The sequence below is a fragment of the Eptesicus fuscus genome, chromosome 5 (assembly GCF_027574615.1).
Source record: "Eptesicus fuscus isolate TK198812 chromosome 5, DD_ASM_mEF_20220401, whole genome shotgun sequence".
Lineage (NCBI taxonomy): Eukaryota > Metazoa > Chordata > Mammalia > Chiroptera > Vespertilionidae > Eptesicus > Eptesicus fuscus.
Window position 1 is genome coordinate 37,141,167 of NC_072477.1, and position 144,179 is coordinate 37,285,345.

At 42.8% G+C, this 144,179-nt stretch overlaps 3 protein-coding genes and 3 long non-coding RNA genes across 7 annotated transcripts; 2 read left to right on the forward strand and 4 right to left on the reverse strand.

The window, feature by feature from the left end:
- The first annotated feature begins 10,257 nt into the window (after nt 1-10,257).
- On the forward strand, nt 10,258-50,786 carry DLGAP5 (DLG associated protein 5). 2 transcript variants are annotated; one of them, XM_008139234.3, is made up of 19 exons: nt 10,258-10,354; nt 12,101-12,339; nt 19,193-19,386; nt 20,250-20,312; nt 21,764-21,848; nt 21,941-22,063; nt 23,373-23,443; nt 26,122-26,384; nt 27,138-27,265; nt 27,649-27,772; nt 29,947-30,032; nt 30,747-30,907; nt 34,458-34,550; nt 37,521-37,740; nt 39,731-39,923; nt 43,466-43,526; nt 44,610-44,856; nt 46,198-46,247; nt 50,410-50,786. In XM_008139234.3, the coding sequence occupies exons 2-19, from the start codon at nt 12,102-12,104 to the stop codon at nt 50,548-50,550; spliced, it is 2,541 nt and encodes an 846-aa protein (XP_008137456.2). In that variant the 5' UTR covers nt 10,258-10,354; nt 12,101; the 3' UTR covers nt 50,551-50,786. The 2 variants fall into 2 exon arrangements, with proteins under 2 accessions (XP_008137456.2, XP_054572025.1); XM_054716050.1 differs by lacking the exon at nt 46,198-46,247 and having other exon boundaries at nt 50,410-50,511.
- A 1,787-nt stretch (nt 50,787-52,573) lies between these two features.
- On the reverse strand, nt 52,574-66,250 carry LGALS3 (galectin 3). The gene is made up of 6 exons (XM_028141709.2): nt 66,172-66,250; nt 60,170-60,191; nt 59,108-59,533; nt 56,970-57,058; nt 54,242-54,407; nt 52,574-52,882 (listed from the first exon to the last, which is right to left on the reverse strand). The coding sequence occupies exons 2-6, from the start codon at nt 60,185-60,187 to the stop codon at nt 52,727-52,729; spliced, it is 855 nt and encodes a 284-aa protein (XP_027997510.2). The 5' UTR covers nt 60,188-60,191; nt 66,172-66,250; the 3' UTR covers nt 52,574-52,726.
- On the forward strand, nt 65,439-90,458 carry LOC114230564 (uncharacterized). The gene is made up of 3 exons (XR_008556092.1): nt 65,439-66,129; nt 66,591-66,711; nt 90,136-90,458. It is a non-coding gene; the product is annotated as an uncharacterized LOC114230564 (long non-coding RNA).
- LOC129149127 (uncharacterized) lies at nt 74,643-101,800 on the reverse strand. Its single transcript, XR_008556093.1, has 4 exons — nt 101,598-101,800; nt 100,525-100,636; nt 76,340-76,489; nt 74,643-75,814 (listed from the first exon to the last, which is right to left on the reverse strand). It is a non-coding gene; the product is annotated as an uncharacterized LOC129149127 (long non-coding RNA).
- Nucleotides 82,842-90,414, reverse strand: LOC129149128 (uncharacterized). The gene is made up of 3 exons (XR_008556094.1): nt 90,116-90,414; nt 84,200-84,261; nt 82,842-83,165 (listed from the first exon to the last, which is right to left on the reverse strand). It is a non-coding gene; the product is annotated as an uncharacterized LOC129149128 (long non-coding RNA).
- Nucleotides 101,801-123,756: 21,956 nt separating the features above from the next.
- On the reverse strand, nt 123,757-139,608 carry MAPK1IP1L (mitogen-activated protein kinase 1 interacting protein 1 like). Its single transcript, XM_008139021.3, has 4 exons — nt 139,387-139,608; nt 131,347-131,368; nt 129,999-130,694; nt 123,757-128,596 (listed from the first exon to the last, which is right to left on the reverse strand). The coding sequence occupies exons 2-4, from the start codon at nt 131,362-131,364 to the stop codon at nt 128,585-128,587; spliced, it is 726 nt and encodes a 241-aa protein (XP_008137243.1). The 5' UTR covers nt 131,365-131,368; nt 139,387-139,608; the 3' UTR covers nt 123,757-128,584.
- Nucleotides 139,609-144,179: the final 4,571 nt, after the last annotated feature.

The following is a 144,179-nucleotide window of genomic DNA, read 5'->3' on the forward strand; positions in this document are numbered from 1 at the left end:
CTCTAAAAATCAATAAACTATTCTTTTTAAAATATATATATTTTTATTGATTTCAGAGAGGAAGGGAGAGGGAGAGATATAGAAACATCAATGATGAGAGAGAATCATTGGTTGGCTGCCTCCTGCGTGCCCCCCACTGTGGACCGAGTCCACAACTCAGGCATGTGTCCTGGACCAGAATCAAACCGTGACCTCCTAGTTCATGGATTCATGAGTTGCTGTTCAGCCACTGAGCCACAGCAGCTGACAAGATGTGTTTTTTAAATAACAAAAATCTAACATTTGATTAGATCCTCAGGGACATATAGTTAGATTCAGCTATTTGCAAGAATTTTTAAGCTATTTAGTGTACAAAAACCATTATTACAATGCTGGCAGATATTAAAACACAAGAAAGTCGCAACAATTTTGCTATATCAAACAGTTCTTTCCAGGCTTTGTCAATATGTGTGCATAACTTAAATAATTGTCATTTGTCAACTCTTACACATATTCAGAGATGATTTTGGAGGTATATACTTAAATTTTACAGAGATTTTTAAAAAGTGTTTTCAATCATATTTTATGAATTCATAACACTATAAAAAATGAAACAGTTGTCACTTCATATAAAACCTCTGTTATAAAAATGTCAATCAACATATTTACTGCATAACTGCTATATTTTCTCAGACAGTTCTGAGAGAAGAATCATAAACAAATTTTAATTATTCCTGGAAGAGAGCAGCAATAAGTGGATAAGAAAAGTTTGAATAAGTCCTACATTCTTTAAATTTCAAAATGAACCTTGGGGTAGGGGTAGGGTGCGGAATGCTGTAAGCAATGGCTTACAGAGTTATGAATTGTGTGAAACCTTAACCACCCTTTACACAAGTAAGACTGATTGGGGCATGAGCGGGGGTTGGTGAGTGGGTAGGGGGACAATAGGGAGATAAGGACACATATGTAAAACCTTAATCAATAAAGAAAAAAATCAGAGAAGAGAAAAAGAGACTGATTGGGAAACATCTCTTATGTTTATTTGCTAGAAAGATTCTGCCAGTTTATAGCGGTGACCAACTAATGTTAAATTTGGTCATTATTACTAATTTTTTATAGTAATATCTCTTGCCCTTTATTTCTCAATATTTTAATTAAAAATGCACTTGGTTTCTATCGGTAAATTCAAGGATTTTGTTATTGTTATTGTTGTATTTTAAAGTACCATTTATTGAAAATTATTATTTACCAGATACTTTTATATAATTTATCTTTAGCTTAAAATCCATGGGAAAGATACTGTTATCAAACTGGAGGCTCGCTGCTCTAAAATGGCTCAACAGAGGACTGGAGGATCCTCTTTCAAGACAGCTCACTTGGCCCTGGATGGCGTGTTCAGTGGTTAGAGCTTGGCTCACACACTAAAGGGTTTTTGATTCCTGGTCAGGGGCATGTATCTGGGCTGCAGGTTGGATCCCTGGCATGGTCCGGTTGGGGTGTTTGCAGGAGGCCATATGTGGTCTTTAACCTATGGATTCAGAAAATGGCAATTTGGGGATTTAAACTCAAGTCTGTGGGGCCCGAACCCACATTCTTTCCCTACTACTTTAAATTCTCATCTTGGTAGCCTGCAAATCCAAGTCCTGGTTTAAACGGATTCTGTCCCCTGGGCATTAAACGTTTATTAGGCATATAAAGTAAGAGCATCTTTAAAACATGGGGAAAAAGATATGTGATTCCTTCATCCTTTAATTGCCATGGAGAATTTAGAGCCCTTTCACCCTCCTTTCAGCTTTAACTGTTAAAGGCAAATGGATTGATTACATAATTAATTTGCCACCCAATCCCCACTCCCTGCTTTGCTGGAAATAGGGCCAGTCCAGAGAACAGAGGAATGCCCACGGGATTTGGGCTTCATCCTAACTTCCCCCGTTTTGTGGTCATCTAATGGTAATCACCATCTTTAAAGTGCTCACTCTCTGCCAGCATCTATGCTAAGCTCTTTAGGTAGGGTATTTAATTCTCACAACAACCTTAAGAAGCAGGTATTGATGTTATCCCTGTCAATGGCGATTTAAAATGGTTGGAGATTTAAAAACAGAAATGCATTTAAACAGAGCAGCTCCAGGACTAGAGCCCAGGTGGGTTGGACTCTAAAACTGCTCTCCACTCTTTACCTTATAAACTTTTCTTGAATCAATCAATGATTCCACTTGTTCCTTTTTGGTAATCCATCAAGAATTTGTATATTACATTTGCTCTTTCTACCTGTGAATTGCCTACTTTCCCTTTGAAATTCCAGACCCCTGTCCCCCTTCTCCTTAATCCAGAATGGTTTTAAACTTCAATGACCCAATGCATCCTGAAGTCTCATATTCATGTATATATTTTTTATTGATTTCAAAGAGAGGATGGGAGAAGGAGAGATAGAAATATCAATGCTGAGAGAGAATCATTGATTGGCTGCGTGCCGTGACCAGGAATCGAACTGTGACCTCCTGGTTCATGGGCCAATGCTCAACCACTGAGCAAAATGGTCAGGCTTTGGGTCTCATATCCTAATGGCATTCCTGAATGTGTATCTGTAATAAGTCTTTGACATTTTCTTCTGTTAATCTAACTCATGTTGATTTAATTATTAGCCCTGCCAAAAGAACTTTGAAAAGTGGGAGGAAAGTTATTTTTTGACCCTCACATCTCTTATCTGAAGTTCTGGGTTGGCAGCTGAGGGTGCTTCTGTGTGCTCAGATCTTTTGAGTAGGGGTGAGATGGTCCCTTCTCCCTGATATTTCAAATAGCAAAATTTCTTATAAACTATGACAGCATTTTCTAATAGAAGTGTAATGTGAATTACACATGTAACTTAAAATTTCCTAATAGCCACAGTAAAAAGTGACAGGAAAAAATTCTGAGATATCCTAAATTAAAATACAACTAGGGGCCGAAACCGGTTTGGCTCAGTGGATAGAACGTCGGCCTGAGGACTCAAGGGTCCCAGGTTCGATTCCGGTCAAGGGCATGTACCTTGGTTGCAGGGCACATCCCCAGTAGGGGGTGTGCAAGAGGCAGCTGATCGATGTTTCTCTCTCATCGATGTTTCTCTCTATCCCTCTCTCTTCCTCTCTGTAAAAAATCAATAAAATATATTTAAAATACAACTAGGGGCCCGATGCATGAAATTCATGCAAGGGGCTCAGCCCTGGCTGCCTCATCCCTCACAGCCTGGCCACGGCCCAGCTGCCTGGTCTAATTAGCATATTAGCTCTTTATTATATAGGATAGGCCAAAGAATGAAAAGAAGAGACAAGAGAGGTTGATCAGTTAACAACTGCAGGGCAAAACCAACAAAAGACTGCTCACATTCTTTTTTTTTTTTTTAAATTACTTTATTGATTAAGGTGTCACATATTTGTCCTTATCCCCCCATTCCCATCCCACCCCTCTCCCCACGCATGCCCCAATCCCCTGTTGAACTTAACCGTTGGATAGGCTTATATGCATGCATACAGGTCCTTTGGTTGAACTCTCCCCCGCCCCCCCACCCTCCCCCTACCCTCCCCTATCCTCCCTCTGAGGCCCGATAGTCCGATCGATGCCTCCTTGCTTCTGGTTCTGTTCTTGTTCCTCAGTCTATGTTGTTCATCATTTCCTCTAGATGAATGAGATCATATGTCACTAGATATATACTAATAAGAACTGAATGTGAGACGAGCAATAATATTTATGCTGACAGGCAAATGAATCAATCTGTAGCGAGCTTCCCCCTGGACCAACAGTTCTTTTGAGACCCAATTTCGATGTCCAGTAGTTCCTTATGTGTACATGTCAGCACTGACCCCTCAGCTCTGGATGGTGGACAAATGGTGGTAACGGAGGTCCGACTCCCTCTGGTTTGGTCTCGGCCGAACCCAGGGGCACGGCGTCACCCGGACTAAGGGGCACGTGGCCTCACCCATACCCAAGGGGCGCGTGGTCTCACCCGGGCCTGGGACCCAGCCTCACCCGGATGGATCCAGGGGCGCACGACCTCACCCGGACCCAGGATCTGGCTTCACCCGTACCCAGGGACGCTTGGCCTCTCCCAGACCCAGGGGCAGGTGGCCTCACCCGGGCTTAGTTGCACAAGGCCTCACCTGGATCTAGGGACACATGGTCTCTCCCGGACCCAGGGACGCTTGGCCTCTCCCAGACCCAGGGCCACTTGGGCTCACCCGGGCCTAGGTGCACGAGGTCTCATCCGGATCCAGGGACGCATGGTCTCACCCGGACCCAGGGACGCTTGGCCTCTCCCAGACCCAGGGGCACGTGGCCTCACCCGGGCCTAGGTTCACGAGGCCTCACCCGGATCCAGGGACACATGGTCTCACCCAGACCCAGGAACGTTTGGCCACTCCCAGACCCAGGGCCACTTGGGCTCACCCGGGCCTAGGTGCACGAGGCCTCACCCAGATCCAGGGACACATGGTCTCACCCGGACCCAGGGACGCTTAGCCTCTCCCAGACCCAGGGGCACGTGGCCTCACCCGGGCCTAGGTGCACGAGGCCTCATCCGGATCCAGGGACACATGGTCTCACCCGGACCCAGGGACGCTTGGCCTCTCCCAGACCCAGGGCCACTTGGGCTCACCCGGGCCTAGGTGCACGAGGCCTCATCCGGATCCAGGGACGTAAGGTCTCACCTGGACCCAGGGACGCTTGGCCTCTCCCAGACCCAGGGCCACTTGGGCTCACCCGGGCCTAGGTGCACGAGGCCTCACCCGGATCCTGGGACACATGGTCTCACCCGGACCCAGGGATGCTTGGCCTCTCCCAGACCCAGGGCCACTTGGGCTCACCCGGGCCTAGGTGCACGAGGCCTCACCCAGATCCAGGGACACATGGTCTCACCCGGACCCAGGGACGCTTGGCCTCTCCCCGACCCAGGGCCACTTGGGCTCACCCGGGCCTAGGTGCACGAGGCCTCACCCGGATCCTGGGACACATGGTCTCACCCGGACCCAGGGACGCTTGGCCTCTCCCAGACCCAGGGCCACTTGGGCTCACCCGGGCCTAGGTGCACGAGGCCTCACCCGGATCCTGGGACATATGGTCTCACCCGGACCCAGGGACGCTTAGCCTCTCCCAGACCCAGGGGCACGTGGCCTCACCCGGGCCTAGGTGCACGAGGCCTCATCCGGATCCAGGGACGCATGGTCTCACCCGGACCCAGGGACGCTTGGCCTCTCCCAGACCCAGGGCCACTTGGGCTCACCCGGGCCTAGGTGCACGAGGCCTCACCCGGATCCTGGGACACATGGTCTCACCCGGACCCAGGGACGTTTGGCCTCTCCCAGACCCAGGGCCACTTGGGCTCACCCGGGCCTAGGTGCACGAGGCCTCACCCGGATCCAGGGACACATGGTCTCACCTGGACCCAGGGACGCTTGGCCTCTCCCAGACCCAGGGCCACTTGGGCTCACCCGGGCCTAGGTGCACGCGGCCTCACCCGGATCCAGGGACACATGGTCTCGCCTGGACCCAGGGGTGTGTGGGCTCTCCCAGACCCAGGGGCGCTTGGCCTCGCCCGGGCACGGGATCCAGCGTCATCCGGGTCCAGGGGCACTTGGCCTCACCCGGGCCCGGAGTCTGGCCTCACCTGGACCCAGGGGCATGTGGCCTCACCTAGACCCAGGGACTTGAGGCCTCACTTATACCCAGAGGCGTGTGACAACACCCGAGCCCAGAGGCGCGCAACCCCGCCCGCACCCGGGTCTCAGCGGGGCCCCGTCTTCCCGATCCCAATTCCTGCCGGTCAATCCCCCCTCAGCAATTCCCCTGGCCATCCTTCCAGAGCTCCAGTATGGCTGCTGCAGAACTCGTCGGGCGGCGGCTCGGCGAAGCTCCGGTGCACCCGGTGCATGGCGGTGGGCCAGTCTGGCGTCGTTGCGTCGGCCCTTGGGTCTGCATCGGTTGCCGGTCGCCGAGCATGCGCACCTGGCCGCTTCCGGGGCGTTGAGATTCTTGACGGACTCAGAGGTCAGCAAGCGCGGAGTCTCCCACCCCATGTCTCATAGGGGCTCGTCTGTCCGTGCTTGGCTGCCAGTGGAGCCGTCCCCTCAGCCGGAGACCGCCGGGGGAACTGCGCCGAGCACGTTCCAGGCCGCTGTTGTATCGCCTGAGCCATAGTTCTTTTGTGTCGCCTGAGCCGTAGTTCTTAAAGTGTGGTCTTTGGGTCACCGGCATCAGCATCATCCCACATACCCCTCTTTTATTCTAGTTGTAGAGCATCTACTCAGCCAGCCCTATGGTGGTCTTGGATGGTGTCTGCTCTGCTCTCTTGTCGTAGTCTCAAAGTTGTTGTGGTAGGCAACAATCAGGCTTCCGCCCTATGCCTCCATCTTGGTCCTCCTTTGTATAGTTAAGTCTTGATTGTTGTTGGTGTCACTGGGGGGGCTCTCTTTGTCTATAAAGGAAGAGTTGCTGTGCAGGAGACACGTTTATGGGCCGGGTCTTGGTGCAGCAAAGCTTTGGCGCTCACTGAATATTCCCGTTGAATGTGTCCCTTATGCACGTGGTTGAAATCTGGTGTCATCTCCCACAGACCACTAGATGCCCTCGTTTCTGGGTCTCCAATGGGGTGTAGATCAGCTACTGCCTTAGGCACTCAGCAAGGATTACAGCAAAAACTGTAGTTTCTTCCTCCTGTCTGAGTGGCCCTGGAGCAGTCCGACTAGAACAGCAGATCATCTGGTCCGCTGCCAGAGGGCAGGCCACCCACATGCATAAGCCGTTGCTTGGGGCGCAGGTGTGCCTGCAAGACTTGCGGGGCAGGTCTTCAAAACGTGCGGGGCGGGTCCCAGGGCGTGGCGGGGTCTCAGGGCGCCAACAGGCCATGGTGCGGCGAGCCGCGGTGGCTGTGAGTCTGGTCCTTCTGCCTTCCACGTATCTAAGTCCCCTCGTTCCGCACTCCAGCGCAGCAAACACTGATTGCTGGGCGCACCTCCGCAAGAGTCCCGCCTCTCCCTGCAGGCATCTGGGTCTCCCGGGGTTCGCCAGAAGATGGGTTTCAGGGTGATGGAGAGCTAATCTCCCTTAGGTTTGGAACAAAAGCCCCTTTCCCCCGCCACCAGCCAGACCCACGCACCTCCACACCTCATCCCCTCCGATTTCGCTGGGTGCGAGGCAACAGAACAGCCTTTAACCTCCGCCGCCATCTTTTTCAAACTTCTCAATTTGTACTTCTTAATCCCTTCATTTCAGTCAACTCTACTGAAGTCTAGCGCCGCCGGGAGGTGCACGGAAAGGGCGCCCGGGCCTCCGTCCGGTGCGCGGTGCGCGCGTCCCGCGGAACCAGGCGCGCGAGGGCCGCACGGCTGGGACGGGCGCTGGGCGGCCGCCGAGCTCCAGGCACTGCCATCGCTGCATTCCGGACGTCGCCGCCGCGGCGTCCCCCCAATTTATACTTCTTAATCCCTTGAATTCAGTCAACTCTACTGAAGTCTAGCGCCGCCGGGAGGTGCACGGAGAGGGCGCCCGGGCCTCCTTCCGGTGTGCGGGGCTTGCGGCCCGCAGCACCAGGCGCGCAGGGGCTGCGTGGCTGGGACGGGTGCTGGGAGCCCACCCGGCTCCGGGCGCCGCCACTGTGGCGGTGTCCCCAGCCTCCCAGGCCTAGCGGCCTGCGGGGGCAGCGGAGTTGCGAAAGTGAGTGAGTTTCCCAGGGTTTCGCCCAGAATGGGGTTCAGTGCAATCGGAGCCAGCGCTCAGCACACTCCGGAGCCTTTATCTCCTTCCTGCCAGTGAACTCCGGCCAGGTCATCAGCCGCCCCCTCCTCTCCGGTTCCATCCTCCCCGCAGGCGCGTGTGCTCGTGTCTCCGCCCGTTTCTCCATACCTCAGGCTTTTACGGCTTCCCCGACTGTCCCCGTGGCCTTCTCCTTCCCCTCAGCTGTGGGCATTTCAGTCCACCAACTTTCCTGTGGTTCTGGACGATGTCCGTTCTGACCTCTAGTTGTATTTTTGAAATTGTTGTGCCCGGCTGCAGGTTAGGTGTTTAACCTATGCCGCCATCTTGGTTTCTCCCCCACATTCTTTTTTTTTAAATATATTTTATTGATTTTTCTACAGAGAGGAAGGGAAGGGAGAGGGATAGAGACTTAGAAACATCGATGAGAGAGAAATATCAATCAACTGCCTCCTGCACACCCGCTACTGGGGATGTGACCACAACCAAGGTACATGCCCTTGACTGGAATCAAACCTGGGACCCTTATAGTCCACAGACCGATTCTCTATCCACTGAGCCAAACCAGTCAGGGCTGCTCACATTCTTGAATGTTACAATAACTTGGAGGTTTTTTCCCTCTGAGGCTCCTCTGAAGTTGATACTTTGTCAGCATCTTGGTGGGCAGCAGAACTGGAACTGATCATTTCATTTAATCCTCCCAACATTCCTAAGAGATAGATAAGGAAAAGGATATTCAGAGAAGTACAGAAAATTTGCCCCATATAAAGTGGCAATTTAAAATCACATCTATTTGGGGTAATCGCCGCCAGGCCCCCCCCCCCCCCACTACCTCTTCCTCTAAACAAAATCAATAAAAAAATATTTAAAACAAAAATAAACCAGATACCATTTCACACCTACTAGAGGGGTTTACTGTTACAACCACTTTGGAAAACTGCTTGGCAATTTATTATAAAGTTAAGCATATACAGAATGACCCAGAAATCCCACATCTATATTTCCCCAAGATAAAGTAAACATGCCCACAAGAATATTTACAGCAACTTGATTCATAACAGCTAAAAGCTGGAACAATCCAATGTCCATCATCAGGTGAACGGATAAAGCATTCAATAGAATACTTTTCATTGTTATGCCCAGAGTTCAGGGTCCCCAATAATCAATCACCAGGGAGCCTTTTCTCCGATGCAAAAGCAAAGAGTCTTTATTCAAACCCGGGTTTGGCTCCCGGCCTCTTTCTGGCATAGCAGTGAGACCAAAGAGAGCGAACCCCCGGAGAGCGGTAGGTTATAAAGGGTTGGTCATTTGGGTGGGCTTAGGGAAGTGACGTGGGTTACAGAGATTGCCTAATTTGGACTGAGTCTACTTCTCTACATTCCTATTGGCAGGTTTATGCAACTGTTACATTCTCTCGGTTTTCTAAGAAAAAGGAGTCATATACATAGTTACACGGGATGGAGGGTACAGTACATTTTGTGCTGTCCTGCTCTGCCCTTTCATCATCAAATAACTACTGCTTCATGCAACAGTAGGGATGAGTCTTAAAAACAATATGCTGTGAGAAAAAAGACAGACACTAATGAGTACCTACCACCTTTATTTTTGAGATGATAAGAATCAGAGGAATGGTTGCTTAAGGCATATTGGAAAGGGGTGTAAGGCAACTGTTGGGTGATGGAATTGCTCTATATCCTAATTGGCTGGCAGTCACACAGCTGTTTACATTTAGCAAAACTGATCAAATCGTGTTTTAAAAAACTATGCTTTTTCACTGTATTTAAATGTTACCTCAATAAAAAATAAAAAAAAAATGGACGGGGGGCGGGGGGATAAGAAAAGACTGGTGGCGTTAAAAAGTAACACTACCCACGTAAGGAGAAATTAGGTATGGGAAGCCCTTTTTAAAACAAACTGTTGAACCTCAGAGGGAAGGCAGGGGAGGGAGTGGGAAGAGATCAACCAATGAACTTATATGCATATATGCATAACCCGGGGACACAGACAATGGGGTGGTGAGGGACTGGGGGGAGGGGGGAGGACAGACGGGACTGGAAGAGGTTAATGGGGGAGGGGGGAGAAAGACCTATTGTATGTAATACTTTCAACAATAAAGGTTTTTTTTAAAAAAAAAGGAAAAAGAAACAGTCCAATAAGCTCTGCTGGATTTATGCAACCAAATAAGGACATTAAAAATCCCTGCAAACTTTCTGAGTGCCCTCTCCGTCAGAGTTCCTACATCTTTTCTTGGCTGCCCGCGGGCCCCTGGGAGGTCGGGGCGGACGCAGACCCGACCTCACCCGCCCGGGTTCCCGCTCCTCTCCCACTGCCCCGCCCCCAGTCAACAGCGCGTCGCGGACCTGTCAACAACCGCGCGTCGCGGGCCCGCCCATGGATCCCGCTCACACCCATCGCAACAGTCCGTCCACCTGTCAATCAATTCAAATATCGCCAGGAGCAAACCAATCGCAAGCTTCTTCGAAGGGAAGAGGCGGGCGCGTTTCCCCGGAAGTGTTGGTTAACATCCCTCCAATCAGAGGCTGGGTGTGGGAAGTTTGAATTTAGCTGGGGCCCGTGTTGTAGACGTTCCTGCTTCAGGGGCAGCGTTGGTTTCCAGACCGAGAGAGTTCTTTGCTCTTTGCTTGACCTGCCTCAGGTAGGTGGGTGCTGGGGTGCCGGAGGGAGAGCGCTGGCCTGCTTCCTTCTAGAAGGTCTAGAAGGATCTGAGGACCTGCAGCTGCGAGCTGGTCGCGCCGCGGACAGGGGGAGGGTCCGCTGGCACCACGTTACCTGTCCTTCCTGAAGCTGAAAACACAGTCCTCCGGATTAAATATTTGTTTGCTTGATCTAGGTAGCTGTCAGCGTTTCACCACCAGGGTGAAATCGGCCTGTGGAGCATCCTTGGCTCTGACAGCAGATTTCAGTAGCTCCTCTCCTCTCCTGGGACAACTGTAAACACCCGGGGTGAGAACGTGCAGGCAAGCGAGAATAAGGCATTGTAGACTGTGAAGCTGGAAGGAACCCCAGGCAGCCAGAGACGAGAATTTACGTGTTCGTGAAGAGCCAGACTGCCCGGCTTGGGATCCCAGCTGCAGCACTTGTTAGCTGTGCTCACGCGGGCAGTTAATTTACCTCATTTGTATAATGGCGAGAATACCTAATGACCCTTTAGGGTTTAGGAGATAATTAAATATGCCTTTAGTATTAGTTCTCTCTCTCTCTGCTGTGTATAGTGCTACGTTGTATTTCAAAATAACTAATATGTGTTTTATTTCTTCTTTAATATTTAGCAAGTTAATGCTTGTGGGAGGTGGCAAATCTTATAGGGGAGAGTTTTTGAAAAGCACAGCCCTTTGTTACTTCCCCGGGGCTCCTAAAGGAGAATGTTATTAGCATCCAGGTTAGAAGAATTCTCATTTTTTTACACTCTTGTTGATTGCTTAAAAATCATGTAACATTTGAATTTGTTGCGTTTCTTGTGCGGATGTTTCTTTTATTTGGAGTTTTCTAATGGACTTCCTTAGTTGTTATTGTTGAAGAACATAGTGTGCTTATAACTTTTTAAACTTCCTAATTGCAGACCCTCCCTCTTTTCCCCACCCCCTTTTTCTTTTAAGCTGGCAATAATTTTCTCTGGAAAACCAGTCCTTTTTCTCCAGTTTGTCTTGGTTGTTCTCTAGACCAGATGCACAGGTAAACTCCCTTAGACTTTCCACTTGCCTTTATTCTTTTTGTCAGTTCGATCCATAGTTTCTTGGAACCCATGGCCTCCTCTTTCTTGTCCTTCTCCCTTGTATTGCTTTAATACATTCTCCAAGGATCTTTCTATGGAAAGGGTATATGCCAGCTAAACTATATAATGTCTTACATGGCCGAAAATAATTTTATTCTGCCCCCCCCCCCCCCCAGGGCAAACTGATTCGATTATCCTTCTATGGCACCATGGTAATTCTTCTGAAAACCCTCCTTTTTCTTAATCTCATATATTCAGTGCCTTCCTTACTTATCTACTAGGCATCTCATATGTTTTTTGTTTGTTTTGTTTTGGTTTTTGGCTTGGTTTTGGCTTGAGAAAAATATAGCAGATTGCCTGCATTCATCACTAGGGGACGGTTAAGAAACTATCCTGTATTATTATTATTATGGACTGTAGCTTCCTGAGCTTCACTTTATCTGTCAAACAAGGTCCTATTTAGAACCCCAAAATAGGTCGTACTGTCTTATCTTTTGATTACCTCCTTCCCACTCTTCAGTGTCACATTCCATTTTGTATTTGAACATTTTTATTTCAGAAGGCTCTGAGGTTGGGACAGGAGGTAAACTGGAATCTTATTTTTTTTTTTTTTACATAATAAAATGAAAAACCATGTAAGTTGGTCTGTCTCTCTCTTTTCCCTGACAGGATGGCTTCATCACATTTTGCCAGTCGACGCAGAAAGGATTTAAGTACTGATATGATTAGAACTAAAATTGCTCATAGGAAATCTCTGTCTCAAAAAGAACACAGACATAAGGAATATGAACGAAATAGACACTTTGGCTTGAAAGATGTCAACATTCCAACCTTAGAAGGTAGACATCTTCTTGAATTAGACGAGACATCTCAAGAGCTTGTTCCAGAAAAGGCCAGTGTCAAGCCAAGTAAGTAAAGGTTTATTGTAATTTTAAGTGCTTGGAAGAGCGAAGAAAAATTGATTTAATAAGTGAGGTTAAAAAAAAAAAAAATCCCTGACCAGAAGAATGGAGTTTTGTAATACCATTTTTGAATAACTTGATGTTTTCTACTGTCTATTTAAGGTAAAGGCTAGGCTAAAGCTATTTTAGCTAGGTTGGAGCCATTCACCTATGGAATATTATAAAACTTTATTTTCTGTATTGCCTTATAGGAATTCTAAAGTTCTTATTTCTGGAGCTTGGGTAGGATAAGTGTTGACAAGATAAATTGAAAAGGGACATAAAATAGAACTGATTGAAGAATCTATGAAATGAGATACTTTGCCAATGAAAACATTTCTTAGAAAGACAAGGAATTCTTCCTTGCAGTTTGCCTAAAAGGGTCATCAGGAAGGAAAAAAATCAACTGATAAAAAAGAAATGATCTCAACAAATGATAGTGTCTTAGAAGGCAAGGGATGCTATAGAGAAGAAAGAGAACTGGGAATTAACTTTTGCATTTAACCAGAGGAGTCACTGGACTCCTATTTAGTTGTGTTCATATAGTAGGCACTAGGAGCTAGATTACAGTGAAATAAAGCAAGGATAAATGAAGAAATGGCAGAAAGATATAAAGTCTTCTTAGATGAATTATAAAGAAATGAGATGTAAAGTTGTTTAAATGTTCACTGCTCCAATTCTGTCATTTTCCAGGACCAGTGTAATATGTGGCACTTACAAGGCATTCAACAGAGAGCATTTGAGATCTTGCTTCTTGGCATATGTCATCAATTTGGCTCAAATAAACTTATAAAAATAAAAAGACATTCAACATAATTGAGCGTAATTGATTCTATAAAAGAGGGGGTTAGGCTAAAACATTTCAGAGTTTTTTTTTTTTTTTTTATGATTCTATTGGAAAGAGCAAAAATTGGATAAATGTGTTTTAGGGTTCTTTGTTTTTGAGATGAGATGATCAGTGCATGTTTGAAGGTCAAAGGAACTGAGCTGGTTTTTGAGGGAGAGAGTAAAGAATAACAACTCTTAGGAGTTGGGAGGAAGTAAAAACTGGGCCATAGAAGGATATAGGATGACCTTTAAAGGTAGAGCTAGTTCATTTTTTGCCTGAGAAGATGTGATGTTATTGCTTTCCAGGTTGGCTCCTTGCTTCTACTCGTGCCCTCTCAAATATTCAATTCCTTGACCAAAATCTCTCAAATAAAAGTCTAACCCTGTCAATATCTATTAAGATAGCTTTTGTTTATTTGCTATTTGCAAAGGTCTAGAGGTGGGAGTGGGCCTGGAATGTTCCAGAGAAAGCAAGTAGGCAGGCATGGCTCTGTGAGAGCAAACAAGGGGGCTAGCTCCTGGAGAGCCCTGAGGGCCATCCTTATAAGGGCATTGGCTTGTACTCTGAGGAAAATGGGAAACCATTGATGGATTAATGGGAGTTTAGGTCATCTGACTTACATTTTCAAAGTGTCACTTTGGCTGTTGTGTTGAGAATAGGTTGTGGGTGTCAAGCATGGCCTCAGGGAGACCAGTTAGGCGACTACTGCAGTAATTAGGTTGGTAGCTGATGGTTGACCAGATTGGTAGGAGCAAAGATAGGGGGTTGCATTCTGGGTATATTTTGAAGTTTGAACCAATGGGATTTCCTAATACGGTGGATGTAGGGCTGATAAAGAGGAGTCAGGATGATTTCAAGGTTTTTGACCTGAGCAACTAAAAATATGGAGTAGCCATTTACTAAATTGTAAAAGACTGAGGGAGGAACAATATTTTGTGTGTGTGTGGTGGGGAGGATGATATGATTAAGTTTTGGACGTGTTAAATTTGAGATGCCTATGGAAGAAGGTTTGCTGGAAAACTTTTCATAAATACAAGATGACTTCAGGGGAGAATTCTGAACTGGAGATAATACATTCAGGAGTTGTCAATGTATACACAGTGTGTGAAGCTATAAGATGGATGTGATTATCTAAAGTTTTGGTGTGGAAAAAGAAGAGAAAAGGGATGAGCACTCCAACATTTAGAAGCTGAGGACTTGAGGGGAAACTAGGAGAAACTGAGGAGCAATGTAAGTAAAGTAAGAGTTCAACCAGAAGAGAGTGGCATTTTAGAAACCAAGTGAAACACGCATGTCAAAGAGGATAGCCTGATTAATTATGTCAGTGCTTCTTGTTAGGCCAAGTAATATTAGAAGTGAGGATTTGAACCTCACTGTGGAGGTCACAGGTGATCTTGGTAAGTAGTTTTTGTAGAGTGAAGTTCAGGAAGTGAAAGCTAGATTGACATGGATCAAGAGAGAATGGTAGCACCACCTAGGATGTATTCTTGCCCTCAAAGTTGAACTTAACGATAATCAAATCCTTAGATATAATTTCCAGTTTGTAGACAACATACGAGGGCTAGAGGAATGAGCAAGAAATAGGAGAAATCAAACAAACAAATGTAGAGTGTAGGACATTCTCTAGGACTTAACTTTTTTTTTTTTTTAAATATATTTTATTGATTTTTTACAGAGAGAGGGATAGAGAGTTAGAAACATTGATGAGAGAGGAACATCAATCAGCTGCCTCTTGCACACCCCCTACAGGGGATGTGCCCGCAACCAACGTACATGCCCTTGACCGGAATCGAACCTGGGACCTTTCAGTCCGCAGGTTGGTGCTCTATCCACTGAGCCAAACCAGCCAGGGCTAGGACTTAACTTCTATTAACAGGATAATTGCATGAAAAGAAGGACAAGGAGGAATATCTTGATGAAGAGACTTAAAAGACAAACAGATACAATATATAGGTCTTGTTTGGTTCCTGACTTGAACAAACCAATGGTTAAAAAAAAAATAGACTTATTTGAAACAAATAGGAGGTCTAAATCTGCTCTCTGTAATAGGTGGTAACATGGAATTACTGCTAATTTTGTTAGGCAGGTTAATGATATTGTGACTCTGAAAGAAAATGTCTTTAATTTTAGAGGTGCATACTGAAATATTTATGGAAAAGTTTTCTGAGTAGAATTTGTTTTCAAATACTTCAGAAACAAAGCAAGTGCAGCAAGTATTCGTACTTGTTGAATCTGGATGATAGGTATATTATTATAGTCTACTGTGCGTATATTTGAATTTTTTCATAATTTTGAAAAAAAGTGAGGGGGATGGAAGGAGAAGAATTGGAAATATGGATATAAATAATTCTCTTGAAGAATTTTACCTTAAACTGAAATAGAGATATGAGGCAAGTAGCTAGGTGAGGATGTGTGTTGGGAAGAATTACTGCATGTTTGTAACTTCATGAGGGCAACAACCCAGTATAAAGAGAAAAATAGATGAGTGAGAAGGTAAATTAATGGAAGAATGTCCTTGAGTAGGTGAGAAGGAACAGAATCGAGGGGTATGTGGAGGGAGTGGCTTTTAATAGGGGCATACCTAGCTTATCTAGAAAAAAAGGTGAAGTGTGTGGGCTCGGATACCAAGGTGGGAACTTTGAATGCAGATGGGAGAGGAGCCATTTCAAATTTGAGGAGAGGATAATGTGTGAAATAGTAATTGAGGAGAATAAGAATAATGAGATGGGAAATGTAGGGTCCAGCTGAGTTTTATAGTCACAAATAGAGATGAGGTAGCATGCTTTTGTCTATTTTCCAACCCCATTCAGTTATGCATTGCCAAGTGGAACATAAGCAGTTGGAATTTTGCCAGGGTACAGCATAGTGAGAGAGGGGTCAAAAGTTGAAGTAGTGATTGTGATGATGAATCATGGAATCTAAATTGGTTAAGAAGAAACTTGAAAACACAAGAGAGGTAAGAGACAGTAAAAGGATGATTGTAGAGCAGTAGAGTGTAGGTCTTGGTGGGACCCAAGGATTGTTGGAAAGGTAAGATATGGTAATCAGAGTGGATTGCTTGAAATTGGGCTTATGAAGGACATATAGTTATTCATTGATAATAATGAAGTCTCAAGGGCCTAGCTGTCTCATAAATGAATACAGGTATGGCAATACATTGGTCTTCTCAGCCCTTGAAGTTTCAGGCAGGGCCTGGGTTGGTCAGAGCTCTCTCTCTTTGACTAGTTGCATTTGATCACAAGCAGCCTCTCTCTGTTCTCCAGTGTGCTGTGTTAATGTTATTTTTTATGTTTGCTATAACATGAAAAAGGTTGAAATACTGGTATGGATGTGACCCAGCTGAGGTATAGTAGAAGCAAGATCCTTGGAAGAAAGGAAGCCTAAGAATTGAGAGGCCAGGGTATTGGAGGGGTCATCAAGATTTGTACAAAAACAGTGATGGAGACAGTGACAGTGAACTAGGAGCTAAAGCTTTTGAGGAACAAGGGTGAAACCTGGAGGGTCTATAGATGACTAATTGTGGTACTTGATAGTATGACCTGAGGACATGACCTGTGAAGCTGGCATCTTTTAGGGAAGAGGAAGAAACAGTGGGAGGCAGAGATGAGACACCTCCCCTCTTTAGGCCCAGTGATATTACCAGTGTGGGAGGAAAAAATAGTCCAACACTGGAGAGGACAGCTAGGGAAGCAGGGTCTTCAAGGGAGAGCCAGTTTTACTGAGATCAAAAGGTGAAGGGAACAGTCAGAGAAGTTGAGGATATAGGGGTTTTCTTGTTGATTGACCACTTCATCATCTGACCTTTTGTACGTTCTATTCTCTGTCTGGGTTATCTTTTTAAAGCAACTTTATTGAAGTCTAATTTCCAGCATAAAATTCACCTATTTAAATATATGCTTTTAAAAAGTAAATTTACTGAGCTGTGCAGGTATCTTTCTGCAATTTTTTTAACCCTTAGCCAGTGGCAAACATGTACTCATTCTTCAGAACCCTTCTCAGGTAATCTCTCTTCTGAGAAACCTTTCCTGATCTCCTCAGACAGGTTTGTACCGAGTCTCTATTGAGTGTGTATTCTCCTACTATTTGATCTGTGCTAAACCAAATTGAAACTGTGTTCATCTCCCTACAATACTGTGTGAGCCATTCAAGGGCAGAAATTCTCTTACTTATTCTTACTGCCTAAAAATGTCTGGCACATAGTAGCCACTCATATTTTTCAAACCAGTTTAAATAACATGAGAATACCTTAAGTTAAGAATAACAAGTGGGAAGACTCATACAACTTAACAAAAGGAAAATAAACAACCCAATCAAAAAATGGGCAACAGACTTAAATAGATACTTTTTGAAAGAGGACATAAGGAAGGCCAAGAGACATATGAAAACATGCTCAAAGTCTCTAACCATCTTTAGAAAGGATATATGCACCCCTATGTTCATAGCAGCACAATTTACCATAGCTAAGATTTGGAAACAGCCTAAGTGCCCAGCAGCAGATGAGTGGATTAAAAACCCGTGTTACATCTACACAATGGAATATGACACTGCACTAAAAAAGCAGGCATTCTTATCATTTCCAACAGCATGGATGGAACTGGAGAGAATTATGCTAAGCGAAATAAGCCAGTCAGAGAAAGATAAATATATCACATGATCTCACTCATTTGTGAATATAATGAACAACATAAACTGATGAACAAAAACAGATCCAGAGACAGAGAAGCATCAATCAGACCGTCAAACATCAGAGGGAAGGTAGGGGAGGGTGGGGGTAAGAGGGAGAGATGAACCAAAGGACTTGTTTGCATACATATAAGCCTAACCAATGGACACAGACAACACGGGGGTGAGGGCAAGAGTAGGGGAGTGGTAATGAGGGGATAAGGATACATATGTAATACCTTAATCAATAAAGAAAAAAAAAAGAATAAGTGGGAGCTAGAGAAACTGACAAGTAGTTTTAATATCAAAGGAAAAAAATTGTAGCCCTAGCTGTTTTGCTCAGTGGATAGAGCATCGGCCTGCAGACTGAAGGGTCCCAGTTTTGATTCTGTTCAAGGGCACATGCCTGGGTTGTGGGCTCAATCCCCAGGGAGGTCGTGCAGGAGGCAGCCAATCAATCAATGATCCTCTCTCATCATTGATGTTTCTATCTCTCTCTCCCTCTTCCTTCCTCTCTGAAATCAATAAAAATATTTTTTTAAAAAGAAAACATTGTATTAGTTACCCCAAAACTTAGTGGCTTAAAACAACAAAGAATGTTATTATTTCACACAGTTTTTGTGGGTCAGGAATTTAGGGGCAGCTCAGTCGGGTATGGTAGTTCTGGAGGTTGCAGTCAAGATGTCATCCAGTAGTGCATCTGAAGGCTTGACGAAGACAGGAGAATCTGCTCTAAGATACTCACAGACTGGCAAGTTGATGCTAGCTTTTGGCAGGCAGCCTTAGTTTTTTGTCAGGTAGACATCTCCATAGGGCTGCCTAATTCTCTTTCTGGCTCCACATAGCCACTGGCTTCCCCCAAAGCAAGTGATCCAAGAGAGAGCAAGGCAAAAGCTGGAATGTCTTCCATGATCTAGTCTTGGAAGTCATACTCCTTTTCCATAGTACTTTTTTTACTTTTTTTGTTATAGCCCTGTTCATTGATGGAGGGGACGGCAACACAGGGGCATGACTTCGCCAGGAGGTTAGAATCACGGGAGGTCAGCTTAGACGCTGACTGTCATAGAATTTAATTAAGTGAAAAAGGTAGTAATACACGTCTGGTACATAGCAAGCAGTTAATAAATATTTGAACAATTAAAAGCAAAAGAAATAGAAATTTTAAAAGAATAGGGATTGAAATAACTTGTGATTAGAGTGCTAAGCAGTTAAGTTTCTCAAAGCATTTCTTAGTTGCTGTTGAAATTAGACAAAATGATTTTTTTGACATTTGCATAACTTTGATCTGAAATTTTCTATATACTTGTTTGGTTTGTTATTCCTGCTTAGAGTCAGTGAAAACTCTTCTACATGAGCAACGGAAACAAATGCTCCAGAAATACAAAGAAGAAAAGCAACTTCAAAAATTGAAAGAGCAAAGAGAGAAAGCTAAACGAGGAGTGTTTAAAGTGGGTCTTTATAGACCTGATGTGCCTTCATTTCTTTTTTCAAACCGGAATACTACGAAAGCTGAGCCAATAAAGGTAAATTTAGTGTCCTAAGTAGATATAGAGGAATAGTTTCTTTTAACAGTTCCTTTTTCTTTAAGAGATTATACTCAATTTTAGCCAAAAGGCTGAGAAACAATTCTTTTAAGAGATTAAGTGACTAAAATTACCCATTTCCCTTAGTCCCTTTATTCACTCAGCTAATTACTAGGAGGTGGGAATGACAGTAGTAGCTCAAAAGATGAAAATCAGGTCTCTCATTGTAACTGTAGGGAGGTTGCAATAGGATAAAACAAGGAAAGCAAGTAGATCCAGGCTGGACAATGAATGTTATGCCAGAGGACTTGGCATTTATCCTGTGAGATATGGAGAGTCAAGGGGGGCTTTTAAATGAGGTTGTACCATTATCAAATTAATAATGCAGGTCCAGCGGGTGTGGCTCAGTGGTGAGCGTCTCCCTATTAACCAAGAGGTCACGGTTTGATTTCCAGCCAGGGCACATGCCCAGGTTTTGGGCTTGATTACCAGGAGAGGGTGTGCAGGAGGCAGCCAATCAATGATTGATGTTTCTATGTCTCCCTCTTCCTTCCTCTCGAAATCAATAAAAATATATATTTTTTAAAATTAATAATGCAGGAAGAGCCCTAGCCAGTGTGGCTCAGTTGGTTGGAGCATTGTCCTGTACACCAAAAGGTGGCAGGTTCAGTTAACTTAAAGATAATTTAAATCAGGTCAGAACCAGAAAAAAATAGTAATTTATGTTAGCAAGTATCTTTTTGACATAAATGACTACAGATAAAGTTTAACTTTAAAATGAGAACTTTATTTCATAATGAAACATGGAGGTAATTTTGCAAGTTCATTTTTAAATTTTTTTATCTTGTTTTGATTGTTTTAAGGCTGTTCCATCTTTTGTACGGATGACAAGGTCAAAGACCAAAGACCAAATGGAGCAAACTAAGGTATAGTTGATAATAGATAATTGTTACTAAAATGACACATTATACTTTATTTTCTCAGAATAAGTAAATTTATTTTTAATTTGCCAGCTTCAAGTATAGTGATTATTTTACTAGAGTTAATATTACCGGAATCACTGTTATTAGTATGGTGACATAGAACAGTTTTTACTAAATGCTAAGGAAATATTCTCTTAAAATAGTCTTTGCCCACCCAGTGTGGGGTGTGCAGGAGGCAGCTGATCAATGATTCTCTGTCATCACTGATGTTTCTCTCACTCCCTCACCCTTCCTCTCTGAAATCAATAAAAATTTTTTAGCCGAAACCGGTTTGGCTCAGTGGATAGAGCGTCGGTCTGCGGACTGAAGGGTCCCAGGTTCGATTCCGGTCAAGGGCATGTACATTGGTTGCGGGCACATCCCCAGTAGGGGGTGTGTAGGAGGCAGCTGGTCGATGTTTCTCTCTCATTGATGTTTCTAGCTCTCTATCCCTCTCCCTTCCTCTCTGTAAAAAATCAATAAAATATATTAAAAAAATAAAATAAATAAAAACTTTTAAAAAAGTAGTCTTTGCCAAGTCATCCCTTATGAGATCTATACCAAACTTTGTCTTTGAGTCACACCCTTTTTTGTTTGTTTGTTAGTTTACTGGCATTCTATTATGTAGTTCATGACACCATAAAATGCAGATAGGAATATATAGCATATAGGGTGGGTGTTATAAGTTATAGATTTTCAAAGCACTCTGATGGATAAAGTTACTAGGAAGATTACTAAAAGTAAAGTGAGGAAGGGGCAAGTGGCATGCCTCTTTGTCAGGTGAGGAAGCTAACGTTCATGTATCTAATACATTTTGAGTCACTACCATGTTCTTCTAGGCTCTAGGTAGGATATAATAGGGAACAAATAATTCTCTTTTTATCTGAGATAGGCAATAAGAAAATAAGTACATATTATGTCAGATGGAATAAAAAAAGAAGGGAGATGATGGTTACTGAATTAGGTAGAATTTTGATTGGGCCTCACTGAGATGGTAGCATTTTTAATAAAGTCTTTAAGGAAATAGAAGAGTGAACTCTGGCAGAGTTTTCTATCTAGGAGAATGATTTTCTAGACAAAATTCAAAAGTCCTGAAGTAAAGACATGCCTGGTATGTTTAAGGACTCTCAGATGATTATAGTCAGTTCTTTTTAATAGCTTTGATTGTGTTTAAAATTTAGAATTTAGAAAATGCTGAATTATTAGCATTTTCTAAATTTTAGGAATCTAAAAAAGGTGGTAAGAAAATTTATAATGGAAAACTTTTTTCTTTATCCCATTTTATTTGAGTGGATATTTTGCTGGGTTATTTACAATAGTCAGATTTCAGATGAGGGGGTCCGTTTACAGATTAGAAATGTGGTGGTTTGATTCAATATGCAATTAAATCACATAGCACCTAATCTTTTAAATAGATTACTATTGGGAATGATGTTCAAACAACTCGGCCTGGTCAAAGACCAACTTCTGAAAAGAAAGTGTTGAACAAAGAGAAAAAAGGTAGGAATATTAGCAATTATAAGCTCTGATGTTGCCATAACAATAATTTAATAATTACAAAAAGCATTTGATTTGATTATTTTCCTCCACAGTTGAACAGCCTGAAATGCCCACATCAATAAGAATGACTCGATCAGCTACTCTAGCAGCAAAGCAGATGGCTAGAACAGTCTCATCTACTACAACAAGAAAGCCAGTGACAAGAGCTACTAATGGTAAGAACTGCTTCTTGATCAATGACTAAACTAGAATGTTTTGGTCCTTGAGGTATTCATCATGTACTCCCTTGAGTAAGAGAGGAGGAAATGAGAGATTCCAGTTACCTGAAGATAGGTTGTGTGCCCCAACATCGAGTTAGCAGTGGGTGCTTGAACATGGAAATACCTCAATTGGTATAAGCAGTGCTTCAAAGTGAAGAATTAATAGCCCCAATAAATTACAGTCCATCTATTTGGAAAATGGGGTGGTGTAACATTTAAGAACAATGTGAAATAATGCTTAATAACATGGTTCATGGTATATTAAGTGGGGAAAGAAAAACAGGTTAAAAGGTGAACAGTATGAGCACAGTTCTAAAATATGTATGTGAATATGTGAACATAGGAAACAACTGGAAAAATGTACCCTGAGGTCAACAGTGATTATTACTGTTGGGTGATTATTTTTTATTGTTGTTTTGTGCTTTTTAAAAAATTGCCTAATTTTCTACCATATATATTTGATATTCAGAGGCAAAAGGTAAAGTACTTTAACACCTTTTTTTTCTTAAATATATTTTTATTGATTTCAGAGAGGAAGGGAGAGGGAGAGAGAGATAGAAACATCAATGGTGACAAAGAACCATTGATTGGCTGCCTCCTGAACACCCCCTACTGGGTATCGAACCCACAATCCCGGGCATGTCCCCTGACCTGAATCAAACCTGGGACCCTTCAGTCTGCAGGCTGATGCTCTGTCCACTGAGCCAAACCAGCTAGGGCTTGTTTTGTTTTTTAAAACAGATGGTCTATACTTGGCATGAAATTTAATTTGTTTTTATCTTATTTTATAATAAGAGTTTTAATCATTAAATTCTTTAAGATATACATTCCTATTGTTACCTTTTTTTTTGTTTTTTGTTTCCTTTCCCAAATTACCTACTCCTTTTTAAAAAAATATATTTTTTTTGGGAAGGACAATGGGGGAATAAAAGGAGACATATGTACTACTACTTGTAGTACTTTAAACAATAAAATAAAATTTAAAAATATATATTTTTTATTGATTTCAGAGAGGAAGGGAGAGGGAGAGAGGGTTAGAAACATTAATGATGAAAAAGAATCATTGTTTGGCTGCCTCCTGCATACCCCCTACTGGGGATTGCAGCCACAACCTGGGCATGTGCTCTGACTTGGAATCGAACTGTGACCTCCTGGTTCATAGGTCAGCACTCAACCACTGAGCTATGTTGGCCAGGCCCTAGTGCTTTAAATGCAGCATTTTCTGTCTAGTCAAAATGGATGACTTATTTTATTTTTATTTTAGCTAATGAAGCAGAAAGAAAAGCAACAAATCAAGGAAGGCCTGCGAAAAATGTAGAAACTAAACCTGACAAGGTAGTCTATAAACATCTGTTTATTTCTAGATACTTTGGAAACCTTATTGCTGCTTTCATAAGGTTGAAATTAAACATACAGAACTGCTCAAGAAGTTAGTCTACATGAGTTTTAAAAACTCTTGAATCATAAGGAAGCATAAGTGGATTTACTGTTGTGTTCAGGTATCTTATCCTCAGATTTATAGGTAGAAAAAACATAATTTGGTTAACCAGACATAGAAAAAAGAAAGAAGAAGAACACGGTTGACAGAAACCTTCATATGAGAATTAGCTTTGATGGGGAAGGGTGAAATGCTTGACTTGGATTTAATTAAGCCTGAATTTGAATATTGTCTCCATTCCCCAATTAATTACATAACCTTGGACAAGATATGCATTTATTTTCCCATGTCTAACATGTAATATCTATGTAGACTAGTATGAAGAATTAAATAACCTAACATTTCTGGTAACATCTAGCATAGGGACTAGTAGAGTCTTCAAAAAAACCACAGTTTTGAAGACCATCCCTTGATTTATAATCCATACTACAATTCCATAACCTTAAAAGACAAAACAAAAAAACGTTATGTGAAAGTATAAAAATCTGACTAGATTCTACTGAAAATCAAACAGATCCTCCAGGAAGGCAATATAGGGTGAATCTTCACAGACAATCAACTGTACCTCAGAGCTCCTCCCTTCATATTGATTTTCTTCTTAAGGATTATCACTAGTTTTCTTTTGTTATTGTCTATTTTTTTTTTTTTTAGTGAAATGTACTGGGGTGACATTGGTTTAATAAGATTATATAGGTTTCAAGTGTACATTTCTATGATACATGATCCGTATATCACTCGTTTTTACTTTCATTCTCATGCTGGCCTCAGGGACAATGTTACCGTTAAACTCGTGTCCAGATTGAAATACTCTGGTTTCAGGTCATAATTCATTAAGCATCAGACACATAGAAACCTCTAAAAATCATGTTTAAGTGAGTGGGTAAAAGTGGTCAAAGGTATAAACTTCCAGTTATTAAATAAGTAAGTCCTGGGGATATAAAGTATAGCATGGTAACTATAGTTAACTAGAGGCCTGATGCACGGATTTGTGCACCGGTGGGGTCCCTTGGCCTGAACTGCGCCCTCTCACAATCCGGGACCCTTCAGGTGATGTCGGACTGCTGGTTTCGGCCCAATCCCTCCAGGCCAGACCCAGGGACCCCACTGATGCATGAATCTGTGCACCAGGCCTCTAGTCTATACTAATAAAAGTGTAATATGCTAATTAGACCAGACATCTTCTGGACATCCATCCGGATGTCCTTCCAGACAAAGCCACGGTGGCGGGGGCCGAGGCAGAGGTGCTTTAGGAGTGACCAGGCCGGCAGGGGAGGGCAGTTAGGCACAACCAGGCCAACAGGCAGAGAGGTTAGGGGCGATCAGGCAGGTAGGCAAAGGTGGTTAGGGTTGATCAGGCTGGCAGGGGAGCAGTTAGGGGTGATCAGGCCAGCAAGCAGAGGTGGTTAGGGTAATTAGGCAGGCAGGCAGAGAGGTTAGGGGCAATTAGGCAGGCATGCAGAGGTGGTTAGGGGCAATCAGGCAGGCAGGCAGGGGAGCAGTTACAGGCATCAGGCAGGCAGGCAGGGGAGCAGTTATAGGCATCAGGCAGGCAGGCAGGTGAGCAGTTAGGAGTCAGCAGTCCCGGATTGCGAGAGGGATCGGGCCTAAACCGGTAGTCAGACATCCCCCAAGGGGTCCCGGATTGGAGAGGGTGCAGGCCGGGCTGAGGGACCCCCTCCCATGCACAAATTTCGTGCACCGGGCCTCTAGTATGGATATAAGATCTTTGGTTAATTTCTTCTCACCTTCCCCCTTCCCTCTGAGATTCATCAGTCTGTTCCATGTTTCCATACCTATGCATTGAGCGTCTGCCCCCAGGTAGTCAGTGTGCATTATAGCTACCACTCAAACGGTCACTTAGGCTTTTTTATATATATAAATAGATAGATATAGATTATAATACATTATATATTTGAAAATTACCAAGGCAATAGATCTTAAAAGTTCTCATCACAAGAAAAAAAATTGTAACTATGTGTGATGATTATTTTGCAAAATACACAAATATAGAGTCATTATTCTGTACACCTGAAACTAGTATAATATTAAATGTCAATTATATTACCAGTAAAAAAATCAAGTAGCATTTAAATTGACTTGAAAAAGAAAATATGCTTCACATTTTATATGGTTAATCTTACTGTGTCACATTGAAAATTATTTTTGATCATGTGATAAAGGATTTGGTCCTTGACAATAGTAGTCATCCAATAAATTTTGGATTTATGATTCTCACACCATTGTAATGATCACTATAATTAAAGTAAAAAGATATGTGTTCGTTAGGTGAGTAAATTTTTCTACTTTAGTTTTCATACATTTCAATTTGTTGTAATACCTAAAACTTATTTTGTTCTTTTAATAGGATTGGTCCTCTCTCTTTCTGGATCATAGCAATGGTTTAGTGTAGCTGATTCTCTGATTCCTTGTATACATTTAGATGTATTTGTTTTTCACTCCTAAATTATGTACATGGCACATATATCTCAACTTTCACATTTTCAGGCCTGTAAAAATTGGCCAAATATATCCTCAGAAGAGAAATTCTCACTTTATTTTGTTTATTCACATCTAGGTCATTTCTTTTCAAGTTGATAGTGAAGAAGATAATTTGGATTCGCACACCACTGCAACAAATGATGGAGTCTTATCAAAAATGGAAAACTTACCTAACACAAATACTGCAAAAATGAAAGGAAAGAATTCCTTCGCACCTAAAGATTTTATGTTTCAGCCACTAGATGGTCTGAAGACCTATCAAGTCACACCTATGACTCCAAGAAGCGCCAATGCTTTCTTGACACCCAGTTACACCTGGACCCCTTTAAAAACACAAGTGTAAGAATGTAATATTAATAGCAGGTTCTTTGCTAAGATGGATAACAAATGCCTTTCTTGGATTTGTCTTGTGCTTTTTAAAGTTGTCATTTAGTTAGTAAATGATGTAATTACAAATCATGAAAATTTGGTCTTTTAAAAAAATTCTTCAGAAGGCTACAAATAATGTTTGACAGTTTTGACATTTCCTATGTGTTCTTATTATCATTTTTATGATACAATTTGTAGTTTTTTGCATTTAATAAGTGACTTTATTATAATACTTAGAAATAAATTTTTGGAAAGAAGAAGCTGCTATAATACTGTAGTTTAGACATCGTTTGGGTTTTTGTTTGTGTATTTTGCTGAGTATTACTTTAGAAAAACTATAGAGACAAAAATGCTTGGCTTGCAAAGGGGATGGGTGGGAGGAAATGAGTTGTAATCTTTAAAAGAAAGGACAAGGTTGTTTTGCAAAGACTGGCTGGCCGCAAATTTACTAGATACTGCCCAGCAGCATCCAAGACTACTAAGTGCTTATGTTTTATTAAGAGATCCTCAGAATCTTTGGGTCTCATTACATTTAGTAAAGATGGACATTCTCACTGTGATCTTTAAATTTTTTCCCTTATAGGATAGACACATTTTTTAAAAAAAATAGAAACTAATTTCTATTTTATCACAGGTTTTTAAAAAGCAACATACTTTTGAGATCCTTTAATCAGATATATAGGGTTCATGTTTCATGAAGTATATTTTTGCTCTTGTTTTTAGTGATAAGACTCAAGACACAACAAAAGAAATCTTGGCACAAAAATGTAAAATTGACTCTGCCAAGACAGTACATCAGGATTCAAATAAATTACAGTATCCTCTGGATTCTGTGACAGTTTGGAATAAAGGTATGTGTGATATTTCAATTAAATTTTTACTTCTCTGGATTTTTATTTACTACAGATTTGTTTTAGAGCCCCTCTTCACCATATAATTCAGGGATGTGATCTCAGGGTCAGTAGAGGTTAGAAAGCATAGGAAAAGGTCTGGAGAGAGGGACAGTTCAAATAAGGAATACAGACTGAGAAGAGGGGGCATAAATTTAAATTTGAAGAGATGAAAATATTGAAAGACACTTTAGAGGCATGTTGAATGAAATTGAAGCAGAAATAAAGCTTTGAAATTCAACAGTGAAAAAAATTGAAGAATTAAAAAAATTTGTCTTGTGGGGGATGTCATTTTAGGAGTTGCTGCTTTGAAATTTATATGTAATATTTTCTTTAACCTGTAGAAAATGTCTTAAATACAAATGATACTACTAAAAATTCAAGTGGCTTTCCAATAAAAGAAGTCCCGTCACTTGAAATAAATGAAGATCAGTTATCTCAGCCACAGCATGATGTGCCATATTTCAGGTTTGTCCATTTGTTCCTATTGTAATGAATTTGTAATGTCTAGACATTTAAGACCAAAATTAAAATGTGTTCACCTTAATGTAATAGTTGATTTGGAGGAAACTGATTTTGGGTGATTTTCAAAAGGTAGAAAAAGGTACACATGAGAAGTCTCCTTTCCCAACTCTATCTCCCAACCCCATAGTTAGAAACTTCCATGGAGGCAAATATTATTTCTTGTGAATATTTCCAGGGATGGATAATGCATATGTAGAAACATGTTTTTTTGTGTGTTTTTTTTCAAATTATAAGAGAAAGTGTCTTTAGAAAGTTACAGAGGTAGAAGTGAGCCAGCTGGACTGCGCAGGCTCAGGAAACAAGTTATAGAAACAGAAGGGCCCTTGGAGCTTAGGAGAAGGAAAGGCAAAGGTAATGTGCCTGTAGAGAAGAAGAGGGAGAACAGAAAGGCGAGGGCATGCTTGAAAGAACAACCTTGTGTGTTTTTCAGTTCTTTCACATAAAGATCTTTATTGACATTCCCTCCAGCAAGGTATGGGAATTTCTGTTTTCTCCACCGCCCCCGCCAAGAAACCAAGTTAATGTTTACTTTATAAAAGACTAGTAGCCCTGCGCATGAATCCGTGTGCCAGTAGCTTGACTGTAGCTCGCTGCTGCCCTCCTGTAGCTCCCTCTGCGCTCTCCCACAGCCTGCTGCCCTGCCTCTTCCTGTAACTCTCTGCTGCCTGCTTGTAGCCAGTAGCTCTCCGCCTGCTGCTCTGCCCTCCTGTAGTTCCCTCCGCCCCCCTTGCTCCCCCCATCATAGCTTGCTGCCCTGCCCCCTCCTGTAGCTCACCACCGCCCACTTGTAGCTAGCTGCCCCACCCTCCTGCTGATCTGTCATCCAGTCGTTATGCAGTTGGTCTTTACGCTTCACGGTGTAATGACCATTTGCATATTACATCTTTATTATATAGGATGGATAGTGGGAGATGGTAGGAGGCTCTTTGGCCCACTAAATCATGAGATGGGATTGTTTCGCCAACTGGAAGAGTGAAAATTAACAGAATTCATGTCACCTAAATCCCTTGGAAACAAATCAGAGTGCTACAATTGGAGAAAAACCCCAGCACATCACATAGAAAGTGGTTACATACTATTATTCTTGAGTGAATGTAGCAGGAAAATTCTAATACCTTTTCTAATGCGATATTAATAAATTTTTGAGCTTTGCCAATCAAATAGGAATAATATCTTGCTGTAGTTTTAATATTCATTTGCTGTATGATGAATGAGTCATCTTTTTTATATGTTTGAGAGCCATTTTAATTGTTTTTATAACATAAGGTTTTAGAATTGTAAGTGATTTTAGAGATTACCTAGTCCATTGTGTTGTTCAACTGAGATGATAAGCAATGCCTCCAGACATTACCAACTAAATAATGTCAGATCTAAGCCAAGTCTCCTTCCTCATTAATTAAATTGTTCTCTTTTATGTCACATTCCATTTCCCTTAGGCCAGGGTTTCTCAACCTTGGCATGTTGACATTTTAGACTGGATAATTCTTATTGGGTGTGTGTATGGGGCGGGGTCCTCTACACATGTCTTGTAGCTTCCCTGGCCAATAGCACTCCTTTACTTCTAAACAAAACAAAACAAAACAAAAGCCTCCTAAACACACACACACCCCAAAAAATGTCATTTAGACAAAAAATGTCTCAGATGTCGGTGGTAAGAGGGATGAGGGTACAAAATTGACTCCAGTTGAGAACCACTGCCTTTGGACAGGCAAAGATTAATAATCAGAGAATCTATAAGGCCCTATCACTGAAATTCCAGACTTAACAGTTTTTATCTTCAATTTACTCTTGGTAGTTGGAGTGGTCTTAATTCCATAGATGGTAATAGAGAACTAAAAACTATAGGATGTCTGATTCTTTCTGTTCAGCTTCTGAAAAATAAGAATAGAAAGATTAGCGTGAAAAGTGGGTTCTTGGCATTAATCATCCACATAAGTTTTAGATGTAGAAGGATGGACATATATGTAGAATATGCACTTGTATTGTTTGGGTTTTAATATATCACAGTTCATAAAATCACCTCTGGGAAATTAATATTTTATAAGTGTCATATTGTTAATGCTTAGATATTAGTGTCAGAAACATTTGTACAACTGAAATGTATGTCATAATTTTAGAAATATTCTCCAGTCAGAAACTGAGAAATTAACTTCTCACTGCCTCGAATGGGACAGGAAGCTTGAATTGGACATCCCAGATGATGGTGAGGGAAAATTTATGTATTTTTTGCATTTTAGCCTTGTTCATCTTAATTTGGTTACATTGATCTGAAACTTTAAAAATCTAGTGTTGTCCAACTTTATACTTTATTCAAAAAAGCAAGAATTTTTTCATATCTCAATATATGTTCACTAACATCTCTGTACTAAAATGATACATGATTTAAAAGATGTAAATAATTAGAATATTTTTAAAAACATTATATTTTATTGATTTCAGAGAGGAAGGGAGAGGAAGAGAGAGATAGAAACATCAATAATGAGAGAGAATCATTGATTGGCTGCCTTTTGCATGCCCCACACTGGGGATTGAGCCCGCAACCCAGGCTGACATCCTGGTTCATAGGTCGATGCTCAGTCACTGAGCCACGCCAGCTGGGCTAGAATATTGTCATTCCTGAGAATTAGACATTTGCCTTTTTTATTATCAGATTTCTTCATATGACTCAATGAGTGACATCCATATCTGGTATTGTTTAATTATATAAAAATATTTTCTGAATGAAAATTACCTAAATCAATATGGAACAGTATTTGTATGACAACACTTTGTAGAAGAAATTTTTGTTTTGCTTTAAGGTAAGAATTTGATTCTGCAAGCCCTAGGGTATTTGGGGTAAGGTCTCATCAGTTGGTTGGCTTTGCAATAAAGGTCATTTTTTGTCCTTTAACTTTTAAAAACCTCCTATTTCCTTTAGCTAAAGATCTTATTCGCACAACAGTTGGTCAAACAAGACTCCTTATGAAAGAAAGGTTCAAACAATTTGAAGGCCTAGTGGATGATTGTGAATATAAACGAGGTGAAAAGGAGACTACCTGTACAGATCTGGATGGATTTTGGGACATGGTTAGTTTCCAGGTATGTGGTCAAGTGTTTTGAATACACTAAATTTGAGTCTGGCCTTTTCTTTTTTTCTTTAAGTGAGGTAACATTAGTAAAATAGAGGTATTAGTAGCTGCTTAGATACCTATAATAGTAAATGAGATATTACATAGCACCTTTATAAACTGTAAAGCACTGTCTATATTTTTTAACTGATGTCCCCCTCCCCATATTGTCAAGATAATTTCTATATGAGTTGGAAGTTGAAATTAGTCAACTGTTGAATAGTCTATAATGATTATACATGTGAGAAAATGAGTAACTCTAGTCTTTAGTATTTCAGTTCATCTAGCCGTTGTCGAGTCCCTACTGTGCCAGGCATTGTACTAGGAGTTGTTAATAAGGCACATTAGTGAGTCAGATACAACATGCAATTCCAATCTAATGTAAAAAATGCTGTGATAGAGGGAATTACTAGGAAGATCAGTAAAGGTGTGGAGAGGATGGCACTTTCTAGCTTTTTGAGCTTATTTCAGAAACTAGAGGCCCGGTGCACGAAATTCGTGCACGGGGGTGCGGGGGAGGGGGTCCCTCAGCCCTGTCTTGGTCTGCAAATACACCAGCATCCCTCACCCTGGCCTATAGCTAGAGGTACCTCCCCTCCTTCTGCACAGCCTCTGGGAAGATGCTTGTCCTGGGGCCTCCTCAAGGCCCTGGCTCACAATGCCCTGCAGTTCGGGTACCCGGGGGCTTGGGCTTTCAGGTCTGGCTTCCTCACCTGGCATGGTGAGCATCAGCTGCCATGGGAGCCTTGCCTTAGGAGTCATCCCCTTGGACCATACTACTTGCGAGTGTGTGTGTGTGTGTGTGTGTGTGTGTGTGTGTGGCCTCGGTGGCAGTGATTTGATGTCTGTAGCATGCCCGCTGACACCCACTACCGCGGCACAACACTGGTCCCGTCTGGACTGCTGGCAGGGGGCTTCCAGTCTGTGACCTGGGCTGATGGGCTGCGACTGGGGGCTGCAGGTGGAGGACCCCGGCACCCATAGGGCTGTCAGCATCAGGAACTGGAAAGATCCATTTTTCTGGTTCCTCCTCTGCTGCGCAGATGCTGAGCTCCGGGCCCCACAGGCCTGTTCACTCCCGCCGCAAGGCTGGCCAGGGCGGGGGCATGGGCTCGCTGCCCCAGAGGCCCCTTCTGTGCCCCAGCACAGCCATGGCGCAGACACTGAGCTCGCGCCCCCGCTGGCGATGCGAGCTCAGCATCCGGCCGACCCCATTCGGCCACGCCCGGCCTTTGCCTCTGTTTGCCTCCGCCGCTCAGCGGCGCGGGGGGGGGCTCCGATCGAGTCTGGAGGGAGGCAAGGGCGGGGGGCTGGGACCCTCCGTCCCCGCCCCCCGGCCTTTTCCTCCATTTGCCTCCGCCGCTCAGTGTCTCGGGGCCCAATCGGGTCTGGACGGAGGCAAGGGCGGGAAGCGGGGACAGAGGGTGTCTCAGTGTCTCGGGGACCCAATCGGCTACCCCGGCCACCCCGAGTCCCGCCCCCTGCTCCTCTCACCGGCCCAATCGTGAGCGTAGCGGAGTGATGGTAATTTACATATTACCTTTTTATTAGGTAGGATAAGCAGATAAAATACTCTTTCAATAACTAGTAGCTAACAATCATTACTCATCATAATGTATTACTTTATTACCAGTTTTAATATATTTATCAGTTTTCATAATAGTTTACCAGCATCCTTTAGTGATGACTATTTACATTTGTTTTTAAGTATCATTATTTCTGAATTTAAAGGTATTTGATGTGTTTGCATTGTTTATCCTTTTAAATGTTATTTTTATTGTTGACACTATTACAGATATCTCCATTGTTCTCCCCCCCCTTAGCCTGTCCCCACCCAGCCCCCTATAATTATTATCTTTACTGATGCTCATTTTTTAGCTTTGGCCAGTGGGGGACCTCTTCAAGGTGGCTCCTGGGGCATTTATGTATGTATGTATGTATGTATGTATGTATGTATGTATGTTTAAAGAGCTGTATTGAGGTACCATCTACATATTATACAATTTTTTAAAGGAGAGATGTGTATAGATGCATAGTAAGGGGATTCAAAACATGTTTACCAAGCTGTTGACAGTGACTACCACTTTGGAGGAGACTGGAAATACCAGAAGAATGGGGATCGTATATTCCCATCCTGCTGCTAATACATTATTTGAATCTTTTAAAATGAGCTTGTGTCAAGAGAATGAGAAGGCAAGCCATAGATTGGGAGAAAATCTTTATAAAAGACATTTGATAAAGGACTGGTTTCCAAAATATACAAAGACCTCTTAAAACTCAACAATAAGAAAACAAACAACCTGATTTAAAAACAGGCAAAAGACCTGAACACTTTACCAAAGAAGGTATATACGGCAGGTCAGCATATCATTACAGAATTGCCAATTATAACTATCATGAGATACCACTACATACCTACTAGAATTACAAAAATCTACCCCACTACTAGCTGGTTTGGCTCAGTGGATAGAGCATTGGCCTGCGGACTGAAGGGTCCTGGGTTCGATTCTGGTCAAGGGCCCTTGCCCGGGTTGTGGGCTCGATCCCCAGTAGGGGGTATGCAGGATGCAGCCGATCAATGATTCTCTCTCATCATTGATGTTTCTATCTCTCTCTCCCTCTCCCTCTCTGAAATCAGTAAAAATATATTTAAAAAAAATCTAAACCACTGATAGGACCAAATGTTGGTGAGGATGGAGAGCAATAGGAACTCTCATTCATTGCTGGTGGGAAGGCAAAATGGTACAGACCCTTTGGAAGACAGCTTGGCAGTTTCTTACAAAACTAAACATACTCTTACCATAGGATTCAGCAATTATACTTCTTCGTATTTACCCATAAGAGTTGAAAACATATGTCCACACGAAAACATGTACGCAGATGTTTATAGCAGCTTTAGTCTTAATTGCCCAAACTGGAAAGCAACCAATATATATCCTTGAGTAGGAGAATAGATGAACTGTTTAAAAAGAGACAGTTATTTTGTTCATCTTGCATAATTTAGAATATATCTCTTACCGTTTTAGTGATCAAAAATAATTTAGGGGAGCCCTGACCGGTTTGGCTCAGTGGATAGAGCGTCGGCCTGCGGACTCAAGGGTCCCAGGTTCGATTCCAGTCAAGGGCATGTACCTTGGTTGCGGGCACATACCCAGTAGGGAGTGTGCAGGAGGCAGCTGATCGATGTTTCTCTCTCATCTACGTTTCTAACTCTCTATCCCTCTCCCTTCCTCTCTGTAAAAAATCAATAAAATATATTTTTAAAAAATAATAATTTAGGGGAGTTATTCATATATGGCATGATTTTTGTAGATTGTGGAGGTTTATTAGACCAAAAGTAATGAACAATTTTACCATAAGAATTCTTCATTTGAATACTAAATTGAGAATGATTTAATCTAATTTTATATGTCACCAATCCATGTCACTCTCAATTTTTTTTTGAAGTCTCAGTTCATTAGTTTGTTATATATAATATGGTTAGCATTAAACTGATAAGCTTGTGCTTTGTTTATTAACAGATAGAAGATGTAAACCAGAAGTTCAATAATCTGACCAAACTTGAGGACTCTGGGTGGCAAAATAATAATAATATAAGCAAAAAGGTCTTTCGGGTGAGTTTGTGATTTTCTAATATAGACTCTTCTACTTTAATGAATTTTTATTTTCAAGCTTTAAAAACATTTATATTCAGATTTTTCATCATTTTACAAAATGAATTCCATACATTACTTAAAATATACTGATGGTCTTTGAAGAAAGAATAAGGAAATGATCAACACAAAATTCAGGACGGTTATCTTTGCAGGGGGAGAAGGAGGGGTTGTGATTGAATTAGGGCCCCCTGAGAGCTTCTAAGTTGCTAAGTAGTGAATATGTGCACATAAGTTTTACTCTTTAAACTATTCTTATGTATTTTCTGTACTACTAGTAGTAGTAGGTAATTTATATTGTACCAAATATTGTTCCAAGTACCTTACATGTATTAACTCATTTAACTTCACAACAATCCTATGAGATGTGTACTGTTATCCCCATTTTACAGTTGAGGGATCTGAGGCCAGAAAGATTAAATCACTTGTCCAGGTTAGAGCTGGGTTTCTGGCCACATTTTCTCAGTCCAGAATCCTTGTTCTTAACCAGTAGGCTATGCCGCCTCTCTGTTATATATACCCTTTTGTGTAATATATTTCAAAATGGAAATAATTTTTTAAATAGAAAAGAGGAACATCTACGTTCTTTCATTTACTTTCTTATAAAATTTCCTGTTACTTTTCTCTGAAAAATTCTCTTTGTTAACATGATAGAGTCTGTTCTTAATCTATTTGTAGTAATTTCTTTTTTCTAGTAGTGTTTTAACTCAGAGTTTTTGGTTCAAATGGAAACTTCTCAAACCACCCTGGAGCATTGCCAGTTTTTCTTTTAGATTTTAGAAAAATGCCTTTCTTTATAACAGTGGTCAGCAAACTCATTAGTCAACAGAGCCAAATATCAACAGTACAACGATTGAAATTTCTTTTGAGAGCCAAATTTTTTAAACTTAAACTTTCTAACGCCACTTCTTCAAAATAGACTCGCCCAGGCTGTGGTATTTTGTGGAAGAGCCACACTCAAGGGGCCAAAGAGCCGCATGTGGCTCGCGAGCCGCAGTTTGCCGACCACGGGTTTATAAAATCAGGTTTCTAGGTTGGTTTTTTTATTATGCTATGTAATCTAAATAAAAACTCTGTTTTGAATCCGTTAAAGATGTTAAAGTATTGAGAGAACCTTATTATAAAATTATTGTAGTAATTAAGTCTCATGACAAATATTCTGAGGACAGTAATGAAATAGATTGAATGAATTTCAAATCTGCTAAAGAGTGAAGGATGCTTGAATTCTTTGAAGCTACTGTGGATATTTCTTATTGAGTCATGGAAACATTAATATCAGGGATGTAGATAATAGCTGTATGAGTATAGTATTATTTCAGAGCCTTGTAATTCTGCCCCTTATCACCAGATGTCTCTCTCCTTCTACTTTATTTTTTAGGCCACTGTTAAGATTATCAAATCAAATAAAATGAATCTTTTATCTGTACTTTGATATCATTCCCTCCTACTTCTTATTCATTGACTTCTTATTCCATCAGTTAGTTAGCTTTGTTTTCTCTCTTTCCCTTTTTCCACATCAGTTTTTAGACATGTTTAGGATCTTATATTTGTTCCAATAAAAAAAGAAAGAAAAATTTGTGTTGTCCACACCTCCCTCTAGTTATCTGTACCCCTTTTCCCATTTTTCTTGCAATGACAGACAAGCTTCCTAAAAAACTTGTCCATACTATTTGGGTTCCCATTTATTTCTCCAGCTCACTGCAATTCAGCTTGACCCCTCTTTATGCCTCTAGAACAGATATCACCAAGGTTATTGATCCAGTAGTTGCTGATGTTACCAGACACTTAATTATAAAATGATCCTTCTGCAGTATTAAACACAGTGTACTTGCTTTCTTAAAATTACATTCTACTGATTTTCTTTAGTTATGTTTGCAAGTTTTTTTTTCTTTTTCATTTATCTCTTCAAAGTTTGTCATATTCAGAATTCCTACCTCAATTCTCTTCTCTCCTTCCATATTCTTCCTGTGAAATCCTATCCACCCTGTCATGATTCCCAAAATCAGACCATACTTAGTGCTAAGTTTCATGTATCCTGATTCACTATACCTTAAATCAGTGTGTCTCAAACTGAAATCACCTCCACACACACTGATGTTTCCCTGTCTCATAAAATGCTATTACAGTCCCACCAAGATAGAAACCTGATATGTTCTTTGTTCTTTCCTTTCTCTATTTCACTATCTCAACTCCACACCCATCTAATACACTAAGTCCTCTCAGTTGGGCCTCTAAGTATCTCTTGACATTTTCCCCCTTCTTCCTCAATTTAACTACCCTCATCTTTTCCCAGTATCATTGTAGCAGTTTCCTTTCTTCCTTGCTTGTAACCTTCAAGTCTATTCTTTAGGCTATAGTCGGAGTGACCTTTTAAAAATACAAATGCAATAATCTTAATCTCATGATTAAAAATCATCAGTAATCTCTATTCCTTTGTTCTCTGTATGAGTGTGGCTCCGTAACATGTAAGGGATTTTATAATCTAGCTGTTGTGGATCTCTTGCCAACTCCTCTGTGCTTTCTTTTGCTTCTGGTTTTGCAAACATACTATTTTCTCTATCTAGCCCTTCCCTCACGTCACTTTTTAGCCTGGCTAACCGTGATTTTAGCCTAGGTGCTACTTCCTGCAAGCCTTTCTTGATGCCTCTGAGATTGATTTAAGTGTTATCCCTATGTTCTACAGCCCTCTGAATTTGTCTCTAACACGACATTTGTCCCGCTCAGTGTCCTTACTTAGCTCTTCCACCGTGAAGTTATGAACTCCTTGAGAGCAAGAACTTTGTCCTTTACCTTTTGACCCCCAGCATTTTTAGCACACACGAGGAACTTGATAAGTATATGATGAATGTGCGAAATATTTTATGTATGCTTTATTTTTCGTATAAGGTAATAATGAGTAGCTTTAATAAATTCCATCATTTCTTTTTGCAGAAAAAAGTCATCTCGGGTATAGCAAGTAAACCAAAACAGGACGATGGTGGAAGAATTGCAGCTAGGAATCGCCTAGCTGCCATAAAAAATGCAATGAGAGAGAGAATTAAGCAGGAAGAACATGCTGAGGCAGCAGCCTCTGTAGTACCAAAGGAAGTTGATAAAATTGTGTTTGATGCTGGCTTTTTCAGAGTTGAAAGTCCCGTTAAATCATTCTCAGGTTGGTTTTTCTGCTGAGACTAAAGAGAAATATTTGGGTTGGATGAGAGGTTGTATAGGAAGTGAAAGATAGTTTTCACATGAAGGGATATAAGCTCTCTGTGATTTCTGGAAATAGAGTACATACTCACAAACACATGCAAATCATATTTGGTACTTTAAGTGTGATATATCTTCTGAAATTGCTTTTATGTTTTCTAAGTGATTTCTCATCTGTTAATATTAACCCCCACAATCCTGTGAGGTAGGTTAAGGATCCCAAGAGGTAAGAAACATAATGGGAGCATGAGAAATTAGGGATTTTCTTAGTTGGAAATTGGATTAGAATTTAAATGCAACGAGCTATCACATCACAGCACTAGCTGTGCTTTAAAATGAAACTTATGGGTGGTTTTGGTTTTATTTTCATTTGTATGAAAATTTTGATCTTTTGGGGACAAATAAGTATACTAATTTCCTAACTTTAAAAAATTCCAGTGAAACCAGTTTTTAGTATTTCAGGAAACAATTCTTAAAATTTTCTAACTTGGGGTATATTTTTCAATAGCAATTTTTCATAGACTATCTTTATTAGATTGGATTTATTTATCTTGATTGAATTTATTTATATTAGTTTCAGGTGTACAGCATAGTGATTACAGCATAGTAATTCTTCAGAGTTTCGGAGTCTTGTTTACAGTCCTCTCTAAACAAGTGTAGTTTTTTTTCTTCTTGAATTATTCCTTTGATTTACTCGCCTCTGTGTTCTCTCTGATCTTTTTCTTCAGAAATACGTATTTTTCCTCCTGGTAAAGAGATTACATTTATATTTCTTTCCTGTGCTTGTTTTCTCCTACTTTCTGGATTTCCTCAACTTCATGTTAGCTATCATGTTTTTAATTCCCAATAGTTCTTTCTCATTCTTTGGATGTTTCATTTTATTACAGTCTGTACTTGTTTCATAACTGCACTATCTTATCTTTCTGTGGGCATTAATGATAGCTTTTATGTTTCCTCCCCCTGCATCGTCAGTGTTTGTTCCAAGATACTTTCACCTGTGTGGTTTTGGTTTCTCTCTCACATTAGAGGCTTTCCTCGGATGTTGGTGGTGGTTCACGGCCTGCTCATGGTTGCGGACAAGGTCCTTACTCTGGGTGGTTTAGCTGTCCCTCATGCTGGGAACCTGCATATCACTGTTTTTGTCTTTTCTCTTGGGCTAGATTCCCCAGAGAACGTTCTTTTAGTCTGTTGCCTGGAGGGTATAATTCTGGCTGCCAGTCTTTCAGCAACCATGTGGGGAAGTAACCTGAGTGTCTCAACAGCTTATTTGCAAATGCTCACTTAATCCCCTTGTTTTCCATATCGTACGCATCTTTTAGCCTTACCTGTTATCCCTAAGCCAGAGATGCTCTGTTTCCTTTTTTGGGAAAATAGGCCTCCAGTATTCTGATATTGATGGTGGGAGGGGATGGTGACAGTTGCCCAGCTGTGCAGAATGAGGAAAGAAACCCAGGCTCTGGTTGTTCTTTGAAGTGACTTTGAACCAATCTTGTATTAGCTCCATCTTCATCTCCACTTCCAGAGAAACTTGAGGCCACCAGCTTTTTTGAGGGATGCTGTGGAATAAATTGGGTTCTCATCCTTCCTGACTAGTTCCTTAGGATTTCTTTTCTTGAGTCTAAGTTCTACTCACCCATCTACACCTCAGCTTCCAAAATTTTCTGGTTATTGTCTTTTTTTTAAGTTTCCTTGGTCTTTGTAGCATTCTGCCTTTTAAGTTGATCTCTTTCTGCTTACAGTAGTGGGATGTCTAGATGAAGCAGAGTGTAATGTGCGTGTTCAATACTGTCTTTAACTGAAGGTCCTGGGCATTTGACTTTAACAAACATTATTTTACAGGAGAAAGAGAGTACTTGGTAGGGGAGTTGGAAGAATTTTCACTGCCTTTCTAGTTATAATGAAACGTAAATGAAAGAACTTTTGATATTGAGGTGATTTCTCTCATCTTCTAGGACTTTCTATCTCTTCTGAACATCTTTCTCAAAGACTTAGGACACCTATGTCTGTCAGCAAAGCTGTGTCTGGCGGCAGGGCTGATCTGGGCCTTCTAAGCCAAACTGCGTCACCAGACAATCCTGGTCCTCAGAGTACCCGAAGGGAACATGCTGATGAGAAGACTTTGCTTTCAGATATTCCTGAAAACAGGTAGTTCTTTAATGTGTTATTAAGAGTTTAATAGATACTGACATTAAATACTATTTCAGATTGTTAACCTGGTAAAATATACAAGACATATTTTTAATTTAATTTCACAATGTCCATATTACTTTGAAATAGGGGAAACAAATGAAAGTTACTGTTTTGTTTTGTTTTGTTTTTAATCCTCACCCGAGGATATTTTTTTTCCCATTGATTTCTAGAGAGAGTAGAAGGGGAGGAAGGAGGGTGGGGAGAGAGAAAGAAAGAGAAACAGAGACACATCAACATGAGAGAGACACATGGATGGTTGCTTCTCGAGCGAGCTTGTACGGGGGCTCGGGAAGCTGTAACCAAGGTATGTGCCCTTGACTGGGAATTGAACCCTCTACCCTTTGGTCTGTCGGCCAACGCTCTAACCACTGAGAAAAATCGTTCAGGGCAAAAGTTGTTGTTCTTAAATAATTCATGGAGTAGGTTTTAGAATTTTTTTAAAAAAGCACATCCTCTTTCTTTTATTACCTATGTATTTTAGTCAGCTGAACATCTTGTCTCCAACTATTATCAGACAGAAAGGAAAATAAAACATTTAATAATAACTAGGCATAGAGGAAATGATGGGCAAACAGAAAAAAGTATACCAAATTAGGGCAGGGAACAGAATTGTTGCTTGCTAACATTGGCAATGGGAGAATATATCCAAAACTAGAAAATGAAATGTAGAACTGAAACATGGTTGATGAGCATATTACTCTTGCCCCCAAGGATGACAAGAAATGTTTCTATAACCTTTGTTTCAAGTTGTAGGAAATAAGAGAACTACATGTCTTGTGGGAGAAATGTAATCTTCCTGAAGCGCTAGCCTTACATAAAACCTAACCACTTTTCAGGGAGAGTGTACATTAAGCATGTCAAACTCAAAGGCTAACATGGGCCAAATTAAGTTTATGTGGGCCACAAAAAAAACAAAAGCTTCAATTTTCATAGAAACATAGGTTTATTTCAATAGAAACATGCTGAATACAAAGGGCTGAAATAAATAAGTAATCATTAACATAAAATAATAGAATATTTTAATAAAAATTAATATTTTTTCTTGAACATTAACTTACCAGACACTGAATAACTGCACAAATTAATAAGTGTAACGCAAATAAATTTATTTTTCTTGTTCTCCAAAAGCGAATTATTTCCTGTTGCACACACCAACAAGTCAGTCCAAGATTAATGACGTGGCAATTGGCTGCTAAAATATTCGCTGCTAGTATTAGTGGAGTGAAATGGTGTGTCTGTGCATAAGGCACGTAAGGGAAATGAATGCAACACGATTATAGTAATTAGTCATTAGCGAACGTTGTAGTTTGTTATTAATAACTAGAGGCTCAGTGCACAAAATTTGTGCACAGGTAGGGTCCCTAGACCTGGCCGGCGATCAGGACCTATTGGGGCCTTCCTTCATTCTGCGCTGCCCCCTGGTGGTCAGCACAAGTCATAGCGAGCGATTGAACTCCTGGTCTCTCAGTCGAACTTCCAAGGGGATAATTTGCATATTAGGCTTATATATATATATAGGTTATGTATAATAGGATATTGTAAAAATTAAGTTACGAAATTTTTATTAAAACTTTCTTGCATACCGTTATATTGGCTGAGCCGCAAAAATATTTGTTGTGGGCTGCATGTGGCCCATGGGTTGCAAATTTGACATGCTTGGTGTACATGGTAAAGATTGATGGGAAGTACAGAATGAAAACAGCCAGGGGCACATTTTCTAAGGCCATCATGCCTAATGGATATTGGGTGCTACTGTCTGTCCTTCAGCAGTATGTGTAGATCAGACCTTGAAGGTGATCTGTCTGGGAGTGGCCCATGCTTCTCTCCCCCTGGCTAATCCCATCTGCTTTTGTTGGTAGAGTCTGCAGGGCTGGTAGCTGGAAACCAGGAAGCCTCTCTAATGGGCTTCTACTCTCCCTCTGACCTGAATTGTTGGGGGTGAGTACTAGTATGTGGCCTGAATCCCTGCTATTTAGGGATGGTCTGAAAGAAAAAATCCCCAGTCCAGAGGAGGCAAATGAAGTTCTGTAAGATAGGCCGTGGAAGCTGGTGAAGGGGTTTCAGTATGAGCCTCTGGGAGTGCTCCTTCCCTGAAGGCCACTGAGGAGGATGGACTGACCACTTGACTGCTATGCTGAGAACTGACTGTGTTCGGGAAGTAATGCCCACTGGTCGAGGTGTGGTCGGCCTGCTTCTTTGGTACCAACTTGTGATTCCTTCAGGATGGCTAGAAGTTTCTTTAGTTCTCTGTTCTCTTTCCTTAAGACTGACAGCTCTTTGTTCTGGCTGGTCAGTCCTGTATGGCTGCGCCTCTGCATGGCTGCTTCTAACTTTGTAATCTGTGTTTACAAAAGTCAAGAGATCTGTTTGTGTTCTGGAAACTCCACACCTGAGAGATGTGACTAAAATGCTACAAAGCTGTCTCCACAGGGTTTTTGAAGTATATCTTCTCCTGAGGTTTCAGATTATCAGAAAGAGCCAGTCATGGAGCAGGTTTTAGAGTTTTTAACCCTTTGCACTCGCTTGCTTTTTTCTCGATTCCTTTATTCTACTCGGGATTTAATTTTTTAAATACCCCAGATTTTACAAAGCGCGGCAGTAGAATAAAAAACTGGAGTTTCTTTTCATACAAACTTATTTATTTGGATTTTTTTATATTTCAAATTATTGATACATTCAAAGAGTAATTTTAATCTCGACATCCGAGTGCAAAAGGTTAATTTTTGATATAAATCAAAGTATATTTAGCCTTTGTGGGGACTAAAATATTTCAGATGTTCTAGAAATCTATGGATTATAAAATACCAACTTATTGTCATTTCTTAAATGCAAGTTATATTACTTTGTTTGTATGTCCTGTAGTTTATTATCTTGTTGTAAGAAGATCCATAATTGTATTTAAGTGATTAGTACAGGTACTCTTTAAAAAATTTTTTGCTTAATTCCCAAAAATAGTCCGGAAAGTATCTTGCAAATAAATGACTTCTTGCAATGAAGGCAAAATGAAGTCGAAGACTAGAAAAATTGAGTATATAAAAAAAAAACCCCACAACTTGCATGAGGTTGAGACAGATATTTTAAATAAAATTGCAAGTTAAGAACTTCAGTATTATGTACTATGTATTCTATAACTAACAAGTAAATGTAGCCAACTCCAGCTATACAATAATTGAGTTGTCACTTTACCCCTTCTCCTTACCACCCAGAAGTCAGCTTTCTCCTAACCTTTCTCTAGTATGTAGCTCTGGATTTTGATGAGGTTCAGAGAGTTGCTGGTGAACTGACCAGCATGGAAACAAGCTCATGAGCTTTCTGGGGAAGAATGCATTTGGGTTGTAAGACCATCCTGTAGTAGCTATAGTCCCAAACTAATCTATTTGGATCAGGCCTGATCTTGAACCAGGCGCCATCTTTGACCATAAAGGATTGTCTCAAACACAAAAGCTTGCAATATGTTTGATTATCTGAGTACAATGCTATATTTTTCTTTTTTTCAGGAACAGCATAGTAGAAGATGCTCAGTGTCCTAGATTACCGGATTTAATTGAAATAAACCATGTAAGTCCTGTTCTAGTGTACTAGACAGCCCAGCATGTTACTTACTTATACTATTACACATAGTAACTCCATAAAAAGCCCCCAAAATTTCCATTAAAAATCTAAAGTCAGGCCTGGCCGGTGTGGCTCAGGTTGCAGGCTCGATCCCCAGTGGAGGGTGTAAAAGAGGCAGCTGATCAATGATTCTCTCTCATCGATGTTTCTATCCCTCTCCCTTCCTCTTTCTGAAATCAGTAAAAACACATTTATAAAATGAAATCAGTAATGTTAAATGATAGTTCTTGCTTTAGCTTCTTTGAGACCATAGTGCCATTTTGTATTTTCCAACTCACATCAAGATTATTTTTGTAAATTGTTTCCTTATAGCATAGCCGCACTTGTTTATGTCTTTACTAGCGTTCCCATTGCAGGAAAAATCCTGCAATAGGATTTCCTGCTGCACTCTACCCCGCCTCCGCTCCGCCCTTGTCACCCGCCCCGCCTTCTCCTCCAGCCCGCCTTCGTTTCCCTTCTCCCCCGGCCCCGCCTCCGCTCCGCCCTTGTCGCCCGCCCCGCCTTCTCCTCCAGCCCACCTGCTTTTCCCTTCGCTTCTTTCGATGCTGTCTTGATATGCAAATTAGCCGCCATCTTTGTTGGGGTAATTTGCATATTCGTCCTGATTGGTTGGTGGGCGTGGCTTGGCTGGTGGGCGTGGCTTGGGTGAAGCAAAGGTGCGGTCAATTTGCATATTTGTCTATTATTAGATAGGATGTGGTTGCTTTTGCAATAGAATAGGGTTGAATAGTTGTGGCAGAGACCCTATGGCTCAAAAAGCCTTAAAAAGATGTACTATTTGGCACTTCCCAGAAAATGTTTGCCAGTCTCTGAAGTGAATACAGATACTTGGTGAGAAACTTCCCTTCAATCATACCGCTGCTATAATATTATCTGAACTCATTATTTAAGAATAGTAGGATTTACAGTGTTCTTTAGCCTGTGCTCAGAATGTTATCTTTCTGTTTTTATTATTTTTAATAGCAAAATGATTTTTTATAATTGTTTCAATGTTTGATAATTAAATATAATAATCATTTTTATTTCCAGGTTGTAAGTAAGATAAACTTTGAGATGGATTGTTTACCCAGTGAAAGAATGAGCTTGCCTCTACTTACTGGTGAAGTGGCATGTGATATTAACACTAACAAAACAGAAGAAATTTCAGATGTTGTGGAAGGAATGGAACTAAATTCTTCAATGACAACACAAGATGTTTTGATGAGTAGCCCTGAAAAAGATATACCATCACAACATAACATCTCACAGGAAGAAGATACTAAAATTTTCCAGTCAGGTGAGGTCTTTTTAATATATTTAATGAGGCTTTGTTAAATAAATGAAATTGCACTAATGCATAGATTATTGTAAATAGCTCTGGGTACCAGTTTCTAAGAATAAAGGTTGAAAAATTGGACAAAGTCGATATTTTATGAGAATTAGTTTGTGTTGTAGTGCCCCATTCTTCACCCAAACCTTCTGAGGTAAACCTGTTAAAAATCAGCAGCAGATACTAGTCCACATTGGACATAAGTAGCATTTTACATTAGACCTAACTTTTTTTTAAAGTATATTTATATTTGATGTCAGAGAGGAAGGGTGAAGAAGAGAGAGATAGGAACATCAATGATGAAAGGGAATCATTGATCAGCTGCCTCTTACATGCCTTCCACTGGGGATCGAACCTGCAACCTGGGCATGTGTCCTCACCGGGAATTGAATCATGACCTCCTGGTTCATAGGTAGATGCTCAACCACTGAGCACACTGGCCGGGCTAGACCTAACTTTTTGGGATCCTTCATTATTTATGAAAACTCAGAATTAGAAAAATTCCCTGAAGTGTTTTTTAGTTCCCCTTTCAATGCACATACATCCTCAAGCCTTTCTTCAAAATGCCCTATTTTTCTTCCCTAATGTTTTTATTCCTACCTACTTTGTTGTGATTGTTCTGCAGTAGGAAACGGCTCTTGTATTTTTGGTCCTGGGAGCATGTCTGTGTAGTATCCACTTTCTCCGCCGCCATTTATAATCCTGGCTCTTGTATTCTTGTTATAATATATGACAGTTTCACCTACTGTTTACATCTGCTACTCTGTGGTGATGTCTTGGCTGGGGCCTAAGGCAAAACATCATTACTTTGGCCAGGCATTTAATACACTCCAGCTATGTTCTTCTTCTAGCATCTTTTACCTACCTTTACTATTACAAGCATGAGATTTGTTTATAGAAGACTCTTTAAAATACTAAAATTAAGGATAAGAATTTTATTAAGAAAGTCTAACATATTTTTAAAAAATATGTTTTTACTGATTTTGGAGAGAGGAAGGGAGAGAGAGAAATATCAGTGATGAGAGAGAATCATTGATTGGCTGCCTCCTGCACATCCCCTACTGATCGGCATGTGCCCTGACCAGGATTCGAACAGTGATCTCCTGGTTCATGGGTCAATGCTCAGCCATTGAGCCACACCGGCTGGGCGAAAGTCAAACACATTTTTAAAAACCTTATAACATAAGATAACCTATATTTTTGTCTTAGCATTTGATAATATGGAACTTTTCATATTTTTCAGTGCTCTATTTCTAACTGCAAGAACATTATTTAAAAAGTTAAAAATAATTCTTTTTTGTTTTTCAGTATTATTTGATAATAAAGGTCTTACTACTGAATGCCATCTTCTTGAGTCAGTAAGTTTTTCAACTTAATTTGAAAAGTGTCTTTATGTATTAGATTTGTTTTATAAAAGAATATTACTCACTTTTTAATTTGTGTACAAAGTTTACATCTTTTCATTGTTTTCTTTACTGTGACATCCATTTGCTAATTTTACCAAAATGGAAACAAAGTTTTCATGTTTATATACTTTAAAAATATAGTAATTTTTAGTATTAAACTCTGAAGATTTATTTTGCCATGTGATTTATGTGTCAAATTTGTTATGACAGATTGATTGAATATTTTAATGTCTAATATGTGACTTGGATTATGACAGGTATTTCTAAGTGATACAGGAAAAATGTAATGCAAGATTTCTGCCCATCTGAACTTGGGGAGATAATGTCTGTGTTACCTTCAGTCATTGGTTATTTTCATCCCATTCCTTTTAGATTACTGTATTTGGAAGCTATTTTATTTGAAAGCTCCATTGGCTTTACTTTTGGTGATCTCTTGCCTCTAAGTCTAGTACAGACACTAGCCTTTCTGTGAAAAGGCTTCCTATAAAACCTCTCCTCTCCATGTTAATTAATGTATAGGCACAGGTGCATACAATTGGACACATTTAATCTCTTCTTTTTTTAAAAAAAAATTCTTTATTGTTGAAAGTATTACATGGGTCTCCTTTTCTCCCCATTGACCTCTCCCAGCCCGTTCCTGCCCCCCAGCACAGGCCCTCACTCCCCTATTGTCTGTGTCCATTGGTTATGCTTATATCCATGCATACAAGTCTTTTGGTTGCTCTCTTAACCCTCCTTCCACCTTCTCCTTCCTTCCTTCTGAGGTTTGATGGTCTGTTCGATGCTTCTGTGTCTTTGAATCTATTTTTGTTCATCAGTTTATGTTCATTATATTCCACAAATGACTGAGATCATGTGATACTTATCTTTCTCTAACTGGCTTATTTTGCTTAGCATAATGCTCTCCAGGTCCATCCGTGCTGTTACAAATGGTTAAGAGTTCTTTCTTTATTACAGCAGCGTAGTATTTCATTGTGTAGGTGTACCACAGTTTTTTTAATCCACTCACCTGCTGATGGGCACTTAGGCTGTTTCCAAATCTTAGCTATTGTAAATTGTGCTGCTATGAACATAGGAGTGCATATATCCTTTCTGATTGGTATTTCTGATTTCTTGGGATATATTCCTAGAAATGGGGTTACTGGGTCAAATGAGAGTTCCATTTTTTTATTTTTGAGGAAACTCCACTGTTTTCCACAGTGGCTGCACCAGTCTTCATTCCCATTAGCAGTATAAAAGGGTTCCTTTTTCTCCACATCCTCGCCAGCAGTTGTCGTTTGTTGATTTGTTAATGATAACCATTCTGACAAGTGTGAGGCGGTACTTCATTATTGTTTTGATTTGTATCTCTTGGATGATTAGTGACTTTGAGCATGTTTTCATGTGCCTTTTGGCCTTCTGTATGTCCACTTTCAAAAAGTGTCTGTTTAGGTCCGTTGCCCATTTTTTGATTGGGTTGTTTATCTTACTTTTGTTAAGTTGTATGAGTTCCCTGGAAATTTTGGAGATTAAACCCTTATCGGAGATAACATTGGCAAATATGTTCTCCCACTCAGTGGGCTCTCTTGTTGTTTTGTTGATGGTTTCTTTTGCTGTGCAGAAGCTTTTTATTTTGTTGTAGTTCCATTTGCTTATTTTCTCCTTAGTTTCCGTTGTCCATATTGCTGCAAGATATGTCTGATATTTTGCTGCCTATGGATTCTTCCAAGATTTTTATGGTTTCCCGTCTTACATTTAAGTCTTTTATCTATTTTGAGTTTATTTTTGTATGTGGTGTAAGTTGGTGGTCTAGTTTCATTTTTTTTTTGCACGTATTTGACCAATTTTCCCAGCACCATTTACTGAAGAGACTGTCTTAACTCCATTGTATGCTCTTGCTTCATTTGTCAAATATTAATTGAACATAATGTCTTGGGTCAATTTCTGGGTTCTCTGTTCTATTCCACTGGTCTATATGTCTGTTCTTGTGCCAGTACAAGGCAGTTTTGAGAACAGTGGCTTTGTAATATAAGTTGATAGCTGGTATTGTGATCCCTCCAACTTTGTTCTTCTTTCTCAAGATTGCTGTCACTATTTGGGGTCTTTTTTTTATTCCATATGAATTTTTGGAGAGTTTGTTCTAGATCTGTGAAATATGCCATTGGTATTTTAATGGGGATTGTATTGAATCTATAGATTGCTTTGGACAGTATGGACATTTTAGTGATGTTGATTCTACCAATCCATGAACATGGTATATTCTTCCACTTGTTTATATCTTCCTCTATCTCTTTTTTCAACGTCCTGTAGTTTTCCAAGTACAGGTCTTTTACCTCCTTAGTTGTGTTTATTCCTAGGTATCCTAATTTTTTTATTGCAATGATAAATGGGATTTTTTTTTTTTTCTCTTTCTGTGAGTTCATTATTGGTGTATATAATCTCTTCTTAAGAGAATAATATGAATATATTATATTCTTAACTTATTATCATTTTAGGAATCTATTTCCCTTATTGACTATAAATTCCTCTATAGGCAGAGCTGATTTATATTCACTGTGGCACAAATGAAAAAGTGCTCTGTTGCCTACTCAGTGTTTACAACATTGTTTTTCAGCCCTACACCAGAGATTTTTATTTCAATGAACTGTAGTAGGTCCTTCATCAAGTGATTTTACTGGGTAGCCAGGGTCGACAACTCTGGTTTACAGCCTTACCTTGAAATTTTCCAGTGCCCACTGCCAAATGGGTAAGGGACCTTAATTAAACAGAACTGAGCAGCCTACCTGAGAAAGAGTTCAAAGTAATTTCATAAAGATGCTCACCAATCTTGCAAGAAGAATTGATTAATTCAGTGAGAACTTCCACAAGGAGATAAAAAGTGCCAAACAGCAATTATAATTGAAATGAAAAATATACTAGAGGGACTCAACAGGAGACCGGATAAAAATTAACCACAAATCAACAAGCTGAAAGACAAAGCAATGAGACAGAGCAGTAAAATGAAAAGGAATTTTTAAAAGTAAAGACACTTTCAGCAACCTCTGGAACAACATCAAGCAGAATGACATCTGCATTGTAAGGGTCCCAAAAGGAGAAGAGAGGAACAGAAAAATTATTTGAAGAAATAATAGCTGTAAACGTCTTATCTGGGAAAGAAAACATATCCAGGTCCAAGAAGCTTAGAGAATTCCAAATAAGATGAATCCAAAGAGAACCACACCAAGACATATTATAATTAAAATGGCAAAAGTTAAGGAAAAAGAGAATCTTAAATGCAGACAGAGAAAAACAACTTATTATGTACAAGGGAATTCAGCAGAAACTTTATAAGCCAGATGGTTCTGATATATTCATAATATGATTCAAATTGTTTCATAATTATACATTATCTTATTGGTAAATCTTAGTACCTTATACTTTTGTCTCCTTGTGAATTCTTTTCTATTTTCATAAATGTTAGAAATTATATTTAAATGTTTTTATATGTTCATCTATTTTAGACCAAAATTATTACTTACTCCAGCCTTAGCTGGTTTCGCTCAGTGAATAGAGCATTGGCCTGTGGACTGAAGGGTCCTGGGTTGGATTCCAGTCAGGGGCACATACCTCGGTTGCAGGCTCGATCCCCATCCCTGGTTAGGCCGGCGTCTGGCTGTGTGCAGGAGTCAAGTGATTGATGTGTCTCACATGAATGTTTTTCTCTCTGTCTCTCTCCTTTCCTCTCTCTTTAAAAAATCAATGGAAAAATATCCTCGGATGAGGATTAACAAAAAAATATAAAAATAGGCCTTCGAGTAAAAGGCCTGTTAAGTGCTGTTATATGGTTATAGTAGGTTTGTGAAATCTGCATATGATGTAAGATATGGCCTCAATTGTATTCATCATGCAGATGCTACTGAAGTGCACTTGCATATTACTAATCACCCTTTTAGGCATGTATTGTTAATATACCTTTTCAATGAAAAACTATTTGAAATTAGATCTACTGGAAAGTTGCACAATCATTATGTTATTAACTTATTGTTATGTGGAAATGTTATTTATGTTATTAATTTACTATTAACTTGCAATGTTGAAGTCAGTTGGTGAAACTCTTAATGGTTCCTTAAGTGACTTCTCTGAATTTATTCTCTAGACGGACCTAAACTGCAGTAATCCATTTACTCCTGTGGAGAGGAGACGTCGAGAACATGCCAGACACATTTCCTTTGGTGGTAACCTGATTACCTTTTCACCGCTAAGGGCCCTCAGTGGGGAACAACCAGAAGAACTCTGAATGTAAAAATAATTCCAACATTTTCCTTCTTATTATCAATGCTGTGGGGTATATTCTTAGAATACCGAAAGGTTGAAGACTGTACTTTTGTTCACTTCTACTCAACCCATTTATATGGTGTCATGTAATATTTTAATACTCAGTGTTCATCCAAGTGTGTTTTAGATATGATACTGTTTCTAAGGGAAGTGGGGATATTTTGTACAACAGCCATGCAGAATAAAAGATATACCATGCCTTGCCTCTCTTCTTTAAGATGTATAAGCTTAAAGCTAAGAACACTTACTCAGCCTATGAGTACTCTTCAGCTTAATCAAAATATACTAAACTTTGACAGAAATATTTGTATCCTTTCATACTTTATTTTTAGTTTGAACTTTAAATTTGTCAATGTTGAACAGCTTTGCATATTGATTTTCCAGGGTATACTGAGTTTCTTTGGATGAGCTTTCTGGCTCATCTGATGTCAGTTTACATGTTACAGTTTCAAATGGTTAACTAGGTGCCCATTAAATTCCTGCCTTTCCCATTCTCCCCTTGACATGAATGACGGGCTTTGAAGGAAATGCCTTCTTCCTTTGAAGAAAATTATGTCAATCACTTAATCTCTTTTATAAAAATCTTAGCTATAGATTTGTAGAAGGCAGGGCTGTCAGAATAACAGAGCACCAAGAAGATTCAGAGTAGCTAAAGCTTGTACCCAGACCCAGGCCCAGTTATTTTTGCCTTCCAATGAGTTGAACAATAAGCAAGAACTTTATGGATAAACTGCCCCTCCCCTCCCAAGATTAGGGGTTTTCAAACAAGAAAACACATGGTGTTTTGTTGTCAGAGGAAGGGTATTAGGCTTGTGGGAAAGACAGTATTTATTAAATCCATGCAAGCAATTGGGAAGCTGTGTGGGGTGCTGACTTAGAAGAATGTTCTCTAAATGCCTAAAGTCTTAGCAAAAGATGAAAATAGCTTTTATTCATTAACAGCCTGTAATTGAACAATTCAAGCAAGACAGGCAGAACAAAGTAGCATATATAAAAGTTAGGGTTTTCTAAGGGCTCAGGAATGAATATGTAAAAGATGTTGGTGCAAAGTAACCCAAGACTTAGAATCTATGGTGGTAAGTTTAGTAAGGTGTACTAGTGAATCGTTTAGAAAGCTTTTGCTGCTATATAATAGTAAAATGAACTCAAACTGGCTTAGCAATAAGGAAATGTATTTCACAAGTTGTCAGGGTGATTCTAGGCACTTTATAATTAACAGTTCAATGTTGGCATCAAGGTCCAACATTCTGTTGTCCTTGGCACATGTCTGAGGCTGGGTCCTTTGGGGTCATAATGTGGCTGCTAGTGGTAATCAGAGCTATGTCCTTCCCTGTGGTCTAGTTAGACCAGCTAATGCCACATGTCTGTCTGCAGTAAGACTGAGGGAGTGGGGGATTGGCTTAAACTAATGATTCCCTACTGAATCTGGGATCATACCTGAATAAAATCACAATTATTAGGACATCGGGAATGGATTTTTGTGTTGGCAGCTATCAGTGTCCCCTACAACTAGATAAGAGTGTACTTGGGCTTTTGGACTCCAGAATTATGAGGTATTAGGAAAATCCTTAAAGACTAAATGAAAGAAAACTGCTTGGGTAGAACAAGACCCTTTCCAAAATCAAAAGGGAATTTTCATTTATTGAGGACCTATTATGTCATAGCCCCTTGGCTACCTATTTCTTTTTCTTTTTAAATATATTTTATTGATTTTTTTACAGAGAGGAAGGGAGAGGGATAGAGAGTTAGAAACATCGATTAGAGAGAAACATTGATCACCTGCCTCCTACACACCCACAACTGGGGATGTGCCTGCAACCAAGGTACATGCCCTTCACCGGAATCGAACCTGGGACCCCTCAGTCCGCAGGATGATACTCTATTCACTGAGCCAAACCAGTTAGGGCACTACATATTTCTTTTACCCTTGAGTCCATTGTTCATTATCAAGAAAAGACTGCCCCAGATAAATGACAAATAAACAGTTAACTCTTAGAATATTTATTAAATGGATGATTTATAAGAAGGACGTTGTTGAATAAAGGCAAAATTTTTCACTTACAGTGAGCATGAAACTTTTAAATGGGTAAGGTTTACATTCGTTTTTATTTTTTAAAAGAATATCTGCCCCTTTAAGATTATATCATAGTGTGTGAAACACTATTGAGATTGATGTCACCACTAACTCCCAATGCTTTGATTTCACTGAGATTTTTCACCCGGTGATTGTACTGCAACAAGTGAGCATCATTGACCGCAACCTTGAAGTGGTCCAATTCAACCAGTACTTGGATCTGAAATGGCACGTACACAAAACTGTTAGAAATGCCCATTGATTTCAAAACCAGTCTGTCCTGAGCTCAGGGTGTCCACATTTCATCTTTTGTGGAACAGATTAAAATCCTGAAAAAGTAACTTTACAGCAAAAGTAAACTCCAGACTATTCAAAGATTTACACAAAATAAAAATGACAAAATTTTAGAAGATATATAGTTGAAGCCACAAAGGAATAAATACTGTCTACATAAATGATGTATCTACATAAAATAATGTGTCCACATAAAAAGTTTTCATATGGCCTACAGCATCTAAAAGTAAAAGTAAACACTAAAGTAGGAATCCCCTAACAGAGCAGCAAATGCTATGAAGTTGGATAATAGCCACTTTGGGCAGAAAGAGGGAAAACAGTCTCCCAAGAGTGGATGTGTTTAACCCTTACATCCTTTTTGAAGTAGCACTTTGGCAATATCTCAGTTTTAAACATGTATATTTTAATAAAATTATTCTTCTAGAAAGCAAAGAAGAATAAGCAAAGTTAGTACAGTATTTTAGTAAAATAAATAAAACCTTCCCAGATTTTATTGGTAATATTTCCAAAGTTTCATCAATAGAGTACTGGTTGAATTATCACATATCTAAACATTGTAACTTATCTATGTTCTAATACTGAGAGATGTCCATTAAATGTAGAATATGGTCCCTATTTGTCTCTGCCCTTAAGGAGCTTATAGTCTAGTTGCGTTATTACCCAGTCTACAGTCAATCCAACTAGTACTGTGAACCTACTAAATATTGGGTGAAGCAGTGCTTAAAAATCAAAAGCGCTGTATGTCATAGAAAATACTGGAAAGATATTCACTAAGTTGCAACCTTTAGGATGTAAAGGATAGAGAACTTTTTCAGTTAATTTAAAAATCTATATATTTTTATTTTCCTAAGCATGTATTCATTTTAGGATTAAAAAATTTTGACTGTGCTGTACACCTGAAATTAATATAATATTGAATGTCAACTAATTTAAGTTAATTTTTAATTTTAAAATGTCTAGTTTTGGTTTCTATGTCACTATGTTTTTTAAGGGACTAAGTCTCAGTCCTTCTGAGACTTTCTGCCCTTTTTTATTAAAGATGCTATTTTTCTCATTTCCAGAAAAGCTTAAATTCAGAGGTGGTCACAGTGTGGAGCTGGGGAGTGTGCCACTGGGGAGTAGCCTGTTCCAGCCTACTGATGATCATGGGCGCCTAGGATGGGGAGGAGCTGGTTAGGTGTCCCAGGATAGCTCCCCCAAATTCACTTCAAGTGCATCGTGATTTTAGAGTGATTTCCCCATGAGCAATATGCATTATCAATACACAACAATAGCAGTAACTTACTTTGAATGGTTTACCACTTTCAAATGGGAAAATTGTCTGTCTTTCTTCTTGTCCCCAGTTATTATTCACGTTTGAATTGCAAACAATGACTCTCTTGTTGTTCTCATTGAAGCGTGGGTTAAAGTGGAAGGCCACATCATTCCCTCTCTTGAAATCTAAAACAAGACTGTACAAACCAAAGGCCAGAGTTAGTAAAATGATTCAAGTTGTGTATTTGCATCAAGTGAAGAACACGCAGAAGAATACAGGAAAATTTTCTTGACAGAAAACAAACCAGAGAATGTGTTCAAACTGTATACTAGGCCCAATATTAGTAAAATACTAAAAATAAACAAAACAGTACGTGTTGAATTGTTTTGCCTTGCTGTCTTTGGTCATATCGTTCTCTTCATTTGTAATCCCCTATTTATCCTTCTACTCATGAAAACCCTTCAAGGTTTCCTTATAGAGGTTTGAGGCCACTTTAAGGGCAGGTTATGCTTTCCATTGCAGATGACATGCCCTACCAGGTTGCTTTTAATACCTATTGATGGCAAGCCAGTCACATAAATAAGAGGTCAACTTCCTGGCTTCCTCCTAGTTAACCAAAAACCTAGTCCTGAAACAGAAAGAATGAGATTATGTACTTAATGTCCTGTTGCTAACTTGTAAAACCATGACAATGTGTTGAACTTTCCATAATGTGAAGGGGAATTGATGCAAGTGCTGGCTTAACTTTTTGACCTCTTTCCTTCTCCTTGGATGTTAACACAAAAACAAGTCCCCTGACTGTTAAAGTACTAACCGCACCCCCCCTCCCCAATTTCTCAGAATCTGCTAGTACTCTTGTTTTAAAACAGAATCTGCACTCCTGACCCACTAATAATAATTCCCTGGGTATTTGGATTCACCCAGTGACAGACCCAACCATAGATGTATTAACAGGGAAAGGATCAAAAGAGTCAAATGGCAATAGAAATTGTATTTGACTGAATACCCAATGGCTGAAGATATGGTCATCTCTACCACCTTAAGCGTTCTCTTTTCTTATTCCTTACACAGAATGTGCAGGACCAAGCAACAATTATTTCAGTTTCCTATCACCTTGGCTGTGTCAAGCAAAATTAGTTTTGATCAGTCTACATCTCTGATGTAATTGGAGTTTAAGTTTCCAGTACAATAACCCTAAATAAAGACAAAGATACCAGTGTGGTTCTGTGCGACAGGGGTTGGAAGAGGGGAGCCGAACTTAACAAATTGTGCCCTAGGTGGTTTGGCTCAGTGGATAGAACATCAGCCTGCACACTGAAGGGTCCCAGGTTCGATTCCAGTCAAGGGCACATGTCTGGGTTGCGGGCTCCATTCCCCCCAGTAAGGGGTGTGCAGGAGGCACCAGATCAACAATTCTCTCTTATCACTGATGTTTCTATCTCTCCCTCTCCCGCTCTGAAATCAATAAAGATATATTTTCTTAAAAATTTAACAAATTGTGAATGCTGTATGCACAGAATACGGTGTACTTATTGGGAGGAAAGATGGATAAGAGCATAGGCAGAAGGATATATATGTTTTGTAATTTTCTGTGAGATAAGCTTTAGAGTAGAGGCCAGAGGAGGCTGGCTAGAGGTTGGAGTGAATGGGCTATTTGAATGTAAAATGAACAGATCAGAAGCCAGTCCATCTCCTGGTAACAGAGGAGGTGGTTCCTGTTGATTCACCAGGAGCAAGGTGACAGACACTCATCGAGGCTGTCTGTGGATCCTTGAATAAACCTGTGTACACAGCTTGAGTTAGTATCTTTTGTATACTACTTATAAGACCCAGAGACATTAATTAATGGCTGCAGGAGCTTTAGGGTACAGACTGGAGGGCTTCAGGATAGATATCCTTAGCTTGTTTGTATTATATGTAAGCATAACCAGTGGTGATAACCAGAGCCAGGCGTCCCAGAACAGCCACAAGTCAGCATGGGATTTCTCTAAAGCAGTTTAAAGTCTTATCCCTCCTAACTCACCTCAGTCAAACCAGTTCCAATGGCAAAGGTTGACTTCTTTGGATGAAGTCTTTAACTTGAACAATCTTTTCAAACCTTTCAAGTAAATAGTGACTACTCAGAAGATGGGGTTCCCCATCCTGCCACTTGTCATCTGTAGACGAGGCCAACACCATGGGAATCTGTGACCCTGCAGCTGCACCCACTGTGAAGATGGGCATGGCAGCCAAGCTCGAGAGCTGAGACCGCACTGTGACCTGTGCGCTGCAGGGAGACTTGCATGAGTGTGAGGACACAGTGGGATACCATTCAAGCTCTCGGATCACCTCATCACTATGTCACGTGGGACCGCTTGCTTTGGAATCCTCATTTTTTATGGTTATCTAAAGTGCATGCTTGGCTTTTCAGACACTGTATGGTTCCCAGTGGAGGGATGGCCAAACAGGACATTACAAAGACTCTACTGGCCTTTAATGCTAACGCCTTCCCTGCCAGGAGGAACCCTGCTCTTCCTCTTTCTCCTCACAATGTAGAACTCAGTTCTATTCAGGTTCTGGGAGAAAACCAAGATTTGGCGAGGAAAACCTTGCCCCCTTGGTGGGAACACGTATTGATTTATGGGATAATCCCATACTATGGAAGAGCCAAGACTCTTAAATGTGTAGTTTTAAAAATTCTATTAAATTTCAATAGAGATCAGTCTTTGTTCAAAAACCAATCAACAAATGTGTTAGACGTTTAAAGTTTGCTGTTTACCTGTTTGCATTGAGTTTTATTATACCCATAACTGTTATCAGCATGCGAGGCATCACTCCTGTAGGGAAAGCCATTTCATAAGGCACAGTCTGGGGATGAAAAATATGTGTATTAATCCAGAGTCATGCTTTCTTGGGGAAAGAAAGAAAAAGATGTTGCAACCATTCAAACAATACATGTGACTAACACATAACCTTAAGTTAAGCCATCTGTCAGACTCTCGGGCCACCTTGCCCAGGGCCTGAAGAGGTAAGTTCCCTATGTGCACAACTAATAATTGAGAAGTAAGCCATTAGTTAATTGGTGCCAAAGGCAGAACATAGTTCTTTTTGGAGCACTGTAGCTCTTATTACTAGGGCCATCCCAGCCTGTAACTCATTCGTTTAGACTATCTTTTGAAAGGGCTTAAGCTAGACCTTGCAATCAACATTCACAATTTTGTGCCACTCTTAAGACTCTTGTCACATAACATACTTCATTATGTCACATTCTTCGGCTTCTGGGTTCTCATATGTTTTACCCTCAGCATCAGCAGAATACTTAGTGTGTGGCAGATACTCAATATTTGTGGAATAAACATCTTCCAGTTAATACATTTCCTAGTTCATTCCGCAAATATTTATGTTCAAGGTACTGTAAATACTCCCCAAAACTCCATTATTGGCCTCTGCTTTTTCCCCTTTAAATTCCCCCCCACCCTCAGGTCCAACTATCATCCAAGTCTTTTATCTCTAGCCCTGAGCACTACTAGTCCCGTACTTCCTCCTCCTGGATTTGCTACTGGTGCTGCAGATGCAACAGGTATGAACTGGAATGGTCTCTCTTGCCTCCTCCTCCACCACTCCCCTTCCTGGTGCCCTAGCTGTCCTGTCTTGAAAAGCCAGTCATTTCTGACTCCTAGGACTTAACCAGCAGATCCTAAGGTTCTTCCTCTGTAGCCTCTCTCCCACCTGCCTCTTCCTTTGTACAGACTCCTTGTGCCTCTGTATCTGCAGTGGACTAACCATCTGGGTCTAGACCCTGCCCAATGCCACCCACACCCCCAACGCTGTCTCTGTACTTTCCTCTAAGCCAGTGGTCGGCAAACCGCGGCTCGTGAGCCACATGCGGCTCTTTGGCCCCTGGAGTGTACCTCAATCAGATTGAGGACGTTTTTAGCAAAGGCCAGCTTAGGAGTACCCTAATTAAGTTAATCACAATGTACCTACCTATATAGTTTAAGTTTAAAAAATTTGGCTCCCAAAAGAAATTTCAATCGTTGTACTGTTGATATTTGGCTCTGTTGACTAATGAGTTTGCCGACCACTGCTCTAAGCTGACCTAAAAGCAGATCAGATGCCACCTGTGCCACCTTCTACCTACTCCTGAAAGGGTCTGCTCCCAGGCTGTTATTGAACTCTTTCCTCATATCTGCTTACTTCCCAGCTGGACTATAACTCTAGAAGGGAAGGATCTGTGTCTGAGATGTGTCTAAAGCCCTACAGACTTAAGGTTTTGTGCGTAGAATTTCTTTACTAAAATGCATGTTAATATAAATGAAAATTCAATCCTTAGATCACAAAATTATCTTTAGAAGGTTTTTCAAAACTAGATTATCTTGGTTCCCCCTCCCACCATGTTCTCTCTATGGTCCTGGGCAAGCTAATATAATGCTATTGTCCCATTTCTTCATGTGGAAAGTGGGGATAATAACAGTATCTTATCGGGTGGTTATGGGTTCAAATGAGGTCATCCATGTAGAAGCACACTGCTGGACATGCTGTCTACGTAGTGTTTATTAATACTAATAATGAAAACGTTCCCCCATTACTATGCTCTTAAATTGATTTTTATGAAAGCTGCTTTACAGATGCCTTCAAAAGACGCATTAGCTTCTCTTTATGCCAACACTGCACATGCTAAACTCAATACAAATAACGTTTTTTTTCTATTGGACGAGCATACACTGTGGCTAGTCCTAGAATATGGCCCTAAGCAGTGAGAGTAAAGCTTCGGGTCTCCCTGCAGCGCTTTGCAGGTGTGAGTGCCCAGCCAGAGCGCTGCAGAGTGATGGCACCACAGCCCACACAATTGCCGTGTTCTCCATTAGCTTTGTCCTGGTCACAATCAAGTGCATGAAATGACTGACTCCATCTTACCAGTGGTCCAGCAGGGATGTCAGCGGGGCCGGCACCAGGGTAGGCCGCAGGCCCACTTGGTTGTCCGGGGTAGGCTCCTGGGGCATTTGGTCCGGGATAAGCAGGTGCTGTAGGGCCAGGGTAGGCGCCAGGAGGTGCCTGTCCAGGGTAGGAGGCAGGAGGTGCCTGTCCAGGGTAGGAGGCAGGAGGTGCCTGTCCGGGGTAGGAGGCAGGAGGTGCCTGTCCGGGGTAGGCGCCAGGAGGTGCCTGTCCGGGGTAGGAGGCAGGAGGTGCCTGCCCGGGGTAGGCAGCAGGAGGTGCCTGCCCGGGGTAGGTCCCGGGATAGGCAGCCCCCGGGTAGCCTCCTGCCCCAGCAGGCGGGTTTCCCCATGGACCGGGCCATCCTTGAGGGTTGGGGTTCCCAGACCCAGATATGGCATCATTAAGCTGGAAAAAAAGATACAAACAATTCCTGGATGAAAAACATTCACAAAAACAGAATTTTCAGGAAAACAGGAATAAGAGATCCAAAGTGGAGGGACATATGACGATATACAACTCATATCCATAAAAAATTTTCCATCTATTAAATAGTTTTGAGTTCCCAAGACTAAAATTAGACTTTGGGATGATATGCACTTTATCAGTACATGTTGCCCATCATCTCATATTGTGCAGGGTTGCATTTTTGTAACTTGCTAAAATAGAGCTATCCATCCTCAATGTAAAAGCATGTATTTTCTAACTGACATGAGAAAAATAATCACAAAAATCAGGATGCTCAGACTGTACCACACTTCCCATTGTCGGCTTATTTCTCAGGTCCTGGCCCACGGAATCCACCCACTTCTGTCCCAGGCCTTTTGGTTGAGGGGCTGTGCTTAGTAAGGCCCAGGCCTCTCTCTACGTGGCTTTCTTCCCAAATCTATTACTGGAAAAACATGACTCCGGCCAACAAGCCCTCATTGGACAGGTGAGGCCAGAGCAAGGCACCAAGAGTTAGAAGGGAAAGTCTGGCGTTGAAAACAAAACTCTCCACCTACATGGGATTAGAAAGGAAGACAGCAGACATGTAACACTTACCGAAAAGCTGTCTGCCATTTTCCTGAGAGGAGAAAAAAAAAAAAAAGATAGGTTATTATGTGATCTGAAAAGATTTCATGAGTTTCCATTTAAATTTAACATCACAAGTAGTTTGTTGTGTAGTTCTAGTCCATTTACAGGTATTCTTCTAGCACAAGGCAATCTATTTACAAAAATACGTCTAAATCAATAGCATGGAACCACAATGGGGTCTCATCAAAGAGTGGAGATGCACTCCAACTAGATTAGCAAACCCTCTTTAACCCGTAGCTTTCAGCTCCAATCCCACTAGCGGGTGTTCTGAATCCTGGGAGTGCCAGGCCGTACAATGCAGGAGAGAGAAGACTGAGGGCGAACATGTTCTGCCCCTTTCCTGGGTAACGAATGCGCACAGTCCTGGTTTCCCTTTGGTCCTCCTTCACCGTCCTTCCTGTGTTCCTTCCCCACCACCTCTTACAAAGCATCTGCCTGTTAATATCAACCTCCCCCCACCCCCTGGTTCTCACGGACAGCCCCTTGCCCTCTTCTGGGTTTTAGGAGGAAAGCAGAGGTGGTTGAATCTTAGGATCTGAAAGACATGCCCCTCAGATGTAGTTCTGCCGATTATTTGTTCCTTCGTGTGCACACATTTGTGCCTGCTCTGCACGGGCGTGGTGCAGGCTCCTGCCTGGGTGTGAAGATGGATAGGCCAAGGCCTGTGTGGTCAAAGGCTCCCCAGGCCGGAGGGATCACAAGCAGCCATGCCAAGAGCCAGATTGTGTGCTTCGGGAAGTCACAACCAGGCTCTTAGAAGCAAGGGGAGGGGTTGTTTGAGCTAAGCCTTGGATGTGGAGCAATGAAAAAGACAGGCAGGCACAAATGCTTGCTGTTTTGAAAAAGTACTTGTTGTTCCAAGTGAAATATTTGGCATTATAACAGATTCAAGTTAAAAAAAAAAAAAAAAAGTTGGGCAATGTGGAGGAAAATATTTTGGGGTTTGCCTTGCCCAAAGCTGCCTCAAGGGATGGCCTTGCTTGACACACCATTCCTGCCTTCTCCTGCTCCTCCCTGTAACTGCCAGATACCTGCTCCCACGGCAGACACTCCAGCACTGAGGGGAGGAGGGCGGCTTCCCAATCCTGAGGCCTGGTTGAGTTTTCTTGACTCAGGATCACCTAGGCTATGGTCAAAATTCCCTGGACCTTACACAGTCAGAATCTCTGTTTTCCTTGAGTTGCTCACTCATGATATTTACTCGATTATTTTCTTCATCCTTCTTTTTAAAAAATATATATTACTGATTTCAGAGAGGAAGGGAGAGGGAGAGATAGAAGCATCCATGATGAGAGAAAAATCATTGACTGGCTGCCTCCTACACGCCCCACCCTGGGGATCAAGTCTGCAACCCAGGCATGGACTCTGACCTCCTGGTTCATAGGTCGACACTCAACCACTAAGCCACGCCAGCCGGGCTCAATTATTTTTAAAAATGACAAGGGATCCAACAAATGGTGACTATTTGATAGGTCCTAAAAATATAAAATATTAGATTTTTTGGTAAAAACTCAGACAGAGCTCCTCTAGGACGGGAGTGGAGAATAAATACACACGGTATTTATTTCTGGCACATCTCTGTTATAATCTGGGCATTCTCAAACGTATTTGGAAGTAGGTTATCACCGTGTCCACCTTCCAAGGTGGGAAACCCCTGACCGGGAGGTACCGTGACTCTCCCAGGGCTTCCACTCACTGTGCTTCCTATAGGAATCGACCTTTGAAAGCAAAAGGTGGGTGCTCTTCTGCCTGTGCTTCCTTCCCCAAAAGGCTGCCGCTGCCTAGGAAACTGCTGCTACCGCAGGGGGAGCTCGAGAGAAGAGTTGTTACGGAAAAGGAAAAGAAAGGACGACACTTAAATCAAGAAAATAAAGCCTCTACTAGTATCATTTTGGATACTAGTAGAAAACAATCTTGAACTTCAAGGTGGACAGCGAGCTTAGTTCCTTTTATTGCATAAACGTCCACTCCTGGGCAACATATCAAAGACCCAGCAATAACTTGATAAGTGTCTTCACTTCTTTTAAATATCCCCCTTGCGTAGGGGCTAATTCCTAACCTCGGCACCACTGACATTTCAGGTCGGATCTTTGTGTTTTTTGGTTGTTTGTGTGTTTGTGTGTTTGTTTGGGGGTGTTGTGCATTGTAGGATGTTTAGCAGCATCCCTGCCTGGCTTTACTGCACAGTCAGCAGCACCTCCACCCTCCCCACCAATTGTGACAACAAAAATGTCTTCAGGCATTGCCAAATATCGCTGGGGGAAGTGGGGAAAAGGCAAAATCTGTCTGGTTGAGACCTACTGGTCTAGACTGATTCGCATGTGGTTCCCCTACATATAGGTACACACACAGGTCAATAAGAAACAAGGGTAGTTTCGATGATTAAAACTAGCCAAATCTGTGCCATTGGCCTGATAAAGTGGCTTATTATCATAACTCCAATCAAACTAAGATGTGTTTATAAAGGCAACCAGAAATTCACATAAAAATGGCCTTTCCAAGATTTAACATTTATTCTTTATAAAGTCTCTGCTCAAGCATATTCAGTTCATTTTCCAACATGACCAAAACGGTCTGAGGAACAAAGCCGATCTCCCTCCACGTCCACTGTGTTTCACACACGCCTGGGATGGCAGCTTGGGCTGCGCTGTGACACATTAGGGGAGCCCATCAGAATAACTGCAGCCTGCGTTTGTGTGGCGCTTTGCAGTTTACAAAGCACTTTCACATACCTTACCTATTCTGAGTCTGATAATAATCTTATGAAATGGACAGGGAAAAGTAAATATTCCCACTTTTAGAGGTGAGGGGACCGAGGCTCAGAGAGCTGAATGGTGGCCCGAAGTCATTCTGTCATTAGCAGGCCAAGGACCAGGGTCCAAGCAACTTGACCCCTAATTCAGGCTCATTTTACACTAATATTAAACCTCACACTTTGAAATTTGAAAGTGTTAATGGCTTCATTTAGAAATGATGTAGCTTATTCGTTCAGAGCTACATAACATGCTGAGGTTGTACACAAATTTAAAAAGAGATCATGTTTTTGTCAGGAACCTGGCTGGGTGACTCATTCAGTGTGCAACGATATTGAACACAGGAATGCCATTGTGCACAGTCGCCGGGCTGATTATAAACACATTTAAACCAACAACGTGTGCTTTTCCAAAAATTGGGTGTGTGCTGTTTTGATTTTGTCAACTCATAACCATCAGATCTCTTTTTTTGAAAAGGATTATACCAATGATCCTTTTTTGTTGTTAATCCTCACCTGAGAATATTTCTTTCCGTTGATTTTGAGAGAGAGAGAGAGGAAGGGAGGGGAAGAGAGACACATTAACTGTTTGCCTCCTGCACCAATGGGCCCCGGGGATCCATCCTGCAACTCAAGTGTGTGCTCTTCACTGGAATTGAACCTGCTACCATTCAGTTTGTGGGCCGACGCTCTATCCACTGAGCCAAATCGGCCAGGGCAACCAATGTTCTTTTGAAATCAAGGTCAGCAACCTTAGAACTTAAATAAATACAACAACAAAGAACAACATCTATTTGGATAACTACCTTCCTTACTTGCCTGGAAATTTTATTTCTTTTTCTTAGATGAGTAGTTTATATCTAGAGAGACAATCAAATGTAAAAAAACTCTCCCCATGCGACTGAATCTATAATATGTGAACTCCATTCCGGCATTTCCAGAATCAGAGAATTCTGAAGAGTCAGAAAAGAAAGACTCCATTAAAGACAAACCAGAAGGACGGGAATTACTGCTGGAGTCTTCACATTTGGAAAATCCTGCAGGAAGTGCTTCAGTTTGGTTTGGAATAAGGAATTTAAACATGAGTCTGCAGGTTGACCGTCTGTTAATTGTAACTTTTCCCTTTAATAAAGAGCAGTGTCCACACTACTATGTTATTCTAGGCTCACCTAGCAATTAATCCAGTAGCTCCGGCTCCCAGGAGCTCTTCTGAAATTTCTGCTCACAAAGGGCCCTGACTTTTACGAAAGGGAAGTCGGTCATGAGTGCATTTCCTCAGAACCCCAAGGCACCGCCCACACCTCTCTCCAAAGAACACAGGCGGGGCGTCTACTTCCTGTCCTTGCTGACACACGGAGCAGGACTTGAGGAAAGTCCACTTTCCAAAGCCCAAGTCAGTGAGAATGAGCTGGAATAAAGGAAACTGGTCCTTCACTAGGATTTCTTTCTCATCATACTTCCTCAGCATCAAGAAAGGTAAAGTTACTTTGTGCCTCTCAGTTACTGATTTTTCCCCCCATGGAAAAGCTGATCATCAGTCCAGATAGAACACATGATACTTAGTCAGCAGCAAATTGTAAGCCTGCAGCAAGCACTATCTGGCAGGCTTACCACTCAGGATTTAATGAGCAGAACCCGCGTAGGCACCAGACGCAATGTTACCCCGCTGTCCCCAGCAGGAGCCCCTGTTCCCCAGGAGAGGCTGTCTTTCAGGTCAGTTACCACGAGTCTCAGGAACATCCAAGGACTGTCACCGAATGTGCTGATTCTAAGTGTAACCCCCCAACATAATGAATTTAGGAAGCAGCTCCAACCTCCCAAAGATCAAGCATGAGGCACAACCATCAAAGAAATGAGGAACTCTAAGGATTCAAAGTCAATGCCTTTTCCACAATGACCATCGTGGAAAAACACATTTTTATTATTAAATGTTACCTTTTATGGAAACAGACTTCCCTAGTATGAAAGAGGAATGTCATCAACGTGAGACAAGTGAGTCAGAATTTTGGAAGTTGGTGCAATTTCCCCCCCCCCTCACGTTCTGTGCCCAAGTTGTCAATTTTTATTGCTACCATTTAATTATTGTTATTACTATTGTCAGAATTAAGGGAGCCTGCCTCCTATTTCTTTCCCAGAATACTAGAATCAGACTGGGTCACGGAGGATCAACTGTCCTCATTGTCCAGCAACCCAACTCCCGGGAGTCACTTTACAAATATTCCACAGTATCTGGAACAGGAATCCCCAGCTTTAAGGGCTAGCCTGGAACCAGTCACAGCCCCCACCTATGTGTCCCTGATTCCCAGGTATTGAGCTCCTCATCCTCAGAGTTGAGGCATTGTAGTGTTCTTATTTGCATAACTGATCATTCAGAATAAGTCCTCAAACGTGTTTTAACACGCGCGCACCCCCCCCCCCCCACACACACACACACGCAACTTCAACTAGAGCGCTGCACACTCGGACCAACATTTTGCCACACCCTACACATCCTCAGCACAGCTCTGCGATCCTTCATGCCCAGACCAGCCAATCTGATCAGGGATCTGCAAAAGTTTAGGGTTTTCGGTCTTTGCCCAGCCGGTCACCTGCCCCTTCAGGCCGTGGGGCAGCACCTTTTTCTGTGGGATCAGCACCCAGAGGGCAGCTGTACCCCTGACGCGGCTGGGCTTGGTAGACAGCTCACAGCAGGAGCAAGTGGCGGGGCAGCCAAGCCGCGGGTGCCTGGTGCCGCCCTGGAGACCCTGGGCAGTGCGCCCTGCGTCTGGGCTCGGGCACCTGGTGCCCAGGTGGTCCCGCGGCGGGAGGCGGGGCGCGCGGCTCAGCCTCCCGGTTGCCGCAGAGGGTGCCCTGCGCCCACGCCCGGCGTCCGGACACACCCGTCCGCACCACACCCAGGAGGTGCGTGTGAGTCTCAGGGAGACGTTGCCAACTCCGCCTGAGTCCGCTTCTCGAGGGGTCTCGAGGGTCACAGACGAGAGACCCGCGCCCAGGCGGCGCCCACCGCTCCGCTCGGGGCTCTCCAGCCGTCCCCGCCTGCAGCCCGCCGCCCAGGCACCCGGGAAGCCAAGCCCCCCAGGAACCCCCCGGGCGCCCCCGAGCCCTGCAAAGGGGCCCACGCACCGAGCAGTGCCCGGTGCCCTCGCCCCTGCCCGAACCGAGCCGCCGCCAGCAGGTCGGGTCCCCGTCCCGGGTCCTGGGCGCCCGCGCCACTCACCCTGCGCCTCGACACTCGCTCGCTTGCTCCGGGTGTGGCTCCTGGGGAGGTCGTGCTGTCCTGGACGGGGCGGCAGCTCCGCGCCTCAAATACGCCCGGCCTGGCCCGCCTCTCTCAGGGCGGGGCCGCCACCCCTGCCCACCCGGCCTCTCCCTGCGGAACAGGCTGGGCGAGCCCCAGGCCCCGCCGGGTGCAAAGGACACCCTCCGGGCCCGGGAGACGGCGGGTGGGACCCTGAAGGGCGGCCCCCTCCCCAGCCCCCCCCCGGGCCTGGAGGGTGGTCACGTTCACCATCCTCACCTAAGACGTGCGAGGGGCGGGAGGGGGGGTGCGGGGGGGGAGGGAGAGTCTGCAAAGCACGCAGTGCTCCTGCCTGCTTGTTTTAACGGGGTTTACTTATTTTTTTGCCTGAATTGCAGGCTATCTCATCCCTTCTGCACTGACTTGACGTAACCCTTCTCTCAGAATCAAAGCCGTCCCAAGAAGTGCACAGTCACTTGCGTCGGGGGAGGGGCCCTGTCCAGTCTCCTGAGATCCCAGGTGAGTTGCTCCCATGTTCTTGGCTTTCTGAACTGTGATGTGGGCACACCCCTCTCACACTGAGAGCGCATTTGCTTTTGCTCTTTGCTCCCCACTGCATCCTCGGCGCCTACCCAGTGTTGGGTGCGTAGCAGGTTCTCCGGAAATATCTGCTTCATGAATGAATGAATGAGATAATGAATCACTTCCTAGAAAATCTGACTATCTTTTTTCACCAAAGGTGGAGAGAGTCCTGATGAGGGAGGGAACAGTTAAATACAAAGTACCTTTAGTAAAGGGAGAATAGGGCATAGCTACTCCTCCAGGAAAGGCTGTTACGAAGAATATTGATGCTTGGGAGAGAGATTGCATGTTGTATGTGGTTTCATTTAACTGGGTAATAGCTGACTGAAATGGTTAAGGATGTCCAAGATTAATTTTTAAAATACATTTTATTGATTTTCTACAGAGAAGAAGGGAGAGGGATAGAGAGTTAGAAACATCGATGAGAGAGAAACATCAATCAGCTGCCTCCTGCACACCCACCACTGGGGATGTACCCGCAACCAAGGTACATGCCCTTGGCCAGAATCGAACCCGGGACCCTTGAGTCCGCAGGCCTACGCTCTCTCCACTGAGCCAAACCAGTTAGGGCAATTTTTTTTTTAAAGTTCAGATAATTAACTTTATTATCTGAAATGAATTAAGACTTGAATGTAAGACCTGAGAATATAACATTCCTAGAAGAGTCCTGGCCGGATAGCTCAGTTGGTTGGAGCATGGTCCCCATATACCAAGGTTGCGGGTTCAATCCCTGGTGGGGCACATACAGGGAACAGCCAGTGAATGTGTGGATAGGTGGCGATCTCTCTCTCTCCATTCGTGTCGCTCTCTAAAAATCAATAAATAAAAATGTTAAAAGAAATTCCTATAAGAAAACAGGGGAATAGCTCCCTAACATTGGTCTTGGCAATGATTTGTTTGGATAACACCAAAGCGCAAGCAACACAAGCAAAAATAAACAAGTAGGACTACATCAAACTAAACAGCTGCACAGTGTGGGGGTCCAGAACGAGTCACCCCAAGCTATGCCTCTGTAGTAAGCAAACTGTTTTGAGCTAAAGGCAACTTTAGCTTCAGGGTCAGGAGAAACATCTACCCTCTACACCCCCTTTAACTGCTTAGAAGAATTTGAATTAGGGGCCTTGCCCATAGAGATTATCAGTGGTAACCTTTTCAACCGACCTATATGGAAGGCAAACTTTTATTAACTAAGCATCTGCTCTTCTTATCATCCTGGAATGACCCTTTGAAGCCCCCAAGGTGTGTTACCTCATTCCTAGCTCAGGACGTCATGTACCTCCATCCCCCTTTCTACCTCTGACCCTCTCCTACATGTGGGACCGCTGACTCTCTCATGGATGCGTGGTTCCCATACGTTTGTGTGTATTGAATTTGGTTATTTCCTCTTGCTAATCTGTCTCATGCCTATTTGATTATTAGATCAGGCAGAAGAACCTTGAGAAATTTTGTTCCTTTCCCACAATAGCAAAGGAGACAATCAATAAAATAAAAATGCAACCTACAGAAAGGGAAAGAATATTTGCAAACCACATAGTTGTAAGAGATTAGTCCTCCAAATATACATGAAACCCATATAACACAGTTGTAAAAAAAATAATAATCCAATTTTTTAAATGGGCAAAGCACCTGAATAGCCATACAAATTGCCAACAGGTACACAAAAAGGTGCTCAGCATCAGTAATCATCAGGGAAATGTAAATCACCTCACACCTGTTGGAATTGCTATCACCAAAAAGACAAGACATAACAAATCTTGGCGAAGATGTGGAGAAAAGGAAACCCTAAGTGCAGTTGGTGGGAATGTAAATTGGTACAGCCATTATGGAAAACAATATGGAGGTGCCTCAAAAAATTAAAAATAGAACTACCATATGATCAAGCAATCCTGCTTCTGGGTTTATATTCGAAGGAAATAAAATCACTATCAGGAAGAGATATCTGCACCATGCTCATTGCAGCATTATTCACAAGAGCCAAGACATGGATATATTAATGTTTTTAAAATATATGGTGCTAATGGGCTGCAATGTTTCTATGAACTTAGAAGTTACAGAAAGTGACCCAAGTAGCCTTATCATGTTGGCGATTTGGGATCCGGTGATGTCAGAGAACAATGAGTACGTGATACACAAAGCTGTAAGAAACCAGAAGAAAGCAAATATTTACTTTTGGACCTTCCCTGCTATGACCCTGCCTCTCAATTACCCCACCTAGGCCATGAGGTCCCCCTAGCTGTTCTTCCTTGCACACAAGACTCACTCTCCGCTCACATCCTGGCACAGGCTGTTGCCTGTATCTGGAACTCTCTTCTCCCATTATCTACTAACTCCCTCATCTCCTTCAAGTCTTGGCTCAACTGTGACGTTCGCCATGAGTGTAAATCACTATCATGATGTTACCACTGTGTTTAAAACTGCAGCCCCAGGCCCTGGCTGGGTAGCTCAGTTGGTTAGAGCATCAACCTGCTGTATCAAGGTTGCGGGTTCCATCTCTGGTCAGGGCACATAAAAGAAGCAACCAATGAATGCATAAATAAGTGGAACAACAAATCGATGTTTCTCTCCCCTCCCCTTTCTCTCTCTCTCTAAAGTCAATAAATACATTTAAAAAATAAAAATAAATAAAAGATTTTTTTAGAAGTTGCAGCTCCAACCTCCCCCAGTTCCTCATGCTGCTGATCCTCCTTTAGGCTGTTCTACTTTTTCTAATTTTTTCATAGTATTAATCAATTTCCAGCATGCTATAGACTTTACTTATTTCTTATGTGTACTATTTATTGTTGGTTCCCCTGCCTTTCTTTCACCCTCCCCCCGGCCCCATCCGAAGAGTTCTTTGCTGTTTTATTGATTGATTGATTGATTGATTATTGTTTAAAGTATTACAAATAGTAGTACATATGTCTCCTTTTTCCCCATTGACTTCTCCCCAGCCTCCCCGCCCACTCTTTTCCCCTGCCCCCCCCCCCCCCGCACATGCCCATGTGTCTTTGCTGTTTTATTGACTGATGGATCCAAGTGGTACATGGTAGTCATTCAATATTTGCTAAATGGTACATGGTAGGTATTCAATATTTGCTAAATGATTAAATTCATATAGTGTGGGGACTGGAAGAAAATCCTTTGGCTATTTGCTATTATCATTTTAAATGCTTTTCCCTTTAGTTAACTTTTTTTTTTTAAGTTTTATTGATTTCAGAGAGGAAGGGAGAAGAAGACAGTGATTGAAACATCAATAATGAGAGAGAATCATTGATCGGCTGCCTCCTGCACGCCCCATACTGAGTATGGAGCCCGCAACCTGAACATATGCCCTGACCAGGAATGGAATCATGACCTTCTGGTTCATAGGTCAACACTCAACCACTGAGCCACGCTGGCTGGGCTAGTTAGCTATTTAATCCCCCTTAAAAATGATAAAGCATATAAGAATGAAAACTTCAATGAATGGGTTACTATGTTTGTAAAATACAATGAAAAAAATTTAATGTCTATTCCCCAGGAAACTGATTCAAGACTGACCACTTATTTTGGATAAATAGACCTAGTTTCAAAGCAACTTCCTTATGAAGCAATTATCAACCACCTCTTTAATACATTTTGCACAGGAAATTCAAATTATGTATACTCTCTTTTCGTTGGGAGAAATAGACAGGTATTATCATCTCATTTTTACTGTCAGGAAAAGTGATTTGCTTATCCAAGGTCATCCTTCATGTCTAGAGACAGAATCCAGAGTCCTGACTTTTACAACTCAGCTGGAAAAACACTGAGCAAAGAATGCTTGCAGGGACTGGCTTATGTGAACTAGGGAGAAAACCAGGTATATAGTCTGGCTCCTCAGTAATTCCTGTACCCCCTAAAATAACCAAGTAATTAATAAATGGTGGAAAGACAAATTATTTCACCCAGTTTTTAGCGTAGGGGGGAATGTGGGATGAAGGACCCATTGCTGGGATTGAGAAGTCGTCTTGGCTTCCTCTAGGGTAAATTCGAAAGGTCCTTAGTGGCTGGGACTGTTCTTGCCTCGTTGTTCCCTCCGGGCTGGCACACAGAAGTCGCTGTGTGCTGGGGACTAATTATGAAAACATGACCTCTCCTCTGAAGAGGGAACCTGGCAATCAATTTACACGAATGGATCATCTGCAATAAATGACTAACCTATGGGTGTTGAAAAGGAGTTACCCGCAGGCATGGCCTTTGTCTCTTAAGAAAATGCTGTAAATCTTAAGACTCTGAGTCATGAGGCCACATAGGCAGGAGTGGCACCAATGCTCTTAGTGGATTAGCTGCTGGTAAATAAGAAAAAGGGATAGCCAATGGGCTGTTACGAAGATGACCGGTGAGTCACCCCCTTATCTTTCTCTCTGGTAATCTTTGGTGATTTCAGGGATAGGTAAAGCTCATGCTCTTATTCACTTACACCTGGGCTCACATACACCTTGCACATAATGTGATCAGACATATTTTCGGCTTCACTTCCTTACTTATACATCCCCATGTATCCTTCGGTGCCAACCTCATACCCCTTAAAGCTAACAGGATTTTGCTGTGATCAGGGTGTGCATGGGAATTTAAATTTGTACCCATGCAATAAATGGCTCATAAATACCCAACCTGAAGACTATATAAACTCTTCCAAGATAAGTGTAAAAAGCAACCTAATAAAAATGATAAAAATATTGTCAAGTAACTTTTATGTATGGACCGCTGTGCTATTTAAAATAAGGGATCAGGACCAGCTACACGGCTTAGTGGCTGAGCGTTGACCTATGAACCGAACCAGGGGGTCAAAGTCCAATTCCTGGTCAGGGCACATACCCAGGTTGTAGGGCTAGTCCCCAGTGTGGTGTGTGCAGGAGGCAGCCAATCAATGATTCTCTCTTATCATTGATGTTTCTATCTCTCTCTCCTTTTCCCTTCCTCTCTGAAATAAAAAAATATATATATGTACTATTTTTTAAAAATAAAAACTTAAAAAATAAAATAAGGGACCAGTGTAATATTAGCCCTCAAGCAACAGGATAGCTGATTTTTACCAATACAGAGATTTGGGGACCCTGATAAAAATCCAGAACCATAGGAGCGGCATCTCTCCAGGACTGGGAAGAAGAAGTTTGAGGGAGCTGGTGGCAATGCCAAAAGGTCAATCTGGATGAGTGGAACTTAGGTTAGAGTGAGCCAGGAGCGAGTAGGAGATGAAAATAAGAGCAAAGAAAGGGTTTTCAAGGATGATTTAAAAAGAGAAAGAAAAAAATTGGAGGAGAGAGAAGAGCTTTTTTTTTTTTGCAAGGCAAATATTTTTACTTCTGCAGAAGGGTACATACCAACACAGAGTCTGGCAGCACATACACTGAGTGGGTGGTCTGCTTAGGCTTTTATTCTGATGCATGTGATCTGTCCTTCACTCTTGATTGGTCACAGAGCTTAGGCTCACACTCTTACGTGATTGGCTAATTTAAAGGGAGGGGTTGACCTTTGCAATTTCAAAATGGCATTCCACAGGGGAGCTGCAAGTCATGCAAGCCAAAATGGCGGCTGCCTAAACTCCCTGCTTTGACAGAAAAGATTACTTGTTTATTCTCACAATTCCCCCCTTTTCTTATTTAACTCTTTTCTTCAAACTTGGTTAATATTCGTTGACTTTCATGCTCTGCAGTGTCTAAGGGAAGATTATTTTGCTGTGTGGTCAATGCAGTTTCAATTAACCTTTGGATAAGACCTCTTATACATGGGATGATATAACATCCACTACTGTCATTTCCTTCCATTCTCTGAACCATTGCTAAATCGGAGAAAGGATTCTCAGTTCCAGGATTCTCAGCTGACTCATTAGCTGAAGTTGTTAATCCCTGTTGGGCCTTAGTGATGGTTTTGTCTGGAGCTGTGTTGTCAGGGATGAATGTACAACGCTGGTCCCCAACATTACACAAACTCCTCCTTTTCTGCCAGAATCATATCCAAGGCCTATCTATCCTCCCACGTCATCCTGCTGCTGGCATCTAGCTATTTAGCTATCCCTTTAACTGCGTCTTGAGTATAGTTAACAAGCCTTTGCTGGTTCTAGTAAATATAGTTAATCCAGCCACATTCTTGTTTTCAGTGGACCATCAGAACAGGACAGACTCAAACCCTGCGGCAATCTGATTTCTAGCCTTAAACTCCTTGGCACTCCTCCTGGAACCCCACTAGAATCTGTGTATATATGGGGGTCAAAGGAGCCCCCTGAACTCTCTATCTTCTTCCTACTCTGTCCATTGAAAAAGGTTTACGATATGCCAACGTGAAAGGGATAGCCAGTTGTATCAGAGCGCAAGTCCCACTCCATTTGCTGGGCAAGGCCGCAAGTAATGGTCCCCTGCAACACCACCAGACATCAGCACGGGGTATCGACAGTGCAGCATGATTGGCTTCTGAGGATACTTGGCCATTTACACATCCGGATAAATGTCTCATAAACTCTGAGTACTGTTCCTCCCCTTGAGAAGCAGGAGGTATAGTTCACATTGGAGGACAGGGGTCAGTTTTGGGGGTCTTTGCTCTTTACCTCTGTTGGATGGGAACAACAGGGAGAGAGTCTTACAGGAAGCATTTCCCCAAGTGGTTTCCTCCTGATACAGGGCAAGCACACATTCCATCCCATTACTGTCTGAGGTCCATCCAAATGGGAATGGGACCACTTGGGCCTCTAGCCTTCTTGCTGTGCAAGCGTAACAGTCGCTTTTATTTAGGGCTCATGCAGAATATTCAATCCATTCCACCAGGCATTCGTTCCCTTATATTCTACTTCTGTTTGCATGATGGTGTCAGTGGCAGGGGATCTTGTCCTGTGACATCTATTCCTAAATCTAGTCCTAGCCAATCTTTTGGCCTAAAGGCTGAAATATCCAAGTCATTCAAGTCATCTATGATCAATAACTTAACTGGGTAAGCATGATCTGAATTGTACACATTTCCCCAGCCCACATTGTAAGCCCCTGCAATTTGCCATAGCCCTAAGGCAAATAGACAGCTTACAGTTTCTTTAATGTTAATTTCAAGGGCTATGTCCTGGTATGGCCGTCCAAGTTGAGGTGTCTCCACTGGAGAAGCTGGTGGTCCGCCCTTAACCCGTGTGTGATGGGTCCAGACTAGTTCTGCAGTTTGAACAGCAGTTTCCGTGGTAAGCTAGACAAGGTAGAGTCTTTCCCAGGAGAGTTCCAACTTGTTTCCCTTCCAAGTCTTGATTAGAATGAATGTAGTCTCCCAGTGGGTGCTAATGAACTGGAAACTCAAGAGGAGGGCTTTGAGCCAGGAGGCCTTCTAACCTGAGAGACGTTAAAGTAGAAGAGATACCCAGTATATAGTTCTTAAGAAATTGGTCCCTAGTCTCCATTTTAGGAAGATCTTGAGGCATTTCAGGGCTTAATGGAATCACCGAAGGCCAATTCTAGGTCAATAATAAAAGTTTAACTCCATTTGTCCTTGGGTATGGTCAGCAAATGACACTAATTGGACTTCTGCTATCTGTCTCCCTGAGTATTTTGATATAAGCTTATTAGCCCTCTGGTTAGGGAGGAAAAATGCAAATCATTTACTCTTAAGTGTCCTTGGTTTAGGGAAGATGGAATTTACTAGGTAGCTCCAAATTGCCCTTTAACCATCTCAGTTTCCCTATTCTACTTGTCCTGGCTTACTGTGTATGTGTCATTTATATAACTTACAAACATTACCCTTCCTCACAAGCCTTACAACTTTCAGAACCCACTTTTTCCTTCAAAATGACACCAGGAGAGCCAATTTTTAAGTTGGAAAATAGAATTGTGAAGTAGAGATGAGCACAACAAGACCAAATAAGGAAAGAAGATCTCACAAAGATGAAGCTCTTATGAGGTATAAACAAAAGTAGTATATTGATGGTAAGTCTTGTAGACAGCAGAATACAGGAATGGCCAGAAAAGGGGAAACAAACAGATCTTTCCAGTTTTTACATTTGAACGCTCAGGAACTGATGGCAAGTTTAGCAATCCTGTGTCCACAGACTGTCGACACTTCCAGGTGACAAGTGAGAAGTTGAGTCAGGCATTGGGACATTTGGTCTATTTGATGCCAACACTGGATTCGGAGTTTGAAACATGTGGAACATGTGGCTGGCAGATGGAGGATTGAAGGAGGTGCTGGGTGTCATGGGGACACAATTTATGCTTTGAAGACAGAGCAATTTCCAAATCCAGAACAAAATGACTGGGCCTGTCTGCTGTTTCTATTTCGTTATGTGCACATGTGCTCTTCATTTCAGAGGTGTTTAGTGGGGGTCCTAACATATGCCTCAACCATTTCACAAAACCCACCCCTTCCAGCTCATCAAATGAACAGGTTCAGCAAAACCTGGTCAACAAATGAAATGGGGTCGGTGGCAGTGACATGCCAAATGCTGGTTTGCAAGGTTCCCTGCCATACTGCATACCCTCCGGGGGTGCAGAGGAGGCCATAACCTGCTTAGGAGGGGACCCTCCCCCGTTCTTGGATGGGGAAGCAGCAGCACCAGGGAGTGAAAGGTCTCCCTGATGCGACAGCAGGTCCTTCCCCAGCCCAGCCTCAGTCCTTTCTTGTCTGTCCTTCAAGCCGGACCGCAGGCCTGCCTTCTGCATTAGCTACACCAAAACCCACATTCCAACCACAGCCGCTTCTCTACGCCCACAGATCTCTGGCATACCCACCAGACCCGTCATAGCTTCTGCTAGTCCTGTTGATTGAGCCCAGATCTAGGGTGTATGCACTTGACCACTATGCAAACTGCCTCTTTGAGGAAACATAAAATGAGGGAAAGGGATAGAGTGTATTAGTTTGTTAGCGCTGCTGTAACAAAGTACCACCGAATAGGTGGTTTAAAGAACAGAAATGTATTTTCTCCCAGTTCTGGAGGCTGGAAGTTGGAGATCAGTGGATTGGCAGGGTTGGTTTCTTTCAGAGGCCTTTCTCCTTGGCTTGCGGATGGCTGTCTTCTCCCTGTATTCTCATGTGGTCTTCCCTCTGTCCATGTCTTTGTCCAAATTTCCTCTTCCTATAAGAATACCAGTCATATTGGATTAAGACCCACTCTAATAACCTAATTTTAAGTTACCTCTTTAAAGACCTTATCTTCAAATACAGTCACATTCTGCGATACTGAGTGTTAGGACTTCAACACATGAATGTTGGAGTGGCACAATTCAGCCCATAACAGGGAGAGAATGGAAAGGGGGAGGGAGAGGAAGTTGTTATTTTAGCAAGTGTGCTCAGGGGACATTTCTCCAAGGAGGTGATATTGGAGTTGTGACCTCAGTAATGAGAAGGGTGCCGCCATGTAAAGATCTCAGGAAAGAGAGGACAGCAAGAACAACACTGAGAGCGGCAACAGAGACAAGGGACAGAATAGACATCGATTGGACATTTCTCCTGCCCACTTGTCTCAGAACTCCCTCCATGCCATCCTCACAGGGGTGGCTCCTGCCAGCCATGTTGGCACTTTGTGACCTTGCACCCCAGCTGGAGTTGACAAAATCAGGAGTGAGCTCTTGAAGCAAGCTGGCCATTTGGATTCTCTCACCTGGGAGCTTGGGTTTGGGCCCCGGAGAGACCATCAGTCAGTTGGTATATGTGGCAGCGTCTGTACCAGCAAACTTGGGAACCGCAGGAAACGCTCTGCCCCGCGAAATGAGGAGCAGAGAAAGATGGTCGGCAGAGACGAATCAAGAATCTGCGCAGGAAAAGGGGAAAAAAAACATCTGCATGGGGAGGAAGACGAGACCCACAGAGAGTTCTGAAGTATTTCAGTCCCTGTTTCCAGGCCCTTGCGGGGGCCTAGTCTCATTTCTGCATTTGGATTTTAAATGTCACTTTTGCCCCGCCCACCCCTGCCCTTTTCTGTTGGGGCTTGCTGAAGCTGGTCGCTTGCAGCAGGAAGCCCCAACACAGCCCTCAAGGGACCTCAGTGAGGGCCATGTGACTTGTGGGAGGCTGGGTCCTCTGCGTGTGTTGCTCCAGACTTGAGCCAGACAGAGCTGGCTTTCAGTGTCGTTGCCATCGCTACTGCTCTTTGACTCATGTTCCAGAATTTCCCCACTGAATCCCACACTGCCACCCATGGCTCAGGGGCCCTAGAGACACCCTGCTCCTGGGAAGGCTTTAATGGGAACTGCATTGGGCTGGGCCGTCTCTGCTAAGCTGCCTGTCCACTGGTGGCTCAGGCTTGCTCAGATCCACGATGTTCTGGTCTTCACCCCTAACCAATCCTCCTGAGTCTGGCCTCCACTTCGCTGCATCCTCCAGGACTGTCATTCTGCTTACCACTCCCTCAGCAGATTCTGTCTTATTTTCTCTCCCCTAAAATCATACTCTCCACTCCCCAAACACACAGGCGTACTTTATATGGATTTCCCCCAGCGTTTTACTAAAAGTGGAGCAGTCAAAAATATTCTCAGGATACGTCTTTCCAACCTGCCTGTTAGGTTAGGAGAAGCAGAGAGGAGTCAGCTAGAAAGCCGTCTGCCACCAGCTATTGATAAGCATCTCTTGTCTCCGTTCTCTCAAAGCAAACAGCTCTGCCTCCAGTGCGGTGGTGGTGGCGGTGGCGGGGTGGGGCGGAGCAGGACTGACAGGTTCCTGCTCAGAGATCCGTCCAGATATGCACATCGGGAACACGCTGTGCATATTTTCAGTGCATCTGGTACTTAGCAACTATAAATGTTTGGGGGATGTGGTTTATGCAGAAAGTAGGAGAACCTAGAGAGAGATTTTCTCTTTGCACTTGTGAAGGGCAGGCCAGGTGCTCTGAATCTACAAAGACAGAACTGAAGTCACAAACCTTATAGAGAAGCTAAGAGGTAGATTGTTATGCCTGGATGCTTTCGGACAAACTGTGAAGTCTGTTGCCCACAAAAGCACATTCTAAATCACACCCAGAAAATGTGGCAGCAGAGTGGTAGGTATTTTTCAGGAGCGGGCTGATTCTTTCCCTTCCAACTTGTAAGTCAAAGCTCTCCAAGTCCCTTGTTATTGATATTAATTGCAATGATATTCTGCACTGACCCTCAGACCTCAGGCCCATCGTCCCATCAGGACGAAAGGTCAAGAGTCTTACAATCAAATAGCGAGCTTCTGGTTTTTTGTTCTAAATCTAGCACAGAATCGGTGGGGATGGAATTGGGTCAGGAGAAGTGCAGTGCATGTTTCTAGAGATGAGAATGAGCATTATAACATTTAAGTTAGTAAAAAGCCCTTGATGGTGGTGGGGGGCAGGTGGCAGGGAGAAAAAGTCCGAGCTGAGTAATTGATTCCTGGCGATGTACTGGTAGATAAGGAGAAAGTTTACCTGCTACTGCGATAGTATTCCAGAAGATAAACTATTATTTAGTATTTAGGATCTACCCCATGCTAGACGTGGAGGGTATAAAAGTAAGTAAGACACGTTCCCTGCCTTCAAGGAACCCCCAACTATTGAGTCAGACAAATACGCTACAATGTGATAGCTGCTGGCACAGAGGGATGTGGCACGTGCTATAGGAGGACAGAGCAAGGAACAATGCATTCTTCCTGGGAGTGGGGAGAGTGGGGCAGGGCAGTGGAAACAACAGGGCATCCAAGAGTACAGGTTGAGATGGAAATGCGGATCTGAACTCAGGAGAGATCAGACTGGAGCTATGATTACAGAGAGTGTCACTGGAGCCTGGAAAGTGAAGGCCACCTCCCAGAATGGACAGAGACAGGGACAGTTGAAGACAGAACTCTAGGAGCACCGCTCTCTCAGCCGTGTAAGGAGAGAGAAAAAGCACTATCCGATAAGGAAAGAAGATTAGCAGGTGGAGGTAGTCAGGGTGTTAGACACTGTGGGGAGGTTGAGGATTCAGTAATGGGGAGATCCTTGTCGCCAGTATTGAGGGAGCGTTTTCAGTGGTGTGATGTCAGTGGGAACCAGCTTACACGTTTTTGAGGCTGCCAAGAAGGTGAAGAATCTAAAACTACTCTTTCAAGATGTTTGGAGGCAGGATTAAAGGGGGACAGCAGAGCATGCTGGGAGGAAGGATCTAGTGAACAGGAAGAGATTGAAGTTGGAGAGGGGAAGCCACTGGTATACAAGGAAGCAAGAGGGATGAATTAAGAACAAGGGGTACTTCTTCTTCGAAAAAGTAAGCAGTTATCGAGTGTAATTTTACGTCTACTGGTGTGGTTTTTATCACTAGTTCAAAGCTCTCTCTATTTTCCCCAGCCTGGTCACCCCTAACTGCCCTCCTCTGCTGGCCTGGAGCTTTGATCTGCCCCAAGGGACTACACCCTTTCATGTTGGCATATCATAAACCTTTTTCCCCCCAAAGCTCCTCTCCACCCGGTTCCCACCCTACCCCATGCCCTCCCCCGCCGCCACTGTCCTTGTCCATAGGTGTAAGATTTCTGTCCAATCTCTTCCTGCACCTCCCAAACCCCCTTTCCCCCGAGAATTGTCAGTCCACTCCCTTTCTATGCCCCTGATTCTATTATATTCACCAGTTTATTCTGATCATCAGATTTTTTATTCACTTGATTTTTAGATTCACTTGTTGATAGTATGTATTTGTTGTCACTTTGTTGTTCATAATTTTTATCTTTACCTTTTTCTTCTTCTTCCTCTTCTTAAAGAATACCTTTCAGCATTTCATGTAATCCTGGTTTGGTGGTGATGAACTCCTTTAGCTTTTTCTTATCTGTGAAGCTCTTTATCTGACCTTCAATTCTAAATGATAGCTTTGCTGGGTAGAGTAATCTTGGTTGTAGGTTCTTGCTATTCATCACTTTGAATATTTCTTGCCACTCCCTTCTGGCCTGCATAGTTTCTGTTGAGAAAACAGCTGATAGTCATATGGGTGCTCCCTTGTAGGTAACTAACTGTTTTTCTCTTGCTGCTTTTAATATTCTCTGTCTTTTGCCCTTGGCATGTTAATTATGATGTGTCTTGGTGTGGTCCTCTTTGGATTCCTCTTGTTTGGGGTTCTCTGTGCTTCCTGAACTTGTAAGTCTATTTCTTTCACCAGGTAGGGGAACTTTTCTGTCATTATTTCTTCAAATAGGTTTTCAATATCTTGCTCTCTCTCTTCTTCTGGCACCCCCATAATTCAGATGTTGGTACGCTTGAGGTTATCCCAGAGGCTCCTTACACTATCTTCATATTTTTGGATTCTTTTTTCTTTTCGTTTTTCCAGTTGGGTATGTTTAGCTTCTTCGTATTTCAAATCTTTGACTTGATTCTTGCGGTCCTCTAGTCTGCTGTTGGATCTCTGTATATTATTCTTTATTTCAGTCAGTGTATGCTTAATTTCTGATTGGTCTTTCTTCATATCCTTGAGGGTCTCACTAAATTTCTCGGAGGTTTCTAGAAGATTCTTGAGTAACCTTATAATCATGGTTTTGAACTCTATATCCAGCAGTTTGCTTTCCTCCATTTCTTTCATTTGTGACCTATTTCTTTGTCTCTGCATTTTGGCTGCTTCCCTGTGTTGATAGAGTGGCCTTGTGTGCTAGGTGTCCTGTAGGGCCCAGTGACTCAGCCTCTCCAATTACCTGAGGTGGACATTCTTGGTGCACCCCTTTGTGGGCTGTGTGCACAGTCTTGTTGTAGTTAAGCCTTGATTGCTGTTGGTATCACTGGGAGGAATTGACCTCCAGGTCAATTGGCTGTGAGGACCAGCTGTGTCTACAATGGGAGAACTGCTGTGCTGGAGACACCCTTATGGGACAGGACTTGCTTCAGTGGGGCTTTGGTGCTCACTGAGTCTGCCCCTTGAGTGTGTTGCTTATGGATGTGAAGAGTTGTAATCTGGTATGGTTTCACACTGACTACTGGGTACACTGGCTCTTGGATCTCCAAGGAGGTGCTAATTTAGCCTCTGCCTGAGGCCACCCAGCAGGTGTTACAGGGAGATCTGCAGATTTCTCCTCTTTGTTTGGGGTTTGGAAGTGCCCAGATGAGGCCCAGCTGTGAAGCAATGCTGGCTGCTGCTGCAGGGCCTTAGGCCTTCTTTTGGATGCTTTGGAGCCCTCTGACCCAGCTGCAGTTTGTTAGGTTTTAGGTTGCAAGAGGGACAGGCCATTCATATGCAAAAGCCTCTGCGAACAGCTTGGGTGGGGTTGTAAATTGGGTAGGGTGGGGTCTCAGGGAATCACCAGGCCAGAGCAAACAGCAATGGCTGCCAGTCTGCTCTGCCCTTGGAGAGGTCCCCGGGTCTCTGTGTCCTGTGGCCCTGTGCAGGAACAATGATCACTGTGAGAACCTCTGAGAGAAAGCCGCCCTAGTGTTCCTGCCCGATGCCAGACAGTACAGTTTCTCCCCGTATGAGTCTGGGTCCCCAGAGTCTCACCTGGAACTGAATTTCAGAGCAATCGGGAGCTTGTATCTCCCACCTGATTGAAAAAGACAACAGCGCACCCAGTTGCCAGCCTGTTTCGTGCGCGCCTCTGTACCTCTGCACTTCTGCACCTCCGCATCTCCTACCAGTCTCAATGCACTTTTTTCTTTCCTTCTAGTTGTAGAACTTCCACTCAACCAGGTTTCCTGTGGTTCTGGATGATATTTGTTTTGTCTTTGAGTTGGAGTTTTGATGTGGTTGTGAGAGGCAGCAAGTACAGGAGTTTACCTATGCTGCCATCTTGGTTGTCTCTGCATTTTTTTTTTTCTTCGACATAAAGAAGAGTCACTAGGACCAATGTTCTTGCTAGCAGGAGATGGAGATCTTGTGGCAATCACATTTAACAGGATTCATATAAAATCTATACCTGAATTTTCACTCTTAAAGGCAAAGAAAGGGAAGGAAACAGTCATTATTTCTTTTAGAATTATACACTAAAAGTCACTTGACGGAGGATATCCAAAGCTCAGTAGTCAATGATGGATGTGGTACTGTATAATTTCCTCTTCTTTCAAGAACTAACACCAAGATAAACACAGAGTAATTAGCTCTGTTTTCTAGCATTTCTCTAGTGGACAGAAACTTTCTAAAATAAATATATTTAAGGGTGTCCTACTTTTTCAAATGTGTGATCAGGTCTGGGAAAAAAAACAACAACCTAATTCTTCTACTTGTGTCTTTTTTCCTCCTTGGATGAAAAACATTTTTTAAATGTTTCCCTTTGCAACAGCCTGTGAAGAAACAAAATTACATAGCTGTTTGCCAAAAATCACAATCATGGTGACTACATCATTATATTTGTACCTCTTTATAATTAAGATGAGGTTGATATGAAAAAATATTTTTATTCCTTTAATGATATCATATTATTATTAGATTCTATATTATTCCTTCCGCTCTTTCTCACCTGATTATCTGCTTTTTCTGAAGAGTAGGCACTTTTCCACGTCAACACTCTCCAGGTTACCAAGTTCTCAACAGCTCTCTCTACCTGCGTCACTCCTTGGTCCTCCCCACCTCTTTGTATTTTCAGCTGTCAGTGAACTCTGGGGCAGGATCAGGCCCACCACCCAAGACACAGAACAGGCGCCAGGGTCTCAGATTCCCCACTTCTAGAAGAGACAGACCCCCCTGTTCTTCACAAAGATGGTGAGGGTTGAGTGCTAACTCCTTAATCCTCTCAAAACTGACTTGAAATTCTTAGGGGGAAAGTCTGAGTAAGGAAAACCCAGCAAGGTTTTGACTCAGAGGTCAGTTGGCCTTATAGGAGCCCCCAGTGTGGGTCCCCTCAAAGCTGGAAAAGAAGCAGATTTCAAAGAAATAGGTCCCTCTGACCATTGCTCCCTAAAACCAAAACCTTGTAGAGTAAATATGTTAATGCTTTGGGTTAGGTCCTTTTGGCTGTTTCTTTAAAAGAGGGTGCTGGCAGTTCCTCATATTATCACGATGGAAATCAAATCATGTGCTTCTGTGTTTGGACATCGGGGCACCTCCTATTGCTGGCTCCGTGGTTTAGAGGCGGTTGTCACGTGCCCACGCCAAAGAGTCTCTCCGGGGAATCCCTTCTTTTCCTGTTGCTACAGGTGAGCGTGCCTAAGCCTTTAGAAATAGGGCGTTCTCACGTTTTTAGTGCTTATGGAGAATCACAGAGAGAGCTCAAGCCAAGAAGCATGGTTTATTGGATGAGATGGCAGGAAAGGCTGTCACGACCCAGGAGACTTGCTTCAGACATGGACAGAGTCTTGCATCTGGGTGTAGTCCCTTGGGGCAGATCAAAGCTCCAGGCTCGATTTGAAGTCTAAGGGAGATCCCTCTGTGGTTGAATGAAAGCAGTGAACAGTCTGGCATTAATCAAAGCCATAATGAGAGGGAGTTCCGTCTTCTGTGCATCAGGGCCTTGGAGGGGAGCCCTGGGTGAGATTGGGGTGGGAGGGTGGAGTGGCAAGAGATCCAGGCTCCATGTTCATAAAGAGCCTCGAATTTGGACTTCTGTGTTTTCTGCAAATGAAATTATGAATTCAGACACAAGTTGTACTTGCAGGAGGAAAAGAAGACAATATTCATCATGCAATTTTAATTTTAAAAACACAAACATTACAAAACACTATGATTTTTAGCCCTGGCCTGTGTGGCTCAGTTGGTTGAACGTCATCCCATGCACCAAAAGGTTGCTGGTTCCATTCCCAGTCAGGGCACATGCCCAGATTTCAGGTTCTGTCCCCGTAGGGGTGCATAAGGGAGGCAACTGATTGATCAATGTTTCTTTCTCTCTCAAATCAATAAAAACATATTTAAAAAAATAAAATACATTATGATTTTGAAATCTTTAGCCATTTGTATATTTAAAAATATATACTAGGAGCCCCAAAAGTGGCCCAGCCAGTGTTGCTCAGTGGTTGAGCATCAACCTATGAACCAGGCAGTCATGGTGATTCCTGGTCAGGGCGCATGCCCAGGTTTTGGGCTCGATCTCCAGTGGGGGGCATGCAGGAAGCAGTTGATCAATGAGTCTCATCATTGATGTTTCTATTTCTCTCTCCCTCTCTGAAATCAATACAAATATATTTTAAAAACAAAAAACAAAAGTGGAATTGACCTGCCTTCTCTCTGTTTTCCTGCTGGCAGAGGGGCTTTTAGTAGGAACCATGGAATCTCACTAACGGGTGCTTATGGAGAGTTAACCAAGAGAAACAGTTCTGTGCCCTTTCCCGGGCAGTCAGATGCCCCCTGTCCACCCCCAGCAGTGTGCTGCCCCAAAGGGACCACAGCCAGCCTCTCCCACCTGTGGTGGGGCTGCCAGAACTGTCTGCGGTGGGACTCACACAGATTCCAGCAGCTCCAGCACAAGACGGAGCGTCCCCGCAACCCCCACTACGCCCGGAGGGGCTCCACCCAACCACTGAGCACCTTGGGTGGTGGGAGACCATGTTGTTTATGATAAATCTGGAAGACAGCACACGAGGAGAAATAGGAATGGCACTGGCTTCCCTCTGCACGAGGGGAAACAAATCTCAAGACCACATAACTCTCACTTCTCCCTTAGCCGTTCACACACCATTGTCATCGAGGCTGCATGCACCTCAAAGCCTTTCATCTAGAAAGACATTCAGGTTAATGAATTCATAGCATCAACATAATCCACCAGAGAGCATTGGTATTCAGGCTTTTTCAGGTACACAGTGTAAGGTGCCGACACCAAGAATCACCAGTGAAGGCAGACAAACAGCCAGTGACATCTGTGGGGTGATAGAGATCATAATCCCTTTTCGATCCAATCCAACACACGTGTATGTAGGCTAACTCTGAATGAGCAGTGCACTGGGCCCAGGAGAAGAGAGAATTTGCTTCTGATCCTCAGAGACCTTGTGGGCAGTGTGATGTCACTCAGACTTCAGGCTGTGAGTCAGACCAGCGTGCGAAAGTGCTTGGTAGTCAAACTGTCACATAAAGGACCGGAGGAGAGGGTGGTTCCTCTTCTCTTCCGCCAGAAGCTTTGCTCTCAGCAGTCCTGTCAAGGAGTGGCCTCCTGCTCCGGAGTCCCAATTCCTGGCTCTGCCCCGGTGCTGTGCTGCCAGAGCTGGGAGGAACCGGCACCTTCTTGGCCCTCTGCTCAAGTCTGCCCCTTGTATCTCGACAGTGTGTTCCTTCTGCTTTCCAGGAGGCTTATCTGTGGCCGAAGCTGAACCTCCTTGATGTTGCTTGCCTGGGTTTCTAGGACCCATCTCTGGCCTGTCCTGTCCCAACACCAACTGCGTCCAGGTTATGTCCATTTTACTATTGAAATAACCTCTGATGTCCCCAGCTCCAGGCAAATCAGTCTTCTTAAACCTCACCTTTGCTCTCGTGTCACACCTACTCAGAAAATACTAATGACTCCCCATGACTTCTAAATTGAGATGAAATCTCAGTCTGAGAGTTTAAGTTTGCCATAAACTAGCTTAGCCCACCTCTTTGGTTTCATCTTTCTTCCCACCAGTGTCTAAAATACCAGGCTTAGTGGCTCCAGTCTTACTGGACTAATTGTACTCCTTGAGTATGTCCTGACCTTTTCTTCTTGTGTCCTTTGCTCTTGCTGGAGTTTGATGGGATTTCAATGGAGGAAGCTAGAGGAGGCAACACGAACAAAGACATAGATACGGGAGTGTCTGGAGACCAGAGAAGAGAGATGTGTGGTTATTGGATATTGGGCGTTTACAATCCCAGAATCATAGCTGTTATAGAAGAAACTAAATGGAGCATCAGGTCTATCTCTGGCCTTCAGGCTGGGGGAATATTTTTCCCATTTGATATATCAGACCATTAAGGACCAGAGAGGTTAAATGACATGAATGGAAATAGGTACCAAAATGGTTAGACAGAAAAATTGGGGTCATTCTCTAGAAAGAAGCCTTTAATGCTAGGTTAAAGAACTTGCAGGAAACTCAGTCAATGATGGGGACTATCCAAAGCTTTCACTAGGGTGGTGACATAATTAGAGCGACGTTGGGCAGTGTTTTCACATTGTGGACTATGATCCATTAGTGGGTTATAAAGTCAATTTCATGGTCATGAATAAAAACAATATCAAAGCACAGTATTGCTTTGTGAGTTTTGTATGTATGTACAGGGTTGGGAAGTAAGATTTAGTTCTTATTGTGAGTCATTGCCAAAAAAACTCGGTAAACTCCAGCTGTAGGAAAATTAATCTGGTGGCAAATCATAGGCTAATTTAGGAATGCAGAGGAGGGACTTGGAGGCTGAAAGTCTGGGATGCTCTTGTCATAGCCCAAGTGGGCAGTAAAGGGGATCTGAATGGGAAGGAGATAGCGTGGGAGGGGAATGGAGGGGGAGGATCTGAGGGATTCCGGGGGGTAAGAGTCTCGGGATTTGAGGACTTTTGGATTGTAGGGCCTCAGGGAGAGGGAAGAACCACTCAGGGTTGACTAACAGTCACACTCAGGTGCTTGGGAGAATGCTGGTACCCACCGCCAAGTCGGGAGAAGGGGCTGGTTTGAGGACTAGCACAAAAGACTGATGCAAAGACACAACACCATCAGGTACTGGGACAGTCAGGTTCCCAGCAGAAAAAAGAATCTACTGAGATGGTTTCAATGCAGGGACCTGAAGGAAGGAAGGATGTCAGGAGCTGTGGGCAGGCTTGTGGGGACCAACCCGGAATGAGAGGTGCCCAGAGATTAATCACAGTAGGAAGCTCTCCTTCTCAGATTCCTCTGGGCCCCAAGCCAATAGGGCACCATTTCCTAATCCTCTTCTACTCTCCTCCTCCCTTCCACCCCCTCATCTCTGAAACAAGTGCATGCCCACTGGTTTGCCATTGCTTCTACCGCTACCAGTATTTCTACCCTCACCATCAACACAGGCAAATGGTTATTGATCCTTTACCCTCTGTCATGGGCTTTTACATCCATAAACTCATTTAATTATAGTTACCCCATGAGTTGGTCTTATTGTTATTCTAACTTCACAGAGGGGGGAAAAAAAGAAACTGAGGGACATTTAACAAGTTGGCCAAGTCCACACGGTTAGTAAGTGGCAACGTTGGAATATGAAGCCAGGCAGTCTGGTTGACCACCATAACCACTGCTGTGTGCCGATAACTACTGAAAAATAGAAAATAACAAAGGTAGCAAGTCAGGGGGTGGGCAGTTAACCACAGCAAAGCAGAATAAGTCACTGGCGATGTCACAAATGGGACCAGGCATCTCGTGGTCCCACTTCCCTAATTCCTTCCTAGGTTTTATCTAGAAAGTCATCCTCCCCCACCCCCGCAGCCTACAGGGTTGGATGCACCAGTCATGCTCTCCAATTATAGCGGGAGGGGAGTGGAATTAGGTTGCCCTCCTTGCCTGACTGTGAGCCGTGCAGCCTCTTTCAGAACCTCTTCCTCAGTTTCCATTCTGGTTAGACTCTCTGGGTTGCTTCTTGGCCCTTCTACTCAGCAATTACTTGAGTCTAGTCCCGGTCGGGAACCCCGTGACTTCTCTCGGAGCCTCAGGATTTTGCACTGAGTTGCCCATTCTGCTCCCACTCTCCTCTCCCGCTTCCCACCATGAAGTCCTGCCTGTTTCCATGGTCCAGTTCAGTGTGTGTTGCCCAACCAAGTGTTAGGTTGTTTCTATCCTGAGTCCAGCTTCACACAGTCCAAGCAACTTTCTGAGCCTCCATTTTCCAGCAGCTGAGAGGCCCCAGCCGACATCCCAGGACCCGTCTGCCTTCTACCTGTACCTCCAACAGCCCCTGATGACCACCATCTTGTACATCCATCCGCCCCCTCTGGTCCTCGTGTCAGAAGGGCCCGATGTCCGGCTCAACTCACTGACCTGAGTCCTGTGGGGATTAAGCGAGGTTCCCCAGCTCACCTGCTCACAGCCCTGTGCTCTCTCCAAGCTGCTTTGTGATGAATCACTGCCCTCAGGCCCATGCATTCCTCCTCTCCCCCTCTACCCCCACTTTAAGAAAAGACTTTTGAGAATGGCCTCTCCCTCTCTTTTTTAAAAGAATAAGCCCTGGCTGGTGTGGCTCACTTGGTTGGGTGTCATCCTGTGCGCTGAAAGTTTGCTGGTTTGATTCCTTGTCAGGACACATGCCCAGGTTTCCAGCTGGATCCCTGGTAGGGGGCGTGCAGGAGGCAGTTGATTGATGTCACACACTCACATCTATGTTTCTCTCTTCTCCCTTCCTTTCTCTTTCTGTCTCTAAATCAATAAACTGGTTTTGTTTTTTTTAAAGAATTAGTAAAATTCTTTTTAGATATGTGGAACAAAAATGACATTCCCCAATGCTATTAACACACACACACACACACACACACACACACACACACACTCCCCACAATCCAGGCCTACAAGGAAAGGCTCAGGTGGGCTCTGGTGAAGGTGGCAGAATGGTAACTACTTTGTTTCCCTTGTGCCCACAAATAGAGGAAGTGCTTCAAACTAGACAGGAAAAGGACAAGGGTAGTCCAGAAAAATGTAATCTTAGGTAAATTGCATGTCAAAAAGAGAAAAATCCAAATAAATAAATTAATTAATTAATTAATTAAATTTAAAATTTTAAAAAGAGAAAAATCCATCTACTTGAAGGGCATCACATTTCTATGCCCCAACAAATTATGTCCTAGGATGTGGATTGCAAACTTTTTAGGATAACTTTTTCAGACAAATCTTATATGAACCCTAATTTTTAAATATTTTAAAAATAATTTACTTTTATACACTTTAAGTTAAAAATTATTTCGCTTATACTTCTCATAAAATTAACCTATGAGGAAAAATTACTATTTTGATGAATACCAAAATTTGAAGTAGTTAATACAGATATAACCATTGCAACTTTATATCAAGCTCAGAATTTAATTTACTTCTATTATTTTAGTTGCAAAGAGTAAGCAAATATTTTTTTAAAGCGTGCCTTGTCATTTTTTTATAGGCACACCACATTTCATTGTGTTTTTCACAGATGTTTTTTATTTTATTTTTCAATTACAGTTGACATACAATATTAGTTTTAGGTATACAGCATAGTGGTTGGATATTTAATAACAGATTGCTCTGATAAGTTTAGTATCCACCTGACACTAGAACATTTAAAAATTTCCTAATCAAATTATTATTAGGACTATTAAATTTCTTGACCTGGATACAAAAGTCAGACCTGAAATACACAACACTTTTTATAAGCAGTAGAGTCACGTAGCAGCTTACACAGGCCCGACAGGAGCATGGACCAAATACATGCTTCTAAGCCTTGTGTGGCTGTTGACTGAGCGCTGCATTCTTGGAAGTGCAGACCCACAACCTTCCTAATCAATGGTATATGATTAACTAGTCTATGGTTCTAGAGTCAGACTAGTGAGGGGGCAGGGGTGCTAGTGACTTGAAAGGGGCACAAGGGAATTTTGGGAGTGCTGGACATTGTGGCTCTCTTGACAGAGGTGGTAGTATGTGGAGTGTAGTATACTGTTTGTGTGAATATTCATGGCCTGTATACTTAGGAACTGTGCATTTTACCACAGGTACATTTATATGTAAAAGTTCTGTTAGGAACCCTGGCTTGGTAGTTCAGTTGATTAGAGCATCATCCCAATATGGCAAGGTTTTTGGGTTCGACCCCCAGTCAGGACAGCTAAGAAGCAACCAATGAATGCATAAATAAGTGGAACAACAAATCTCTCTCTGTCTCTTTCCTCTCTCTCTCTAAAATCAGTAAAAAAAAAAAATTTTTAAGTTCTGTTAGGAGAGAGAGAGAGAGAGAGAGAGAGAAGGAAAGGAGGGAGAGCCCAAAAAGATTTATCTCCAGATTGGCTCAATAATCTGTCAGCACAAGTTTATGTGCCATTGGTTTCCACTGTGTTATAATTTGGTAGCTAACAACTATATGTTTGTGTATTTAATTATAATTTTTTAAAAACAGTTTTAAATATATTTTAAAATGAAATCCAAGCATATTAAAAACACAAAATTCAAAGCAAATATATTTTTAAAAAGACAAAGCAAATATATTTAAAATAAAAAATTCAAATAAATTTAAAATTTAAATCAAATATGTTTAAAAGATGAAATTAAAATCACTAGTGCCAATCACTCCTGGCACTCTCTGAAAAATCATGGAAATTTAAGAAGTGCTGGATGACCAGAGGTGGCTATAGCACAGGATGCATGATCCTGTGGAAAGCACATGGACTACCGAATGTTCCAACGTGGCTTCAAATCTAACTCACCAGCTCCCTCAGGTCCTATAGTTAGAACCTATCAAACACACAGCCCCAGTTTCATCATCTGTAAAATGGGAAGAATGCCATCTGCCTCAGACTTGTTGGGGGAATAAGTGAGAACATAACTAAAGTGCCCAGCACACTTATAAATGTTAGTTCTCGTCTCTTCTGTATCCCACACTCAGTAAAATATACTGGGTTTAGAGAGGATCTGACTACCTACAGCAAGCCCTACCTTTTGACTTGTTTTTCCAGAGGCAAAGATGAACTTGCATCTCACCATCCACAGCCACACCTAGACCTCCTTGCTGCCAATGACACATTTGCAAGGCTGTCCGCAGGCCCTGGATGGAGACATTCAACACAAGTGGAGGCACTGGTCAGCCTTGTTTTAGAGAGAAAATGAGCAGAATGTGAGTGGGGCAGACCAGCCAGAGGAGCACAGCACAGATTTGTCAAAGGACAAGAGCAGCTTCTCTTATCTTCCTGGGTTTCTCCTTCCCTTTCTTTCTGACTCTCCCCAGCCCAACTCAGGAAGCATCTCCCCGTATTTTCATCGAGAGAGTGAAAACAGCGTCTCATCCTTTATAATAAAAGGCTAATATGCAAATTGACCGAACAGCAGAATGACTAGTCGCTATGACACACACTGACCACCAGGGGGCAGATGCTCAACCAGAAGCTGACTCACTGGCTGGCGAGAGCAGCCTCAGTGGTGGGAGCCTCTCCTGCCTCCATGGCAGTGCTAAGGACCCCTCGGGGGATGTCTGAGGAGGGGTCCTGGACTGTGAGAGGGCACAGGCTGGGCTGAGGGACCCCCCCCCCTCCAGTGCACGAATGTCGTGCACTGGGCCTCTAGTAGCTTATTAAAAGCCAAGGTTGAGATGTCCTGTCGGGGAAGTGGTGTCCACACTGGGGACAGGTGTGGCCATCGCACCAGCGTGTTAGTCTCGTCATTCTTTGCTTCTTGTGGGTTCCCACCATTTGCTCTGTCAGACGCATTTACTCATAAGGATGAACATTTAGTCTGGGTCTCAGGGCAGGTGGCCCACTGCAGATCATTGCCTAAAAGAAATGGTGCTGAGCTCCGAGGAAAACAAGTCAGGCCTGCCTCTATTAGTCCGGTGAAACTTTAGGTTCTGACAAACCTGCCTCTCAGGTGCTTTTGATCCCTAATAAACTGGGTTTTGTTTTCCGGTTTCAGAGGTCTGAACCAATTATGTCCTGGAAACAGATCTCAGTTTCAAAGCACTCCTCTCTGCCTGGGCCCTCGGGCTATGAAGGGCTACTTTCTGCCTTTTAAATTCTGTCAAGCTAGGAGTTCAAGACCAAGAATAATTACAGCTGGAGACCAGAGGCTGGTAAGAGATTTGCCGCGATGCCCCGGGAGAGGTCCTTTCCCAGTCTTAAGCCTTTTTCATGCCTAGGACTTCATGCCCTTTCTCTGCCGAAGCCTTCGGACCCCAGAGAGTATCTGCCTTTCAAGGGGTCTCTTCCTTTGCTCTCATGGGCCAGCCCTGGGCTCACCTGTTGAGCTGGGACTGGCCTGAGTTGGGAGCTGTGGCTCTGCTCACCTTTTACTTCACTCTTGCAGAGCTGTGAGTGCTTTTGTGAACTGGCCTTGAAAAAGGATTTTGGTGGATTTTTATTTTAAAAACACAACCTCTTTATTTCTCCTTCAGACATAAATGTTCAGTTTGGACGATGTGGATGAGCCAAGGACCAAAGACAATGGCTAGCTAGCTCTTCCATTTGTTCCAATGAATTCCAATGGAGGAAGAGGACACAGTATCTAGACTGTTTAGGTCTATTAATATTCAGCTTATCAAATCTACAGCTCGGTACCTCTTGAGCAGGACTGTCCCAGGAAGGCCGGATATGATAACGGTCAAGGATGGAGAGGGCAAACATGGAGAATTCAACACGTATACGCAGCTTAGTCCCCTGTCCCCATATGCTCTCTAAAATTCCATATTTGGTCAAAGCTGGCTCATCTTGGCTCCACTGTGCCTCGGATTCTGCGTCCCGGCTTCTGAGGGAGAGCAGGTTCAGATCGTCTGGAAGCTGGGCCACTCCCCTGGCAGCTTGCTGGCTAAGCAGTACTTACATCGTTTGGTCTTGGGCCTTCAAAGTTCACCGCAGTCACAGCTACCCTGACAGTGTCAAGCCCGTTCACCATCGCCGCACACCAACACTCGCCCCACCGTGGGACGGGCTCTTCTGGTAACTTCAGTGCTTGAGGGGCTACCACAACACCGCGATATTTTTCTTCAACCTTTTAAATTATATTTTTATTTTTTACTTTATTTTTGTTGTTGTTGTTGTTGTTGACTTTATTACAGATTTTTGGGAAAGTAGCAGGCACCTGTTTCAGGGTTGAGCTCCCATTTGACATTGTTCTTCATCCCCACCTCCCGTGACAGCTTCTCAGAAATGTCACTGTCGCCTCACCTGCCTTGTTCTGGATCTTTTCTCATTTTCCCTCTCGTCTTAGCAGTTTCTCCTCCTCAAACAGTTTCTTGTTCCCAGGGGGTGCATGTGCAGCCAGTCTTTTTTTTTTTTTTTTTTTTTGCAGCCAGTCTTTGAGGAAGGAGTCATATGGCCCACAGATTTCTTCCCTGAAACCAGGTCTCCCGGACTCTAAGCTCCTCTACCGACTGCGTGAGGTTGGGCTCCAGGTTGTCTTTGGGCCGGTGTTTCGTGTCCCCCACCAGCTGGTAGACACAGAGTCGCCAGTACAGGCTCTGCTTCCGGCCCTCCTGGCCGGTGGCACCTTCCCCTTCGATCCACGATGACCGCTGACCTTGCCCTGGCGGCTGGCCGGAGAGTGAGGGCGAGCCTGACCTTGAAAGAGTTTTATAGAATCTCTCCCTGTTCTCGGTTTGTTTGTTATGTTGCACGAATGTGACTCAACAGCCTCCACACCCCAGTGACTCAGCCCAGCTTTAATGAGCTGTGTTTTCCAGGCCTTCCTGGGGCCGTGCCTCCTCTAATGTTGTCCAGGGGCTGCCCAGGCCAGGGCACTGCCCTGCTCGAGCCAGGATGGGAGTGAAGAACGCTCCCCACAGGCAGGCTGAGGGAAAGGCAAGGTGAATTCTGGTTGTTCCACTCCCTAACAGTGCAGTCTCTCGTCCCTTCCCAGACCCAGCCTGGGAGGTGAAAGCTAAATGTCAGGAGGAACTTACACAGTGGGATCGATTTGAAGGCATCTGGCAGGGTGATTTCCTCTTTGAGAAAAAGACAGTTACTAGGGGTTTCGTGGAGAAGTCTGTTTACTTTTTTTTTTTTTTAATTGATTTCAGAGAGGAAGGGAAAAGGGGGGAGAGAGATAAAAACATCAATGATGAGAGCAAATCATTGATTGGCTGCCTTCTGCACGCCCCACATTGGGGATCAAACCCGCAACCAGCATGTGCCCTGACCAAGAATCGAACCATGATCTCCTGGTTCATAGGTCGATGCTCAACCACTGAGCCACGCTGGCCTGGTGAAACCTGTTTACTTTTATTTTTTTATTTTTATTATTTTTTAAATTTCTTTATTGATTAAGGTATCACATATTTGTCCTCATCCCCCCATTCCCATCCCACCCCCCTCCCCACACATGCCCCCACCCCCCTAAACCTGTTTACTTTTAATTAATTGGGTCTTTGATTTGTGGGGCATTCAGTTTGCTGGGGGGAAAAAAACGATCTATTAAGCTTCTGGGGGCAAGCTGGAGAGAATCATATAATTAGCAATTCAGAGATTTTCAGAATCTCTGGCCACATAAAAAGATGGCACGGGAAAAGAGATCACTGTGCACTAGAGCTGTGGCAATGGCTGGGTACTGGATAATGACCACAAAGAGATAGTAATGGATTATGTTTGCATGTAAATGTATGCTTCTCTTTGGGAAGGATTTGCTTAGGGAAATGTTATATCTATACTAATAAAAGGGTAACACGATAATTAGATGGGGTCAACTGGACATCTTCCGGTCATCCTGCTTTCCTTCCGGTGGCAGGGGCTGAGGCAGAGGCAGTTAAGGGCAATCAGGCCAGCAGTGGGGAGCAGTTAGAAGCGATCAGGCCAGCAGGTGGGAGCATTTAGGGGTGATCAGGTCAGCAAGGGGGAGCAGTTAGGGGCAATCAGGCTGGCAGCGGGGAGCAGTTAGGAGCCAGGGATCTCGGCTTGCGAGAGGGAAGTTCAACTGCAGGTTTAGGCCCAATTTCTGCTGCATTGGGCCTAAACTGGCAATCAGACATCCCCCGAGGGGTCCTGGATTGGAGAGGGTGCAGGCCGGGCTGAGGGCACACCCCACCTCCGCACAAATTTTGTGCACCAGGCCTATAATAAAATATTATATATATATGTATATATTATTTCTTGATTATAGAGACAGAGAGAAAAGGGAGGTGGAGAGAGAGAGAACATTTGATTTTGTTGTTCCACTTATTTGTGTATTCATTGGTTGATTCTTATATGTGCTCTGACCAGGGGTTGAACCCACAACCTGGCTAGCCGGCCAGGGCCTAGGGAAACAGTATTTTTAATTGTACTCTTACTAAATGAGAAAACTTTGATTTTACCTTAAACTCTTTTAACCTTAAACTCTTACCAGGTTAAAAAAGAAATCAGCCCTCCTTTAAAAAATGCCAACACATTTCTATTTTTTTTTTACATTTCTATTTCTTGATGGGCTGTAACAAAAACACAAGACTTACACAATTATTAGTTTTATAAAAAGATGAAATCTGAGCACAATTCACACATTTACCAATGACTTCTCTGTTTGCTGCATGGTATCTATGAATCATCTGACACAAAACTGCTATGGACAAGGCCTCTCTGCTGTAAGAACATGATGGTCACTGTCAGGAACTGCACACCAATTTGTGGTTTATTCACGGACAGAATTTTCATAATACCTGTTGCAGCCAACTAAGCCGACCCCACAGGGTGACTACCCGTCCCCTCCTGCAGGCTCTGGAATGGCCATACTCTGGGCTGGCTCCCGCCCCAACAGGAAGCACAGGCCTCCTGGCTGCGGTGAGCCTAGTGTTGGTTGCCAAGCTACTGACCACAGCCGTAGGTTTATTTGCTTGTTTTGTTTTAGGAAGGATCTTTTTATTTTGATATAATTTCCATTTTACAGAAAAATTACAAGAATAGTACAAACTTTGACCCATTTGTTTGCATTTTTGTTTGCATTTTTTTTTTTTTTTGCCTTCTTCTCTGTCTTTCTCTCCCTCTCTCTCCTCCTCTCTCTCTCCCATTTAACAGTAAGTTGATGTGGTGCCCTTTACCCATACATACTCCAGTGAGCATTTCCCAAAAGCTCCTTGAGAGAGGTGGCTGTACTCTTACAAAACCACAATAGAGTTAACAAAAACAGGAAAATAAACATAATAATAAACTACTATCTACAGGGTGGGACAAAAGTGGGTTTATAGTTGTTCATATGGAAAATAATTAATAAATAATAAAAAAACCTGTGGTACATTTATACCATGGAATATTATGCAGCTGTAAAAAAGAAGGATCTCCTACCTTTGAGACAGAAAGAGGGACCTGGAGAGTATTATGCTAAGTTAAATAAGCCCTCAGAGAAAGATGAGTATCACACGATCTCACTCATATGTGGAATCTAATGAACAAGATAAACTGATGAATAAAATAGATCCAGAGACATAGAAGCATCGAACAGACTGACAAATCTCAGAAGAAAGGCAGGGGTGAGGGGCTGGGTAGGGAGAGATTAACCAGGGAACTTATACGCATAGATGCATAGCCCATGGACACAGACAATAGTGTGGTGAAGGCCTGGGAGGGGTGGGTGCGGGGAGAATGAGGTCAATGGGAGAAAAGGGGGACATCTGTAATACTTTCAACAATAGATAAATAAATAAATAAATGAACAAACAAATAAATAATATAAGCATAAACTGTACTCATAACTGTAAACCTCCTTTTGCCCCAACCTGTATTTCATCAATTCCCCCAAAATGTTCTTCCCCCCAGTCCCCCACCCCTTCTCCTGATCATGCACAGCATTTAGTTGTCAGACCTATTGATTTTCCTTTATTCTGGAACATCTCTTCAGTCTTTCTTTGCATTTCTCAACCCTGACATTTTAAGAGTACAGCTCTTTTGTAAAATGTCCTTTAATTTGGGTTTGCCTCACGTTTCCTCATGATTAGATTCAGATGGTGCATTTTGGTAGGAATATCACAGAATTGAAGGTGTGTCTTTCTTCAAGCATCCCAACAAAAGGCGCATGGTATTCAATATTGGTTTAAACCAATACAGTGATGTTAGATTTGATGAGTTGATTAAGTGGTATCTACTACTGTGAAGTTATTTTTTTCTTTGTAATTAATAAGTACTTTGTGAGAGCATACCTTGTAGCTCTCTAATTATCTATTTCTCCTCAAACTACCCATCAGTATTATTTTATTTGTTTAATAAATTAATTTATTTATTTTGTTAATCCTCACCTAGGACACTCTTCCATTGATTTTTAGGGAGAGTGGAAGAGAGGGAAAGACAGAGAGAAATAGGTATGTGAGACAAACACATCAATTGGTTGCCTCCTGCACAAGCCCCAACCAGGGCCCCGGCTGGGGAGAAGCCTGCACCCAAGGTATGTGGCCTTGACTGGAATCAAACCCAGCACCCTTTGGTCCGCAGGCCGATGCTCTATCCATTGAGCCAAACTGGCTAGGACCCCATCAGTTTTAGTATCCATTAATGACTTTACCTCTGTCCCTCCTTTTATATTTATTAGTTGGGATTCTATTGTAATGAGAGGTTTCTTTTCACCTCTTTTATTTGTTTATATTAACATGGATTCTTATTTATTCAATGGGGTCTAATCCTTTACAAATATTACTTATTCTGATACTCAAATTGTCTTCAATTTGGCCAGTGGGAGTCTCTTCAAGTTGGCTTCTGAGTTCTTTCAACATATTCCCATGATTCTTTAAACACTTTTTTTTCTTTTTGCATAAATCAAGATGTGCCAAACTCATCCTCTACTTTCCATGGCATGACCCTGGGATAAATAATTTCTCAAGGATTCCTGGTTCCTTTAGAGGGGGATGGTATTTAGAAACCAAGATATAAGTACTAAATGTGCTCATTCCTACTGGTGTGTTATTGCTTCTAGGCACTCTTAGCAGACAGAATTAGGTAATAGGTAATATTACATACACAAACACACAGAGAAGTATATACACTGAGTGGCCAGATTATTATTCGTTCAGAGATCAAAATAATCTGGCCACTCAGTGTATATCCTATATAATAAAAGGCTAATATGCAAATTGTCCCCTTGACCAGGAGTTCGACCAGCAGGCAGGCCAGCCAACCGCCCATGTCCCCTCCCCCTGGCCAGGCTGGCTGGACCCCACCCATGCACAAATTCATGCACCGGGCCTCTAATACACACACACACACACGCACACACACACACACACACACACACACACACACACACACACTGAGTGGCCAGATTATTATGCGTTCAGAGATCATAATAATCTGGCCACTCAGTATCTCTCTCTCTCTCTCTCTCTCTCTCTCTCTCTCTCTCTCTCTCTCTCTCTCTCTCTGTCTGGCCCTGCGTGATGCCTGGATTCTGAGCCAGAGAGAGAGAGAGAGAGAGAGAGAGAGAGATAGAGAGAGAGAGAGATTAAGATTAGACATAGATATATAGTCATACCGATAATTGCAACTCCAATGCAAAAATACCCCTTCTGCATTTGTAACTTCTTTTGCCAACAGTGAGGAATCCAGCTTCCATTAGCCAAGAGGAGGAGGTTGTAAAGTTCTCTACACACAGACCAGCACAGTCCATTCCAATAAGGACCTCAAAACTGGTCAAATGGCCGAAACCGGTTTGGCTCAGTGGCTAGAGCGTCGGCCAGCGGACTGAAAGGTCCCAGGTTTGATTCCGGTTAAGGGCACGTAACTTGGTTGCAGGCACATCCCCAGTGGGGTGTGTGCAGGAGGCGGCTGATGGATGTTTCTCTCTCATCGATGTTTCTAGCTCTCTATGTAAAAAATCAATAAAATACATTAAAAAAAAAAAAAAACTGGTCAAATGATGGCCTGGTGTATGTCAGCTGGTCTTTGTCATCCTGGTTCTATGTCATCCTGGTTCTGTGGCATCTTGGTCCTGTGATTGAAGGTCAGCAAATCTCCCGGAACTGGGATGACTGCTGGTCAGAGTCTATATCTTATGAAGTTAGCTTCCAGGATTCTTATACAAACATGCTGTTTATCTACAAGCTACATATTAGTCAGAGTCAGCATTTACAGAAACAACATCAAAAGAATGGTGGGGTGGGCTGCAATTCCCCACTGTTACAATCTCCATATCTTCTCAGAAAGTTCCCTCTCTACCTTCCCAGTCAGTCCTACCACCACCGGAAGCAATGAATATTTTGCTTATTCTGTAGACTCAATGAACTTCCTGATTTTGTGCCCACTCTGTGCTCTTTCCCCTCTGAGGCTCATGCCCCCTCAATGCCTGGCCTCAGGTTGCGTTTTGTCTATTCTTCCTGGATTTCCAGTTCGGCCCCCAGTCTTTCCCTATCCCCAGAGCCAGCAAGCTTGCCCCACCTTCAGGCTAGATATCGATTTGGTTCCTGTACTAGTCCACATTCCTCCTTCCTCCCGGGCCCTAAAGGATCTCTGGCCTCAGATGTGCTTCCAGGATAACATAATTTACCAATGACAATTTCATAAAAAGGCACGGTTCTTCAAGATTTGGTAATATTACCTGTCTGGCCCTGCATGATGCCTGGATTCTGAGCCATGTCTGTTCCTCTGTTACTAAATCTTGCTTTCTTACTCCAATTGGGTGACTGTCACAGTCATCCCTCCCTAGTGACAGCCAGAGCCAGCAGCTGGTAGGCTTTTCTCAGGAGGATATCTGGTGGACATGACTCTGATAAACAGAAACTACATTATCTCGTGGGTGTTCATTCAAAGTGAAACCTGAACTCAGACCTGGCAAGTGGCCAGCGCTGGGAGCACAGGCAGAGAAGGGCCCCTATACACCCTATAAACAAATGCTCAATGAATAACTCCCTTTCAGTAGTGCTCAGCGTAGCCAGAGCTGTATGGTGTAGGGCAAAAACTAAGGTGAGGCCTCAGAACCAGGAAGTCACACCCATGTTAATATTCAGAAAACAGTGGGTTTATAATAGCTTCTTTTCCAGGCTTCCTAATGAAAAGAGTTAGTGTGGTTCAGTCGTGAGCATGTCTGAAAAGGCTCTTTGACATGCAGGCATTTAGTCCCATTCTTCATGTTGGCCCTTGATTATATTAGCAGTTTAATAAGCAGTGGCTTTTTATTATTTTTATTTTTATCGATTTCAGAGAGGAAGGGAGAGGGAGAGATAGAAACATCAATGATGAGAGAGAATCATTGATTGGCTGTCTCCTGCACGCCCCCTGCTGGGGATCGAGCCCACAACCTGGGCATGTGCCCTTGACCAGAATCGAACCTGGGACCCCCCCAGTCCACAGGCCGATGCTCTATCCACTGAGCCAAACCGGTTAGGGCAGCAGTGGCTTTTTCCATCTGTCTTTTGTGTGCTGGATTCCCCCAACAAAGCTAAAAGCTCCTTGAGGGAGGTGACAGTGTTGTGCATTTTTCTGTTTCCTCCTGTCTCAGCACCAGCTCCCTATCAGGTGACAGGTGTCCAGTAGGTACTTCTGAATGGAATTAAGTCTTAGCACCTCGACAGAGTCTTCTTTCCATTGTATCCTACCTAGTTCCCAGTGTAGTACCAAGTACCGATGGGTACTACAATGTACTCAAATTGACTGAGCAAATCATAATTCCACTAAGTTGTTGCTGAATCGAAGTGTTACTACTTTCAGGAGTCTGCATTTTATAAGAGGTCAACCATAAATATGTAACGCTCAATAATCCTAGTGGAATTGACCTAAGAGTGGATTTATAGGCAACAGGGAGCCTGGGTGAGGAGGACATTTGTGAGCAGGGGGCTCTTTGGTGCCCCACCCATCATGCCACATCACTGCCACTCTTTCCCTGAGGGCCTCAGAAGGTTGGTTCATAAAGGGATCATTATATTCTGCGGATAGACCCCTTTGGCTGTCTGCCTCTCCTGAGTTTTCTCTCTCCTATTACATTTTCATGTTTCCTTTGGCCCAACAACAAATAGACAGTACCATCTTCTTGTTAAAGAGACCTGTAGGCATGCATCTCTTGCCAGAATCTCCTAGTTGCAAACCTTCTAAGCTTTCTGCTTTTATCCCTAATAATAAGACTGTGGGAGGTTGACACCCACAGGCAGACAACCAGGGGCTCTGCAGGGCTGGATCCCCTCCTCGACACGCCACCTACATTCCAGGATTTGGTTCCAACTCCGTAGTCTCCTTCATTTGCTCAGGTGTCCAGCTGTGTAGGATCTGCCTCCCACTGCTGTCCTGACCCAGGTCAAGCCCTCACTCTCCCCTAGATTATTTTAACTATCTATTTCCTAATGAGTAGACCTGTCTCTGGTTGTGATTAGATGTAAAGGTATTTGGCCATGATCCCAAGTTTATGATTAACTTCCTACTGGGGCCACCACATGACCCACTACTCCCCACAAATACAGGGACAAGGCCAGGGATATTTGGTACCTTATGTAGAACTCCATCTAGGAGAGCTGGAATGGGCCACAGCTGAGTGGGGAGGTGTCATTCGGATCCAGGCCAGTGGTTCTCTCTCAGCCTGGGCATCAATCAGAATTCACTGGGGAAACATGAAAAGCTTCTGAGGTTCAGGCTCCACTCCCTGAGCTTCTGATTTAATTAGACTGGGATGAGGCCTGAACATGTTTATTCTTTCTCTTGATATGAACTTCTATATAAGTATAAAGTACCTTTGTCCAAAAAAGTTACAAGTCCATCATTAGTATATTTTTACTTATTGTTACAAATTTTCATTACAACTTTAATTGTTGTGAAATATTTTACGAAGGACATATATTTACCCATTCACCTGCCATTTGTTGAACATTTAGTTTGTTTTCAATTTTTAGCTATTATAAAAGGAAACATGATGAGATCAATCTTCACATAAATGTTCCTTATTGCAGGTGTTTTGTCTTTTATTAGGAGAAATTCCCAGAAACTTTATTAGTGGCCCGATTGTTTTTCAGATAGCTCTGAGCCAATTTACACTCATTCCAGAATGGATGGCAATTTCCATTTCAGCCAGCATTGGTCATCTTCTAACATAACAAAACATTTATTCTATATTTCAATGTATATGTCTATATTTGAGGCTTATGTTTTTAAAAAGCCCCCCCGCCCCGGGGCAATTCTCAGGTGGAATCTGGGTGGAAAACAACAGTAAAATGCACTAAAAGTTGGCCAAGTGCTATGGTCCGTTTTTCTCAGCTTCTTCCCATTGTATCCTACCTAGTTCCCAGTGTATCCCATGTTGTGCTCTGATAGCTAAGGCCCAGGAAAAGAGCACCCCTTTCCAAAAAAGCACTAAGGGAAAGAACCTCAAGAGAGTGGGCACTAAGGAGGTTTCTTCCTAAGGCTTAGGGCCAAGATGGCCCAAGCCATCCTCCCTGGGCTTTCCAAGGGCGGAGCCCTTCTCCTCTGGCTGCCAGGGTTGGAAATAACCCAGAAAACCAAGAGCACATGGCCCCGAAGACAGAGAACCAAGAGCACATGGCCCCGAAGACAGAGATATTTGGTACCTTATGTAGAACTCCATCTAGGAGAGCTGGAATGGGCCACAGCTGAGTGGGGAGGTGTCATTCGGATCCAGGCCAGTGGTTCTCTCTCAGCCTGGGCATCAATCAGAATTCACTGGGGAAACATAAAAAGCTTCAGAGAACCAAGAGCACATGACCCCAAAGACAGAGAACCAAGAGCACATGACCCCAAAGACAGAGAACCAAGAGCACATGACCCCAAAGATAGAGAACCAAGAGCACATGACCCCGAAGACAGAGAACCAAGTGCACATGGCCCCAAAGACAGAGGACCAAGTGCACGTGGCCCAAAGAGGACAAACAAGAAGAAGAAAAAAGGATTGGTTATGCATCATCAGGAGTTTGGAGCCTCTCCCTTAACCGTGGGAGAGCCCACTTCCCAGCCTCAGTCCTGACTCACAGAAGCTTCTGACTATGCTGACCACTCCCCATCAAATGTGCCTTTCTCCACCTTGCCTTTATCATTTCGCATTATAGCATAGACCACTTGGTGTTAGTTAATACAGAGCTGCCTCATTCTTTTCTTGGCTGCGTGATAGCCCACAACGATATCATAGGATACAATACTTTTGTTGCTGGATGCTTCAGTGGCTTCTCATTTTCTCTCTGTAACAACAATACTACAAGGAACTCCTTTGTATGCATGTCTCTGTGCCATCTACCTGGCCTTGGGATTGCCACTGTCCGAAAACTCCTGGTGTGGGATTCCAACTATGCATACCCTATGGCATCTCTGCTACTTCCAGGACTCAGTTAGACCCTGGAAGAATGCCCCTGGCTCGGTGCTGCCTCCACTCTCACCCCATTATGCTGCTGTGGTGGTCACAGCATACCTCATGGCCCAGCCATCACCGTTCTGATGACCCTTCCATAACATGGAAAGGTGCAAAAGTACAGCTAGTGGCCCTCTGACCATCTGGAGGAAAGAAATGGGGCCAGCTTCTTCAAATGCAATTCAGCTAGAGAAAGCATGAGAGTGGGTGTCTGTCAAAGTGGTTTTCAAGATTCTCTTTTGCCCCTGGGATGGAGTGTGGGACTACAACGGCAGTGAATCGCTGACAGGGAAGATAACAAGGAGCTGAAGTGATGCTAGAAGCTCTCCAAAGCAGCAGAGGGAGCTAGGGAGAGTGGTGTGTGTGTGTGTGTGTGTGTGTGTGTGTGTGTGTGTGAGTGAGAGAGAGAGTGTGTGTGTGTGTGCGCGCGCGCACGTGTACACATGCAAATGTGTATAGCCCTGAACCAAATGTCCTTGGCTCATGGACGGAGAGAGCCAACCTTTGATCTAATGTGTCGTCGTACTTTTTGTCCTTTAAGATTTTCAAGAACCCGGGTCCTGCAAGAAGCAATAAGGGCTAATGAGAAGCAGGCTATACTCCGGGAAACAGGAAATCTGGTTCCATTTATGACTTCACCAGGGCCTGCCATGCAATTCTGAGCAGCTTGTTTGCTGCTCCATGCCTTCGGCCTCTCTCAGCCAGAGGTGCCATCTGCACCTTTGGGACACAGGGGTTAGGTTTCTCGTTTTCCCTGCAAAATAGTGCTAGTGTCACAGGCTGTTAAAAATGGACAGTCATTTGAATGAGATGTTTGCTGTGTTCGGCGTACCCTAATGGGAAGTTTCCTTCTTCCTTACAGAAGGAACATGTGTTTGTGGTATTGGAGGCAGGGGATGAACTTCCTGTGTGGCAGCCTCCTGAAATGCATTCTTGCACACACAGATGCAAAGGCAGATGTTGACCTGCTCTCTCAACCCTTCAGAGACTCTTCAGGGAATGGTGGTGTGATCACTGTCAGGGTAGAACAATAAACAAATCTGCTTTAATCAGGGATAAGCTACGTATGGGCAGTTTAAGCAAAACTAAAGTTTGCTCATGGAGAAGTAATTTATTTAGACAAATCAGGGTTTTTAAACTTTCTATTGAAGTGGGACATACATACAGAAAAGTGCATGCATCATAAATGTACAGATTGGTGAGTGTGTGCGAAGTGGACCTAGCCACTACCTAGGTCGAGAAGGAGAACACTAACAGCACTCCTGAAGACTCCATGCCCCCCTCCCAGTTACTACTTCTTTGAGGTACAGCCATAACCTGACTTTCAACACTTCATATTAATTATGCCTGTTTGATATACTATGTATTTAGTGATTAAGGTGGACAGTCTATTATGCAACATTATAGATGTCTTTCAAAACTATAGTAAAATGCAGTCCACTATCCAGCCCAGGAGAAGACAATGAAGATCGTTCTTATAGTAAGTGTAGCATAAGCACTCGTAGTCAGAGTGTCTTTCTTGGACATCAAAGGGGATAATCAATCAATCAAAGGGTTCTTTACCTCCACTGAGGTGTTAACTTTCTGGAATTATAGCTGTTTCAGAGTCAAAAGTTCAAAAGTTCAACTTCATTCACCCTAGAGATGCACACGAATTATGCCTGTTCTTGAACTTTATATAGATAGGTGAAACTTATTCACATATTGTGAACTCTTATTCATTTATTCTCACTAGTATATGGTATTCCATGATAGGAATATATCACAGTTGCCCAGCTGGGGTGGCTCAATTGAATGGGACATTATCTTGCACACCAAAGGTTGTGGGTTCGATTCATGGTCAGGGCACATACTCAGGTTCCAGGTTTGGTCCCTGGTTGGGTGCATACAGGAGGCAACTAATGGATATTTTTCTCACATTGATTTTTTTTTCTCTCTCCCTTTCTCTCTCTCTAAAATCAATAAACATATTTTTCTCACATTGATGTTTCTCTCCCTCCCTTCCTCTCTCTCTAAAATCAATAAACATGTTCTTGGGTGAGGATTAAAAATAAAGAATTAAACTAAAAAAAAAAAAAAAGGAAATAGACCACAGTTTATCCATTCTATGCTAATGAAATTTGGGGTTGTTTTTGGCTATTTCAAATGATGCTATATGAACAGTACAGACCCTTCTGCTGCGGGCATTCCTACAAGTGGAATTGCTGGGTCCCAGTGTTTGCATACATTCAGCTTTAATGGACCTTGGAAACAGCAATGTGTGAGAGTTGGGAATGTATTTTTAATGGGTGACAGAGCACAGAGCTAAGACCAGGCCCCAGGCCTCTGGTCCCCTCCCAGGCTTGAATTACAGGGCAGCCAGAGCAAACCGACTGTCAATTGGAAATAATTAGTACTTGCTCTAGTACTTGCTGTGGGTGGGAAAAGCCCTCTGGGAAGTCTCAAGCTGCTCAAGTGTAAGCTGTCATTAAAATGAGAGCAAAGGAAGAAGGCTTTTAATTATTAATGAGAACTAAAGAAAAACTGTATTTATGTGAATTTCCATTTCGAATTAAAAACCCAGAGATCAGATTAACTGCTCTGCTAGAATTGTAGTGCCGGTGGGGCCTGCTGTAGTATTTATTCTCTCAAACCCAAACGCCATGAGTAATCTCCCAAGCCTGCCCTCTGTATCTCACTAGAAGATTTCTCAACTGCCTGGAGTCCCAGGGGTCCTCCTAGTTTTTTCTCTCAGTTGCCAACAGCCCCAGCTTCTTCCTTCTCCAGCATCAGCCTGAGCTGGCCTGATCCGGAAAAACTGGTTGGGCTGTGCCTGACTAGACCAGTTACCACACACCAGGAAACCAAAGGTCACAGTCATTTTATGTCTGCAGTGTCGAACCTAAAGTGTGAGTACTGTCCATGAGGTGCTTTGGTCTCATAGTGAAACTAAAAGTACATGGGCCCTTATTTTACCAAAATTGAAATCAGGGGCTGTAAAAATAATTAATTGAAAGTGGTGTCAAAATCTCTTCCATCCTATTAGTTCCCATGCGGATTGTTACACAAGTAGAAGGCAGCGCCCTCTTCTGGCCAATGCCACACTTGCATGGCTTAAACAAGGGGATTGCCAACTCCCGGGACTGATTTTCACTTGGGAGCAGGATCCCTTGGGAGGAGTCTTAAGTAAAGCATGTTTGGGGATACACCCTCTTCAAAAAAGAAAACTCAAAACGGTGCTGGTTATAATGGGACTAAGTAGTATTAGTTGGTAGTTACACAATAGGCAGAGGGGTGAAAGGTAAAGCCTAGGGAATACAGTCAACAAGGTTATAATAGCTACCGTATTTTTCCGTGTATAAGACACCATTTTGTTCTAAAGTTATTAGACTGAAAGTCGAGGGGCGTCTTATAGACGGAAAAATATGGAGGGAGCCGAGGAGGGAGCGGCGTGGGTGCCTGGCTGCCCATACCTTGTCAAACAGGCTTCCTCTAATCACGAGCCTTATTGTTACTGATGTCAGCTGATGCCGTAATTGGAGGTGGAGGTGGAGGTGGAGGTGGAGGTGGAGGTGGAGAGTGCGCAGATGCAACAGGGACCGGAGCATTCTGAGCCCATAAAGATGTCAAAAAATAAGAAGATAAATACCTGTAAGCAATTGTCTTACTCTGCAAAATTCAAACGGAATGTAATCAGCTATGCAAAAGAGCATGGAAATAGAGCTGCAGAGAGACAATCTGGATCTCCTCCCACTGAGTGTATGATCAGACAGTGGAGAAAACAGGAAGAACAACTCCTTAAGATGCCAAAAAAGAAGGCCTTAAGAGGAAACCCAGCAAAATGTTTAAAATATTGATATCTTAATTTTGGGTGGGAAAAGTGGCGGGCATCTTATACATGGGGATGTCTTATACATGGAAAAATATATTTATGAGTGTCAGGTGGACACTTAAAATATCGGAGGGAACAGTTTGTAACCTATGTGACTATCTATCCACTGTGTGTACACCTGAAACTAATATGAAAGTGTTGAATGCAAATTGTAATAAAAAAAACGGTGATGGTTGATTTTATGTGTGATTAACATTTAAGTTTGTACTTTTTTTTTTTAACCTTCCATAATGTGGGTGAGCCTTATTTTTTAAGAGTAAAAACTGAAGTTTCCTAAAGAAGAAATTCTACTTATAACAGTGACATCTCCTTTGAATGAACATAAAGAGACATGAAGTGTAGCAATTGACCTTTTGGTTTGAGGTTTAAGTCCTGGTCCTATCTAGCTACTTAATCATACTTAGCCTTGGCTTCTTCGCTTGTATAAAGAATAAAATAGTAACATTTACTGAGTAGGTTGTTATAAAGATGAAATAAGAGAAAACATGTGCTTAGAATAGTGTCTGGCTCTGAGTACTTGATAAATGTTGGTAGTTATTATTATTAAGGTTACTGCGGGAAGCTGTCAGAGGAGAGTGAGGGGTACATGGAAGGGTAGCTAGTCCCGTTCGCTCTCCCGGCCCTTGTCTCCCAAAGCCCACACGAACAGGCAGTCTCTGCTTTTCACTGGGACATTAATAAACCATTTCTTATTAAGTGCTGTATCTCCTCCCATAGGAACCCAATCAAGATTGAAAGTCAGATTCCACATTGAGGACTAAGTCATAGAAGAAACCATTATTATGGCACAAAAGCCAAGTTCAGTAAATCTTGGTAACCATTTAAAACAGCAAAATTATTCTTTTAACACTTAACCTGGGGCCTCTATAAAGCTTAATCTTTTCTCCACAACGCAACTTACGGATGTAATTAGAAGTTTTGTTTGCTTCTCACAAGTGAGAAGGATTTTTGCAAGATGATTTGGTTGGTCAAAACCTGTTTCTAAAGCTAGCCAATGATCTCTAGGTGGAGGGATTTGGGTTCATTTATATTTTCTTTATTTCCTTTTTTTACGTGTGTGTGTGTGTGTTTCATTAGGTGATTCACCGGAAGGACCCACAAGAGTCATCAGCAGGTTATCCCCTTACGGAGATTTATTATAGCAAAGGGTGCATAGCAAAAACAGTAGGAAAGGATATGCCTTCACGGGGACCAGACAGGTTCAACACAGGCTTCCAATGCCATTCATTGTCTGAGGCTACAGTGGGTACTCCTCTCGCCCTTAACTACGGGGACACGTGTGGAATGTGTTTGCACGTGGAAGCCTGTTTGAGTCTCAGAGTCCAAGGCTTTTATGGGGAGCTGGTCACGTAGGTATATTTTGCTACGCAACCACCTATGACAAACAAAACTCAGGACCCTCACAATGAAACCAGGTGCACATCGTCGATCTCGATGTTTGTGCAAAGCAACCTGACAAGCAGGTAGAGCCGTTGCTCCAGGTGTGTAGAACCAACCCATCAATCACTAACAGAGAGAACACTCTAGAGACCGCATTCTCAGCACTGGCCCAGGGTTAACCATGGGTCCCTTGGAGACATGTAAGGAGTAAGCAACCAGATATACTGTGTTAACTCTTTCCTCTCAGCCTGCATTTCCTAAGATGCCCATAACGAACCTGTATTACTTTTATAATCAGAAAAGTAACCATTAATATAAAGGCACCCACCGTTAATGATTTTCTTTTTTGGCGATTTCATGACGCTGCTTTGTGATCTCAGTACATTTCCCTGTAATCAGGGGAGCTGCCGAGAGAAGTCAAGTCATCCTCCTACATGTGTCAGTGATGCTCACAGAGCCGTTTATGGAAAACCATACAGGCCAGGACAGAGCACGGGAGACCGAGGAGGGACCACAGCAACAACACCTGTCAACTTCCCCAACTTGGAGATGAGGAAGTGGGAACACTGAGCAGTTAAAGGACTCACTCACGGTTCTAAATCTCGGGTGTTTTCTGTTTAAAATTTCTCTCAGAACTCCTGAGGTGGAATAAGGCAATGTCTGCTTTGTTGCTTCTGATTGTCTTTTATGTGGGCAGAACTGGAGGAGCCGTGACTGGGGGAGCTGCCTGAACCAAGTGTGCATGGTCCCATCTGCTTTGGTCTTGGCCATAGGCTGCCCATCCTTCCCCGGGGCTCTGTGTCCAGAGCACTGCCCATGCTATTGGGGTCAATGGTCCAGTTTGAACCCAGAGATTAGTTTCATCTTCACTAAAATTTCCTCTTCACGGACTCTCTTGTAAGTTGGGGGAAGGGGTGTTTGTCTGCAATTTCCTCGAAGGCCTCCTGGAACCAAGTTATACAGTGGTTATAATTGTGGGTAGTGAAATGAAATGACCCCAGGTTTGAATTATGGCTTAGCATCTCACTGGCTTGTGTGATTTGATTACCTAATGGAAATAATAGTACCTCTGTCATAAAGTTATTGAGGGTATGAAAGGATGTAATAATTATTTAATTTTATTTATTGATGAGAGAGAGAAGAGAGAGAGAAACATTGCTCTGTTGTTCCACTTGTTTATGAATTCATTGGTTGATTCCTGTATGTGCCCTGATTGGGGATCAAACCGGCAACCTTGGTGTATCAGGATGATGCTTTAACAAACTGAGCTCCCTGGCCAGGGCGGTAGTAATAATTCTTAACTAGCATAGAGTTTGGCATATTAAAAGTGTTCAATAAATATTAGCTATTATTTTTTTAAATAGGTACTCCATTCATTTCAGAAAACTATTTTCTGATCTTTTAAAAACAGTTTTATTGAGGTAATTGACATATAATATGCACTATACATGTTTAAAGTATACATTGTCATAAGTTTTGACATGCACATACCTGTGGAACCATCACCATGATCAAGTTAATGAATATATGCATAACCCCCGAAGGTTTCCTTATATCCTTTTGTAATACTTTTCCCTGTCCTCAGACTATTTCTGTCTGTCTCTACACATTAGCTTACACTTTGCAGAATATTATGTGAATTGAATCATATTTTGACATTTACCCATGTTGCTGAGTGTATCAATTGCTCAATAGACTTAACTACAATTTGGTTATCCATTCACATACCAATGGACATTTGGGTTGTTTCTGGTTTTGAAGTATTAGAAATAAAAATTCTATGAAATAAAAAATCTATGTGTACAAATCTTTGTATAGACATATACTTACATTTGTCCTCAAGTACAATGGGTGGGTTATACGTATGTATCTGTTTAAGTTTTTAAGAAACTGCCAGTTTGTTTTCCAAGCATTCATACTATTTTGCATTCCCACCAATAGTGTATGGGGGGTCCAGATGTTCCACATCCTCGACAGCGGGAATACCCTCAGGTAGTCTTGCTGTGGAAACGGAGTTATTCAGACAAAGCGTTCCTGTAGTTAAACACACGAGGGACATATTGGGTTTCTTTTTTTTTTTTTTTTTTTTTTTTTTTTTTAATTTCTTTATTGTTAAGGTGTCACATATTTGTCCTCATCCCCCCATTCCCATCCCACCCCTCTCCCCACGCATGCCCCAATCCCCTGTTGAACTTAACCGTTGGATAGGCTTATATGCATGCATACAGGTCCTTTGGTTGAACTCTCCCCCTCCCCCCACCCTCCTCCTACCCTCCCCTATCCTCCCTCTGAGGCCCGATAGTCCGATCGATGCCTCCTTGCTTCTGGTTCTGTTCTTGTTCCTCAGTCTATGTTGTTCATCATTTCCCCTAGATGAGCGAGATCATATGTCACTAGATATATACTAATAAGCACTGAATGTGAGACGAGCAATAATAGTTATGCTGACAGGCAAATGAATCAGTCTGTAGCGAGCTTCCCCCTGGACCAACAGTTCTTTTGAGACTCAATTTCAATGTCCAGTAGTTCCTTATGTGTACATGTCAGCACTGACCCCCCAGCTCTGGATGGTGGACAAATGGCGGTAACGGAGGTCCGACTCCCTCTGGTTTGGTCTCGGCCGAACCCAGGGGCACGGCGTCACCCGGACTAAGGGGCACGTGGCCTCACCCATACCCAAGGGGCGCGTGGTCTCACCCGGGCCTGGGACCCAGCCTCACCCGGATGGATCCAGGGGCACACGGCCTCACCCGGACCCAGGCTCTGGCTTCACCCGGACCCAGGGACACTTGGCCTCTCCCAGACCCAGGGCCACTTGGGCTCACCCGGGCCTAGGTGCACGAGGCCTCATCTGGATCCAGGGACACATGGTTGCACCCGGACCCAGGGACGCTTGGCCTCTCCCAGACCCAGGGCCACTTGGGCTCACCCGGACCTAGGTGCACGAGGCCTCATCTGGATCCAGGGACACATGGTCGCACCCGGACCCAGGGACGCTTGGCCTCTCCCAGACCCAGGGCCACTTGGGCTCACCCGGGCCTAGGTGCACGAGGCCTCACCCGGATCCAGGGACACATGGTCTCACCCGGACACAGGGACGCTTGGCCTCTCCCAGACCCAGGGCCACTTGGGCTCACCCGGACCTAGGTGCACGAGGCCTCATCTGGATCCAGGGACACATGGTCGCACCCGGACCCAGGGACGCTTGGCCTCTCCCAGACCCAGGGCCACTTGGGCTCACCCGGACCTAGGTGCACGAGGCCTCATCTGGATCCAGGGACACATGGTCGCACCCGGACCCAGGGACGCTTGGCCTCTCCCAGACCCAGGGCCACTTGGGCTCACCCGGGCCTAGGTGCACGTGGCCTCACCCGGATCCAGGGACACATGGTCTCACCCGGACACAGGGACGCTTGGCCTCTCCCAGACCCAGGGCCACTTGGGCTCACCCGGGCCTAGGTGCACGAGGCCTCATCCGGATCCAGGGATACATGGTCGCACCTGGACCCAGGGACGCTTGGCCTCTCCCAGACCCAGGGCCACTTGGGCTCACCCGGACCTAGGTGCACGAGGCCTCATCCGGATCCAGGGACACATGGTCTCACCCGGACACAGGGACGCTTGGCCTCTCCTAGACCCAGGGCCACTTGGGCTCACCCGGGCCTAGGTGCACGAGGCCTCACCTGGATCCAGGGACGCATGGTCTCACCCGGACCCAGGGACACTTGGCCTCTCCCAGACCCAGGGCCACTTGGGCTCACCCGGGCCTAGGTGCACGAGGCCTCATCCGGATCCAGGGACGCATGGTCTCACCCGGACCCAGGGACGCTTGGCCTCTCCCAGACCCAGGGCCACTTGGGCTCACCCGGGCCTAGGTGCACGAGGCCTCACCCGGATCCAGGGACACATGGTCTCACCCGGACCCAGGGACGCTTGGCCTCTCCCTGACCCAGGGCCACTTGGGCTCACCCAGGCCTAGGTGCACGAGGCCTCATCCGGATCCAGGGACGCATGGTCTCACCCGGACCCAGGGACGCTTGGCCTCTCCCAGACCCAGGGCCACTTGGGCTCACCCGGGCCTAGGTGCACGAGGCCTCACCCGGATCCAGGGACACATGGTCTCACCTGGACCCAGGGGCGCTTGGTCTTTTCCAGACCCAGGGGCACGTGGCCTCACCCGGGCCTAGGTGCTCGAGGCCTCACCCGGATCCAGGGACACATGGTCTCACCCGGACCCAGGGACGCTTGGCCTCTCCCAGACCCAGGGCCACTTGGGCTCACCCGGGCCTAGGTGCACGAGGCCTCATCTGGATCCAGGGACACATGGTCTCACCCGGACCCAGGGACGATTGGCCTCTCCCAGACCCAGGGCCACTTGGGCTCACCCGGGCCTAGGAGCACGAGGCCTCACCCGTATCCAGGGACACATGGTCTCACCCGGACACAGGGATGCTTGGCCTCTCCCAGACACAGGGCCACTTGGGCTCACCCGGGCCTAGGTGCACGAGGCCTCACCCGGATCCAGGGACACATGGTCTCACCCGGACCCAGGGACGCTTGGCCTCTCCCAGACCCAGGGCCACTTGGGCTCACCCGGGCCTAGGTTCACGAGGCCTCACCCGATCCAGGGACACATGGTCTCACCTGGACCCAGGGATGTTTGGCCTCTCCCAGACCCAGGGCCACTTGGGCTCACCCGGGCCTAGATGCGCGAGGCCTCACCTGGATCTATGGACCCCTGGCCTCACTCGGACCCAGGGGAGCGCGGCCTCCCCCAGACCCAGGGGCGCTTGGCACCTCCGCAAGAGTCCCGCCTCTCCCCGCAGGCATCTGGGTCTTCCACGGGTCCCCAGAAGCTGGATTTCAGTGTGATGGAGAGCTAATCTCCCCTAGGTTTGGAACAAAAGCCCCTTTCCCCCCGCCACCAACCAGACCCACGCGCCTCCACACCTCATCCCCTCCGATTTCGCTGGTTTCCTCTTCCCTCTTAGCTATAAATCTACCATTCAGCCATCTCTCCTGTAGTTCTGGATGGCAGAGGCTCTGTCCTCCATTCGTGCCCCTGAAATTGCTGTGCGCGGTGGAGTTCGCAGTTCCTTTGTTTAACTTAGCAGCCTTCTTGATTCTCCTCTGTCAAAATGGCTTAAAGGGCTTGAATGTAAGATGAGAACTCCTAAGAATCCTCCAAATCGGTGTTGGCAGCCTCCGGGGCCTCGAGGATCTCACTGCGCAGTTCGGCCAGGTCGGTGGCGCGGATGCGCCCCTCCTGCAGAAAGATGGTCTCTTCCTTCACAGAGAGCCGCTGCGCCGAGTCCGCGGCCGCCGCCACAGCAGCTGCTGCGGCGCCCACGAGCCCATGGCCCCGGCTGCGGTGCTGACTGAGAGGAGCAGCCGCCCGGTCTGGGGAGACGCGAGCAGCAGTCGCCACCCTCACTAGTCCATGTTCCAGTTGTATTTCCGAAACTGCCATGTGAGGCAACACATCAGCCTTCACCTCCGCCGTCATCTTTTTCGAATTCCCCAATTTGTTCTTCTTAATCCCTTGAATTCAGTCAACTCTACTGAGGTCTAGTGGCGCCGGGAGGTGCACGGAGAGGGCGCCCGGGCCTCCGTCCGGTGGGCGGAGCGCGCGGCCCGCGGAACCAGGCGCGCGGGGACCTCGCGGTGGGGATGGGCGCTGGGCGGCCGCCGGGCTCCGGGCGCCGCTGCTGCCGCGGCGTCCCCAGTGCCCCGGGCCGGGCGGCCTGCGGGGGCGGCGCAGTTGCGAAACTGAGTGAGTATCTACAGTTAAGTCTTGATTGTTGTTGGTGTCACTAGGAGGAATTGTCCTCCAGGCCAATTGTCCATGAGGACCCTCTTTGTCTATATAGGAAGAGTTGCTGTGCAGGAGACATGAGGCTCCTGTGTCTGTGTCCCTCTGTATTCCTTGCAAACACCTCTGAGAGAAACGCGCCCTGGAGTTTCGCCCGCTGCCTGGAACTGGGTTTCAATGTAGTTGGAACTGGGTCTCAGCGCAGTCTGGCGCCTTTGTCTCCTTCCCAGCAGGGCCATTCAGTGGCGCAGGCAACAGTCCCTCCTCTGCGCGCCCTCCCGTGTGCGCCTCTGGAGCCGCCGCTCCTCTGTGCCTTTGCCCCACAGGCCAAATTCATTCCCCCAGCATGTGCCTGGCTTCCCAGGGTTTCGCCCGGAACTGGGGTTCAGTGCAGTCGGAACTGGGGTTCAGCACGGTCCGGAGCCCTTGTCTCCTTCCCGCTAGGGCAGTTCAGTGGCGCAGGCAACAGTCCGTCCTTTGCGCCCTTTCCTGCGCGCGCCTCTGGAGCTCTGCCTTCCGCCGCTCCTCTGTGCCTGCGCCCCACAGCCCAGATTCATTCCCCCAGCCTGCGCCTGGCTTCCCAGGGTTTCGCCCGGAGCGGGGTTCAGTGCAGTCGGAGCCGGCGCTCAGCGCAATCCGGAGCCTTTATCTCCTTCCTGCCAGTGAACGCCGGCCAGGCCATCAGCCGCCCCTTCCTCTCCGGCTCCATCCTCCCCGCAGGCGCGCGTGCTCGTGTCTCCGTCCGTTTCTCCATACCTCAGGCTTTTGCGGCTCCCCCGACTGTCCCCGTGGCCTTCTCCTTCTCCCCAGCTGTGGGCATTTCAGTCTGCCAGCTTTCCTGTGGTTCTGGACGATGACCGTTCTGACCTCTAGTTGTATTTTTGAAATTGTTGTGCCCGGCTGCGGGTTAGGTGTTTAACCTATGCCGCCATCTTGGTTTCTCCAATATTGGGTTTCTTTACAATAAGACTGGTTAATGCCTTGTGCGCTGGTGGTACCTTCCCACCAGTCGGTTATCATATGTAGTCTCCCCAAACTTACCATGGAACTCTTTATTTGAAGTGCGTCTCTAGCAATTAGTGTTCTACAGAATATGTCTTGGGAAATGCGGTCTTGGGGGTTGCTGTGCAAGGGCTGGGAAATGTAGAAGTTACCATAGCAGCCATACATGAAGCAGTTGATCTGAAATCCCCTTGTGTACCATTTAAGGGATTAACATTCTGCTTTTCTGGGTTAGAAAGAAAACTATGCCAAGAAGCCAGATAGGGAAATTGAAGATACTCAGGGTGTAAGCTGACCAAATTACTCAGTCAAGCGTTTCTCTAATTTCCCTTTTGGAGTAAATCCAGGAGTGAGACCCCATCCCCCAACCAGCACAGTGGGGACAATTTCCCACAAATGGCTTATAGATTGCTGCATAATCAGGTGCTTTGAAATATATTAAGATTATAAAAAGGGGACTTTCCTCTTCCACCAGGCTGGGAACATGAGACCTCAAGGAACCCAGATCTCTTTGCCAAGGATCGCCCTGATATGGTTACCCTGGAGGGCCAAGCGATGCTAGAGACTTGCAAGTGAGTTTATTGGAGCCCTCTTCATTTGCCAATAGGAGGGCAGCTAACTTAATCTAATATACAAAACAGAGTAGAGCTGATCATAGGTTTTCTACCCTATTGCATTCCTTTAAAAAAATGTGTTTATTGATTTCAGAGAGAAAAAGGGAGAGGGAGAGAGAGAGATACATCAATGATGAGAGAGAATCACTGATCAGCTGCCTCCTACACGCCCCGCACTGGGGATCGAGCCTGCAACCCAGGCATATGCCCTGACCAGGAATTGAACCTTGACCTCCTGGTTCATAGGTTGACGCTCAACCACTGAGCCATGACGGCCGGGCCCCTATTGCATTCCTTTTCACATCTTCTGACTCCACGCCATCAACATGTAGGCACGTACCTGCCCGCATTCCTGGCCCATTCCTTCCTGCGCACAAGGGAAGCCTTTTTCTTGCTCCTCTGGCATCCTCTTCCTGGCACCCTTCCCAAGTTGTCTCCTGCCTAAATCCTGCTCATCCCTCAGATTGCAGCACAAATGTTTTCCTGGTGAACTTTACCTGACTCCTGCATACTAGGTTATACTCCCCCCCATCGCTTCTCATAAGTGTAATTAAAATTATTTAATGATTGTCTCTCCCACTAGCATGTGAGCTGCATGAGGGCAGAAATAGTTCGACAAGTTCACTCCCGAACTACCAGCACATGGCACAGAGTAAGTGGGCCATAAGTAAATGTGGAATGGTTCAAAAATCTAGGTGCTGGTCATTTAATTCAGGGCTGTTCTGTCTCCCTTTGTCCTAAGCCAAAGTCTTCCCAGTTCCCTTTGTCCAAGGTTCAGATCCTTCCATACTCATTCCAAGACACGCCTCTATTATCTATCCCTCCGATCAGAACAGTTGACATCCTGTATACAGGCTAGTCTCTCAGGTAATCTGGAGCCAAGGAACCTGGGAAAAGCCGCACTCTCCTTCTAAATATGAGGTTTTGGGGGAAAGTGGGGGGTGGCGGAAGGCAAAATGGGTAAATGGGGTCAAATACATGGTAACAGAAGGACACTAGACTTCAGGTGGTGAGCACACAATAGGATATACAGATGTCGGAATTATGATGTTGTACACCTGAAATTTATATAATGTTACTAGGTTACCTCAATAAATATATTTTCAATGAGGTTTTCAAAGTTTGTAGTGGGTCTGAGACTCTGTAATGAATAGCTCATGTGTACTCGCAAAACCCAGCAAGAATGACGGTGTAGCTGCGGGCAGCCACGAAGCGGGTTATGTTCACAGGTATGCTGCTGACGTCATTGGGCACAACTCGTGGAAAGCTGTTCTGGGTGCGGGCGTTCTCTGGAATGCTGGGAACAGGGCTAGTCAGAGGTAGCATAGTTACACTCCACTGTTTCAGTCCGTTCCTTGCCTGCCTCTCATCTCTCCCCAAAACCCATGCACATACCCAGGCCCGGAGTCTGAGATTTCCATACCCTGTGTGAAAGCAATCTCCAAAGTCAATTGCTTTCACACAGGGTATGGATGTGATTAGGAAAATATGGCTAGAGTCCAAGTAGCTGGAGGGGAGGGCAGCCTCCCTCTTGTATGCTCTGGGAGACAGGACTTTTTCTAAGTGAAAGGTACTTGGAGGCCCTGATGCAGACCTGCATGGTAAAGCGGGGAGAACAGGCTCTGCCTTTGACAAAGCCGAGCTGTACCCTTGACTTGAAGCTGTTGCGAGGACCTAATGAGATCACGTGATTACATCCTTTAGGACACTTTCTGGCACATCGTTAGTGCTCAAAACATGGTGTTTAACCATCAGGTGCTCCTCGGGTGTTTTCAGAGTAACCTACGCCTCCTGCATCAGTAACATCACACTGGATGAAGACGGCCTGCTCATGGCCCTGGTCGGGCGCTCAGTTGGTTAGAGCGTTGTCCCCTATGCCAAGGTTGCAGGTTTGGTCCCCAGCCAGGGAACAGATGGGAGTCAACCGAGGAATGCAAGACAGTGGAGCAACAAATCAATGTTTCTCTCTCTCCCTCATTCCCTCCCTTCTCTCCCCCCCCTCTCTAAATCAATCAATATATATATTTTTTAAATGGCCTGCTCACTTTTCTCTTTCCTCTGCTAGACTAATACCATTGTAGTCCCAACACCTAGAAAAGTCACTTCCAGGTCCCACCAGCTCTGATCTGTTGAGTGCTTATCAATCAATTAAGTGCTTTACATGGATTACTTCATTTAATTCTCCAAACCCTATGAAGCTGAGAATTATCGTTATCTCCATTTTACGGAAGAAGAAATGAAGGCACGAAAAGGTTAAGTTCATGCAAAAGTAGGGTTTCAGTTGTTCGTATGGAAAATAATACAACAATCAATCATAATACAAGAATAAACCTTTTTGTGTCCTCACAACTGTAAACCTACTTTTGCCCCACCCTGCACCTGGTGAGTGGTGGAGCCAGTATTTACACAGAGCTGGTCAGCTCCGGAACCTGTGCTCTTCACCACTGCACCCCACCTAAGCTGCACTCCAATATATTTTCCTCCTGATATCACCGAGGAACATGTCATCCTCTTGTCTCCTCCTGTGTTTGCGGGGCTCAGTATTCTGTGATTCTCCTTGTGCTGGCCCAGCACAAAGCCTTACACAATGGAAGATTTTACAATAGCCTCTGCACGTCTAGCGCTGGGTGTGGCTTGCTGGGTTTATGTTGCAATTACGCTCTTTCACAAAAAATCTCTTGGGGCGGTTGTCAGACTCCACACTAGACTCAGTGGCCCACTGCGCAGACCCTGTATGCTTACAACTGTTTCCTAAAGCAACCGAGAGCTTCGCTGTAGCATGAAGGAAATCACACCGACTCTAGGCACTACTGTTACATGCCTCAGGATCTGTCACCACTACAGTTAGGCCTTTCTCGGAGAGCCTGGGTGAAAACTGGGGTTTCCTTTCAATATTAGGTGCTCAGATTCCATATGCTTTTAGAAAAACATGGGAATTATACATACAAGAGTATTACATGTTATTGGAGTTAAATAAATACCATGAATACTCATGTATAGCCACCACCCCCTCTACAGAATATTATCAAACTGTACCAAGTCCTCTAGGTCCCCCTCCCCCGTTGCATCCCTCCTCCAGTCCCCCTCGAGTAATGCAATATGCTTTTATTATATGAGAGTATGAATAGAGAGTGATGATTTTCGGATAAATAAGTCAGATGTGATTCCTCAGTCCTTGTTATGAAAGGTGCTAACAGCAAATGCATATTCAAATTTAGGATATTTTGAGGTTTCACGGTCTATTCAAACTCATGTTTTCAGTGAGCTGTTTCCGATTCTAACTTCACAAACCCTGCAGCATAACGGTGTACCGAGAACAGCTGTGTCACAAAATGTGGTCAACGTGCAAAATGAATTTTTGCCATTTGGGGGGCAGGCACTTGCATGGCAACGGCTGTCGGAATGTTAAGCTGACAGGGTGCTACAGATGGTGAGGAGCTGCAGGAGGGAAGAGGGAGTATCCCTTTAAGCCAGCAACAAAGAAGAAGTGTTTCCTGCGACGTGCGAGAAACTGGTGTAACTATGTAAAAGAACTTGGCTGTGGTAGTAGGCATCCTATTAAATAGCCTGGTGAGTACTAGTGTGCTAACTCATGCAGCCTTTAATCCTTAGAGGAGAGCTACAGGTCCTAGTATTAAAAAACGTGCCCCAACCCAGCCGGCGTGGCTCAGTGGTTGAGTGTAGACCAGGAGGTCACAGTTCGATTCCCGGTCAGGGCACATGCCCGGGTTGCAGGCTTGATCCCCAGTGTGGGGTGTGCAGGCAGCTGATCAACGATTCTCTCTCATCATTGATATTTCTATCTCTCTCTCCCTCTGAAATCAATTTTAAAGTGCCCCAAACACCAAACTATTGAGAGCTAGTACTTTAACCAATAGATATTTCTGAAGCGGTTTAACACATTTCTGTCACTTACTCCTGCCACTAATGCACCTATGAAATAATTTCACTGTCTCCTCCCCACCACCGTTACTGTGATTTAGAAAGTCCTGTCAGCCCAGGTCTGGAGGAAATAAAATGCAGTTCTACCACAGATGTGGTAATGTTTGTATGCAGCAGTTGAAAGAACCCCCCTCCTCTCCCTCAACAACAAAAAAACCACTGGAAATAATTTCAGTGCTACTCAGTTTATGAGAGCATTAAGTTAGGGAAAAAATTGGAACTTTTAAGGGAAATTGCTTTCCGAATTGGGGGAGAAGAGACACAAGTCATGAGGCAGAAACTGTTGGCGAGATGCCCAGAAAAGTAGGAAACCTTATTCCCCTCTCTCCTTCTCTAAAGAGCTTCTCTATCCCCACAAAAAGCCTGGCTTCCTGTCTGACTGAAATGTGCTCCCTTCTGGCTTTGGGATTTGCTGAAGGCCATGCAGCTGCAATGAAGTGACGTGGATGCAGTATAAGTAATACCAAATAATATACTAGTATGGGAACCAAAGATCAACTTCGAGACTAAGACATGATTTTCAGGACAAGTTTCTTATCTCAGGAAATAAACACAGAAAATCTTCACTCGTATTTTTTATTCTAGTTAGAACAACCATATAATTTATCCTTCAAACCAGGACACTTTTGAGAATGCATTGCGTGTGCTATTAATAACTACGCCTGAACAACATAAACCGAATCGTTCCAGGCAAACTGGAATATCTGACCACTTACAGTGCAAGGTTGGTGTTCAATAAGTGTTCATGTATTATCACGTTGTGTAACTTTTAGCTCTCAAACTTGACAAACTGAAAAAAAAAGGAACATTCTTATAGATACTATTCAATGTGTATTCTTTTAGTTATGCTAATACACTAAATAGACCCCTTTGTCTAGGGAAGGAAGAATGTTCCATTTTCCTGTGGTACTTTGAGCAATATTATTTGTGTTACAGACAATACATGAGCACGGGAAGCTAGTCAGTTGTACCAAATCATTGTAGAGCTGTGCTCAGAGCTCACAACTCTGCCTCTCCAACCCCCAGCAATTGTGCTGCTCACTGAATCATGCAGCTTGCCATCTAGAACATGATGGGATTTCTAATACAGATTCCCCCCAGGTGGAGAGTGGTTACCACCTTTCAAATAAGATATCTCGTGAAGGCCTTGGCTGGGTAGCTCAGTTGGTTAGAGCATCATACGCCAAGGTTGTGGGTTCCATCCCCAGTCAGAGCACCTACAAGAAGCAACCAGGGAATGCATAAACAAGTGGAACAACAGATCGATGTCTCTCACTCTCCCTTCCTCTCTCTCTAAAATCAATGGAAAAAAACATCTCATGAAGTTTGTAAAGAGGTTCTTCCTAGTTCACATTACTATATTCCTTTTCATACCACTTCTATAAAAAGCTCAAGTACAAGTCCTGATCGTTAGTCACGTACTTTGGTCTTTTTTTGGTAAGGATTTCTTTGGGCATTCAAGGGACCCAGGTATTAAGCAGAGTACTTGGGATTTTTGTGTTACGGTAACTAAGCAACAGTGGAGATGTTTTAACTTAGCATGTCCTGTATTGGCAAGTTTAAAAAAGAACTGTCAGGCCACACTTGGCAGAAACTCCCTTGGACTCCCCCACCCTCTATACGGTTTCTGTACATCTTGGCTGCTCATCCACTGCTAACAGAGACCTCTCTGTCTCAGCCACTCGGACAGCCTTGCCCGAGTCTTCCCCCTGCAGGGCAGCTGGACACCCAAGGTCTTCAATAATTGGCAGGACTGGAACGAACTAGTGGCCTGGTCATTCAGTAGCTTTTACAATTCTCACATCCATATCTTAAATCTACTCTTAACTGCTACCCCTTGGACATTATTTGCTTTTGCTTAAGAAAATATAACTAAGCCCTTAGTTTAAGAACTGTGCCAAACCACTAAACTGGAAGGACGTACATCTCGAGCATAAGCACTAGCTTTTTAAAGTGAATATCCAATAAAACTCATTCAGTGACAAAATGTGTGAGAACGTCTACTACAAAATGTTCAATAAACGTTAGATGGACATGACCTTCCAGGTGTAATTTTGGAAACAGAACTACGGCACTAAGGCAGCCATGGCAGGAACATAGAATACAGAGAACCGTTCTTAGGAAAGCAGCATTCTGCAGTGTAGTGGTTTACAGCAAAAACTTTGATATCAAGTTGCACACAAGATTCTGTTCCAGAACATATGACCTATGTGGTTACCTATAGCTTAGCCTCAGTTCCATCATCTGTAAATTGGGGATAAGAACTGTCCTTGTCTTAGAGGTTTGTTGGGAGGCTTAACCAAGACTGTTCTGGGTTTAGTAGTGTCAACTAGACTTAATTACCTAAGAGCTCTCATTATTAGCTGCCAGGACATGAAGCTGTAAGAATAAGGACACTACCTGCCGCTCAATTTAACTTGGCCTCTCTATCTAAGCGTTTAACTGGTTGAGTGTTGTCTTAGCAAAGTTTCCCAAAGCTTTGGAACCTCCTCAGTGGTGTCTTAAGAGGACAAGTACAAGTCAGGATGTCTGGTGGATGAGAGAAGGCAAGGATCTAGACTGATAATCAAGAAATTGCATAAAAAGGGTATTGGAAGCTTGAACAAAATGTAATATAGTGGAAAAATCCCAAATATTTATGACTAAAGAGCTGGTGTCATCATTTATGTAGTATGACCATGGGAATTTACTTAACCTCTTTAAAGGTTTCCTTTTTTATTTTAGAGAAAAGAATATCTTTTAAATCTAAGTAAGCTTTAAGGAATGCTAGTCTAAATAACCATTTAAAAATGTCTAACATAAAACATGACCATAGCAAAAACTTAAAATGTTAAATTTCCTCATGTCTTAACATTTTAAGCATGGCTTAGAATTCTAGATGTCCTGAGATTCTATTATATTTGTGAATCTGTGATTAAGATTTTAGCAAATCTCAACTAGGAGACATTGTTATCTATTTTTAAAATTTAAAAGCAGCCAACTTTTGTCTCCCCAAACAACTTATCTTTAAGTGCTATAGAGCAAATGTGTACCCTACCAAATTCATGTTGAAGAACTAACCCACAATGTGATGGTACTGGGAGATGGGACCTTTGGGGAGGTAATCAGAACAGGTGACCCGGGTGGAGCCCTTATGATGGGATTAGTGCCCTTTTGAGACATCAGAGAGCTTCAACAGAAGGCTCTCCCACTTCCCAGCCTCCAGAACTATGAGAAATTGATCTTGTTTAAGCCACCCAGTCTGATATTTTGTTATGGCAGCCCAAGCTGACTAATACAGTAGGTAAAATAGATGAAGTGGAAGAACAGACCTGGCTAGGTAGCTCAGCTGGGTTGTGCTGATATGCCAAGGTGTTGGGTTTGATCCTTGGTCTGAGCACATACGAGAGTTAACCAATAAATGCATAAATAAGTGAAACAACAAATCAATGTTTCTCTAAAATCAATAAAAAATAAAGTGGAAGAATGGGATTGCCCTAGTGAAAGCAGGGAGCAGAGAGGAAGTAAGCTTTACCTGCTTGGTCCCCTTCTCAGCTGGAGCCCCAGGGCACCACAAAACACAGTATAAAAATAGTTTAATGCAACAGCATAAAAACCTGCCCAAATAGGAATAATGTTCAAATGCAACAGACACAAACTCTAGGAGATGGCCCAAATTCTCTTCTGGTATTGAAATTCTATAGTATCGTCTTATTGAAAATAAGCAAGCATGCTAATAGCTAGGATTCTATATTGCTTTACAGATTTGTTGCAAAAGGATGCTAAGTTTTAGTATGGTGGTAACGAAAGAAGCTGCTTGGGCCCTGGCTGCTGTGGCTCAGTTGGTTGGAGAGTTGTTCTTTATACTGAAAGGTAGTGGGTTCGATTCCTGGTCAGGGCACATACCTAGGTTGCGGGGCACTTACGGAAGGCAACCAATGTTCTATCTCACATCCCATTACATTGATGTTTCTCTTTCTCTCTCCCTCCCGCTCTCTCTAAACCAATAAGCATGTCCTTGGGTGAGGATTTAAAAAAACCATACCAAACCTAGTTGGGTCAGGTACCCAGGAAAGAATGCTTGTTAAAGCAATGTCATTTCACAATGGGGGAAAAACTGCCTTTCCCAAGTTGTCTTGTATCTCACAGCTTCATCTTCTATCTCACAGCTTCTAGGGGATATGAAGGAAGACATCAAATGCAATTTAAAAATTTATAGTTGCATTTTGTCCAATTATAAGGCAAAAAGCAGAACTCCCTTTCCAAAGTAGAACATACTACAAATTATTCATTCATTCACAGCCCCTTCACACTGGGGTTAAAGAATGGCTAGTAACCCCACGCCCCCTCTGTGGAAAGGAAATGGCAAACTATACCAAATTTAACAATGTGATCGTCACTAATGGCATAGCAGTTAGGGAAAGAGCAAAACTGTCTTTCTTAAAAGAAAGTGGGGGTGGTGGCAGCCGGGGCAGATAGGGAAGGTCCCCTAACTTTGTATACAGATAACTTGGTTACAAAGAACAGCTCGGCCTTGAAGGGAGAAGAGGAAATCCTCACAGTGGCACAAGTTGCTAAAGAGGGTTTGTGGAGGGAGGGTTGTTCCCAGAGAGCCTACATAAATGCCTCAGTGAATACAGGTCACACACACAGGGGTGTCAGGCCCCTTTGTCTTTCTTTATGTCAACAAATTTGCAGTTAATTAGGCTCTGGACTTGTTCGGGGAAGCCCAGAATTGGGCCTAAGAATAAAATACATGGAAAAACTGTGAAGCCATGAAAATACATTTTTTAAAGGTTTTCAGGTATAATACACAAAAGCAAAAAAGTTTATCTTTAAAAATATCAAGTATCACATCCATTGTCTAGTCCTAATTATAATTACTTCTTAAAGCAACATTTGTCTTTGTTTACAAATACAGCAGCAGGTGATAAAACCTAATGTCTCAAACACATTGCTTACAGTTCATAATACAAATGTATATGTCTCAAATCACATTCTAGGCAGTTTAACTTAAAATGCATAGACAATTACATACATTAAATTTGTCATTATAAGTCAATGAAAAAAATAACAATATCAAGAAAAAAATACAGAAAACCTTTAGAGAGCACGAAGAAACCAAGTTTACTTAATGGCAACAAATCAGTATCTGCTAATCAATGGCAGGCAGTGAAAGTGCCTTCATCCAGGGGAAAGTGAGGAGGAAAAACATCCCATTACTTTGCATGCTTGAAAAGTTATACTGACAAAAACCATCATCTTGGAAAACATTAACTTCTTCAAAAAGAAAAAAAAAAGTATAGTATACTTTGCTCTTTAAAATGCCCTAAGGCTGGTCTATAATTTCCACCAGCAGGAATACCAAAATATGTTGATGTAGGTTAACTAACGGGCATACTAATGAATTCTGTAATGCCACCCCTAGACTGGGACCCTCAAGGACAGGCATTCGCTTTCATCTCTGTATCTCTGCATCTGGCAAAGCACCTGGATCACAGACATTTAAGTGTCTGTTGGATGAATGCAGTTCTCAGAAATAGTCTAAAGCCAGAAGATTGCATTTCTTTAATACTGATCATTTTATTGGCAATTTTTGTTTTACTGGGTAGAATTCTGAAAATAAAGTGTCTTCATACTAAATATTGCTCTATTAGGATTATAGTCTTCCCTGAAAGCCACTCACCACTTTCTATGTATAGCGAAGTGCGTCAGCATGATTCATCTGAATTTAGCCTTCTGCTTTTCAAAAACATTAACACTGGAAGGTCTGTGCTCAGGTTTAATTCCCAGGATTTATAGCTGTGGCACTTAAATAAAGCCAGCACTAGATTATTCAGGGTGAGGAAGGAAGACATGGCACTAATCATTTACAAGTGTAGGCAACTGATTGATAGGCAAACTAGGCACAGTGTTTTATTGAAACTTTGAGAACTATGTTCACCTACACAAAACTTCAAAAGCTGTACATCTGAGTACAATAGGTAGCACTAATTATTTATGAGGTAAAATATGGGCACAACTGACTTCTTTCCCAGAAAATATTCTAATATTCCATTGTAGTGGTATGACAGACCAAAGCCAAAAATGCACCCCTTTTCTTCTCTGTTCTATTACTGTTATCTACTCAAAACAATAAACAGTAAAATGGACAAAGAAGGGAGGAAGCCCTTGGGTAATTAAAAATGTCTTGTTGCTTTTTCCAGCCAAGAGCCATGGACTGCGGTGATCTCACGAGGCACAAGCTCCTGCGAATATACTTTGAATACACTAAGATATGCAGACAGCATCACGGAGCTGAGCCCCCAGAGTGGGCCCAGTGGGGAGCAGCCAACTCAAATGGAAACAGAAAAGACAGAAGCCAGCTCTCATGGGTCCCTGATCGCGGGCCATTTTTCTGAAGAGGAGGAACGGTCTTCCCAGATGTTCAGCTTTACTGAGGCCATGACTCAGATCAGGGAGATGGAGGAGAGGGACCATGGGAGAGCTCAAGGAGATTAAACAGCAAGGGCCAAGGGCCAGGCTGGCTTGAGCTCTCCGAGATGACTGAGCAGCCAAACTGTGATTGGGAAACCTTTGTGAACAAGGCAGACCCTGTCTTGGCTCAGCAAGCCACGCACTTCTCACCCCTGCGGCAAGAAAGAGCCTGCAAATATAGATTGTTTGGTTAAAAAAAAAAAAGTTTTGTCTGTTCCTGCATAATCAATATATAGCTTTAAACAAAACAGGGCTGAGGAGTCAGAGCTGCAAGCAGCCATCCTCAAGCATGAAAAGGTGTCAGGCCGAGTCCAGCAAAGCCAAGCCAAGATATTAAACTTCTTTAAGGCGCCTTGATTCTTGAAAACTGAATGTGTGACTATAAGGTCCAAAGTTTAATTTTTCATTGTCATTTTTTAGGTTCAACATTTCAAAGTCTAACATTCGAACTCCAGAAACACTATTCTTAAACACATCTCAGCTATCTCCATCAAATTTATTTTAAAATTCTTGCTCTTCAAGTCCAAATGCCAGTATATTCCATACTTCACATTCCCTTCAGACTAAGAAGTAGTCTTCCATAAACTCGTCTTAGCCTAGCATGACTTATTTTTGAAAGCAAATTATTCCTTTGTAAAAAGAAATCTTCCTTAGATGCTTCCCCCACTGAAATGTCTGATTTTCTTAACTCCACCTTGAACCTAAAAATACTTTTTGCCCAGAGTACCTTTGAGAATTGAGAACCTCTCCCTCTATTTGAGAAATGATTCTCTAAAGAATTGCAAATATAGAAGCAAATTCTGTTCCCTTTGATTTCCATTAAAAAAAATTTTTTTTAAATTCCGTTGAAAAGTCTTGGAAAGCAAAGGTTAAAATACAGTATTGTCTAGGGTGCAGTGTGGGTCACTAGCAAAGTTAATAAACTTATTGGGAATAGTAATTCCAAATCTTGTGTTCATGGTCTTTTCAAATCCTTTAACAAAAGATTTTCACCAATAATAAACGGGCTCCTCAATTACAGACTCCCAAACTTGCTACCTCTTCTTCTTTTAGTCAGACATCATCCTTTCTAGTATTACATTAACTATCCCATCTTAAGTCAGAGTTGTCAACTTAATCCTAGTACAGGACAACCAAAATAAGCATAAGGAGTGATATATTTGCTGCCACCTTACTTTTCCTCATTTTATGCCTCCAGTTAGCTGACAAGAAACTGACTGGATAATTTAAGACAGGACACTCTAAGGCTACCTGCCTTGTGAATTGGAGGCTACCCTGACAACAGAGTCCCGAAGTGTTGTAAATAGCTGCCACTTGGCCTTGCAGTGAGGTGAAAGATAAAAAGACCATTTGTGCCACTATGTAAGAACTGTCTAACAACATTCACGAGTCTGAAAATATCTAAACAAATTAGTTTCAATTCTGTAAGCTTGAATCTATCTTCCACTTTAAAGGGAGGTTTAAACACTGAAATTTTCCTCCCAAAGGTGACCATCTTGCTTTCGTAAAAGGAGGTAGCTATCAAATCATTAAATTGGCAGCATTTGGCATTCTCCACATTTTAACTAAAAGAAAAACAAACTACTAAATATTTCTAAGCAAAAACAAGAGTTCTAGCATAAATCTGTCTTATACAAATGAAGAAATTAACAATACATTTTAGTAACCCAATGGATATATTAAAAGTTTCAAAATGTTACTTCATGAATAACACGGTCAGTTCTATCCCAAAATTAAGAATCTGATTTAAAGATAAGGTGCCAAGAAACTACTCAGACTATTTTGGTGGTTACAAACAACACTTATTTAAGTAATACAATCACACTTCTTTAAACTCAATTGCAGAGATCTACACTTTATTATTTTCACTGTTGGAATAAAAGGATAATTTATAAGGATGGCACTTAATTCTACCTATTTACCTGTCAACAAATACAGAACTGAACTGTTAGCTGTAAGCACTTTACAAACAGATCCAGGAAACTATGCAAGAGACAATGACATAGCTTAACCAGACTCTGACAGATCGTATTTTGATCAACTTGTACAAAGAGAACAGTCATGCCTGTGTGACTAAGTTCTTTAAACATAACTGCTACATGTGTTTATGATAGTCCCTAGAGTGTGCCAGTTTTCCGTATCAGGGAGGAATCAAAGGATGTGCTCCTAAAAAACTGAGGAAGAAGGGGCTATAAGGTAGGGAGTGGGTGGAAGAGTGATTTGTGGGAATACAAATTACTTGTCCTTATGAAGCAACTCCTAAGGTTGCCTCTATTGTGAGGTTCAAGACAAAGGAGAGAATTATTTCCTTCCTTGAGCTCTTCTCAAAGCAATATGGACACCTCAAATCTATTCTAAAGCAATACAGAGATCACCAATGCTTTAAGAGTATAATTTACATACATGCTGGCCTTCATTAAAAAGAAGTTTCCACAAATGGCAGATTTAAGAGCTGTCTGACCCATTTGGTTAAAAGTAAAACAAATCAGGTGAAATTCAAAACGAAAGCTTTTACTAAAATTTCAAGGATAAAAGTTAACACTTCCTAATAAACTCAACATCTGATAATAATTACTGCCAGTTTTAAAATGTATATTCAAAGGATAACCTCAAGAGGACTATGTTTGTTTATTCTATGGATAGAGCAGCTCAAGATGTTGAGAGGCATAATTTTTTAAATTATGACAACATTTTTCAAAGTGTGTTCATTTAAGGAAAAAGTGATTATAGAAAAATACTTGAAATAATTTGCCAATGAGGTTGCAGGTTCTAACAATAATCCACACATCATCTTAGATTTTTAAATTTGTAGTTTCATAATTTAAACAAATCCAAAATTTGTTTTAAACAAATTATATCAAAGAGCTATTCAATATACTTATTTTCACTTTCCATAAAAACTGAATAAAAATCACATTTGAATGATTTACATTTTTATCTGATTGTATCCATCTGATATATTATACATCCAAGTACAAGAGGCAGATATCTTCTGAGAGGCGCAAGAGTTGTTCTTTCATGAATGCCCTCTAATAGTGAAACCAGCAATTTTTATATATGCATTCATGTGCATATATATGTACTTCAAAAAGCAAAGCGTCATCTCTTCATCCATTAACTTAATGGTAAGACTGCAATAGAAAAAAAAAAAAAAAGTAAACCTCTAGATTTTGTAAATGGAGTTTAACTCCTGGCTATGGCTTAAACTTATTGCTTAATAAATCCAAACAGCAAACTATCCAACTTATTTTGGCATACAATTTACAAAAATAATTTTTAAAGCGAATATATAGCAAAAAGTTAAAATAACGAAAGGAAGCTTTGGAGGTACTTAACTAAGATTTTCTTCCTTTACAGTTGAGGTAGATGTTTAGTTAATCTAGTTGGAGATTTGATTTTTTTGTTAAAATAGATTTTCCCCCTCTCAGGGAGCATCCTGATTGTGTTTGAATCCTCACTTAGCTTACTTCATGGGAGAAGTGGGCTGCTTCTCTATTTGGTCATATGCCCAAGACAGGCTCCTCAACTAAGATGTCAACAATACTCCAGCTTGGCTGACAGTAAAGTATCAAGCATTACACATAACTGACAATTTAGAATAGTGGTAGGACCTTGAGCTAAATGCTGCTAAGAATCTAACAAAACTTTGGCTAAAAAACACTACGGAAAGTTGCACCGAAGACCAGCAATGTTACATATTCACTGCCCTGGATGATCTAAAAATATACCTCTAGTAACCAACTATTTCTTCGGTCTGCTTCTAACAGAATAGTTTGTGCATAAATGTTATACAGAAATAAATATAATGAGCTCTGGCCAGGTAGCTCAGTTGGTTAGAGCATCATCCCAATGTACCAAGGTTGTGGGTTTGATCCTGGTTCAGGGCACATACAGGAATCAATCAATGAATGTATAAATAAGTGGAACAATACACTGATGTTTCTCTCTCTTAAAAAAAAAACACCTCAGTAAAAAAATATATGTAATAAAAGTGTATACCACTGATTCATCATCTAAAAAAAGAAGCTGGACTTATTTCGAAGCTTTTGTTAACAATTACAACACTATTAAAGGTGAGTACAGCTAAAATAAATATAGTATTGAATGTCAACTACAACCGGAAAAGAAAGATCTACCTCTGTATCAAGCCAGCCAGCCTGAGATTGCCATTATTGAACTGTGGTTTCGTGTGATACTATATTATTGAGAGATATTTTTTAAAAGTCTAATGTAATGCATCTCTCACTTTACCTCAAAAATGCTGTTAAGGACATTACTTACTACATTACAATGCCTTTGAGGACCTTTGAAAAATTTTTCTTTTCATTTTAATACTGGGAATGCCATAATTGTGTTTTTATCTTTTTAAATGCTTTACCTGACATTTGAAATTTACTCTACACATACCTACCCACTTTTTTAAAGGAAGTTTAAAAAACTTTCTAATCCTCCATCACAAACTGGAGACAAGTAATCTTTTAGTTGTGCTTATGTGACTATTAGTGCACGTTAAATAACAAATTAAACACTCACATGGGGGCCACCAGGCATTGGTGGAGCACCAGAAGGTCCTGAAGGCACTTGAAAAGGATTATTGGGTGTGGGATAGAGTCCTGGTGTGGGATATGATCCTCCAGGGGCAGGATATGGTGCTGGTGGTCCCCAGGCTCCTGGTGGAACAGTGCCCCATGGAACAGGTGGTGCTGCCCCGGGTGCTTGGGGAGGAGGTGGTGTGGGATATGGCCCTGGATATGGCATATTAGGGGTAGGATACTGCCCTCCCATTCCTGGTGCCCAAGGTCCAGAAGACATGGATCCCCATGGACCTAAAGGACCAGCTGGATCGGTGGGAGCACCATATGGTCGCGGAAGCTCTGGAAAGGGCATATTTGGTGTAGGATATGGCCCTGTGGGGCCAGGACCTGGCACAGTTGGGGCTGGATAAGGACCACCAGGAGGGGGGCATGATGGTCCAGAAGGAGGAAAGGGTCCTGGAGGTCCCGGAGGTGGTCCAGTGGGAGGCACAGAGGGATACATTCCTGTTGGTGCTGATCCGAAAGGCACAGTGGACGGTGCTGCACTCGGTGGGAGTCCAGATGGCACAGAAGGTGGAGCGCTTGGGTTATTCCAAGGGTTGGAACCTGGCCAGCTTTGAGGAGGTTGGCTAGGTTTTGTATTGCTCACAGCAGAAGTTTTGGCAGGGGAGTGGTCAGGTAGCGCATCTGCCAACTGCAATACAAAAAAGGCATGTCTTACCGATCTTATTTAGGAATAAGTCACGCCAAACATGATTATAAGCCTCTATAACATCTTCAAAAGCAAAGCTGTTCAGTTTAAAAACAATTCATTTAATACAAAACTTGAGGGGTTATCCTGAATATCAACTTTGCAGTGCAAAATTCTCAAAGAAGCTCGTTTTCTAAATACAACTAATTAACACATTATAGATTTGAATCCCACTTTACCTCAAACAAGTTACATACTTTCTCTGAAAGTTAGCTTCCTCAAAAAATAGTTTTAGGGTTAACTTGAGGCTTAAATGAGATAATTTGTGTAATGCAGTTAACACAGTGCCTGGCATTTAATTTTTAATGAACACTGGCTATTATTAATATGAGGTTAAAAGAGAACAGAATACTTAGAAATTCTTTACTTAAGGATTCATATAGAAATACTCCAAAATATATTTTCAAACGTTATATATAAGTAAATTAAGGCAAATAACCTATCAAAATCACATACCACCATCACCCCTGACCCACCAAAACCCAAGAATCACAGAAAGCATCTCTTTTAAATGCAAAGAATTATGGCCCACTATTAGGACTATGTTGTTTTCTTAAGAGCTAAAAACTTGTAAAGAATAAGTGCATCAACTTACCGAAAATTCATCAGACATTTTCCTAAAAACAAAAAGAGAGGAAGAAAAAGAAAGGAAGAAGGAATATTTCAAAACCAGTGCTTACTATTTCTTATATATTCTTTAAGGAACTTTCTATGTATACATTATTTTTACTTAAATGGAATCCTAGTCATTCATGTAAGGGGTTTTACTTTATATAGGAAACATTTCCGTAACAATTCATACAGCTCTATCAACTTTATCCCTTTTTACTGCCTGCACATCATATGAAAGTGATCCATAATTTAGCTGACACACTCATGTTGGTGACAGTTTAGGTTTGCTTGCTTTGTGTTTGAGACAGAGTGAACATGTCCAAATATATATATTTTTGCTCACTCGTGAGTGAGATTGATCACCAGGAAAAAGTACTTGAAGTAAAATTTCCAGTCAACAGGTAGTTATCTAAATTCCATCTCAAAAGTCTATGCCAATTTTAAAGTCCCTTGCCTATTTACATTGCCTACCTTTCCCTTCTAACTCCTCTTCTCCACTGGATATTATTAAATTTATAAAAATTGTTTTCAATTATGGTAGACTGAAATTGGCATATTACTTTAACTTAGATTTCTTTAAGTAGAAAGTAGAGCATCTTTTAAATTTAATACTTCATTTATACTTCTTTTTCTGTAAATCTGCTCATGTCCTTGGACCACTTTTATCAATTTCTTTAATTTGAAGTAAATGAATATTTAATAAAATGCAAGAATCTTTTAAGTGTTAGGTCAACAGTGTCCAAGATACAGAACATTTCCCTTACTTGAGAAGGTTTACTCATGCTCCTTTCCAATCAACTCCCCTTCTACCCAGCAATCACTTTCTTAGTTTTTGCTTGTTCTTAGACTTCATATCCTATCTAATAAAGAGGTAATATGCAAACTGATCGTCACTCCAACACACAAGATGGCCGCCACCATGTGGTCACAGATGGCCACCCCATGTGGACACAAGATGGCCGCCACAAGATGGCTGGCAGGGGAGGGCAGTTAGGGGTGACCAGGCCAGCAGAGGAGGGCAGTTGGGGGCAACCAGGCCTGCAGGGGAGGGCAGTTAGGGGAGACCAGGCCTGTAGGGGAGAACAGTTGGGGGCGACCAGGCCTGTAGGGGTGGACAGTTAGGGGTGACCAAACCGGCAGGGGAGGGCAACTGGGGGTGACTAGGCCTGCAGGGGAGGGCAGTTGGGGTGACCAGACTGGCAGGGGAGGGCAGTTGGGGGCAACCAGAGTAGCAGGGGAGGGCAGTTAGAGGCGACCAAGCTGGCAAGGGAGGGCAGTTAGGGGTGACTGGGCCAGCAGGGAAGGGCAATTGGGGGTGACCAGGCATGCAGGGGAGGGCAGTTAGGGGCAATCAGGCCGGCAGGGGAGGAACGGGCCCACTGGGATTGGGCCTAAACAGTCGGACATTCCTCGAGGGGTCCCAGATTGGGGAGGGTGCAGAGGCTGGGCTGAGGGACACCCCCACCCCCGTGCACGAATTTTGTGCACCAGGCCTCTAGTATATAGAATAAGACAGTATGCAGTCTTTTGCCTTTGTTAATTTTACTACTTAGTAGTATACATCTTTCTTAAAAAAAAAAAAAAAAGCTTTGTAAGATAGTAAGGAAATTAGCTAGCTCTGTCTGTCATACATGAGACAAAAAGAATTTATCCCGAGTTCCTTTATCTGTAGATCCTTTAAATGGTATATTTAGGCACTACAAATATTTTTAATTTCGTGTAGTCAAACTTATGAATTTTCCAACTACATGTAGCTTCTGTCTTATAAAGGCCTTGCCTACTCCAAGTTTAAAAAAATGTCACCAGCCCTGGCAGGTGTGGCTCAGTTGGTTGGAGCATTGTCTTGTGCACTGGAAGGTATTGGGTTCAGTCCTCAGTCAGGCACATACCTAAGTTGCAGGTTCCATCCCTGGTCAGGTGTGTATGGGAGGCAATGAACTGAGGTATCTCTCTCACATTGTTGTTTCTCTCCCCCAACTACTCCCGCAAAATATCACCTATGCTTTCTTACTGTATTTTTATAATTTAACTTGTTTAAACGCTTTTTGTTCTTCCCAACAATTATGGAATAATCTATCTTTTCTCAACGTACTTGACAACCTTAACACATTCTACTGTTATTAACAACTAATTAGCCCTGGTCAGGTAGCTCAGTTGGTTAGAACATCATCCTGGTATTCCAAGGTTGTGGGTTCAATCCCTTGTCAGGGCACATATAAGAATCAACCAATGAATGCATAAATAAGTGGAACAACAAATCGATGCCCCCCCCTTCTCTCTCTCTAAAAGCAATCAATAAAAAAAAACCCTAAACCAATATTTATTGAACATCCATGGAACAGGCACCATGCTAAGTGCATAATCTCATTTAACAGCCTCAGAGCCCCACAAATGCAAATTCTTATTACCACCCCGTTTACAGCTGAAGAAAAGGAAGCTTAGCAAGTTAACGTATTTAAGGTCACAGAGCTAGTGACCAGTAAGAGAAGGGGTTCAAACCCAGGTACAGTCTGATTCCAGAACCATGCCTCTTTACCAACAGGCCACCATCATTTCCCACAGGTATTGTGGACTCTATTCTTTTCTACTTATCTGCACCATAAAATTCTATCTTAATTATGGAAGCTTTAATTTTTAATACATTTTAATGTCAGTTGCCCTACTATTACTGTTCCTTTTTCCAAATTTTCCTGAATATTTTAATATTTACCTTTCCCTGGTCATTTTGTAAAAAAAAAAATTCTGAAAAGTATGTTGGATGTTCTGGTTGGAACTGCATTAAATTTACAGATTACTTCAGGGGACACTGATATATTTAAAATATCAAATCTTCTCATTCAAGAACAAGGTATGTTTTCCTAGTTTCCATAACTGTCATTTATCACCACTCAGTTGTTTTAAAAAATGTCTCCTACACATTTCTTATGAGATAAATACCTAACTGGTAAACTTTTTCTTGTGTTTATAAAATTGGCTCTTTTATTTCACTGTATTTTCTAATTGGTTGTTCATATATGGGAAAGGCTTTTTAAAATTTTAGTGTATTACTTTTGTAAGCAGCGAATTACTGAATTATTTTATTCTTCAAAGTTTCTCAGTTAATTACCTGGATTTCCAGATAGAGAATTATGGTATTTGCAAAAAATAATTTTACCTTCTCTTTTCCATATTTATAGCTCTTTTCTCTTTTGCATAAACTAGGACTTAAAACAACAAAAAAATGTTAAATAGTGAGAGTAAGCACATAACTTTAGTCCCCAAATCTCCTGGGACTGCTTCTAATGTTTAAGTTAATTCTCATTTTTAGTTTGAGATTAACTAAATTAATTAATTAATTAATTTTGTTTGAAATTTAAAAGATCTTTTGGCATCTAATAAGTTGATCTTATTGTTTCCCTGTGACCCAATCAACAGTTATTTATATATGTACACACACACACACACACACACACACACATATATATTTTGTTTAACACTGAGCCATCCTTGAATTCTTAAGAGTTTTATTAAGTATGATTTGATTATCATAAGGAATGATGAAGAAACAGAACACGAGGCCTACTAATTCACAACTGTGATAAACTTGCTTTTTGTTCAGGAATGAAAAAACACACCTTGAATGTACAGCAAATATAATTATCCACTCATTCCTAAGTTACAGTTTGTTTTATACTAAAAGTCACTTGCACAATAGTAAATTCTTAGGACTAACACCTGAAGAAACTTTTATCAGTGAAAGACAAGTTTAAAGTCCACATAAGACTAACATGCTTTTCAAACAGGTAAGTCCTGCTGAAACAGAAAATGGTTCTGTATCAAAGTTCACATTAATTTTGGAGCAAAGAACTAACAAAGCAACCAATTCAATTTCATATGGTCTTGCTGTTCAGATTTTTAGAATTATTCTTTTCCCTCTTAGACTTTGAAAAACATATATACATAATATAAAGTTAACTAGTCATAGAATTATATCAAAATATGTTATCCCATAAATAGACTCACAATTCAAAATTTTAAATCAAAATCAAATCCTGGAAGACAGAGGAAGCTCTAGAATCATATTAAAATAATGAAGTCCTGACCAAAGGAATTAGAAGTAGGTCACTTTCTGTTCTACGTCACTGCACAGGAAAAAGTGACCTGCTCTCCATACTTATAATGAACAGTGTTCATGTTAATTGGAAACATTCCAATTTACATTCTGGGGAATACTTTCATCATAAAAAGATAAAAAAAAAAAATCAAGCAGGAGGTCAGTTTCTCAATATGAGAAATGTTGCAGAAAGTTCAAAAAATTAAAATTTTCTGAACAACTATTCCAAAACATCTGGATTATGCTAATTAAGATGAGGCCAATGCGACCTTAAAATGGCAAAAAGGAAAAAAAAAAGGTTTATAATCAAGAAAGATTTTCAGTTTTTCTTCTTCTTGGAATAATCTAAAGCTATTTCTTCCAAAACTCTCACTACCATTATGGCAAGATCTCTACATCAACTGAAAAATAATCATTCTAATTTATGAGCAGCGAGAATAGTGATTTTAAAACAGAGTACGAAATGTCTTTTAACATACACTAGAAAAGTAAAACATTTTTGTAATTTCTCTGGCCTTTAGGGTAAAAAAGGTAATTCAATCACAGGAAGGTTTAAGGAAGTTGAACTCCATAAATTGCTATTGACTACCAGACAAGAAATATTTCAAAAGGCCACCAAATTGTGGAGAAAAACAGTTTGGGACTACTCAATTATAAAAACTGGACATCAATCCTGGAATTTATTTATAAGAAGTTGCTTATCCGTTTTTTTTTGAAATTGATTTTAGAGAGGAAGGAAGGGGAAAGAGGGGGAGGGAGAAAAGGTGGGAAGGGGGGAGAGAGAGAGAGAGAGAGAGAGAGAGAGAGAGAGAGAGAGAGAGAGAGAGAGAGAGAGAGACATTAATCTGTTACCTCCAGCAGGCAAACAGACTAGATCGAACCTGCAACCTAGGCATGTGCCCTGATGGGGAACTGAACCCACCACCCTCTGCTGCATGGAAGGATGCTCCAACTAACCAAGCCACACCCACCAGGACTGGACATCAATCCTTTTAATTGAATCTTTTGATAAAGGCAAGCTTAATCCGAGTCCATGTTTTCATCTGCAAAAGTTATAATTTCCACGGCTTCACAGATAATTATAAGGAACATTTAATAATCAAGAACATGTAAGATGTTTATTAAAATGTTCTTCCTATCAAGAGAAATCGGGACTTTTGGTATGATTTGTTTAGTTGGGGGGGATGATAGTAATATGTTATATTAAATATATAAATCTTGACTTAAAATATATATGACAGTTTTTAGTATTAGCTTTTTTAGCTATCCTACATTTGGGCAACTCAAGAAATTGGGAATTTGGAAGTTTCTGATCATTTTAAACTTCTTTAAAACATAATTTAAAAAAATCATTTCCCCTACAACCTCCTGTCAGCCATATTGTCTACATTTACTCAGCTACTTCTTGGAACATAAGTGCTAGGCACTGCTTTGGGCTTTGGGGAAATGAGCAGTATTGTATGAAATAAATGCTTCAGGAGTTCCCAGTCTGGTGCTTGAACATTACTTGGGGTAAGCACAGGGCACTAAGAGAGTACTTCAAAGAGCTCGTAATGGAATTAAGGAAGGGAGGACCTGGGGAGGAACCCTGGCAAGCAGTGCCTCTGCAGTCTGAAAGGACAATGAATAGGGGGTGGTGGGATAGGCCTTAGGGAAAGGAGAGCAGTTTGTGCAAAGGCCGAGAGGGATGTAAAAAAGGATCTGTGGGTAGTGTTAGCAGGTCTGATGGGTTGGAATACAGAAAGGGGAGGGATATGAAAGTCTTAGCAGAGGGCCTTTAGACCAAGGTTTGACTGTCTCAGTCAGTGTCAGCTTACTTGAATGAATGAACCGGTTTTTTCAACTGTAAAGAACTGGCTAGTAATGCGAGAGACTAAATGGGACTCATAAATCAAGTGCCTATAATAGTGCTAGAAAAATACTGGGTGGCAACAGATATATTCTTTTGTCTTCCTTTGTATACGAGCATATAGCATATGGTTAAAAGAGCAAATGCTAAAAGTATGACTAACTAGATCCGTGATCGGCAAACCGCAGCTCGCGAGCCACATGTGGCTCTTTGGCCCCTTGAGTGTGGCTCTTCCACAAAATACCATGGCCAGGGCGAGTCTATTCTGAAGAAGTGGCGTTAGAAGAAGTTTAAGTTTAAAAAATTTGGCTCTCTTGCCCTAACCGGTTTGGCTCAGTGGATAGAGCATCGGCCTGCGGACTGAAGGGTCCCAGGTTCGATTCCGGTCAAGGGCATGTACCTTGGCTGCGGGCACATCCCCAGTGGGGAGTGTGCAGGAGGCAGCTGATGGATGTTTCTCCCTCACTGATGTTTCTAACTCTCTATCCCTCCTCCCTTCCTCTCTGTAAAAAATCAATAAAATATATTAAAAAGAAAAACGTTAAGTGATTATTTAAAAAAAAAAATTGGCTCTCAAAAGAAATTTCAATCATTGTGCTGTTGATATTTGGCTCTGTTGGCTAATGAGTTTGCCGACCACTGGAAACAGCTCTTCATTGGCTGGCTCTGAACAGGATGAACTCTCCAAATCTCAGAAGGAAAAGTAGACAGGAAGAGTGTCCACCTTACAGATCTGCAAACAAATCTCTTGGGCACTGGCTGGCATACAGCAAAAACTCAACAAGTGTTATCTTTTACAATCACTACGATCGATCCATAAACCTTTATATACAGTTCTCAACTCAGACCCCTCTGAAATGGAGAGAGATGCCTCTCAAGTTTGGCATAAAACTTATTTGGTGGTAAAACCTGACCGGAGGCTATTTATAGTTTCCATGAAGTCATACCTATGGCTGCACAAATATTAATGTTGCATTAGGGGATGCTGCCTCAACACCACTGGGGGGTGTTATGTCTGTGCACTTTACCGTGTTTCTAAAATCTACAGGTAGAATTAAAATATTTCTGAACTTCAAAACACACTGGGGCCTCAGGGTTTCGATTAAGAGCTGGGTCTCTGTTCCTCCAGGAGGGAGGAAAAGAACACGCCAACGTTCGCAGCTCAACTCAAGCTTCTGAGACAAACTCCTTTGGGACAGGAGCGGCAGAGACGCCAGCAGCAAGAAAAAACCGTTTCTCCTGCGCAACGACCACCACTGAACAAAGAACGTGGGAAAGATTTTTGAAGACACCTTCGCCTCTACTAAGGGTTCGTTTTCAAAAGAGGCCTTTAAAATCACCAGGTGTACGAGTATTTCTTTAGGAGTAATGCCATGAAAAAAATGTTCCCCCCGGTCTGGTGAGTATGGTCTGATGCTTCGACATTAGAGTTCTTATGTATGAAAAGCACTCCTCCTGGTTTTCAAAAAGGAAAATGGTCAGCTCTTTGTAAGCTACCATGCATAATAAGCGCTCCTAAATATAAAACAATTATGCAACTCTATGGTTTCTAACGGGTATTTCATATAATGTATTTGCTAGCAACTCCGCCGGTGAGGAAGGCCGGAACGTTGTCACGCGGCGGAGAATCTTCAACAAGGGATCAAAGATTCCTCCAAGAATCTACGCAGGCCGAGGTCTTCCCTTTTATGAGAAATGAAGTGAATGGGGGAGTGGGGGCCGGGGGCGCGCGGCCGGCGGCCCCGTAGGGCCACAGGAACAAAGGGAGACCGGATAACCGGAGCGAACCGGCCGCGGAGCGGGTCGCGCCGCCCGGCGAGGCGTGGGGGAAGGGCCGGCCCGCTCCCGCCCCGCCCCCCCCCCCCCCCAACAGGCCAGGCCTGACGTCAAGCGCGGAGACACCCGTCGGGCGCGACCTCCCGTCTCGGACGCCTCCTCCGGGGCCCCGAGGAAGATGACTGGAAAAATACGCTTGGCCCCGGAAGAGCGACTCCAGCCACCTCCGTCACCGCGCCCGCCTCCCGCTCGGGCGCGTTCCCTCGCCCCCTCCCCGACCCCTGTTAGCGCCGAAGCAGCCTCACCCGGCAGATCCGAGCCCGCAGCAAGGTCTAGGAGCAGCGATGGGCCCGAGGAAACCGAGAGCTGAGGAACCAGGCGCAGCCTGACTGACGGCAGCGGCGACCACGGCACCAGCGGCGGAAGCACCAGCACCGGCGGCAGCGGCAGCACCAACAGCGCGCGGCTCCTCCTGGCGCCGGAACAGGAAGCACCGGCGCCGCGCGCACCGCCCCTGCGGGCGCTCCTCCCTCCCCTCGGGCGGGCCCGCGCGCGCCCCCCGCAGGCCCTCGGCGGCACTGCGGCCCGGCTGCTCTCCCGCGCTCGCTCCCGGGCGAGCGGCTCTTCTCTCCCGTGAAGGGCTGGAAAGTTCCTCAGGTTTCCGGAGTTCCGAGCACTCGGAGGAAACGGCCGTGGCTGGTGACGTCTGGGCGGCCTGGCGGAAATGGCTACATTGTTCCTGGAATGGCTCTCGGGCAGGTTCTCGATTCCCCACGCTGGGCGGTTTTTACAGCACCGGAAGCGCGCTGTGCGGCCCCGCCGGGGGGCACGAGCCTTAATCTGGCCAAACCGGAGAGCTAAAGGAACAATACGGGAATCTGCTAGTCATGATGCCACAATTACATGTTGTGCAAACTATGTACATATACTTTACATGTAAAAGTGTGCTACATTCGTATAACGTTTTGCGTCCTTGTGTAAACTGTTAAGTGGGTCAATGGATGGACATTTTACTATAAACTTTTTTATTGATTTTAGAGAAACATCAATTTGTTGGCACACTTATTTATGCATTCATTGGTTGATTTTTATATGTGCCCTGACCAGGGATCCAACCTATAACCTTGGCATATCTGAAGGATGCTCCAATCAGTAGAACTACCTGGCCAGGGCTACTATAAACTTCTTAAATGAAGACTTATCTCCAGATTTGTGGCAATGCACACATAATTCTCATACCAATAAATGAACTATAGAGGAACTTCAAATACCTAAGCCTGGGAAGGCAGATTTTTGGATAAGGGCAGTGGTCTATGAAGAATGATACCATTAGTGTGAACGACCTAACCTGCCCTCATAGGAGGAGTGGAACAGCAGTCTTGTGGAGCCTAAGGAAGACGGAGGCAATAATATAAAGTCCGTGAAAAGTGTTATCTTTAAAAAAAAATTTTAATGCATGGTAGGCTCCTACAGACAACCTTTGCTTGGAAACTAATCGCCATCTAGTTATTTTAGAATTGCACTAACTCTGCTCACTCAATCCAATCCTTCCATTTCTTTCACAGATGACAGATCTACAATATGGTATGAAGATTTCATCTCCTCCCTTCAGTTTTATCCTTCATAGTTATCGCTCCACCCCAATAAATCTCTTACACATTTAATCACATCATGACATCTGATTTTGGAAGACCCAACTGACAACACTACAAACTGAAAGGAATGTATTATAAATTAGAAAATGTGTAAGAATATAGATTTTTAAATTTCTTTTTCAGATTCTTAGTTTAATGTATGATGTAAGGACATACACTGTTTTAAAAGCAAAATACAAAGCCTTTGGATTTTATATGTGAAGTTTTAATTAAGAAGAAACAAAAATTTATTCAGATCAATTTATTTGAAATCACATCCAAGAAGAAATCAACTTCAGGATTTGAAATAATAATGGCAACAGTCTCCTTTTTGGATAAGGGGTGAATCATACAAGCCTGATTGACAAGGGCACTAGTAGCTTTGTGAAGTTACTACTTAAATTCTGTATATTCAAATATATATCAAGTTAATACTTGGTTTATACAGAATTTGTCCAATTCTAGCAAAGTTAGCATACTGTAAGTAACCTTCCTTGAGTTTTACACTCTCTCAAGTCTGAAAGCTCAGATTTTATTATAACCACTGCAAAATAATTACAGGCATACCTTGGAGATATTGCAGATTCAATTCCAGACTACTGCAATAAAATGAATATCAAAATGAAACAAAGGGGTTCCCAGTCATATAAAAGTTATGTTTACACTATATTGTATTAAGTGTACAATAGCATTAGGTCTAAAAAGTATATACCTTAATTTAAAAATACTCTATTGCTAAAAATGCTAACCATCAGCTGAGATTTGACAAAGATCACTGATCACAGATCATAACAAATACAATAATGAAAGTTTGAAATATTGAATTACTAACATGTGACACAGAGACACGAAATAAGCAAATACTGCTAGAAAAAAGGTGCCAATAGACTCGCTTGACACAAGGCTGTCACAAATCTTCAATTAAAAGACCCCCAAATCTGCAAAATGTAATAAAGTGAAGTACAATAAAATAAGGTATGCCTGTATCTTAACTTCCTGCAAATGTAATTAACTTTTAAAATAACTTAGGCAAACATCAATTTTACATAAACCTTATTAATTGCAAGTCTTCATCTAATTGCAGAATCTACACCATCAATTCAAAATGTACTATCTCTATTGTCATATCAAGCCAAGAAAATCTATTACAGACTAAAAGTGAATGTGAATCTGCGGGGTCCACTAAGGGGATACTTTGAAAACCTACTAACACATTAGCACTTAACAGCTATACAGACATTATTTTCAAGTATGCTCCAAGGGTCACCCCTTAACTGAACAATTCAGAAGTCAAGTGACAAGTATTATCTACATTTTATATGCCAGGAAATAAAGACAAAGAAAGATTGAAGATTGAGTAACCTATTGAAAATAAAAAACAACAACAACAAAACAAAACAAATTCTGGCTTTATTTGAAATAATATTAATGTGCACCAAATCCCTTTCCATTGGGTTTTATCCATTAGAAACCAATGCATATCAAAAAAGTTACCTCCAGCCGAAACCGGTTTGGCTCAGTGGATAGAGCATCGGCCTTCGGACTCAAGGGTCCCAGGTTCGATTCCGGTCAAGGGCATGTACCTTGGTTGCGGGCACATCCCCAGTAGGGGGTGTGCAAGAGGCAGCTGATTGATGTTTCTCTCTCATCGATGTTTCTAACTCTCTATCCCTCTCTTTCCTCTCTGTAAAAAATCAATAAAATATATTAAAAAAAAAAGTTACCTCCATTTTGTGCCCAATATCTTAATTTGTTAGAAGAGTATAGACAGATTCTTGTAGTGTTGCTCATTTCTAGTAGGCCATTAAAAAAGTAAACCCTTTGTTCTAGCTGGTTTGGCTCAGTGGATAGAGCATCAGCCTGAGAACTGAAGGGTCCCTGGTTCAATTCCAATCAAGGACATATGTCCAGGTTGCGGGCTGCGTCCCCAGTAGGAGGTGGCCGATCAATGATCCCCTCATCATTGATGTTTCTATCTCTCCCTCTCCCTTCCTCTCTGAAGTCAATAAAAAATATATTTAAAAAAGTAAACCCTTTGTGCTTTCTGTTAATTCTTTAGAAATAAAAATGATTGTAAAACTGGTTATATTAAAACCAAAATTACAGTTTTGTGTTTTTTTTCCAAAGTAGAAACAATTTGTTTGACTTAAAATCTTTTATTCATTTGGGCACTAAATTACCTAACACACAGGCTATTTTAAATTTCAGCACTGTTTTCTTTGTGTTGTCTCCAGGAATCTTATAAGTACTTTCCTATGAAATTTGGTCTACCAAAATCAATACATAGCTGACTTGACTAATTATAGCTTAAAATGACAAAATATTTTAAATGAAAACTAAGCATATTATTCATGAGTTAGGTCTCAAGGTTTTGGTTTCATAGGAAGGAAGCTCTCTATTATGTGGATCTATAAAATGATCCAAACTTCAGAGACAGGAAGCTGTTAACTTGATTTATCTTAATGGCTTTGGCTCTTGAATAAATGATAATGGTTTGTTCTTCTTATAAAAAGAAATGGAGCCCGGCCGGCGTGGCTCAGCAGTTGAGTGTACACCTATAAACCAGGAGGTCACTGTTTGATTCCTAGTAGGGGCACATGCCCAGATTGTGGGCTTGATCCTGTGTGGGGTGTGCAGGAGGCAACTGATCAATGATTCTCTCACATTGATGTTTCTCTCTCTCCCTTCCACTCTAAAATCAATAAAAATATTTTTAAAGACTTAAAAAATGGAATTTATATAATGGTATGAGTCCTAATTGCCACATTTGTCCTACTTCTTAAAGGATTTCTAATTTCTAAGACATTTTGTATTATTACTTATAATAAGAAGTCAAAATTTTAACTGAAAGCCATTCTTTGACCACAATTTGCTATCAGCTGAAATTCAGGAAAGAACACAGGACTGATCACCAAATCAATAAATCTAGCCGTAGGCTGACTAAAAGCTTCCTTTAATCTTCTTCCTGTTAAGTCTTCCTTTAAATTAAACCATTCCCATTATGAATTATTTAAGTGAATGGTATGGGTATAGAAAGACCACACATGATTCTTCATACAAAAATACTCAAGAAACCTAAAAAAATCCATCACCTTATTTTTGGTATTATAGTATGAATCAGCTTAAAGCTTAAAGGGGAGTGAGTTAATGTCCTGAAAAACTTCGGAGAGAAATAGAAAAGACAAGTTTATTTCCTGATTTGTGCAGGATGATTCCCAAAGTGCAGTCAAGTGTGTGGTCCAGACTAGCTATTAGAGATTAAGTAGTTCCCTTTCACTGTCAAGGCTTTTCCCTGAGGTAATGCCTAAATTCTTAAGTTTAATATTTTATCTTGTTTCTTTTAGCCTCATCCTCTTTTAACAGTAAGCCCTACATATTTCCACCGATGGTTTCTCAACTCTAGAATTTACTTTTCAAATTGTCACAATGTCTTAGAGTTATTGCTTAGGTTTGCTGTGGGAGCA

What these genes read in the sequence shown, in the direction of transcription:
- DLGAP5 (XM_008139234.3), top strand. Translation starts at nt 12,102, where the DNA reads ATGGCTTCATCACATTTTGCCAGTCGACGCAGAAAGGATTTAAGTACT. An exon ending in TAAGCAAAAAGGTCTTTCGG is followed by an intron (nt 34,551 to 37,520) that starts GTGAGTTTGTGA and finishes TTCTTTTTGCAG; the next exon opens with AAAAAAGTCATCTCGGGTAT. An exon ending in TACTAAAATTTTCCAGTCAG is followed by an intron (nt 44,857 to 46,197) that starts GTGAGGTCTTTT and finishes TTTGTTTTTCAG; the next exon opens with TATTATTTGATAATAAAGGT.
- LGALS3 (XM_028141709.2), bottom strand. An exon ending in ACATCCCTGCTGGACCACTG is followed by an intron (nt 57,059 to 59,107) that starts GTAAGATGGAGT and finishes TTTCATCCCCAG; the next exon opens with ACTGTGCCTTATGAAATGGC. An exon ending in AAAGTGGTAAACCATTCAAA is followed by an intron (nt 52,883 to 54,241) that starts GTAAGTTACTGC and finishes GTGCCATTTCAG; the next exon opens with ATCCAAGTACTGGTTGAATT.